General features: G+C 40.0%; 1 long non-coding RNA gene across 1 annotated transcript; it reads right to left on the reverse strand.

The window, feature by feature from the left end:
* Window positions 1-8,012: 8,012 nt before the first annotated feature.
* LOC134171585 (uncharacterized) lies at window positions 8,013-110,545 on the reverse strand. The gene is made up of 3 exons (XR_009967668.1): window positions 110,447-110,545; window positions 46,715-46,808; window positions 8,013-8,118 (listed from the first exon to the last, which is right to left on the reverse strand). It is a non-coding gene; the product is annotated as an uncharacterized LOC134171585 (long non-coding RNA).
* Between the last annotated feature and the right edge of the window lie 33,634 nt (window positions 110,546-144,179).

The raw sequence follows: 144,179 nt of genomic DNA on the forward strand, positions 1-144,179 counted from the left end.
AGAAGTATGGAATAACTGAAGGTATTTTCATGCAGTTATCTCTGCATTTCCCCCTAACTTCTAAGGACTGCTGGTTATTTTAAGTGGGTTGACGCCAAGAACTTTTTTTTTTTTCACAAAAACTATTACATACTGCTACCTTATTGTATTCAGATCCCTATGAATTGAGTTGGGAACATCTCCATAAAATTACAGCAGTAAGGTTTTATACCTCATATTTAAAAAAAAAAAAGTAAAGATAGCAGGTCCTAAGATCACTTGACTGTGACAAATTCTCTCTCTCTGCTCACTTGAAATTGGCCCGTGAGACTTCTCAAATCCCCAGCTTTGTTACTGCTAGAAGAATTGATTTTAAAGTGCACAGTCATTATATACTTACATAGAGGTATCTTTTAGGATTATGCAAGTGCTTGATAGATAATTGGCTCTGTCTTTTTGCCACATCTTTAGTTTCCTGACTAGAGAAAACAGATTAAAACTGCACAAGAAGGCCTGAATGTAATTCCTAATTAAATGAATGTGACCTTAAAACTGTCAGTCAAAATCAATTTCTTATTAAACACAACAGAAATGTCTTTTTTGAAATTTCACTTGTGCCTATGTGTTTCTAGGGATCACAGCACAGCAGTGTGGACCTCTGCTAGTAAATAAATAAATCCCAAGTTTGTGACATGATAAAAACCAGTCACTTGCTTTTAGAGAACAGCTACAAAACCACAACAGGACAACAGCATCAGGCTTCCACAAGGTATTACTGCAGTCATGCCCAACATGAGGGCAACTAAGCCTTTGCAGTGGAGGCTGCACTTGCAACAGTGAGGCTCCTGAACTTCCAGAAGACTCTTGGGTACCTTTCAGTCCCACAGGAGGGATACTTTCCTCAGATACAGCACTGGCTATGTGGCTTAAAGGAAGACATTGTCTCAAACCCCTTCATGTGTCACAGATACAAAACACAAGATGAACTTCTACCAGCTCAGTAGAAACAGGACTCTCAAAGCTTCAAAGTCAAGCACAAAAACTTTGCCTGGAGCACAGGACTGCTTTAGAAAAGTTACTTCCTTCATTGTTTGCACACCCTTGCTAAAGTGTCTGCTTGAAGCACCTGCCTCACAGCAAGCTTTTAAGCAAGCAATGCATCACTTCTTCCTACACAGCTTGTCATTTTTCCATGCAGGTGGCTCCTGTGTCAGTGTCTACATAGAAAGCTGTTGTACAGGGGTAGAGAGGTGTGCATTAAAACCATCCCCGTGTAACAGCTGGCATGCCCCTGCTGGTTTTATTTGAGTGTGCTATTTATGTGCAGTGTCTTTCAGAGAGATGGGAGAAATTCTCAGTTTGAGCCACAGATTCCAGCTCCACAGACACACTCTGATCTCCTGCTCAAACACCCCCCGCCCCCCCAGTATTCATATTACAGCTTTGACCGGTCTTAAAAATATTGATTGTGCAAGAAGACATATTGACACTCTGTTTAAAGAAAAGAAGTTTAAAACCTTGGGAAACAAGAACTGGAGAACCTGTACAGCATGCCTGTCTGAAAACTATTCTTGTCTAGAAAAAAATATTCATAAAAGAAATTCTTTATCAAAAGCTGTAGGGATCGGATAAAGTAATAATGGAGTAATAAAAATGGAGGAGTTACAAAAGACAAAAAACGGTTCTGAACACAGATCTTGAAAACATTCTTATTTCAAGAAATGTTGCCAGGGTTATGACGAAGTTTGATTTTACTCCACAGAAACAAGTACTTGACTGTAAGCTATCAAACACTTTCAAATATAAAGTAGGATGCAGAATATCCTCACAACCTACACATGGATTCTGTAATGATTTGTCAAGAATGTAATAGATCTAAATTGTGAAATACAGTAACCAAGATATTTTAAAAAGAAATTCTGGCATATTTAATACTCTTTACATTACAGCTTACAATTACATTACAGCTATGCTCCAAAGGGAATGTCAAGAAGTCTTATGCACAGGAAGAAGGCAGTGAAAAACAGTTTGCTTGGTGGTCTTAATACTTCTCATTGAAGCCTCCCAAGAGCTTCCTAGTGCTGGAACAGTCATCTAAATTTGACAGACTTCAGGTCTTCAGAATACTTCAGAAATATTGACAGGGTAAGTCAATACTTTTGACTTACTCTGGGAATTTAACTGTCCTTTGAGGGCAAGCTTCCTGCCTTGCTCACTCTCCTTTCCCCACGAGTTGCACACACCACCCTGGGGACTGCAAGATATAGCAGAAAGTTATCATCAAAGGCAGCACAGAGATGGTGCTTTCCAGAAGAGAGTCTATCATCTCCTAAACCTGATTCACAGGCTGACAGAAAAGGTCTGGAGACCTGAGCAGCACAGAGCTTTCAAAGACAAGCACTGAAACCTACAATTAATAACTGTGATTAATTATAATATTGGTTGCCAGAAATGTTTAACTAACTATGGTAATTAAAGCCTTATTAAATACCTGGTTCTTGACTTTAACTGCCATCAACTCATGCAGTAAAATCACATCCCTACTTCTATCTCTTCAGAGATCACAGGGAAACAGTACAGAAGAAAGCTGAATAACATAGTATCATTGGTCTGTATTTTCTTTTTCCTACCTGCTATTTGACAGACAACAGTGTAAACAGTCATTTTCCACAGTACTTCAGCTGCAACAACAATCTATGCAAAGAACACTAGTGTAATGGAGTCCTCTTTATGCCACAACAGAGTGAAAAAACAAGCTAATCAGTTCATTGTGATTTGACAGTACCTGGCACATTTGCTCAGTATTGTAAGAAAAAGTATTTACTAGTCCTGTGTGTGCTGCTACACAGAAACCTCTCTGCATGGGAAGCGTAATGAAAACACAATGCAGAGGAGCTTTTGTGAGACGGATGCCTGGAACAAAGAGCAAGTGACACCTGCTAGAGCTCAGATGTTTCTGTGTACTTCCCACTTCCCTTCCTGAGAAATGAGCTTCCTGAGAAGCTCAGCTTTGCTGAGCTTCTAAGATGATATCTGACAAGTAGTATATAATAAGTTAGCACATGATTAAAACAATACCTGTCAAGGTTAAATATAACACAGACATACTTGATTTTCTAGACAAACTCCCTGACAGAATCTCAAAGCTATTCACATTCAGCAATGCATTGGTAGATCACACATATGTGCTCCTTTGGATGCAATGGAACTGCGAGTCTCCTGTATTTACTTCATTTATGTTTTACACTTCTGTATCACCACCACCACCCCTTTTCCATGCTCTTGAATACATTTTAATATGCCACTCAGTCTCATTATTACTTTGAGGGGCCTAAAAACAATTTCTGAGCAATGAATGCTGAACGAATGATACACCCTGGCTACAGTAATTGTCAGTGGTGCAAGTCAGATCAGAAATTCAGCACCACCTATCGATAACTAGGAAATTTTCTGCTAGTTTACGTACACATCTTTTCCCAATAGGAACACCTGGAATCTCACCAGTTGCCAAGTAATGCTGCTCAGTTCCCACTGTGAAAGCAAAATTGCTCTACAGCTGTTAATCTTTTTACCATGCCTCTCTCAAACACAGATCTTGGCTAGTTAGTTGGGATAACTTTTCTTTTGCTATTATCCTTGTATGCTATTCGGAACACATGCTTTATGTTACACATTAATTAAAATTTATTAGAAGTGTGAATTATCCATGTAATACTTCCAGTGCAAAAAAAAAAATCCATTTTAGAAGTCTCAGTTTCTGAAGGGTGTCAGTCACCTCCAACATGAAGAAATCTCAGCAATCGCCTCAACTCGCCACCCAACTTTAAGATTTTTTTCCCACACTCAGTAAATTTCCTAGCAAGTGAGTAATAAGTCATAAGCAATTTATTAACCTTCATTATCAAAGTAACACTGGAAATTCTAATATTGTTACACTTGATTTGACAAAAATGTCCTACATTTCTGACCCATATAATATAATGGATCATAGTCTCCATCAGGTTTTTAGACAGTTTTCCTAGTTAACACAACTGCTTATTTCAGACTATTCTCTTTTAGTTTACATCTTGTTTTTAAAGACCTTTAATTCCCTTTTCATTTCTATCACCTCTCCAATTAAAAGGCAAGCTAGACCTGACATCACCTTCCAGGATTAACCTCTGTCAAGCAGTTCTAAACATAATACACTTCTACAAAAAACTGTAAGCCATTCAAAGACAAAATACAATAAAAAAACAAACCAAAACAAACAAAAAAAAATTGCTGAAGAGAACGTATTAAGGAAATTCTCACGCAGTTTGAGTCAAGTAAATAGACAGATACATCTCAGAGTTACTGTTTGTATTACACTGCAGCAAGATTTCCAAGAACTAGCATCTGCCAAGTGGACATACTCTGTTTCCAAATCCAAGTGCCAAGTGCCTTAAGTTAGTATCAGTTACAATTGCTAAGCAACAAACAGCAAGCAGGACAAGAACAGAGGAGTGCTCACACAGGAGTATCTCCCCCTTGAACTTCCATTTCCTATCGTATCTCTGAACTCCAAACTAATTAAATGGGTAAATCAATATGGAGACAAGAAGGGTGCCTGCAGTGACGAAAGAGAAGTAGGGCTGACACTATCCGTAGTGTGGATTGGGAGCAAGCTAAAACCACTATTTGCCCTATGAAACACCATGAGGCAAGGGACTGTCACTACAGCAACTGAACAGATTGGGTGAGAATACAGTTGTAAAATGTTTAGAGAAAATTAGAAGTAACTTGAGAGAGATGGAGTAGAGTCTTACCCTCACAATCACTGAATTACATTCCATTTCAGCAAAAAAAAATATTAAAAATCAAACTCAGAAGCAGCAAATACTTCTTCCAGCAAAACTGTTGCATCCTATTACTTTGTTTGTTTTCATTTAAACGAGAAGATGGACATTTCAAAATCTATAAATCAGGTATTAATCAGCTCATTCCAAAGTATGCCCTTTCCCAAATCAACAGCTCTGCCCTTTCCTCCAAAGCCAGGCCTCTAACCCAGAACAAACTGTTCACTTATTTTGATTAGTCGCATCCTAACCTCAGGTGGCAGGCTTGACACATTTGCTTTAAATGTAGAAAATAAAATCCTGTGATGCATCTCCTATCATGCAACAACAAGTGTTGAATTTCATGCTTGCAGTTCTGGCAAACCAGAGAAGAAGGGAACAGCAATCAGCAGCAAAACCTCTTTGAATATTTCCATGTTGGGTGTTATCACACCACTTGTAGCTGCATTTGTTATTGTGCAATTAGAAAGGTATGCAGAGAATTCTGGATGCCAATGCTTCCACCTCTGTGGAAGGGGAATGGGGACAACACTTTCCCCTCAAAGTGCATGCTGTGCAGATATGGCTCAGGCTGTATCTTTGGTCTTATCAAGTAGCCCACAAAATGAAAGATCCTGTCAGACTGATGTTATATCTAAACCTACATAGAATCATAGAATAGTTAGGGTTGGAAAGGACCTTAAGATCATCTAGTTCCAACCCCCTGCCATAGGCAGGGACACCTCACACTAAACCATGTCATCCAAGATTCCATCCAACCTGGCCTTGAACACTGCCAGGGATGCAGCATTTATCACTCCTTTGGGCAACCTGTTGCAGTGCCTCACCATGCTCACAGTAAAGAACTTCTTCCTTATATCCAACCTGAACTTCCCCTGTTTAAGTTTGAAGTCATTACCCCTTGTCCTATTACTACAGTCCCTACCGAAAAGATATATACAGAACATGATTTTTAAGTTAAGTAATACGATATTTGCAAGAGATTTTGGTGAATCATTTCAAAGGTATGATAATAAAATGGGGCTGGGGAAGTGGTGTCTATTCATTCTATGGATTTGGTATCTTGAAAGAAAGTTAAATATATTAACAACACATTAGTGCCTGAGAGAAAGATAATGAGCTTATCAGTAGCATAAAAATAAGATACTGCAGCAGAAATGTTCTCTACACAAGAGGAAAAAAGGAGGGTAAAACCTCACTGCAGTATAATGAATGCATGTATCAATCAATACAGAAGAGATTAGTGGGGGGGAAGAAGGAGGAGGGAAGGAAATTTGGGACTCCAGCAGGAATTAAAATGTCCAAAGCGATGAATATTTCTGATACTTATTGTCCCTATTATTCCTGTATTTATGGTTTTGGCAGAATGCCACGGAAGAAAAGCACATTAAGCACCAATATACACATGGGGGGGGGGGGGGGGGGGGGAAGACGACGACAGCAAACAGGACACAGTAAGGACGCTGTGAGAGATAAAAGAACTGCTGAAGACAAGAAATCTTTCAAAGTTGTCTTTGAGAAAAACAAAAATAAGCCCTCCCCACAGAAAACAAGCCATGCTGTTTCTGTTGAAACTGCAACTGCAACATTTCAATTATTCTCAGATGGAAGCAGAATATCAGGATAAGGCCAAATCGTAGTCATCCTTAGAAGTACAACAACATTCTTGTGGGGTGAGATTAAAGTGATGTTACCATACATATGATATATTCTCATTCTTCATTTGAAAAAATACTTAGGGAAGCTACCAGAAGGGAGCACTGCTGATGATTAAATGAACCTATTTGGAGTTTCCAGACAAAATTCTCAGTGCATCAGTTGGAAACTCCTGAGCTGCTTTAACTACCTAGCAGAGGGATGTTGACTCCATGATCTCGCCTTTAACCCAGTTTCAGTGATGAGTACCATTGTGGCAGTCAGTTTTCTGAGAATGTTCATTGTAGAAATAACAACAAATACATTGTTAACAAGATTTACTCATCTGACTTTTCAGTTGTGTTTTGCCTTAGTCACTGAAAAGTTTCAAAACCAACCAAAGTATCAAAGAAACAGTTGCAGAATTAAAATCAGGTAAAGCTTTACAAGCCCATGCTAATTTTTCGGTGGATCACCCCACACAAATATAGTTAACACAAAACAAAGCTCTTCTCCAACCTGTACCACAACTTGACCATGAATGACTGAAAAAAAGGAGCAGCAAACATGAACATGTGCAGATTAAGTAATTCTTTTTCAGCATCTTACAAATACCCTTAGGCATCATTTACCTATTTATTGCTCAACAACATGAAAAGACAGCTTGGAAAGTCCTCAAATTAGATACAGACACTGGTTAGGTGATGTCCAGATGCAACTTAAATCCCACTTCTCATGAGGCAAATCAATTATTTTTAAGGGTCACTGTATGAATAAATTAGACTTGACAAATTCTTCCATCACATTCTTATTTCCTACAGTTAATGACAATTCTGATAAAAAGTGTTGTGACTTTGTCGCAAAAAACAATTTCAATTTAAGTCCAAACAAGGTGCATTACTAACCTTGCAAAACTAATTAATTTTGCTTGAAGCGTTCTTTGCAGATATGTTTGTTTTGAACAATTTTTGGTTTAATGAATCAACTCCAAGCAGAGGAAATGCAGCATTAAAGAAAGGAAATCTACTTGCTATTTAGCAAGTTTTTGTTTGGCCTTAAGATGAGTTGTTTCAAGTTAATTCTGTTCTGGTGGTTGCATGCCACTTGAGCTGTGGAATGGTGCTACAAGGAGCACTTACGTAGTTGCATTTCTTTCCCCTAAAGAAAAGGGAAACCAACCAATTCAGTTACCTTACAGCCAGTAAGACTACTTAATAAATAATTCTAAGTATTAGCCCTAGAGTCTAACAATCAGGGAGAACATAACAGAGCATCTGAGAAAAGAAGCAAACAGAAAGGATGGCAACCATTCCTCTTCAAGTATACCTACACCAGTTAAATAGCATCTCTCTCACAGCTCTCTCCAGTGAAGCAAATGTGCCAGAAATTCTCTCAAGATGTTACCAAGATCTAACTTTACACTAAAACCGCACAGCTAGTTTTACCCTTGCCCTCTCAGAGGGAGGCAATATTGGTTTGGACCGAGTCAAACCAGCTGAAGCCCTTCTATAAGTATAGACTGAGTTTTACCCAAGTCCTATTAAGAAACATATGAAACATTAATAGACTTACATCAAACTACTCATGGTCTGGGCTGCAGTCTTCCATATGAGTATGGGGGTACTGATGCACCCTAGGCATTGCTGCGTACTGAATGATATCTCATGATACTCCTGATAATGAAGGTCTGAAAAATGAAGGATTATGGGATATACCAAAGAGGTGTTACCGCAGCTGTACCACAAGAATTTAGAGTATAATGTGCCATATAAATTTGACCTTTTGTGTAGAAATCCAGAGGTTTCTATCTAGTAATGTAAATGGATATAACTTTTATTGGGAATGCCTCAGACATCAGGTGACTCACATGATCAAAGCCTTAAAATTAATCTGTACGCTCAAGAGAGACCTTCATCTCAAAAAGAAATCTTCAATTTATTCAAGTTGAAGTAATTGTAACAAGGAAAAAGAGCTCTATAATACAGTAAAGTGAAAATTCAAGAAGACTAACTTTCTCCCTCTTGAGAGCACTTTTCTAGTTATTACTGACACTTGAGAAGTACTTGTAATCTGATGGAAACAAAAGTATTCAAACCCTTCACACCTTTCAACATCTTTGAGGTGACACAGTCAATGCCCACAGATTCAGTGTTTAGCGGTACTGCCGGCTGAAATTATGTAGCTGGATTTTATAACAGAGAGTTAGAGCCACAGCTCAGATAAATTACGTTTCCTCTAACTTTCTCTCCCACTATAGAGACAGAAACAAAATTGCCTTTTTGGCTTTGCCAACTCAGCAAGCATGCTGCATCAATACACGGACAGAATCAAGGAGGGATATTATGAAACAGTGATGTCCTGTTACATGCAGAGACAATAGCTCAGTTTCATTCCCAGACACCAGAGCAGCTCCTTAGTGATTCTCCACTTTCCACCAGAAGTACAAGAAAATGAAAGAGGGGAAAATAAACAGGATGGGAAAAAAAACTAAACCACCCTTCTGTACATATTGGTACTAGCCTGGTCTTTGCCTTCTCTCAACTTAATTCTGCTTAGTACAACTTCACTGATTGACAGCAGCACCAGGCTAGTAATTTACTTTGATTTCTGGTGGAGAATAACCCATTTTAGAGCCAAACCTAGCAACCAGCAATTCCTAACCTTAATGACAATTTTCAAATATCTTTCTTAAGGAAATTAAAGTATGCAATCACTCCACCATATCTCTGCCCCTTCCCCACTACAATTTCAATCAATTTCAATCAAATTTGAGATATAGGCGGAAGTTTGCATGGGTTAACCCCCAGCACCACTTGGGTTTTGTTGGATTTGGGTTTTTCTGGTTTGGTTTGGGTTTTTTCCCCTCCAGGAAATCACTCAATAGTTTCCTCATGTTCCTTTATGCTGCTGCTGCTGCTGGTAGAAGGAGTATCTGGGTGATTATATCCAAATCCATCTACAGTGGAAACACAGTAATCTCTGTCCAGTTTCACTGAAGAAGACAAGTCAAGCAAGGGAGAAACCCCCTTATAATGATTTCACAAAAGCATTCTTCCAGATGCCCAAGAGCTACCACTGTATCTCTGGATACTGCGGCCTCCACTTCACTCTGCAGGGAAGAAAAAGCCAAACATAACTAAAATCAGCCTGTTTCCCCGGCCTCCTTGCCCCTTTTTTTGAGTCTATATTTTCTTTATTAAATTTTGTCTGCCCAAGGAGCAAGTTCAGCCCACCATAAAATATGTCACAGAAGCTTTAAACGTTAGGAATCTTTTGTGACCCAGCTGTTCCCCCTGTTCTGCATCACACAGAACACCACATGTGCACACACCCAGAGAAAACATCACCAAAACACACAGGAAAATGAAAATTATTGTTTAGTAGACTCTATACCCCAAGCTATTGAAAGAGCTACTTCCTAAATTACGTATCTTTAGCAGCAGTGAGACAGCGGGCATGCAAAAATTGAAAGAATTGATGCAGACGTATTCTGTATTTGTTTTCTGATTGTTGGCCCAAAGCAACATCAATTTTAAAAAGCCCTAGTTTCTACCCTTTGTGGACAAGGTAGTAGGATGCAGCCCCAAACCATAGCTGGTATAGACAGACAGACAGAGTGAGGGAAAAAGGCAGGTAAATTATTTCAATTTTTCAGGACTGAGCTGCACTGTAGATACTCTCCACAGTTTGCCTTGAGTCATGGCTACTAATCTCTCTCACAAGAGGAAGAAATAAGTACTCAGCTCTGAACCCATCCAAATACCTAATCTGTCCTCACTTGAACATTCTGAAGGGAACAATCTGGAATGGACTCAGTGGCCTTTTTCCAAGTCCTGCCTCATTCGCCTGCATGTTGGAAATGAACCACTTTCATCCGAACTTGTCCTCTAGATCCTTTGGCTCTTGCATCATGACTGAATACACAGTTTAACATACTGATCATCAGCCCTCACTAAGATTTGTGAAACCGCATTTACTCTGATTCTTCTTGTTCCTTCTGGAAGACCTTTTTGTTTTTTTAACCTCTTCATTAAAGTCTCATACTTCCCTCTTGCTTCATCACTGAACAACACCTGCTTTCTATAATAAGGAAGTGTCATGGCTAACTGTGGCAGTTCAGGCAAGCGGTGCTGTATGAGTTTTAAAATAATTGTTACCACAAAGAGAAATGCACTGAGGGGGTTGGAATCTGAATCTAACTGGTGGTTTAGGTGAGCATGTCACATTCGTCTGCCTCAGGCCCCCAGTCCTATTCCCCATGTATATTGTTTTAACTTGCGTCAGTTACTCTAGTTTGGTGCTTTTGAAATTATGGATTCTGTTCAGAGGTTACCAAAATCCTGCCAGGAATATACACACCACCTCTAGTTTTTTTGTAAAAATTCTCCTCTGGTTAAGAGTGTTTATTCAGGGTAGTTGGGGGAGTTCCCTTCAGAATACAACAAATGCATGTTTCTGCAGGAATAAATTATTATCTAATGACTCAATCATCCAGATTGTTACACCTAAATAAATGGTTATATGGATTCTGAATGGAGACAGATTTCTATTTATAGATCATCTATTTATGTCTGAGATGCATTTCAATATAAATTGCAGTACCTAATGCTAAGCTCTACAACATGTCATTCACAATCCATTAGGGATGTTATTACATGTATTGTAGAAGAGAGAAATTTATAGTCCCCATTTACAGTATTAATAAGAAATGATGAAACCACACAAAGACGTATTGGGTTTTGGTTTATGTGGAGTTTTACTGCTTAAGCATAGTTACAAGTCATGTTTTAATGTTTTATAGTAATAAAAGGCATGATCTGAGTGCTGAGTAATGTATCTAAGAATTAAAAGATGCACTACTAAAATAATATAAGCTCTCATATTTAGGCACAAACAAATGCACACTTAGCATACTCTCAGTTGCTTGTTAAGTTGTAGCAGCATGTGGTATTGACTCATTCTTTTAAAAGCATTTACCAGGCACTTCATCACAGAAAGTTTCAAACACTTCAGTTTGCTTGAAAATTTGAAAAAAAAAACACACACCAAAAAACCAAAAAAAAACAACCACAAGCAAAAAAACCTCACACACACAATTTATTCCTTGCATTCTGTGCATCCTTTCTGAGTTTCCTAAGGTCATCCCTCACTCTCAATTATTTGACTATTAAACTGGAAATGCTTATTTCCCCACTATTTCTGTCAAAGATGAGTCAGCGGGGAAATAAAGGCTTTCCTTGTTACTTTTTTCTTAACTTACCTCTCAAAATTTCATTTTCTGTTACTGTCTAGGAAAAGATCAGATGTTTGAGAAAAACATTTTCCTTATTTCTGCTGTGACACTGTCCTCAAGAGAAGCTATCTCCATGCTTGTTCAGCTCTCCCACTTGTCAAACATGCAAAGAAGAGAGGAGGACAATCTTCTTTGCACATATATGGTGTCCTAGGTTCAACAGTAGCAGTCATTTTTCTCCTTAGTAGCTGGTGCAGTGCTGTGGTTTTAACTTTCAGCCTGAGAACAGTGCTGATAACACTGATGTTTCTAGTTGTTGCTAAGAAATGTTTACTCTGACCAAGGACTTTCTGAGCCTCATGCTCTGCCAGGGAGGAGGGGAAGCTGGGAGGAAGCGGGGACAGGACACCTGACCCAAACTAGCCAAAGGAGTATTCCATACCACAGCATGTCATGCCCACTATATAAACTGGAAGCAGTTACCCAGAAGGGCTAGATCACTGCTCAGATCAGGCTGAGTATCAGTTGGTGGGGTGGTGAGTGATTGTACACTCTTCCCTTGTTATTTCCCTTATCATTATTATTATTGGTGATAGCAGCAGTGATTTGTGTTATACCTTAGTTACTGGACTGTTCTTATCTCAACCTGTGGGAGTTACATTCTTTCCATTCTCCTCCCCATACCTCTGGGAGCAGGGAGAGGAAGAGGGGGGGGAGTGAGGCAGCGGCTGAGTGGTTCTGAATTACCAGCTGGGCTTAAACCATGACATATGGGGAAAGGTCATTGCTTAAAAAAGCATCCAAAGCAAATTAACACTTTCAAAAAAATATTGCCACAGCTTTTGATGATCCCTCCCTTTAACCAAAATCCTGGGGAAGAGGGACAAAGTAAGAGAATGGAAAAGGTTATTTTGTGATTATTTCAAGTTTTGAGATGAATAGTTATTGCTCTCCTCAGATGTAGCTCTGAATCCTATGGTCTAAGTCTTGCTAGCCCTTTCCAGAGGCTTTCACATTCATGAGTCCTCAGTCAATCCCCATTCAGCTGCTGTTACTTCAAACAACATGTACCTGAACAAAATTTCAAGCAAAGCATATCTGAACAGGTCTTTAAAGAAGTCTCCGATATCATCTTACTTTCTCATGCATTATTATTGGCTGGTTGTCTAATGGAAATGGGAACCAAAACATTAACACATGGAATTACCTAGCAGTCTTTCTATATTCTATTCTTGTAATACTTGAACATCTCTCACTAGGATATAAGGTTTGACAAGAGCACTACCCTGAAGAAAAATACTTCAACCCATATTGCAGAGGGAAGACAGAGGCAGGAGTAACTCGCTGGAAGTAAAAACAATCTCATTGACAAACATTTACATTGAGTAAGAGAACGCTGAACTCTGGAGCACTATTTTATAAATAATGCATAGAAGTATACCACTGCTTACTTAGAGATTTAAGATGAAAGTAGGCAACCCTGAAACATCATGAGACATAAATCCTATGATTTCAAGTGCTATGGTTTTAAGAATCTTTATAGGTGATAAATCCATTTTCTTAATGAAAATATATCTTAATGAGATATATCTTCAATCAAAACATTAGAAGTTAAAATACACACCCATTAATTTCACAGTACTTGTTTGTTTTTTTGAAAGCATGAATCTTCCTTTCATCAAGTAAAGGTGGGCTAACAAAGTCACAGGGAGGCTAAACAAGTTACTAGTCTTACAGCAAAGTAAATAAAACAACAGAAAAAGCACCAAAGTCCCAGTTCTTAGCCACACACACTAATCAAAAATCCAAGTCCTAGCCTTCTTCCAGCTTACCTACCAGATTTATTTTGACTGGTGTATACAAGTGATATTAAGGCTTTTTCAAATTCAGAAGATGGAGAATTTGATCAAAACGATTTTCCAACTTGTCATGTGCATCTTGTATTTACATAGTAACTGACAACATTTATTTCAAGTAAAGACAAAAATTACTGCTTACAAAGAGATTGCTGTATGCAAATACATCAGTGCCTTCATATTGTTATCATTATAACAGCTAGATCAGTTTACCCAATTAATCTACTTTTCTTATCAAACCCTTATCAAATTCCATTTGTTACCCACAGTTTTTAATACTCGCACTGGGTTCCTATTTTATATTCCTTTGTCTAGTCTGCTTCCCCTCTGTCATACAATGTCACTGATCTCTTCTGATTTATTTTCTCCAATCTTAATCTCTTGAAATCCATTAGAAGTCTGGGCTATCCAACGACATTCGCACACTGATCTGTCTAGAGAGAGGGCTAAACCCAATTTAATCCTTTTCTGGGATACACCTAACAAGTAGGCTGTTTCCTAAATAACTTTGCACACAAGAAGCAGCAGCAATTACAAAAGCAGAAGAACATATAAAATAACATCCCAATAGCAAAAAGTAAATAGCTTGCTTCACTGACTACATCTGAATTTCCTATGTGCAACCTTCCAAATTTGGATGTTACAAAGCACTAAAATGAAAGGTATACAAGTGAACTGCTTTCCTCTCTAGGTCCACGCAAGGTGCATCATGCTCTGGCAGTGATTTGTTTTCTCCCTTTCATTCCCCTCTGGCAGTGAGCATGGTCTATGCAGTAGAGATTACACAACCTGCATCATACCAAACAGCTGCAGCTTTGTTTGTGCTGGAGGCCAATGCCTATAATCACAGAGGATTAATTAAACATCACCCCTGTGTACTTCAGTAAATTCATAAAATACAGTGTACTACCTACATTCTTCCGATTAAGCAGTGGTTGGAAATGGTAATAACAGAAAACCTACATTAATCTTTTTGCCCTTGCCGATCTAGCAGTACTGTACTTTTAACCTTGGTCAAGCCTATTGTCTTTCGCCAGGGAAAAAGGGTGAAAAGCCTGAACTTCTTCCAGAAGACACCCATAGGAGTCATTGGTGGAGACTTCTCAGGGCAATGTTTTTATCATTCTTTTGCACTCAGAAAGTGCCAGAAGATAAGCTATTGAAATTCACAGTGCAATTCCTTCTTCGTGAAGTCAGTTTCTTTCCGGAACACATCATGTCAGGAAAGAAAATGGATCCAAAGAATCAAGTCCTACAGTCGCAGTCCTACTGGAGTTGCAAATCAGGAAAGGACTGTGCAAGGTGGGCATTAAACCTGCACAGCAGTAACAGCACTGAGAGATCATTCATATATCAGAGCACAAGGTGTGTAGTTAAAAGTGTCTCCTGCAGCTACTACCATGGTCATGTTCAAGGCTTTCTTTAGTTTAAATGAGAGAATGAAACAGTGTTATCAGGACTTGTATCAGTGAAATGGAGGGGAAAAAAACAGATTCAGAGAGCAAGGCAGGAAAACTCAGTAGAGTGAAATGACAAGTTGTTCTCTCTTGCCACACTTTCATAGAATGTAGCAAGAGAGAATTATTATCATTCCAGTAAAATTATTATCAATGTACAGAATAAAATAAGATTCAGGACAAAAAGTTTTTCCTCTTTTCACTACAGATGTCAGGACAAGAGGCAAATCTTGCACAAACATTAAGCATATCTGTTGCATAAGAGTTTTCATATTTTTCAGCCATAAAGGGGGAAAGTATTTGTCTGCTCACTTGAGTCTATCAGAACACATGAAACTCATCCTTCTTTTCAAGAAACCTAAGATCTTCTTTTATTCTAAGAATTCTGCTTCAATAACGTAACCTTCTGGAAAGCTCCAGAAGGACAAACTAACTGTAGTGTGTATCACAGTGAGCTTCCTAGAAATATCCTCTATACCACAAAAGGCTCTCAATCAATCCTACTGATACAGAAAGAGATCTAACACAAGGGACAGTAAGGAGAAAGGGAAAAGCTGAACTAACAGCTGCTCTACGGCTAGGTGAGCCTTGGAAAACCAAGCATAAGTAACTGCAGAAGGCAGTCTCGCCAGCATTTCAGATGCAACATATTCAGAGCTTCAATAGCAACCCTGCAGGTTTTTGCATGTGACTAGTCTCATTATTGTGATTAGAAATGCATACCTATGTCCTGGTCCTACTGTACAGGAATAGAAATTTGCAGGATTAGTGTTAAGACAGCTGGACACACAAGACAGTGCCTGTATTTACAATTTTAATTTCATATCTATTATTTTAAAAGCTCCTGACATCCACTAAGAGAAATGGGAATAATGGTTTCATCTGGCTTTTCAGAGCATATCCAACATGAGTAGTGAAAGGATGGGAGTCCCATGTCTCCCTTTGGGATCTGGCAGGGAGGACTCACAAGCCAAAAGCTGTCTAGCTGTTCTGCACACTAAGAGAGACTCTCCCATTCTAACCCTTCTCTGCATCATTTTAGTTCTACTTCTTCCAATTAAACTATTTAATTTTGGGACCGTGTTAATGAGATCCTTTCCTGAACACCTGCGGCTCTCTCAGGGGTTTGTCCTGTCCTTTAGGATTCCCCTTGCAGGTCATTAACCTCAGAGTTGCACACAAATGAGATTTCTTATGCTTGCAGAAGCCTACTTGTCTCTTGAGTGCAACTGGCCTAATTCCTGACTTCAAAAAATACAACTTAACACCTAAGGCCAACCAGCATATCCTGGCAGGCAGTCATTTAGTCACACACTGGGCATTTTCCAGGTATCTTTCATTTTCCTCGTGTGTTGCATAATATGGGGGTACAAGTTAGGTGGGTAATGCCGAAGTTAAGAACCACTTGTTGGTTACAGCACCATTTATAATACTCATCATTTTTTGGTCCTTTGTAGACTCTTTCATTTATTTTAAAATATATAAGCACTTAAATCCCAGCCTCTTGATCCCTCAGTCTTGTCAACAGAACTCCTTCAGTTCCTTTAAGTAGCTGTACAAAGGTGGAAGGTACTTACCACTACCTAAACGCTCTTGATTGTTCACCTTCTACAAGAAGATTGTGTAATGACCAGAGGCACAAAGAAAACTTAATTCTGCCTGAGTAAATCTTGACTCCCTCGTCATAGCTTTCAGTTCCCACCATCACTGCTTTCCTTGGTTTACTGGGGCCACGGATCACACTTCAGACCACAAAGAAACCTGGTTGGCCAGAAGCTTGGTCCCCAAGTAAACCATGATAAATAAATATTTAAAGAAAGCTGGAGGGGAAAATAAAGAAATAAAATAAAAAAAGAGAAAGAGAGAGAGAGAAAAAAAAAAAAAGAAAAAAGAACATTAACTTTCTCTTGCTGGAATGTTTGAAGTGTTTGCTTCTAATTGTAGCTACTTAAAAATACTAAAAATTCCAAACACTAAATGTCAAGTTCCTGAAAAATGATTTCATCTTTTACCCCTGCAGCAAATAATTTTTATTCAGGTTATTCTGCCTTTATTGATAACAAATGTACAGTCAAGTATCAAAAAATTACTACCCAAAGTATACTACTTGTGTCACCAGAGACAAGTCACAGCTCTCTCTCTTATCTCCTCCTGGTCTCATTGCTTTCTGGATGCACATTTAAGCCTGTCCCTGAGTTAGCCTACTGACGCTGGTGTTATCTGTACTTTCGGAAGACCTGTTGTGATATCATCTGTCCAGGCTGCATTGATTAAGGGATGTCTGGACTTGAGCATGACTACATTAAAGCAGATAACGGTCTTAATGAGGAACAGATTTTACTGCTTTGGACATTTCTTTCCCTTCCCTGCCTCCTTAGTTACAAGTCAGGATGCGCACTTCATTTATTTTTCACTGAAAAATAACAAACGTATTTTTTAATGGGAATACAATTTTTTAAGTTACAGAAAATTATTAAAGAGTTAAAAAGACATCTGCAAGAACAAGATTACTGAGTCTACATTTTAAGTAATGGATAATCAGTATGGATATACATAGCAGATTTGTTTTCTGCCTCTTCAAAAAGCAAATAAAATCACAGAAAGCACATAGAGAAAATAAGTAAATATAAACACTATCAAAATACAGATCTTTTAGTTAAAACAGTTTAGGAGCCTGTTGTACTGATACCTAAGGAGTAGACAAAATCACTAATTTTAGTATGTTATCTGAAAAATTACCACTTGACAATCTATAAGGTATTTTGTTCTTTAATCTAGAATTATGCATATTACCTTTTTCAAAACACCATCTGCATATGCAAATGAAATGTTTAAGCTTAGAGTCAGGAAAAGCTACATCACTAATTTACAAATGTAGGGAATTATTCACTGGCCAATGCAGAGTAGGCATGGAAGGAAAGAACCACGTAATTGCTTCCCAAGTCACAGCTTCTAAACAAAAAAAAAAGAAATCCCAAACCAATAGTGAATCAATGAGATTCAGGCAGTGGAAGTACTGATGTAATTTTTGGAACAGTGTAAGCCCACAGCTTGTAAATTCCCACTTGTTCCATATTTAAGAACATCTGTGCATGTGCATACAGAGTATGTTCTCCAAAAATACGTGCTGATCAATTTCATAATTATATGAAATGAACAAATACTCTTCCAGAGTTTTTCTTTGCAAAAATTAGAAAACATGCTATTTCAACATTATGCTCCATAAAGAGAAATCTCATTCTTTTGCTTTCAGACAAACAGAATTCATTCTTTACTGACAACAGACTGAAATTACTGTTGTATGCAAATTAGTGTAACAATGGCCATAGCCAAAAGAAGCCAAGAGGAGGGAAAAAGTTTGTGTTTCGTAGCAAACTGAAAAGGCATTGTACATCCATTTCATCTACATTTAATCTTTACCATAGCTAAATATTCCAAATAAACAGCCTTAACAGCACTCTAGTTGCCTAAGAAAATACTTAGCTGCTGTTCACATGCCTCTATTTCCATACAAGTTTGGTCCATGTTGACTACTTCTGTGGTCAACTCTGAGCATATGAACTCAAAGCACTCTGACATCATATGAAAGAAAATTTTGTTTAAAAATAGTTTTGAAAAGACTTTTGAGAATTTTTCTGTTTCTTGTTTAGAGACTAAGATGATAAACGACCACAATTTTCTAAAGCTCTAGTTGCAGACATCCTCACTCACTTTCTGCTGTATATAATTATTGCAAACTTTGAAAATATGCTAGTGAGGTCATATGGGGTTAATCTGATATAATACACGCACAGATATCCTGATTTGGAAGCACAGAGCCAGTGTCTGATACCTGCAACCACAGATGAGCAGCACACAGTGTTCTGACACAGCCTGGGAACAGCTCCACCAGTGCCAGCCCCTCAGCCACCACAGTGATGCTGAGGGCTTTGCCAGCACGAGATACATCAACCTGTGCAGGACCTGAGCAAGCTTAAGGGAGAACATAGAGAATACAGAAAAAGGAAACAGCAAAGACAGAATTAACTTTTCTGACAAAGCACTGAAAATTGCTTCTGGCAAAAAAGTTGTACTATAAACATTTAATTTTTTTTTTTTTTCTACTCAGTATTCATAAAATCCTAGTTCAAAAACTTTAAAGTCTATCCACAACTTTGCACATAAGAATTTGCTGTATAGCACTAAAAAGCTTTGCTTGGGTTTGGTTGTTTTTTTTTCAAGTCCTATGAATTGTGAGACTCCTCAAATACACCCAGGACTGGCAAACAGACTACTAAACATCCCTTTTCTTTCCTTCCCAAGCTGAAGAGCCACAGGTTTAATCCCTTGAGCTCAAGCAAGGAGACTGTTGCATGAAAAGCAAGTTGTCCATCATATGTGAAAAATCATGGCAGTCAGGTGAAATTCCTGACGACTGGAAAAAGGGAAATATAACCCCCATTTTCAAGAAGGGAAATATGGATGGCCCAGGGAACTACAGACCAGTCTGTCTCACCTCTGTGCCTGGCAAAATCTTGGAGCAGATTCTCCTGGAAAGCATGCTAAGACACATGAAAAACATGAGGTGGTCGGTGACAGCCAGCATGGCTTCAGTAAGGGGAAATCCTGCTTGACCAATTTGCTGACCTTCTATGATGGGGCTACAGAACTGATGAACAGGGGTAGAGGTGTTGACATCAGCTTCCTGGACATGTACAAAGCGTTCGACAGTGTCCCGCATGACATCCTTGTCTCTGAACTGGAGAGACATGAATTTGATAGGTGGACCACTCAGTGGATAAAAAGAATTGGCTGGATGGCCACACACAGAGAGTTGTGGTCAATGGTTCAATGTCCAGCTGGAGACCAGTAACAAGTGGTGTCCCTCAGGGATCGGTGTTGGGACCAGTCTTGTTTAACATCTTTGTCGCTGACATGGACAGTGGGATTGAGTGTGCCCTCAGCAAGTTTGCCAATGACACCAAGCTGTGTGGTTCGGTTGATAATGCTGGAGGGAAGGAATGCCATCCAGAGGGACCTTGACACACTTGTGAGGTGGGCTGATGCCAACCTTATGAAGTTTAACCATGCCAAGTGCAAGGTCCTACACCTGGGTCGGAGCAATCCCAGGCACAGCTACAGGTTGGGCAGAGAACAGATTCAGAGAATCCCTGTGGAGAAGGACTTGCGGGTGTTGGTCGATGAGAAACTTAACAAGAGGCGGCAGTGTGTGCTCGCAGCCCAGAAAGCCAACCGTATCCCAGGCTGCATCAAAATAAATGTGACTAGCAGGTAGAAGATGGTGATCCTGCCCCTCTACTCTGCTCTTGTGAGACCTCACCTGGAGTATTGTGTGCAGTTCTGGTGTCCTCAACATAAAAAGGGCATGGAACTGTTGGAACAAGTCCAGAAGAGGGCCACGAGGATGATCAGGGGACTGGAGCACCTCCCGTATGAAGATAGGCTGAGAAAGTTGGGGCTGTTCAGCCTGGAGAAGAGAAGGCTGTGTGGAGACCTCATAGCAGCCTTACAGTATCTGGAGGGGGCCTATAGGGATGTTGGGGAGGGACTCTTCATTAGGGACTGTAGTGATAGGACAAGGGGTAATGGGTTAAAAGGATATTAGATATAAGCAAATTAGATATGGAGATGATCAGATTCCTGACCCAGTCTCCACCAGGGGGGTTCTGCTATCAGCTTTAGGGATGGTTTAAAAGGGAGGAGTATCAGCTGCAGTTCCAGGAGACAGCTGCATTGACAACCCAGACAGAGCAAAGTTTGGTGCCTATCATAACATCAGAGAAACAATGGAGTAGCCTTTCTCAATCAACACTCTGGGTCACCTTCAGCACAGCTGCACTGAAGAGATCACAGCATTAGAGATGGAATGAGATCACAGTATGCTGGAGATTGGAAGGGACCTCAAAAGATCATCTAGTCCAATCCCCCTGCCAGAGCAGGAACACCTAGATAATGTTACACAGGAATGTGTCCAGGCGGTTTTGAATGTCTCCAGGGAAGGAGACTCCACAACCTCCCTGGGCAGCCTGTTCCAGTGTTCCGTCACCCTCACTGAGAAGAAGTTCCTTCTCAAGTTTAAGTGGAACCTCTTGGGTTCCAGTTTGTACCCATTACCCCTTGTCCTGTCATTGTTTGCCACTGAGTAGAGCCTGGCTCCATCCTCGTGACACTCCCCCTTTATATATTTATAGACACTTATAAGGTCACCCCTCAGCCTCCTCTAAACTATAGAGACCCAGCTCCCTCAGTCTTTCCTCATAAGGGAGATGCTCTACTCCCTTAATCATCTTAGTTGCCCTGCGCTGGACTCTCTCCAGCAGCTCCCTGTCCTTCTTGAACTGAGGGGCCCAGAACTGGACACAATATTCCAGATGCAGTCTCACCAGGGCAGAGTAGAGGGGAAGGAGGACCTCTCTCGACCTACTAACCACCGCCCTTCTAATACACCCCAGGATGCCATTGGCCTTCTTAGCCACAAGGGCACAGTGTTGGCTCATGGTCATCCTGTCGTCCACTAGGACCCCCAGCTCCCTCTCCCCTACACTGCTCTCTAACAGGTCGTTTCCCAACCTATACTGGAACCTGGGGTTGTTCCTGCCCAGATGCAGGACTCTACACTTTCCCTTGTTATATTTCATCAAGTTATTCCCTGCCCAACTCTCCAGCCTGTCCAGGTCTCGCTGGATGGCAGCACAGTCCTCTGGCGTGTCAGCCACTCCTCCCAGCTTAGTGTCATCAGCAAACTTGCTGATAGTACACTCAATTCCCTCGTCTAAATCGTTGATGAATATATTAAATAATACTGGTCCCAGTACTGACCCCTGAGGCACTCCACTAGTTACAGGCCTCCAACTATACTCCGCCCCATAGACTACAACTCTCTGGCTTCTCTCCTTCAGCCAGTTCACAGTCCACCTCACTACCTGGTCATCCAGTCCACACTTCCTCAATTTAGCCGTGAGGATGCTGTGGGAGACTGTGTCAAATGCTTTGCTGAAGTCAAGGTAGACCATATCCACCGCTCTGCCATCATCCATCCACCGTGTTATTTCCTCATAAAAGGCTAAGAGATTGGTCAAGCATGATTTCCCCTTGGTGAAGCCATGTTGACTGCCCCTCATAACCCTCTTATCCTTGATATGCCTTAAGATGGCACCAAGGATAAGGTGTTCCATCACTTTCCCAGGGATGGAGGTGAGGCTGACCGGTCTATAGTTACCCGGGTCCTCCTTCTTGCCCTTTTTGAAGACTGGAGTGACATTTGCTTTCCTCCAGTCCTCAGGCACCTCTCCCGTTTCCCAAGACTTGGTAAAGATGATGGCGAGTGGTCTAGCAATGACTTCCGCCAGTTCCCTCAGCACCCGCGGGTGCATCCCATCTGGACCCATGGATTTATGGATGTCCAGATTGCTCAACTGATCTCTAACCCATTCCTCATCGACTAAGGCAAACCGCTCCGTCGACCTGACTTCATCTAAGGTCTCAGGGGTACAGGGCTCTTCAGGACTGCCTGCAGCAGAGTAGACAGAGACAAAGAAGGCATTCAGTAACTCTGCCATCTCTGTATCTTCTGTCACCAGGGCACCCATCCCGTTCATCAGTGGGCCTACATTGCCTCTGGTGTTAAGAGAGAGCACAGCCAGCCCCAGCGGAGTCAACAGATAACGAAACAGAGCAGGCTATAAATGATGGTGTTTTCCAAGAAAACCTACAATTTCCTGAACATCCTCTTGTCCAAAGCAGTTAAAGAAACAGTTTTTGATTGTAAATGAGCACAAGCTTCATCTCCATTCCTAAAGTCATATAAAACTTTGGCTGCCACCAGTCTTACTAAGTACTATATAGCACATGGACCGGAGTTTGCGAACAGAGTATTGCTGTGATTCTAGAAAGCAATTCTTGCACCTGGGTCTTTTGACACCCATTGTATCCTATGGCAATCAGCACAACATTCACTGAATAACACACAGATCCCAAGTGATGATTTTCCTCCTGCAGAAGCATTTTGAACAAAGAAATTTAAAAACAGCCTTCTAAAAGATGCACTGCAAAACATCCAAAATTCAAGACAATGCTTCTACTAACCCTCTATTCATATTATTTAATCCCTTTCAGCAAGAAAGATAAATTCCAACCAAAGTCACACTTCAGTTATCTTGAGAGCTAGTTCTTCAAGACTATTGGAACAGTAAGGCTATAAATATACATCCTAGGAAGGTAAGTATCAGCAAGAAAAATGGACAAGGGTTTTTTCTCTGAGGCTTACTGCTTGTTTAATCACACAAATCAGTATTTCCTTTTGAAATTCCAAAGCAAATGCATTTTTGGACACAGCCATTTTACTGACAAAGAGAAAGCTTTGACAAAAAGACTGTACACTGAAGAGTACATAATTTCCCACCACTCTTTTGCTAATCACCAGCTACTTGATGCTTCAGTATTCAATTCTCCATTAAAAGTGGCAGATTTTGAGTCCTTCTGGCTGAAAGGAAGGACAGAAAGCAAACAGATCCCAAGTCACATTCACTGTATATTAGCGTTTGCTTCAGCAGCAAACCAAAGGCACTTGCCATGAAACACCAGTAAGGTGCACTGAGCCATTGCAGATCAAGGCTCTATACTGCAGACAGCTGCTCACCACCTGCATCCTCACAGAGCCACCATAATTAAAATCTCTCGCCTACATGATTTAGACTGTTGAGCTTACACAGACTGTTTCCTTCTTTTACTAACTGAAGACTTTCTCAGGGGTTGTCATCACCCTAAGGAAAAACTCCTTGCAAATTTACATGTTTTTTTCATGAGAAGCTGCTCACAGCGAGATCACTTAAAGTGACTCAAGTCAATGTATTAAAACAACATGTACAAGAGCACATAGTTTGAGGCTCCTAGTAACACAAAACCAGGTTACCACATTAACATTAAAGGGAAAGCCTGAAGGCCTGAATTTTTCCTGTTCCTCCTCCAGGAGAAGGAAGCATTTGGAACTGGGGGATAAGGGGAAGAGGGAAATAGAAGAACTTGCTTTGGCAGCTACTAAAAAAGAAAATAAATACAAGGAAAATATGTATGTATGCATTTTTTAGGAAGGCAAGTAGGGCTTTACCCTACCCACTAATTGCTGTCTGTTCCCCAGCAGCAGCCTGTGATCTAATGGAGAGGATGAAGCCAATGCCTCCCAAGCCTGGTCCCAAGGCACTGGGCTTCATCAGAGATGGTACTTTGGAATGAGACATGACTTTTTCACTGGCCAAAGTGGAGGGGGTGTAGCAGCCTTGCATCCATCCTAAAAGCACATACCTACTGGCTTTCTAAAACTCAAGACTGTGTGAATCATCCTGCATCACTCTCAGTTTTCTTGTGCAGCTTCTTTCATGTCTAAGGTAGCCCCTTTCCCTTAACTCATTTGTACTGTGCAGTGAATACTCACCTGCCTTTGAAGCTCAAAAGGCTTTATGATTGGAGTGAGGCCTCACCATTTCAGACGGCGTTGCTGACAAACAGCATAACTGAGGAGCACTTGCACATTTCCCAGCTAAGGCATTTTAGTATGTCCTAGCACTCAGCCTCCAAACTCCAAATCACTTTCAGTTTAGAGATCCCTACCAGCTGTAGGAAAATAAATATGATTATTGATATGTTAACTTGGACAATGAGTGTGTATTTTAACTAGACTAATAATTTGAAATATTAGACTTTTAAAAAATTATTTGAAATAAAAATATTTACTTCAAATATAGTTACTCTTTTATGACCATAAATGTGACAGATGCATTCATTGCTAAAGAGACAGCAATAATTACACAAAGCTTCTTCATAGACTATTCAGATCTTTCCCACACTTAAATGGAAATATCTAATTCATCTTTACCATGCAGCAATCAGATAGCTTGAATGAGTGTCAGACTGCCAAAACATAGAGGATAAAAAGCCCACCATGGGTCAAAGGCTGACAGAAGGCTGATCCCTTTTCATAGCTGTCTTTCCTGTTATTCTCTTAACAGGGAAAATAAGCAATAGGACAGTGTTCTCATTCATTCTCTGAACTTCATCCATTTAGTCTAGCAGGCCAAAGTCACTCAGATACCACAGCAGTACCTGACAGTAATCCATAGGCTACACATACAGGTCTGTTTTCTTCAAACACCCTAGCTGAAACAGTAATACTTTTTAAAAGCTGTTGGCACCAACAAAGTAGATCAAAGTACAGTGGTGTTGCCCTGATGGTATCTCTGCTTTTGTCAAAAACTACAGCAAAATGGAAATGTATAAATAAGTTGACCATATACTGGTTTATTTCTTGCATCTCCAGGGACATTTTTTGACAACACAGGAATTTTAATAAAGATAGTTGTCATATTTTCTTGCAACTGAAAAAAAAAGGTTAACACTTGTCATATCACCTTTCCTTCCATTACAAACCACTGTGACACTCTGGAAGTTAAAACCTACTGTAGAACAGTAGCACAAGCAACTTCTCTGTGAGTAAAAGAGGAGTTCTGCACCACCCCAAAATTCAGAAACTGTCTTTTAGGTAATATTGCTCAGCCTCAAAACTGAGGTCAGCATCTTCACTCTTCAACTGTCTCCAACTGGGGTGCTTCAGACCCATGTTCCATGTTTCTATCCTTTCCACTAGTCTGCTCTTCCTCTTAGCCAGAGTCTTTCTCAAGCACTTATGGCCTGTGATTACCAGGAGCTAACTACATGCTTTAGAGTGCAGTTCGGATCATAATTTTAGTGGAACCACAAGTACACTTGTAGAACAAAAAGGCAACAGCAGAACCACAACCTAAGTCCCTGCAGCCATTAAATTTTACAAGTAGCTGTAATATAGCAGGACATTTTCTCTAATATGTTATGGACAAATTAAGACATCTATCACTGAAATAATTACAAGAAACACCTAAAAAATAATTACATCTGTATATGCATATTTACACCAACACTGTAACCATGTGGTGTCTAAGCTTCTTACAGAATTTATGACCAGAAGAGAGTATTAGTATCAACTTGTCTGGCTTGCTGAATAATACAGGTCAGAAAACCATACAATAATTTCTACATCAAGCTTGGTGCAGCTAGAGCCTTTTCTGCCTATGAACAGTATTATACAGAGCAAAGAACAACTCAACACATCCTTAAAAATTGCTTTTTGCCTTAACTGGGAAAATTCATACGCCAGTACATGCAAATTTCAGCTGTTTCAGCACTCAACCAATGGATTATCATCATCAAAACATTTCAGAAAGTACTATCTTTATATACAGTCTTAAAGCGAAGGTTGATGAGCAAACGGGTCAAAATAACTGTACTGCTTAGCAAACAACTATGGAAGCTCAATGTAAATGCTTTTTCTCAGAGGAAACAAGGTACTTTCCCAAGTTTTAGCATCAAAGGCAAACAATAAAAAAAAAAATCACCCTTTCCATGGTGGCTGAGAAGGAAAAAGCAACAACTAAAGGGCTGAAGAGCACAATGCCACAGTGAAAATAGAAGATGAACAACAAATAAGGACCCATCAGCTGTTACGGCTTTTAGTGCTGTGCTGAAGTGCCCATAGAGCAGAAGTGCTTCTAGATCGAGCCTCATACACAAGGCATCCGGCTTCCTACCGGAAAATATATCTCAAAAGAGACATACCAAATTATGTAAGAGAACAAAACTTCAACTTCTGGGTAGGACTCCAAAATTAGAACTGGGTTTCAGTTTTGTTACTGTGAAGTGATACATGCCAAGGTGTTACAAAACCAAAACACAACTGTTATTTTGTCTGGACCACTTTTTATACTTTTTATACTTTATACAAGAAAAGCTCCACTCATGCTATAATTAGAGAGCAGACATCCCAGAGCTCATTGGGCTTGTAAGTACAGGCATAAATTGTGAAACTTTCCACTAAAGATCATGCTGCAAATGATTTACTGAATTTATTAAAATAAAGAGGGAAGAAACTGCTGTAGTTACTGGTCTGAAAAGCAAAATTATTAGCACTTCAGGTGATGAAAGCAGAAAACATCTGTCTTCCTGCTCATGCAGAAGGCCTGAGCAGGAATCTCCCTCCCACCAAATCTTCATCTCTCATGTATGGGGAGAGCTGACTGAAACCAAAAGAATTTCCCTCTGGATGGTGAAGACACTTGATTAGTGAGTTGCTTTTTTCAGCTGAACAGAAAAATAGACAATATTTGAGGCTTTTCCATGCAATTAGACTTTTGTGAGCTACAGAGCTATGATTCATAAATTCATGGATGATATGCAAGTTGCTCAGTGACTTCACTGCCTTCAGTTCAAAGTCACTATACTAAGATCATAAATTTCAATTTCGCATGCTGAAATGGCTGATTTCAATGATGCCTATTGAATACATCTACGTCTGTCTGTATCTGTAGACTTTACAATAAATTCTGCTTCATGATAGTTGCAGTACCAATAATTATGTTCTTAAGAATGATTTCTTTCTACTTACTGATTAATATTATAAAGAATTATTTGGTCCCATCTAGAATATTCTGAACACAGGGAACTAAAGAATTACTGTTTAAATAAACAATATCTTCTGAGAATAGTTAGTTAGTTGTGTTGTAGGATAATGGTAAAGCACTAAAACATAATGACATTTAAAATGTAGAGTTCCCCTCCCTCAGGATTTCCTTGCAACGATCCTGAAAACCAGCCTACTTTAACTGGAGAATCTTTTGACTGGTATAAGACAGATACATATACATATCTGTGCACTTGTAGCCATCATTAAAGCACACAGAATCTCTGATTTAGCAAAAATCACCAGTTGCATTTTACAAGCTCCAAGGTATACTTTGTGGGGACAGTCTCCCAGCTCATGTGTGATTATCCGCACACGGCACATGCTGAATATATATTGGATGAAGGAAACAGGCTGAGTCAATGCTACAAATTCCAGCAGAGAAGCTGATGACATTTGACACCTTCAGCTGTAGTACAGTCAGGGGTGTAAAGACAGCCCTTGGCTTTTCACAATCTGAAAAGACACTAAATTTTAGAAATTGTATGGGGTTCCTAAGCTTGTAGAAACTTTTATTTTGTTGATATAACAGCCCTTGTACAGGTGTCAGCTCCCATTTAGCAGACTAGACAAAACCCAAAATTATTAAGCTCAAGTCAAAGTACAAGAGCACCCATACCTTTAGCAACAGTTGCTAGCAGTTTACGCTACTATTTGATGCATGCCGTAGATCCAGAAAAACACATCTGCTTCTCTGCAAGATAATTTGATATACAGTACTTCTCTATAGCAGTCCACAAAAATGCATCAGAAATTGTATAGAAATTTAATCATGCAGCTTACTAACTTGCTTTCTCTGTTTCTCTCTCTACCTGGGCTAAGAACTGATGAGGCCTGATTTGTTGCCAGATATGATCCCCTATACCTGTCGGAAGTGGTGGTTCACAGGTGTATTTTTTAAACTAATGCTTCTGTTGGATATACCCATTGCATCTCAGTGCGTTTTAATGAGATCTGGCAAATTCAATTGCACCATCAATTCTACAGATTTCTGAATTTTCATTTAGTGCTGAAGACCACATTCACTTCATGAACTCTTCAAATGTTTTGCTGACATGGATTTCTGCAGAAGATTCATTTAATTTACACCACAGATAGGTTTTGGGATGGTTTCAGTGGTGCTAAGTCTGTGCCCATACTTGCTCTACCTGCTTACATTTTATTATTGCCAGAGGACAATATGTGACCTATGAAGCCACCTAAACAAGCCGAGAAACATAAATAGTTCAAGCTTCAGAAGATTAAGGCACAAATCTAGTCTCGCTTTCAGACACAAAATCAATGGGTTACAACATTAAGAGTTGTCCAGTTGAGCAGCCCTATTGCACTTTCACATGCTGCCAAAAAGTTGAATACAGTACCACCAATTCAATTTCATTGAAAATGATGCACTGACCACACAAAAACAAAACAAAACAGAAAAAACAAACCGCCATGAACAAAAAATCCCAACACACTTGGAAGGTATTATACTTAAAAAGGTACAACAGCAGTAACTGAGAAGGGAGAGAATTTAAGCCAATAAAACAGGCTTACCCTACCAAAAAAAATAAATTAGGTATTGTAAACTGCACAACAATCCCCTCCTCACGTCATTAAAAACAGTGATAGCAGAAAAACAAGCAAACTGAAATAATGGCACTGGATGTATATTTCAGTGACCATCTTGGGAAAAATCCATCCTGTGGAAAGACTGTTATATATTAAAAGTCTTTACTACACTATACTGACAGAATAGTCTGACTCAAGTTTTGCTGCCTTGAGTAACAGTAGATAACTTACCAGCTCATTGACTACTCCAAACAGCAGTTGCTGGAGACAAACCTTGGAAAAGAAGCTCTCCCTACTTCAATGGCTTTGCTCACACTGCATCATTCTCATCATTATTGTTAGGTTTGGATGATCAGGAACAGAGAAGAGAATTTAAAGTTACATCACAATTGTTCCTTACATAAACATCTATAATAAAACAATACTTTGTAACCCTATCACTGTCAAGTGCTTGTTTGATTCAAATGTCAGGTGCTTTCTCAGTACTGATTTATTAAAACTAGCTAGCCAGCTATTTGAAAAAAAAATGCTAGCAACTATAGTGCAGTTTCCAAACTTATTTTGCCATGCTGGAGCACTAATGTGGGAAGCCTGCTGCTTTTCCTAGTAAACATTAATAGGGAGGGCTGCGAGGCTGAGTACATTGAGGCTTTGGCAAAACACAGCGCAGTTGCTGGTAACACCATGTAAAATACCTGTTTTCTTTGACTGAAATGTAATGTTCATCTTTCTAAAACCACCTGTCCACATAGAAAAGTAGTAATTTATAAATCTCTCTCGAGTACAATAAACAAAACTTCAGCTAGTATTAAAAGCAGCTTCCCCTTACAAAAAGCTTTATGCTTGCTTTTTTGTATGTCTAGACACCACTGTCGTACAGAAAGAATATTTTTCCCATTAAAAAAACAAACAAAACAAACAAAAACCCCAACAGAAATAAAACCAAATCAAACAAACCAACCAAACCACCAAAAATGATGGTAACTTGTGTAACAAGGTAGAAGCCACAGGGACACAGAATAACTCCCATGTAGGAAAAAGGGGACTTTTTCTCCTTTGTTCTATTGTTTAAAATGAATTAAACATGTACCCTGGCTTCAGCTGTAGCAGTTATTTTTCTCCTTCTTAGTAGCAGGCGCAGTGCTGTGTTTGCAGCTTTAGTCTGAGAACAGCACTGATAACATAACCAATGCTTTTAGTTTTTGCTAAGTAATGCTTACTCCGATCAAGGACTTTTCAGTTTCTCTTGCTCTGACAGCGAGGAGGGGCACAGGAAGCTGGGAGGAAGCACAGACAGGACACCTGACTCAAACTAGCCAAAGAGGTATGCCATACCACAGCACGTCACACCCAGTATATAAACTGGGGGAGTTACCCAAGGCCCAGATCACTGCTCAGGTCAGGCTGGGTATCAGTCAGTGGGTGGTGAGCAATTGTATTGTGCATCACTTGTGTTTATTGTTTTCTTTTTGTTTTCTCCTTTTAGTTTTATATTCTCTGCCTTTGTTTTTTGTCTTATTATTATTGGTGGTGGGAGTAGTGATTTTGTGTTATACCTGAGTTACTGGACTGTTACCTCAATTTGTGGGATTTATATTCTTTCGCTTCTTCTCCCCAGGAAGAGGGGGGGAGGGAAGAAAGGTGGGGAGTGAGTGAGCAGCTGTGTGGTTCCTGCTGGGCTTAAACCACAACACCATCTTATCTTCCCTGGCTTTTCAAACTGTATTTGGCTTTTTTCTTTTCTTTTTTTTTTTTTCTTAAGGCCTTAAATGAGTAACTAAATTTTTAAAAGTATGAAATGTTAAAAGAAGAGAGTGGGAAGGGGAAAGAGGCAGCAGCTGAAAGAGGGAAGAAAAAAACAACGCAAGCCACATAAGAGAGCTGGAAAGTAGATGAGTCAATGTGATTTCAAACAAGATTTCTCATCATCCCTATAGTCTTCTCTGCAACAGTTTTGAGTACATGAAGCATAGACTGAAATGATCCCACACTTTGTGCAGTGTACAGCACTCCTGTACCTGACACCACAGTGATCATTTGACTTCATACTGCAAAACAAGTTCTCCTTTTCACATTTAATTTTGTTCCAGCTGAAATCTTAAGTCTGGAGTATATGCATCACATATTCTCATATGCTCATAATTTCCATGCATTTCTGGCCTCTCAGCCAGTAAAGTTAAGGAAAAAAAAAACAAAACCAACCAACAACAACAAAAAAAAAACAAAACCAAACAAACAAAAACAAAAAACACACAAAAAAAAAAAACCAGACACACCCCCCCCCCCCCAAATAAAATATCTACAATAGTCAATATTTTCCAGTACAATCATTAAGCCATTACCCAAGATGATGGGAGCTGAAGCACTGTGAATATAGGAAAAGGCAGATGGTATATATCCCAGGATTAGTAGAGCAGATGAATCACCAACCTGGATTTGGCAGGCCACAACTCATCAAACCTGCCAGAGACAGGCACTCGTACAGGGCTGTTGCCTATCCCCGTGTCCAGCTACCCAGCTTACCACACATGTGAAGGGCATAGAGCTGGACCTGGGCTGCTTGCACATATTTGTGCCAATGACAATAAGCCCTCACAGAGAGAAAGTGCTTTGGACCACAGGGACATGGGTTTATACAACCTCCAACAAGTTCCCAAACTCTCACCATTCCAACACTCCCCCCCTTCAGGATGAATGCAAGAACCAGCATACTTCTCCCTGCCTGCTGAAACAAAGCTCTTTTTTCCCTCTGGGAGGCTGTGCTCAGGTCTCAGGTCTACCTTCTTATTAGGGGAGACTTTAGTTCTATGGAAAGCAGTCCTGGACCAATCAGGTTGGTTCAGGTTTTCTTCTTTGCAAAGATGGTGATAGAGATAAAGGATCTCATATTGCATGAGAGAAGGGGGAAGGGAAGAAGAAGAGTGCAAAATATGAGGACTTGCCACAATTAACTGTTTATAAACTGCAAAGGTGTTCAGTAACTACAGCTCGAAGTGAACTACATTGCTCCTTTTCAAATTTCTGGGAACTCTTCTTGTACTACAACATCTTTGATAAAAAATAATATAGGGTGCTCTATGAGATCATGTAAAACAATTGTCGTTTTACAGAGGAAGTCCTCAATATCTTGAGCTAAATAAATAAGTAACTGCTCTATACTACCACAACAATTAGTTTCACCCACCCACTCTTTATGAATGGATTTGAATATTATAAAGGAACATCTCTATTACCTGAAACCAAAGTAAGAAATTTAGAGGGATTTCATAGATCTATAAATTATAAATTACTTGTCATGATTGTTTACTAAACTCTACCCTGCTGTCACTTTGTATTGGTGTACAATCTGATTTGGCTGACAGTTGATATGTATCTCATTTGCCATGGCTCAGAATGACAGTTCCAACCTCTTAATCATGCCACAAGCATTGAACAGAAGAACACTTTCCAAAACGGCTTCTGAGGTACAGTTCTGCCACTTTAACAGCAGTGTACTGAAACACCATAGCAAACCATTTTTGCAGTAAGATAAAAGGCATTTGAAAGGTATTGGAATAGTCACTTAAAAAATTAAAATAAGCAGACTTTAAGTACCTCACTATTTCTGACAGCAACCTCAGTTCCACCCCCTCACAGCCACGTACTTAAGGAAATCAAAGGTAAGGTTCCTATTTCATGATTTTCTCACACTGTAATTCTCATCTACCCCCTCAACCCTCTTTAACAGGAGCTACAGCACTGCAGATTTCTGAGGCTCTAGGTTTCTTGTCCAAGAGTCTTTATTTTATGACCCATTCCAATGATAAAAGCTAGCCTCTTAATCTAAGTTCACAGGGTAGCTATTGAGCAAGGGATGGGTGTTTCCTTATCAGGACAGAATTTTTCAAGTCCTATATGTAAAAAGATCAGTTAATCTCAGAACTGTAGCAACCTCCAGTCTGTACATAAAAAAAAAAAAAAAAAAATACCAACATGAGTTTAGGTTTAGGGTTTGCTTTGGGGGAGTCTTCAGGAAAATTCATTGCCTACACAGGTGTACACTTGAAAAAAAGTAAGCAGGTGGGACATAATGAAGAAGTTGGGTTAAAGACTGCACAGTTTAAATATCAGAATTTCTTTTTTTTTTAATTTTCTCTCTTTAGAAAATTCCAGTGCTCCCACTTTCATTTCTGATAGAGAACATTCAAACCTTCCACATTTCTGAAATTTGGACATGCAGGAAATTCAGATGTCTTCCCAATTCTATGTGGAAGTTTTGCTACAGCTGTTCCCACTGTTAGGCATCTGGGTAAACAGCTATGCATGTGGGGCTATGCAGTTTTGAAACTCAGGAAAAACAATAGGTCCCAATAGCTAAAAAATGCAGTGTATGGTATCTAACAAAGCCAGAAACAGCAGTCAAACACATGTTTAAGATCTGACATCAAAAACTTCTGCTAAACTGCTTTATTCTGCCAATGGAGTTTTTCACCCATGATGGGCCTAAATAGACACCAAAATTAAGATTAAATACTGCCTTTCTCTTAGAATATTAAGTGTAAATAGTGTGTCTTATGTGAGCCATTAATTCTTCTCTAACAATAGAAAACTTCAGACACAACAGTAAACAAATCTTCAGTTCCCAGACCAAAAAACTGAGTAATGTGTGGAACATGAAATGATTGTACACACTGTTCCAAAGCAAGAGCAGAGAGCCATGTAAAATTAGCATGAGCAAAGTTACTTCCAGAATACATAGTTCTACTGTGGAAGTGTTTGTGGATGTATAGTGTGGTTCAAAAAGGAGCTGGAAAAATGCGCAGTGGAAAAAATTCAAAGGTGGCACCTTTTTCTCAGAAAGGTCCTAAGCCCACAGCCCTGGGCTCTCAGAGCATGTGCCTAAGAAAGGTAACACCTGTCTTTCCACTTCTACCTAGTCACAACTGCCCAAGTCTGACTTGGAGAAAAAATTTTCATTTCATCCTTCGAAATGCATTGAATGGATCACAGCCAAACTGTTACTTAATATCATTTTGATTAAAGGTCATACATTAACTAGGTAAAAACTAATGAAGGGCTCACGGCTGAATCCAGCATAATGTACTTGTTGTAGCCTGGATTCAGGCCAGGCTCTGAGTAGCCACAGTCTTAACAGATGGTCTCCTAATGCCAACAGATGATAAGCAAGCACAGCTTTCACCCGTCCAGACCTCTCTAAACCTTCTGACACCGTTAATCAAGCAATGCAGTTGCGCAATCTGAAAGGTTCACAAGAGCCAGGGGTGATTTGCTAGAATGGCTGTAAGTCCATCAGTGAGAAATGCCCTATATGATCATACATTGACAAGACACCTAACAGTCTGGGCAAGATTACCTAGCAAGCTGAATACAAGTGAAAAAAGGATGTTGTGTTAGAGAACGGGGGGGGGGGGGGGGGGGGAAATCACTTCAATAACACATTTTGTTTAAACTACACAAATTCACTAGAAAGGGAGCTCTTGGACTTCCTGTTGAAATTAAGCTCTTGCAAAACAGTAACACTTTTTAAAATAATATTGACAGCACTGCGTGCGCTAACGGGCAACATCCTCTTGGTGAACAACAGTCTGGCCTCAGTTATGACCTTTTGTTTTATTTTATTCAGGAATCAGACACTTCTGGCATGCATCCTTCAGGCCTCTGAAAAGTCCAGAAGTAACAACATTCCCGCTCCCTACTTTGGCTTCCTATAGAATGCTGGGTAGGCTCAATTTTTGTCTTTAATTGGTGGCCTGGTTTCTGGCTTCAAACCATCTTGGAAATTAGCTCCTTTGGCATGAAAGACTTCAAAGTATGGAAAGTAGAAAGAACAGCTAGCTATACAACGCAGAGTTTCCTTAGAGGTCAGTCCCAAACTAGAAGACCAGCCCTACCCTTTTCAAAAAGGCTGAAAATATATTAACTTAAAAAGACAAAAAATACGAAGCACTAACAAGCAAAACCTAACAAGACAGGAATTAGTTACAATGCGGGTGAAACAACTTAGTCATACTATTTGCCATAAAACTCATAGGAGTAAGTGTATTGTGACAAAAGCAGAGAAAGAACCCATATAAAGCATCCTATAAAAGAAAATAAATCTCTCACAGTTTCAACATTCCTTTATCTGCAGCAAATTCCTGACTCTCATTGAAGGCATCAAGTGTAAGATATTATAAGGATCACGGTAGAAAGCAAGGTCATAAAACAAGAACCCAAACTTACACCATTAGAGTTACGTTCTTCAAATGGTATGTTTCATGAGGAACTATAAATCTGTCTCAATTTTTTTTTTAATCACTTATTGCTATCTCAAAACATATGCACAAAGTTTTCAAGGTTCAATCCTATATATACTGAGAGAAAGAATAATTACTAATTCACACTGAAAACTATTGTTGTCTTCCTTATTTTCACCTATAAATGCTATGAATTAATTTAGGAGATTTTATTTTAGTCCTTTTTTATGTCAGCTATTTTCATGTCACTCTTTAGTGGCTGCTCTTGGCATTCATCAGCTATTGAGCACAAAATAACTTCTCTTTACCTGTAAATTTTCAGTTTCTTTTCACCCTGGTTACTGACTCCAGCCTCACTTCTGTTAACAGATAATTTGCCATTAATCATGCACCTTGAGTATTTTGTGAATCCAGCTGTCTCATACAGATCAAATTAAGAATTTAATGACATGAACATACTGAAAAGGACAGCAGAACAGAATAAAAAAGCCAGCAATATAATTTCCAGTGTCATTTTCTGAGGTGAAGGAAAATACCTGGGATTAGCAAAAGGACGGACATGAAGCAAACATGGAGGGGAAAGGGAGGGAAGATGTCTAGAACTGATTCCATTCTTAGTGTTCAAGTGATCTGTGCCTATGGTAATAGTGGAAAACACTGATTTTAAAAAAAATTCTACTTTTTAGGTAAGTGCTATGAAATGCCTTTTCAGGGTCCTGAAAAGAAACATAAAGCAGGGGATTCCTCATGGATGAGAGTGCAGGCAGAAGGCAGCATATGGGCTCTGTGCTACAGCACTCCAGCTTCAGAGCATCTGCCCCTTAGGGCAGGACTTAAGACTTATTTTGGTTCATGCAGCACTGTTGCCCAATCCCACCAGCACATGACCAAATAAGCTTACTTCTGAGTACTACCTCCCAAAATCTGCTCTTTTATTGTAAGATTTTCTTTTTGCAGTATGTATCTAACCCATGCACCTCTAAACTGACTGGTGTGTGTGGGAACACAACTGCGAAGGACCTGGTCATGCCTCAGCAGAGATTACAGGTAGGAAGAATATGACAACAGAAAACACAGGAGACGAGGGAAGATTTTTTGGAGAAACTAGGGGTGGGGAGGGGTGGGTTTATACAACAGAGGAAGACTCAAGATAGAATGATTCATGTTTTATGCAATACCCTTCTCCTATCTCTGCTTTTTGCCAGTACTGTAACAAGAAGGGAGATGAATTTCACCTTGAGATGTCTGACAGCACACTAAAAGAAAAAGATCCAGGCCATGCCGGATTCAGATTTAGGCAATAAAATTGTAGTCAAAAGAAATGATTGTTCTTGCTTCAGGCTGTGAATTAATTCCCCTTATCACTTAAGTTTTTGTTATTTTTTTCTTAATTTTGCATATACATGGATATTATTTAAATCTAAATAAATAAGGACTAGCTCCAAAGGCCATTCCTGCAAGATGTCTGTCAATTTCATGTCAAACAATTCTAGTTGCCAGTGATGCAAACAAAAAATATGCACTTTGAGGACATGAGAAAAGAACAAATTACCTTAGAATTGAAAACATAATCAGGCACCTTACCTGACCTCTGTGGAAGCCTGGCAAGACTGACCTGCCTTTCTAAGGCCCAGTCTTTAAAGCAAAATAGTCACTGACCATTCCTACTGGTAAGCGAAAAACCCATTCCTGCAACTAGTTTTAAAACTAAGGCACACCAACATACGTATATACATACGCACTTCCCATTGTATCTTGGTAGCTTTTAAAATCTTGCTACTCCATTAGGCTGCAATTGCTTTGTCAAATGAGCCAAATCTTGTGCCTCTTGGTAACAAACTTTTCTAAAGTTGGAAAATATTATAATGAGCTAAAGCATATCACATCAAAAGCCTACACAGTGCTAAATTAACATAATGTGATAAGATACAATGTGACATAACATCTTCATAAACTTAAGCATGTCAGAAAATGAAATAACTTTCTATCAGCTTATTCACAATCTAATCCATATTTAATGAGCAAAATCACTAGCCAACAACTTTGACAGTTTATTTAATAACACCATCACCTATTGTCTGTGGTGGCCCATTCAGAACTTTAGAAACAAGGCTCAAAAAACACTGGGACAGAGAATGTTTAAGTCTTCAGCAGCTCTCTCTGAGTGAACTAAATCCCATTTTCAGAGCTTGACATTATTTTACCATGAGCAGAATGAATACTTCTGTGATTATTGTGTGCACAAAAAGGTAAGCGTATTTCTTTTCAAAAAATATGCCATTTTTCCATTGTGCAGAAAATAATGCAATGTACAGAAGCAGCACAATAATAGAATTCCCTAAAGTCAGAAATACAGTAGGCAACGATTCTGTGGAACAAAAGATTTGAAGCATGGCTGAACTCTCTGAACATCCAGAGCAAGACCAGGATTTTATCATCCAAGTCTGGAAAATACTTCGGCAACTGTGACTGGAGTACACATTTTGTCCAGTTAAAAATATTCTTACTGTAAGATTCTTCATGGTATTTTAGCAATTCTAATTTTAATCTAAACAAATACTGGGTAGCAGAAAGGCATGAGCATAACACTCAAAATTTTTAAAGAAAACAAGAAGTATTTTGCCACTTGTTACCATCAATGCTTTTGAAGAAATTTTAGCAATGAAGGACCTTTCTGGACTTTAGATATAAGTCTTTCAAACTTCCCTTCTTCCCCCCTTTTTTTTAAGCACTTACCCTTGGAATCAAGGTAAAAGAAAAGTTTTCTGTTCATAGACATGTGGCAATGAAAATTCTTTTGGGTAAAAAAACAACAACAAAACAAACAAACAAACAAAAACAAAAAAAAAAAAACCACAAAACCAAAATAAACTACTTGCTGAGCATTCATATGTACTTCTTCTGAAGCACCACCACAGTAAGTCCTCGGCTACAGTGAACAGTGCCGCCCTAGCCTACACAGTGAATGGTGTAGCCCTAGCCTACACAGTGAATTCATCAGCTCAAATCCTGTCAAAATTAACAGAACACACCAATTTCAGTGTCAATGAAATCATCATATAAAACTTCATAAATCATGAGCAGCCCAAAAGGGGGTTGTTTACCATTTGAGAGAACATAGCACATGAAACAGTTTCCAACACTAAAGAACCTTCAAATATAAAATTTTATTAAGATTTAATTGAGTGGCAGAGGTGATTTCTTGTATCTTCATGATTATGCTTATCAGAAGTCTTAGTAATAAGAGTGTTTGTCTAACTAAACTGGCTTATTTTAAAGGGCAAAGTATAGTTCAAATAATAGCAAATCCTACTACAACAACAGTTCTCCAGGCATAGCCTTTTCCATGCTACTTAACCATCATGTTGTCACTTCAATCTGCCTCTAATTCAAAGAGTAAATCAAATTAAAGGAAACCAAACTGATCCCAGCAATATGAGGTCTAATTTATACAGAAGCTAGTGAAAAATCTGCTTGTAAATTCGGTAGTATTATCGGGAGGGGGAAGCTCTGTTTGGAGCAAAGCAGTTAACAGCTTCTCCATCGTTACATTCTGGTTTTTCCTCTAGATGAGCAGAAAGAGCTTGGTATCTAGTGATACCTAAAGCAGAAAACAAATCTTGTTTAAATTCAGAAATAATGAGATTCACTTAGTGTTAGCAGATGCATCTAGGGAAACTTCAGGGAAGTGAGCAGGGGCAGAACTAGGTAAAATTTTAAATGAAACAAAAATTTTTTTTTTTCAAAATTCAAAATTAAATACTGTATCAACTTGTCCTAGGGGAAAAAAATAAAAAAACAAAAAAGTGAGTACTGGACAATAATGTTTGATCATATTATTTCAAATGACTTCTCAAAATGAAGAATTATTGAATAAAAGTGCTCTAAGCATTACTTAAATGTTTCACACAGAAATATTTAAGACCAAATAGTTTCCTCTGAGGGTGAAGGAAGAGTAATCTATGACAAATCATTCTGGCTCTGACAAAAGGAGTTCTACTGTCAAAGCAGCTTTGCTAATTGCCTCCAGTACTGGGGATTAAAAAATTAAATAAAGTATTTTTTTATTTCCATTGGCCCTCCCATTCATTGATATGTGGCAATTAACTACTTGGATTATTACACATCACTGCAATATATTTTTGTCTCTGCTGAATCTCAGCGATACTGGCTTTGAAAACAGCACATGTAAATAGCCCTGTGAAACCCTGTTAACTTCTTGGCATTGTGGGACTGACAGGTTAGATACCTGGGTGCTTGCTAAATCATCAGTTACTGGGCTTTAAAGTCTGCCAGACGCAGCAGTGCAAAATTCACTGCTGCATGTTAGATCCCCCGCAGACAGCATTACTACACAGTAGGGGTCAACACAGATCTGCCATATTCCTTTTGGAACTGTGTTTATTACAACTACTTAAAAGCTGAGCAGTCGGATTACATTAAGGAAACCTCCTGTGCTTCTGTTATTCAAGATGATGGCCATTCTTGCCACCATCTGCCCATTCATGCTGTCATCCCCTTCCCAAAAGCAAAAGAGACAAAAAGCAAAGGATATGACCCTTTTTAATACCTTCTCAAGTGGGACTGCCCTTGTTTAGGAAGGCTTCACTCCCTTGTTTCCTGTGACTGGAAGCAATAAAGCCTTCGGTTTTCCTTCTCCTCACCTTCCTTGACTAACATTGCTGCTGTATACCTTACTTAACACATTCCTGACCTCAGACTACTTTCTTCTGTTACAACATTCTGAAGAACTTGAACAAATATCACATTCTAGAAATATTAAATCCCCCCAGTCTCCTTAATGCTGCTGCTTCTTCCCTGGGCACAGGAAAGGCTGATGACTGTATTAGCTGTAATCTTTCCTTTTAGTAGCAAATGAAGCATAACAAGACATTTACTAACCCCACTCATTAACTCAGGTCTACCATTTAAGAACATACTGAACACAGAATAGTTCTTGACAGGTTTTGATAGAGCTCAGAAAGAAATCCCACAGCAGTTATTTCTATGCTTCACACCAGCTACATTCTCCCCCGTATCTGTAGGTACTGTTTAAAAAGCATCCCCTGACCTCCTATAGGTTAGCAGACCTACAATGATGTGGTGGGTTGGACCTGGCTGGACACCAGGTGCCCACCAATGCCACTCTATGACTGCCCTTCTCAGATGTACAGGAAGAGAAAATGTAAAGGGCTCATGGGTCAAGATAAGGACAAGGAGAGATCACTCACCAATTACCATGACAGGCAAAACAGACGTGAATTGGGGAAATTAGTTTAATTTTTTACCAGTCAAATTAGAGTTGAATAATGAGAAATAAATCCAAATCTTAAAAAACACCTCCTTCCCGCTCCTCCCTTCTCCCCAGGCTCAACTTTCCTTCCAAATTCTCTATTTTCTCCCTTGAAGCAGTGCAGAGGGACATGGAGTGGGGCTTGCAGTCAGTTCATCATGCATTGTTTCTGATGCTTCTTCCTCCTCTGGGGAGGACTCCTCAAACTCTTCCCCTGCTCCTGTGTGGGGTCCCACCCATGGTAGACAGTCTTCCATGAAATTCTCCAACCCAAGTCCTTCCCACGGGCTACAGTTCTTCACAAACTGCTCCAGTGAGGGTCCCTTCCACAGGGTGCAATCCTTTGGGAACAGACTGCTCCAGTGTGGATCTCTTCCCACAGGGTCACAAGTCCTGCCAGCAAACCTGCTACACCACGGGCTCATCCTTCCACCACAGGCTGCAGGTGGTTATCCCTTTAATCACCATGGACTGCAGGGGCACAGCCTGCCTCACCATGACCTTCACCATGAGCTGCTGGGGAAACTGCTGCAGTGCCTGTAAAACCTCCTGCTCTCCTTCTGCACTGACCCTGGTGTCTGCACAGATGTTTCTCTCACATATTCTCCCTCCTCTCTCTGGCTGCAATTGCGCCTGCACAGTAATTTTTTCCCTTAAACATATTATGCCAGAGGTGCTGCCACCATCACTGATGGGCCTGAGCTTGGGCAGCAGCAGGTTTGCTCTGGAGCCAGCTGGCATTGGCTCTAATAGACACGAGGGAAGCTTCTAGCAGCTTCTCACAGAAGCCATCCCTGTAGCCCCTCCCAGTAACAAAACCTTGCTATGCAAACCCAATAGAGACAACCATACATGTCTTCTGAGATTCTGGGTAATAGATACTTCCAAGATACTGATGGGCAGACGTTATCTTCGGAAGAAACTCTTTTCATATTGCACAGTGCTGATTTGGCTAGTCAGAAAGGTCTTCCATAAGCATACCACTGACAGCTAGGATGGGACCTGTCAAGGTGATCTTTCCTGTCACAGTCACAGACAGACTGTCTGTAGAGTACAGTGACCAGGACCTAAGCAAGGTCAAGTCAGGAGCAATACAACTGCTGTCTCTGGTAAGTTCCTTGAGAAGAATTCTTAGCCTCTCTGCGTCATGGTCCTCTCTCTAGTCACTAAGAAAGAAATCACATTTGAAATTAGAAGAAAAAACTCATTCTGAAGGTTTTGTGAAATTTATGTTTGTCTTAGAACATACACTCCAGATACAATTAATGAGGTTAAAAATATCTGGCTAACTTCTTAGAACTATTAAAAACAAATTTTTCAATTGACTTGAGCTTGTATACTTTTTGTTTTCTCAAATATAAAGGGAGTGGAAAAGAAAGTGAGCTTTTTTCCCCACACACTTCGCCAATGCACATTGTGATCAATTGAGTTAATCTGCACCATTTAATAGGAGAATATATTTGTATTAATCACAGACATTCATTTTTTATAGAGAGATTCAGAGCAGCCCTGCAGAGAAGGACTTGGGGGTGTTGGTTGTTGAGAAAATGAACATGAGCAGGCAGTGTATGCTTGCAGCCCAGAATGCCAACCATATCCTGAGCTGCATCAAAAGGTGTGACCAGTAGGTCAAAGGAGGTGATCCTGCCCCTCTACTCTACTCACCTGGAGTATTGTGTACAGTTCTGGTGTCCTCAACATAAAAAGGACATGGAACTGTTGGAACAAGTCCAGAGAAGGGCCACGAGGATGATCAGGGGACTGGAGCACCTCCCGTATGACGACAGGCTGGGAAAGTTGGAGCTCTTCAGCCTGGAGAAGAGAAGACTGTGTGGAGACCTCATAGCAGCCTTCCAGTATCCAAAGGGGGCCTATAGGGATGCTGGGGAGGGACTCTTCATTAGAGACTGTAGTGACAGGACAAGGGGTAATGGGTTAAAATTTAAAGAGGGGAAGTTTAGATTGGATATAACAAGGAAATTCTTTCCTGTTAGGGTGGTGAGGCACTGGAATAGGTTGCCCAGGGAGGTTGTGAATGCTCCATCCCTGGCAGTGTTCAAGACCAGGTTGGACGAGGCCTTGGGTAATATGGTTTAGTGTGAGGTGTCCCTGCCCATGGCAGGGGGGTGGAACTTGATGATCTTAAGGTCCTTTCCAACCCTAACTATTCTATGATTCTATGATATACTGGGAATTCTTACTGTTGTCCTTGTATTCCTGGACTGTTTGGAAAAGAGATGATAGAGCCTGACCAACACTATACAGAAATGTAGGCAGAGGTGACGGGAGAGTAGCTTTTGGGAGCAAGGAAGAAGGCTGAAAGGAAGAAAAGAAACCTGCACCGCTTCATCAGGTTTGCAAGAGCAAACCCATAAATTTGATGAGAAAGCAAATCTATGAGAAACTAATTGTGATTTTGGTGCAGGTGGCAACACTACCTCCTTCCATTTCTTCCATAGCTTCTTCCCCTCTCATCTGAGGCATGAGATTTTTACCGTTTGCTCCAGATGCAGAGGTTCTGGACTATGTCCCATTTTTCTGCAGGCAGCCACCTGTGCCTACCACTCAAAACCAGACCCTAATTCACATCTGTCTACCTCTTGGGCAGGTTGGGATCTTCCTGTTTACCTTTCCTCTAGCAAGAGAGAACGCACATTTTACGCAGGTTGTTTCTGCAAATCTAGTACAGGGACACATGCAGAGTATGTACATGCACACAAATACCTATAGACATGCAGATGTCCTGACTTCCCTCCAAAGAGGATTGGCTGAGCAGGAGGCATGAACAGCCTCCTCGGCTGAAAGCAGGCAGTCAGCCCTCCAGCACAAACCAAGCTCCCTTCAGTTTGCCAGCTCAGGCAGCTGTTGGCAGCTAGATCCGTTCAATGAAGTTACTAAGTAATATGAAGGTAATATATACCATTCCTTTGACATTCAGAACCTGCCTGAGGTGGGGTTTTAATGAACAAAATAGAGTAGATAAGCCTTCCAATACTGGAAAAATACTAACATTGTAAGAATTAAGCTGTAAATAAACCATGTCTCTGATGCATCAAGTAATGTTAGCATAGTAGATGGCAAAGGGTATGCCTGGACTGCCATTTCCTCCGTCTATTCAAATAGATGAGAGCGGTATGTGATAGCATCCTTTTGTCCTGGACAATCTGTAGCCATACAGCCTGACAACCCTCTCTCACATCCTTCCCTCTCCCCCAGCTCAGGACCTTGCTATTTTTCCCAAGCATGGCAGATCTGCGCACAATTTGCCAGGTACAAAGCCTGATACACTGATACAATAAGCGATTTTCGAATAGCAACAAGTTTAAATTTTACTGGCACAAACACTGCTGGCCTGAGCCCAGCTTAAACTAGTGTTGTCTGCAAACAGCAGCATGAAAAGGTTCTTGCAACTACTCTGTGATAGCAGCTTCCCCAGCCTCTTCAAGAATCTGATTTTCAGGATTTACAGTTAATAAATCCATATAAAGCATGTTGCTTTCCCTTGCCTTGTTATGCACAACAGCTTTCTATTGCATTCTTACAGATGACTGGCACCTTGCCAACATCTGAGGCATTATTTGAGCAGACAGTCTAGGAAGTTTATAAGAACAGTGAGCTTTATGTTTGCTCAGTGACACCAAGTATATTTGTATACTTATTACAGACAAACAAGTTGCTGTTCATCACCAGACTTTCACCTCTGTGAGTAGCTTTCATATGAATGTGAAATGAGAGACATTTCTGTTCAGTCCTGGTCACACTCTGTGCTGCATGGAAATGAAAAACAGCACCAGGATTCTTGTCTTACTAGCCTAAGCTCCTAAAGGAGAATTCAGCCTCAACTGTTCAGTTTCTAGGTGACTTATATATTGATGTAAGCAGGTACAGGACACATGAAACTGTATTTTGACAGCCAAGTGCAGATTAAGTTAAATTTCAGAGACACAGACAAAGCCAACCAGTTGAAAGAGAAAACAGTTTGTCAACTTAAGTAGCAGCGACTGAGGACAAACTGTATGAAATGCCTCAGTAACTTAAGTTAAGGCCCTCATCTACAATTAGTCCCAGTGTGAAAGGGGAGGATATAAGTTAGAGTTGCAAGCAGTCAAGAATTTTTCATATACCACTGACACTTTAATCAGCCTATTCTACAGGCAGACCTAGAAAATGTTGTAATCAAAGCTGTGCAAAGATTGTCCAGTGAAGGCTCTGGCCTTCAAAACTTTTAAAAGAAAAGCAAGAAAAAGTATTTTAAAAAAACCCAAGAGATTAGATTTGCAATCACAGTGCAGAAAAGAAAAAAAAATATAAAATCACCAGCAGAACTTATCCCCTTATGAAATTCTTAGTTCCTCAATTTCAAAGTCTTCAAGTAGCAAGAGCTAAGGAACCCCTTGCTAGCTAAGCCATCATCTCAGTCTACTTCATTTTTGTTCAATAATTTCTGATCTTAAGTATCCAACTATGAATTCTCTTTCAACTGGTTTTCTTTTATCTTAAATCTCTCAAGCAGAGAAACATCAAAATCATTCAGTTTCTATTTCCTTTGTTTTAAATAACATCACCTTGTTCTTCCTTGATACAGATATTTCATTTTTCAAACAAACCAATAAAAAAAAAAAAAAAAAACTTCAAGGCCAGCAAAAATTAGGGTAGAAGCAAGGGGGGAAACAAACCCAGAAAATTTCAACTATTATTTCAAAACTTCTCCATTTCCTGAGGTAAAAGTTAATTTTGAAGGGGTTGTGTTTTTTTTCATACTGAAAATGATCATTTACTTTAGGGATAAATACAGAAATGAATTATCTATAGTTAGTAATTTCTGAAATAAATATTACAATACTAAATGGTCTTTCTTTGCATCACAAAGATTTAAACTGTGAAGTACACAAGAGATTGCTTTCTAAAAGAATACTCAGGTTATTTTTTCCATTGTAATTGACTTTATAAGCAGTTATTCAACACACAAAAATACTTGCAGGGTCAAGCCCTGAACTAAAAACCAACCACCCACCCAACCAAAAAAAAAACCAACAACAAAAAATTATATACACAAAGCATCCTTTAGAAATTCACTGCAGATGTCAGAAAATGAAATTACTTCATTTGGTGTTTTTTCAAGCATGTTGATGTTTTTGTATCGTCTAAAACAAATAAATCATGACAACCTCCACCTACATTATCTCATTTTTGTTTTTGATGACAAAAATCCAACATCCCTGCTCATGACACATTATACCCTTGTGATGCAGTGTGAGTTTTAAGCAGATAAAGACAACTTGGAGAGCACCTAAAGCACAATGGTGTTGACAGTAATGCAGATATGGATTCTGAATGTGGAAGCTGCTCTGCTTCTGGGACTGGGTTTTTGTTAGCGCTCCCTGATCTACCACTGTACAAGGAATCACATCACCACAAGGCATGGACAAAAACCTAGTATCAGAAGTACAGCTTCCACATTCACCAGTCGATCCTGTAAGGATAAAGCTAATTCCCAGTGAAAGGTTTGTCAGAGTCTTGCTTATATATTGTCAGATCATTGCTTATATTTCCTACATGGGATTTACCCAAGTGAAGTTAAGAGCTCATGCTTCACCTCCACTGGGATTCTATACACAGGCTACATATTTCACAGGGTTTGTTTTGTTGTTGGTTTGTTGTTTTTTTCTTAAAGGAAGAAGAAGAAAAAGAAAATTTACTCATCTTTGCTGTGAAAGCTCATACACAGATTGAATTTGAGAAATGTAAACTATTATTCTTCACAAGAGATAAATGGTTCCTGACCTCTACAGAATTGTATGTGCCAGATTTGTTAATGTGTGAGATTTTAGCACCATACAATACATATAGACTTCCCTCACTGTTTTGTATCAGTGGCTTACTTCACTGATTTTCCTCAAGCTCTGGTAATCTACAGCCTGTACCTAGCCGGACAGCACATTGTGATCTGACTCCTACTGTTCTTTGCCAAAAAGGAAAATTATCTGGTATTTGCTGACCATTTATGGACAAAATGGCTCTCTTGTGTTACATGTCAACATCCATAGGCAGATTTCCTAGTCTGTTAGCACTTGTCATTAAGTAGGTTACTTATACAGCTAATTGCTAAGTACTTTTAGAAGCTGGTAGCGACTCTCATCACACCTCTGCAGATCACAGGACAGGGCTCACCATGGAAGCGCAGGGAGAATAGAGCTCCCTCCTCACCTGAAAAGTAAGTAAAACTGTGAGCAGAATATAGTCACGTAACCAGCATTTCCTGAGCAAGGGGACTAAGTACAGTCATGTGTACATGAGATAAAAAATAGCACCTGAAGGACAGTGAAAGTTAATCATGCTGTTACCCTAGTGGGAAGAAAAGCAATGGAGGCCTCTAAGGCCACAGTGACACTGCAAGGACAATGACCACGATCTAAGAATTTACATTTCTTACTGTTGCTTTTACCCTGTACTCACTCATTTGCAAACAAGGAAGATTTCACAAAGTAAACACTTGGTTTGTATCACATTGCCAGACCCTGAATTTTGGGTCATCACTCACAACAGATGTTTTTAACTGTTGCATCTTAATTCACATAGAATTTTAAAAAGCTGCTCTGTTCACAATGACATCTACACAAATGTAAGGACATTCTGAAGTTCCCTTGAGTCAGCACTTAAAAGCACTACTGGCTTTAAGCTAGTTCTGAGCCATTCCAGATAGAGCTCAATTTAACCAAATGCCAAAGCAATTTGATGAAGTGGGTCTTATGACTATCTAATTGGGCCTTACAGAGTGCCTAAACCAGCACATTTAGTTGCCAGCTCTCTAGACAAGCCCTGGACTTATATTTTATATGCATCCCAGGGTTTTAGTGGAAGAATCTAGGACAGGACCTGGAAAGTCACGATCGTGGGGATGCCAACATAATCCAAATCTCAGTACCTTACATGACTTATGCACAGCACTCACTTATTCTCACCTATAATCAAGAAGAAACACTAGCCTTTCAACATCATTTTATAAAGAGCATAAAAGGTTAATAGATTAAGCAGAGAACAATTATACCACTGAATGAGAGATTTTTTTCACTGCAGATATGAGTGACAGTATTTCATAAAATGTACAAATTATGACTAAAACCCCTGAACACCAACTTAATTTGTCTAGGCGAAAAATTCAACTGGCAAGTGCCATTCATCCCAACCAAATAACTTCCACACTGGTAAGCAAATGACAAGATAGTAAAGGAAAATATAATTTAAAGTGTTTTTCCTTCCCATTCCAATGAAGCACAAAATCTGAATCCCACTTCTGCTCTCTCAACAACTTCTGCTATTATTGCCACTGATCAGGCACTCCAAAGAAGTGAATTAGTTGCAAGTAATACATTCATTCACATTTTTTCTTCTTGGCTGCTGTTCATTTGGTCTTCAATATACTATACAATATTAAATTGTCAGGATATTACTTAACATTATGCCATAGAGAAGGGTGTGTTAGAAGAAGAGAGCTTTTCACAACTTAGTAGATTTTCATGTGAAAAAGCTGTTTGCAAGCAATTTGAATGGGGAATGCAAAATATTCCTGAAGGATTTCAAAAGGTTAAGTCTGTGTTTAACCTTTCACCATACCAGGCCAAGTCCTTACTGAATACAAATCACTGGAGCTCTATTTCAATCAACAAAGCCAGTTCAGAAATCAGCCTTTTTCTCTCTTTCCAAATCCTGCCAAAAAACTTGGTATATAACGTTTGTTTTTTTCAGATCCCCTTCTTCAAATTTGGCCTTCAGAAAAAGCTCAGAGAATCCATTTGAATACAGCTCAGACTTGGGGTATTTTAGTGGATTTGCATTTCCTTGCAACCTTTAAGGCTACTGGGGGGGGGGGGGGGGGGGGCAGAAAAGGCAAAAAAAACAGCTCCTTTTATTAAAACATCGAAGTCAAAGGAATAAGCATAAAATCTTGGCATGTAATAACAGTTTTACAAACAACACACTTTCAAGTATACCAAATACCCTCTTTTAAACAGAAACCAGATGTACAACCCAGGTATTTTCTTCAACACCGACTAGCCCTGCACAGGTTCTGCAGGCACTAAAGCCAAGCACAGCTGCACATATCTTTCGCTCACTATTGCCTGTGCACTTGGCAGCCATTTATTCGTTATTTTAAAGATGCAGGGTCTAGAAGATGAAGCCTCAGGAAAACCCTTTGGCAGCCCAGGGCCACCCCCACCCCTCCTTCCCTCGCACCGCTCACCCTGGGGAGAGGGCCAGCACTGAGGCACGGAGTTGTTCCCCCTCTTCAAATAATAATCAGCACCACATTCAGCCTTTCCAAACTCTCTTATTTCTTGCTACACAAAACCAAAAACAAAACTTTAAAAACACGCCCCAAAAACCCACACAAAAAAAACAAACCACAACCACCCAAAAAAAACCCCAAACCAACAACACAACCTCCCTCCATTTCTTTGTCTGACTTCGGGGCATCACCACAGGGCCAGCTGCATGAGGAACCCGGCAGCTAAGCAAACCAAAGTAAAGCCCAGCTCCACCCACTGACAGCCACCATCTTCTCACATGAAGAAACCCATAAGGCCACCCCTGACACCGAAAGCTGAGCTTCTTCCTCTCTGACATTCACCTGAAGCAGAGCTCCGCAGGTGCAGAGGCCCCAGGCAGGCGGGCTGCCAGGGTACGCTCACAGCCCACAGCAGGAGGTCGGTCCCTACTCACAGGCAGTTTGAGCGCTGTTAAGCAAGGTGCAAAGTGGGGTGAATTTGTTCTTAAAAAACAAACCCAACAACTATAGCAACAGCTGAAACTACAACTGCCAGGAGCACATTTTCCTGGGCATGAGAAGAAAAGGACAACACAGTGAGGGGAGTCTAGATGCCTTTTGAGCTTGAAGAAGTTAGTCCCATGAAGCTACTCCTTAGTGTTTTACAGGGCTCCTTCTCTCCAGTTCACAAAGGAGCAGCCAACACTGGCAAGTTAAGTGAGGGGAGCGCTTCTCCAGGCCCATCACAACACAGTGCAGCACAACTGATTTTGAAAGTATCACTGACAGTGAAAGTTGCAAGTGCCACTGAAATGGAAAGCAAAACCATCTTGTTTGTAACACTGAAGCAGCCATGAAAGCATCGGCTGGCTTGTTCTTCACTCCAGCCTTCGTTGCTCGCTGCTCTGGGATATTTCAACCTGATACTCCCACATGAGGGCTAGTGTTTTCAGCATCAGGCATCTTTCTGAAGCAGAGGGAGCTGTGCTCTTTGGTTAGTGGAAAGAACTCCACCCAAGGACAATGAGATTCCAAGTCATTAGCTCCTGTACCTCAGACAGGCACTGGCCATATTATGACCAGGGAATGGACGTGGCTGAGTGGCTTTAGTGACAGCTGAAGAGCTGAGGAAGATGTGTGGGGTATGCTTGGGGTGGTAAACCTCATTTAAAAATATGAGAAGCAGGAGTGTCTGTCATCTCTTTGAATACATCTTACTGAGAAAGAGAAAGGCTGGGACTGCTGCATGCTCCTACAGCCCTGTCAATCACACTGCTGTGTGTGGTCAGGACGTGACTGATGTACCCTGACAGAACATATCAAAATGCCAACAAAATTGAAACATTGGAGGTTTTTTTTTCTCACTGAAGATGTGACAAGATATGTTATTTTGAAATGCCATGATCTTTTGGAAAAAACAAAATTTAAGATTCAAAAGAGCATTATTTTTTTTTAACTTATGAGCCAATAATTACAAAGTTGAAGAGCAGCATGGAAGCCATGTCCTGGCTTCAGCAAGAGCAGTCATTTTCCTCCTTCTTAGTAGCTGGTGCAGTGCTGTGTTTTGACTTTCAGCCTGGGAACAGAGCTGATAACAATGATGTTTTAGTCTGGCCAAGGACTTTGTGAGCCTCATGCTCTGCCAGGGAGGAGGAAAAGCCAGGAGGAAGCAGAGACAGGACACCTGACCCAAACTGACCAAAGAGGTATTCCATACCACAGCACGTCATACCCAGGATGTAACTGGAGAGTTACCCGGAAGGGCTAGTGCACTGCGGGGTTGGACTAGGTATCGGTGGGTGCTTGGTCGGGCTGGGGGGGGGCCAGTTATCAGTCGGCTGGTGGTGAGGTGTTGTATTCTCTTCCCTTGTTATTTCCTTTATCATTATTATTATTGGTGGTAGCAGTAGTGATTTGTGTTATACCTTAGTTACTAAACTGTTCTTATCTCAACCCATGGGAGTTGCATTCTTTTCGATTCTCCTCTCAGTCCCTCTGGGAGTAGGGGAAGGGCAAGAAGGGTGGGAGTAAGTGAATGAGCTGTCTGGCTGGGTTTAAACCACAACAGCCACCATCTTCTAATCTGATGACTCCAAACCTCCAACACAGACCATGAAAAACTAGCAGAATAAGAAAATAAATCCTCACATAACCCACACCTTCAAGAAAATAGCAAGAAAATAAACTAGCTAATTGTACTAAGGACTGGGATAGTGGGATACCTGGGGGAGAAAAGGCTCTCATGTAGTCAGGAAAAACACATGAAAACATCTAGGTTATCACTTTAAAGCCATGACAATACGTCAGGTTTCATAAAGAATTAATTTACCAGCATGCAACCTGAGACTCCAGATTTAACAGGGTACTCTTAAACATTAACAATTTCAGTCTATAGAACACTCGGAAAATGAAACAGCTTATAAACCATTCATGTGTTCAACTCTATTTCAAAGACAAATCATGGTGAATGATCTTCTGGTTGCTTTGTTTCTATAGTGGTTGCTTTGTTTCTATAGGCTCAGCCTCTGACATTTATGATTGTAGTTTTTACATGATTATCATTTGAAAACTAACAAACAAGCACCCTTGGAGAGAAGACCAATACAAACACATCAGAAACATGAGAAAATACCATTACAAAAGCCAACAAATAATGATGTCAGCACATTCTTCTGAGGGCTTGGTCCTCAAGTGCCTCAAGCACAGACAGCTCCAGAGAACAGGCATTCACAGCTTTTTTTTTTAGTAATGGGACCCCCTTGACTGCAGGCAGCTGCTGCCACCTTTGGGAATGACAGCACCCCCAAACACTTGTGGCAACCTCAGCATGCCTTCCATACACTTATCCCATGTCCTATCCCTTCTGCTCCACTCACTGCCACCCTGTAACTCACTGCAGCCCTCAGTGGGGTGCACTCCCTGTCTTCCTTAGCTACCAGCAGTATTTTTCCCTCTGACAGCACATCAGGATGAGTCAAGAGGGGCTGCTACCCACCTGCTTTCAGCTATCCTTGCTCAAGGGCACAGACCACCTGACACCCAGCAGATGCTTTGCTTCAGCTGCTCTACCTAGCCAAGGCTTTACCAGAGGGAGCCAGCAACACACTGGTTTGCATTAGCTTGCAAGAATGATTAGGTATAGTCAGAATATCTCAAGAGTATGTACTGACCTTTGTTACACCAGGGAGGGCAATTAAACAGGTGGGCTCAGCACAGTCAGAGCCCTCTGCCTGCATGCTCCCCATTGAGAGTTACAGCCACCCTATGCCTGATTTGACCTGGCTGTTTTGTGCTTCTGTGTGTGGGGAAAGCAGTGAAACATCATTTTTCTGCCTTAAAAATTGACAAATATCACCTGCATTTATGTGTCATAAAAACTGATGATGCTGACAAGTTTCTTGGTAGGAATTTCTAATGGGCCCAAGGTAACTAAATATCCATTTACCACTAAATTTCAGTCAGACTTAGACATTTAACTCCTTTAGGTCCAGTCTCAGTCCAAGACTAACAGATTGCAACAATGAACAGCAGCATAAACTGCACAAGTAAATTGAAATCAGTTCAGCCTTAACTACCATATATCTGAAGTCTGCATTAATAAAAATATAGTTTAATCAAAGTGAGAGCATGCCTTTAGTACTGGTATTATTCCCAGTTTCCAAAATAAAGCACCTATAGCTGTTGTTTAAAGCAAGTGTGTAAAGATAACAAATTACACTCAGACAATTTTTCCAGTCACTTGAAATGCCAGACGTGCTCATATTAAGTGAAAAAATATTCTATCAACTGTTTTTTTATGACTTGTGAAATGTTCTGCTTTGTAATTGGTCTTCTTTTATAGGCATTATTTTAAAGCATAGAGTCAAAGTATTATGATGTTCTGAGGATCTGCGGTAGAGCACAGTGATTATATCTGCTTTCTTCCACTGCGATAGTTATAGAACAAAGTTTACAGTCCCTACCCTGCATCACCCTCTTTGACACCATTTGGCTTAAATCATGCACAGGGTCAGAATATAAGATTGTTGAGGGAGAAACACGGGCATAGTTCTATGATCATTTAAATTAATCTCGTTTTAAGTTGTTGCTGCCTTGGCAAATACCTCAGAAAAAAAAATGACCCAATTATTTTTTTAATGGACTAGATATCAACAATAATCTGCATACCGGTCAAAACACAATTTTTCTAACCTTTGGACTTGCATTTACCACATAATGGCTAAAATTCTCTCTGTGCTTCTTTTATTATTATTATTGTTAGCACCCACAATGTGGATTCTAATAGAAGAAGTGAACAGGCAATTTTGCTAATGATGCATGAAGTAGAATAAATATTCTGTAATTTTCTATAACTGCAATATATTTGATTTTGGAATGCTGACTACTCTGAAAAAAAAATATTGTTTTAACAGTGAATTCCAAAATCTTTTTATATAGTCAAACTTTCTAACAAACCCCCACGTAACAGGAAAGAAAACATTTTCCACTGTTTTTCTACTTTAAATAGCTATGTTACATATTGTAAATTCCACAGCAGTCATGTTTGCCATCACATAATCAAGACTAAACAAGAATGCATTTTTCACACAATACAGTCCATAAAATTACAGTGGCCATCCACACTTGATTGACTGCACTTTGTCAAGTGGTTTAAATAGCCTTGAAAAGTAGAATGTGCTTGATACAAAAGTAAAGGAGGCGGTTGGATAATGATATTTATTCCTTATCTTTATCTAATAAGGTGAAATGTTTTAGTGTTGAATGTATTATTCTAAAAATCTGTTTGATGTTAAAAATCAGAATGGGGTGCTTGACAGCAGAGTGATAAAGCCTTTTGAATTCCACATAAGAAGAACAAGTGTGCTGTAATGAAAACATAGTTTGTGTAGCCACAAAGAGAGGACTTGACTTCATGGACTACATTATCACTTTGCCTGAATATACTCTGTTCCCCTGAAGTCAATGTGGCTATGCCAATATAAACAGAGGACAATTAGAACCTATAACAAAAATATGTTAGAAACTGTATTTAGTCTGGATGTTGTCTGTGTGTGCCTACTTTCAGATATAAGGAACACATGATTATATGAGCTTTGATATTAGAAGAAATATAGCAATTAAAATTATGTTAAATGGAAGAAAATCTTTCTAGAAAATAGTGGGAGCTAGTGGGAGTCACTCATCTTTCTCATTCTCTGATAACTTTTTCTCTAAAGGGAAATCCAAAAGTTTCATAACTAACAAAACCTCATTTCCTACTTACTTGGGTTTCATAGTTAATAGGCTGGTGTATAAGCTCTTCCTGAAGCTTTTCCAGAGTTTAGGTACTCATGACCTTTCTTTTCATTGTGGATTCTCCAGGTTACATAGTATGTGTTTGTACTACATCTTCCCTCCATTCCCAAAGAGGAAGAGATTTTCCTCTTCTCCTGCACTGGCATTCATGCTAATGAAACTTACAGGGGCCAAGTAGCTCAACAATTTGTATGGGAATAGAGGATGCATACACAAAGTGTGATAAAGTATGCTGCTTCTCCATGAGAAAAGCAGACTAGCAGTAAACCTGTAAAAATATCTTGAAGAAAAACTTCACCAATCCCTTTTCCTCAGGCTTTTTATAACTTTCACTCTTGGGGTGACCATTTGACTTTTTTTTTCTGTATCTGCTATATTTTTCCTTTCTGTCTGTTCTTCCCTCTTTTCATTTCCACTCTTTGTCTCTTTTCACTGGATTGAAGTGGAAGGAAGAATGTTTGAACATCATTAGTTGGTGGACCTCCAGGCATGTATCACATTGTGAGACACATCACAAAAACCCAGACACTTCAGCTAATCCCCAGAACTGACTGCTGGCACTGGCACCTAGCAGATAAGTGCTGGAATTTCCAAAACATTTTCCTGCTGAAGATGCTGACAACCTGTCAAGCAGAGTGCTCACCAGCATACATGTGACAATGAGGCAATACAGATTTTGCCAGTCCAGAGTGCCATTCTGAAAAAGTCAAGAAAGGACTTTCTATCCTGTCTTTTCTTAGGCTTATTTTATCTTTATTGGGAAATTGAACAAAACTACAATCAAATCGGTTTTGTTTTGATCAGAGGGATACTATACTTGCTCAAAATGCCATTTAAAATTTTGTCTTGCAAGTCATTTCAAAACTATTGTCAGTCCAAAACAGTTCTGAAATTCTAAACATCCCAATCCAAGCTTAACATTAATTTAGTAAAGTCAGCCTCCTGCATTTGGAACATACATCCCCAGCATTATCACTTTGTTTTCAGTGGGCCAGAGCTAGTAACTTTTTATGTTTCAATTTTTCAAATCTAGATGTCTTTTTATGTTCTATTCCTATAACATTCAGAAATCTACAATGCTCAGGATAAATCCACCTAATGAAGTCAATGGAGTTCTGCCAGGTACAAAACAGTGCAGAAGTTGTCTCCTTGTTCTCATGATGGAGTGCTCAATCAGCAAGAGAAATTGCTGCCTAGCTTTGGCAAGAACACTCAGATGCTACTGTGTATATAATATTCTCTTTAAGATGACTACAGTTCAAGAACCTTCATGAAAGACTGTTTGCTTTAATTAAGAAAAACACTGCATGGGTAGCTATAGCATATCGTCAAAGACAAGCTTAAAATTCAGTTAAAGTCATTTGCTGAAAAGGGGTTAAGTAGAGGCTTTCCTGTTGTCCTGGGTTCAGCAGTAGCAGTCATGTTTCTCCTTTGTGGTAGCTGGTGCAGTGCTGTGTTTTCACTTCCAGCCTGGGAACAGTGCTGGTGATACCGATGTTTTCGGTTGCTGCTAAGTGATGTTTACCCTGACCAAGGACTTTGTGAGGCTCATGCTCTGCCATGGAGGAGGGGAAGCTGTGAGGAAGCAGAGACAAGGGCACCTGACCCAGGCTAGCCAAGGAGGTATTCCATACCACAGCACGTCATGCCCGGGGTGGGGGGTAACTGGGAGTTACCCGGAAGGACATGGGCTTCTGGGGGGGACTCGTTTCTTGGCCGGTGGTATCATATTCTCTTCCCTTGTTATTTTCTCTTATCATTGTGGTTGATAGTAGAGGTGGTGATTTGTGTTGTACATTGGTTGCTGGACTGTTCTTGTCTCAACCCGTAGGAGTTGCACCCTTTTGATCCTCCTCCCCGTTCCTCCGGGAGCGGGGAAGGGGAGAGCCCCGGCGGGGGGGGCCCTCAATTGTTGTCAGCCCGGCACCACTCACTGGGAGTGAGTGAACAAGTTGCCTGACTGGGTTTAAACCACAACACCTGTAAATCAAATTTATATAATAACTTGTCACAAGAGCTTCCTTATAAGGGGAGAATAGCACCAGAAGGGAGAGTTTCGAGAATTTTCCAAATCAAAGAATAGTTGACATCAGAAAGCACCTCAGGAGATTGCTCAAAACAGGGTCAACCCTGAGCAGGTTACTCAGGGCCATAACCAGTCAGGTTTTTAAATATCTTAATTTACGAAGCAGGATGAGGCTTCAGGATAAGCTCAGTGACTCATACTCTCACATATTGCTTTAAAACTTTGAAATGTTGATGTGTCCCATAGAAGACTAATTTCTGAAGTTTACTATGGACAATTTATGCTTACATCATAATTGAACCTCTATAGCATCAGTTACTGATGATCTTTAGTGTAGGTCTGAGCAAATAACATATTTTATCTTCATACAGAAGACCAATTACATATTTTTTGGAAGGAGCTATTTATAGCTAAGTGGTTTGAGTCTGTACAGACAACATTCTGATTAGAAGCTCTCTTAAGCTGTATTTGGATAAATAAATCCAGACTTTCTGAAGAACAAGCATAAATATATACATAAATTATTCCAGTTAAAACAGAAGAACTTAACTTTTAGCATTTCAGAAAATAACTTTTTCTGGTCATAATCAAAAAAGATTGAAAAAGAGCCCTAGTTTGCCCTTGTTCCATATACCCATACATTACTTCACTCTGAACAATGGGAAAGGCTCAGTTGCTTCAAGCAAAACCCTTACTGGGGTGAAGCAGCCCTGTAGGACAGCATGTTTCCAGTTCCAGTTGGTTCTGATGAGCAGAGTCTGATATACTGAGTACCACTGGGCAAGCCTCTGCAGATCTGTGCAATGACCAGAGTGGAGGTACAAAATGTAAAGTTAATGTAAAAAGCTGGATGCATATCTTTAACTTGAAACATAATTTTATTTGCAGAGATTCAACTTGAAAATACTTTTATTAGTACAGCCACAGGTAAAATCAAGACTGCTTAGTTTTGTCTTCCACTACAATACAGTGCATTCTGTATGCTTCAGGTATATGTGTGGAGCAAATAAATTGTGCAACTACAGCGTGCAAACCAGACCTGATGCATGCCACACTGATATGATTTAACATTGTGTAAACGCCTGACAAGTATAATAAATAAACCAGACCACATTAATTGCTTTTCTAAGTCTCCTAAAATTCATGGAACTTATTCCTAAGTGAGTATGGGTCCTCTAGCCAGAAAGAAACACCAGCCAAGACTTCCCACTAGCCACTTGCAGCCTCTCAAATTGCAAACATGTTGCAGAATGACTCTAAGAGCAGGACCACAGAGCTCTGGAGGACTGTGCAAGCAAGGCAGGGGGGGGCCCCCACAGGTGGCCGGAGACCGGACCTGGGAGGAGAATGTGGAGGAAGCTGTGGGGGGCTAACCAATACTGTTATGCCAAGAAGGAGTGGCTGAATACCACTCCTATATATGTGTGAACTGCGTCACAAATAAAGTGGAAGTTGCTTATCACCCATATTGGGTTGGCCTGTCTGCTTCTCCTCGCCGCTTACAAATGGCGCCCAAACAGGGACGCGGACTACAGGGCCCTGGTCGCTGGGGACCCGGATTACAGGACCCCGACTAGCGGGGACCTGGGATACAGGGCCCCGACTAGCGGGGACCCGGATACAGGGCCCCGGTCAACGGGGACCCGGATACAGGGCCCCGGCTACCGGGGACCCGGAACGGCGAGTGAGCAGCGCCGGCGGCAGCGTCCGGGAAGCGCGGGCAATGCTGCTGCGGTGGCGTGACGGACCCGGGTGCTTGGACTAACCGAAAGGAGTCCGCCGCTGGGGCGAACCAGACACTGCTGCGTCGGGAGGCCGATACGGAGACTGAGGTTAGAGGACGATCCAGAAGAAGACGATCCGGAAAAGGCTGGCCATGAAAATGGACTGAGAGGTAGCCCTGGACTTATTACAGTGCTTTTTATAAAAGCGGGGAACTGAGCCCTGAACTTTTTACAGTGCTTTTTATAAAAGCGGGGACTTAAGCCTGAAACTCTAAAGCAGCTAGCAGGTCTACTGGCTGTAGGGAAGGCTAAGGGATTTTTTTGCAGATCCTAATACAATATTTGAGAAGAGTGAGTGGCGAAAGTTTGGTGATGAACTATTTGACTCAATGCTTAATGATTATAAAAAGGCAAAGAAACTCGGTAAACCACGGAGGGAAGTAATGAACTGTATAAAAAGACACAAGGCAGAAAAGAAAACTGCCGCGGTAGCAACGGAGAAACTAGGAACAGACGTCCCCGGTCGGTTGAAACCGGGGGAAGATTACAACTCATTTCCCCCAACTCGCGGGAGCACAGCGTTTCCCACCCCCCACTTCCTTTTCTCCCCCTCCATCAGAAGGTGCCGCGGAGGAGGTGTAACCCCCTGCTCCCCCACCACCCCAGTTCCGAAAGTAGGGACTTTGAAAAGGACAGAGAAAGTATATTAGAAGGTATACGCATGATAAAAGTCGAGAAATCCGAAAGAAAGAGGGCAGTGCCTCGGCGCCGGATCCATTGCAGCGCCATTTTGAAGCACGCAGTAGAAAATAGAGATCATGCGCTAGCGGGAGATTTAAAGGAACCGCGAGCCTCTCCAACCCACTACGCCCTAGAGTGAAAAAAAAAAAAAAATTTTAACTCAGTCACGGAGGAGCCAGGTCTGCAGATGGCCACATACCGAACGAGATACATCTGATAAGAAAGACACAGCTGCGAGCAACGGAGACCCCGAGTTCGGGGCAGGATCAGCCCCCGAATCCCCTGAATCCGAGCCAGATTTATATCCTCTGCTTCCAGACCCTGACTCTTCGTCTCCCGGGTCGGTCTGCTCAGACTCACTGGCCCTGGAGACGCTCAGTTGTAACAATGGGTAACCAAAGAGGTGAACATTACTGGGGAATTTTCTGCAATGGGCATCTTTGCATATCCTGTGTTTACTACACAGCAGGGGGCTAAAGAGTGGGAAGCTCTTGATCTCAAAATAGTTAAGGAGGCCTGACAAACAGTGACCACGTATGCGTTAAAATCCTCTTATACTCAAGCTGTATATGATTTTTTCTTGCAATTGACAGGGGGAGCCCATACAGTTTCTCTGTGATACTCATGTACTAGAAGTTGGTAAATATAAGTATGTCCAGGTTTCTATCAACCCTTGGAGACCTCTGTAGATACTGCTGGCCACTTCTTCCAGCACAGGCTGGCCACCTGTGTCGGAATGAGTGTGCATTTTGGTCAGTATAAAAGCCCAAGCCTCATACGATGTGGGGGAAGCAGAGCCTCTGCGGGGACGCCCGCTAAGGTTGAGCCTGCCACCTCGCACTGCAATGATGCTTCTCGGAGCTGGTTTGCTGTTAGTCTCCGCAGGGTCCTTGTGCCACGTTCTGTACGTGGGACTCTAGTGGGAGTAATAATGGCTTTTGCAGGGACTAAAAAAAAAAAAAAAAAAAGGGAAAAAAAAATGGAAATTTGCAGTAGCTGCTAGAAAATGCTAAGGCAAAAGCTAGAAAAATTTTAATACAATGGTAGTGTTATAAAGCAGGTGATGGAACAAATTGAAGAGGGGGGGAGAATTCCACTGGTAAGAAATTTCTTTGGCTAGTCCTTCACTGCCATCAGCATCTTCAACATGCTGCTGCACCCTGTAATAGTTACTCTGCTAATGTAAATTTGTGTGTGCCTTGCTGTAGTAGTGACTTGTTACTGGATGAAGTAGGTGAAACTGTGCATTGACAACAAGGTGCAAGGACTGAGGCTGACCAAATGCCTGCTACCACAATCAAGGGCAAGACTGGGTTGGCTTCTGTGTTTGCCACCAAGAAGAACCTTCAGCTCCGCTGTTGGCTGCAACCCAGCAGGCGTGGAGCGGTGGGGACACATGCCATGCCAGACCTTGATGTGAAGGATCAGAGAGCTATACAGCCTGTTATCAGAGAGCCATACAGCAGAAAAAGGGGCAGGCCCAGGCAGCCTCTAGTTGGCATATGTTAGGGATATAATCTAGCCCAGATCCCCTGCTCAAGTAGGGTCACCCAAACCATATATAAAACATAAAGGGGGAAGATGTGGAGACAGTGTTCTCACGGGAGAACGCATAATTGGTACATAAACTTTGAATAGTCCTGAAAGATACAGCAACGCCATGAGAGGCCTGAAGAAGCTTAAGCAAGCAAGATAAGAGGCTGGAATTCACCAAGTTAATGAGAACTGTGGACTGTTGGCAAGCTTTCAAGTTTGAGTTCTCACACCTGTGTTTAACCAATTATATGTTAGTCACTAAGCGTCTTCAAAACATGTATCCAATCATAATATGCCAAATCACTGTAAGTGCTTCAGCCGGGGCCTTGGCTCAACTAAGCAAACTGGGTTGCTGAGTTGCTAAGCAGACAATTCTACATCAAAGGCAATTTCTGATTTAATGTTGACTCTGTGAGACATGCAACACTGCAGAACCTTTTGTTGTTGGAACAGGGACATGGATGTGAAGAGTTTGTTGGAATGTGTTGTATGAGTCTCTGATTATGCTAATTCGATGTATGCACAGCTGAGAACCCTGGCTCAGCTTACCCAGCAATAGTAAATGAGCAATATCCTAAGAATAACTAGATGGTTGTCTTCACGGGGCATTACAGGTTGAGTCAAACACTGTTTAAAAGTATTGCACTTATGTATCATTGATTAGGTTAAGCATCATAGCCATTAGACTTGTTTATAGTTGTGTGATAAAACAGGTGAACAGAATAACCCATAATGCCTTGCTTGCACAAAGGAAAAGGGGGGAATTGTTGCAGGATGACTCTAAGAGCAGAACCATAGAGTTCTGGAGGACTGTGCAAGCAAGGCAGGGGGTGGCCCCCACAGGTAGCCAGAGACCAGACCTGGGAGGAGAATGTGGAGGAAGCTGTGGGGGGCTAACCAATACTGTTGTGCCAAGAAGGAGTGGCTGAATACCACTCCTGTATATGTGTGAACTGCGTCACAAATAAAGTAGAAGTTGCTTATCACCCATATTGGGTTGGCCTGTCTGCTTCTCCTCGCCGCTTACACAAACATATGTAGGAGATCTAATTAAGGAGCCTATGAAACCTGGATTTCATTTCATAAATAATCTTCAGAAAACTTTATAAAAAAATATGCAGCCACCATGCACACTTCCCAAAAATTCTTCTGGTGGAATACCAACATGAATTAACACTTGGAACATGTTAAAAATACCTGAAAAGATTGAACATTCCACCTTGAGAACATAAGTACTGCCAAAATCAGGAGCATTTAAAATTCTCTGGTCAGAAACACCAGGATATTAGTGAACTGTGCACATGTACCCGCACGTAAAATTATACTTGACACTATCATTTGTTAACGTACACTTCACTACCTCAGCTTCACTCTCTTACACAGAGTTCACTGGCACATGGACTTTCTCTCACTATGCTCAAGGAAAAGCCCTCCACAAAAAATGGCCATGACTGCAGAAAGGACATCTCTCTGATTTTGCGACAAACACTAATCCAATACTAGTACTACAGGACTTAACATTGCTGAATTGAATTCATCTTTTCATAAAGTTATCCTTAAATAACATAATTTCTTGTATTAGTACAGTGAAATAAGATACAGAAATCTAATACCATCCTAAAATTTGTTAGTGCACTGATATCGTTTTGTGATTAAAATTAAACATCACTCTATGCCTTAGCATTATTCGTATTATTTTCCAGTCTAACAATCGCAGGAAGATTTTACAGTCCACCCAGACAGAGGATTTATAGCAGATAGTGGAGAACACTGGTTAAAGATGTCTTTTAAAACATTTCAGATGTGGTTGTCCATTACAACAGGCTTTATTTTCTTCTTTGCCTGTTGGTGAATTCTTTTGAGATTAAGAAACTTGATCTTAGCTTTTAGACACAAGTGCACATTCCTAGTGCTCTCCTAAAATGGTTTCCTTCCAAATCACTAATACTCCTTCAGAGTGATAAATCAGAATTAATAGGGCACTGGGGAGGGGGGGGGGAAGAAAAAGATTCTGAACCTTTTTTCCCCCTCTCTCCATAAGAACAGGTATCTGCTCTGATGTAAATTTTCAGCTCAGTGTAGTGGTAATTGTTGGCAGGTATTTTTTTTTTCCATGAAATATGCTCTTCATCTTCTTGAGGTGCTTAATCATTTTGTCCAAAGTGAATTTATTTCACCTCTTTGGACTTCAAAATTCCAGCTTCTTCTTCTGCCCTAATAAATTTTATTTTTAACATATTTTTCTATCACTGAGTGACAGGTAGGTTGAACGCTGTTTCCTAAAGAAGACATTTCAGCCTCAGGAGCTCTCATATTTTGGGAGTCCAGGAGCCAGACGGACTCTTTATCTCATTGATGTGTTTCTTTCTGATCTGAGAAAAAAAATATTCCTTTTCTTTTCCTTAGTCCTGAAAGTGACTTCTTAATCTATTGCCTCTTTTTGGAGAAAGGTCTTTGGTAATAGTCTACTCTCAGACAGGATCTCTTTAAGCTTTTTTCACATATAGGAACTTTTGCCTGCTTCTTCTGCCTAGAAGGGGGTTTAGGTCTTTATGCTCCACCAGTATGAGTCACATTTATCCCACAGAAGTCAGTAGAAACACGCTACTTCACAAAACTTGAGGAAGTGGCCCAAGGTCTTAAATCTGTGGTTACTTTAAATTGAAGATGCTTTTAAAATGATTCATTCAAAGCTTTCGGCACAGAAGAAACATCTTTTTGGGGGGGGGGGGGGAGGGGTATGTGGAGTGGGTGGTAAATGTCATCCTTCCTGAGAACAGGAATTATAGTGAAATTTATGTCTTCTGGCCCCTTAACTGCATTAGTCAGCAGTATGCAGTGCAAAGTATTCTTTGTCTTAGTCAATCAGGATCCCCCTAATCCTATCCTTTCCTCAGATTCATCATGCTTCATAACTCTTCCCATGAAGAAGGTTCATGTGCAGGGCTGTGAAGAGTGGTGTAAACGGAATAAGGGGAAAGTAGAGTGATTTTACAGTTACAGAGCCAGCACTGTTTCCTTCTGCATCTCTGAATGGCTTTCCTAGGTCATTATCTGATTACATCATTTTACATCATTGTATGATTCTATGATCTCTGTCTTGTGCCTCACCAAATTTGGCAATGATTTTAAAAAAAAGGGAGGGGGGGGGTTAAACACCACAAACAAACAAACAAAAATCACCACAAAAATAAGTGTTCCAGAAAGTCTGGTTGCTTCTCAGAAAAGTTATTGTCAAAATTTTACTTAAAAATTTTATGTGCTTCACTGTTATCCTCTGCATTAATTCCCTGAATAAACTCCTGAAAGTGAGAACTATGGAAACACTCTGAAAACCGAGTGATTTTTAGAGTGATCATGAAATCACAGAACCACAAAATAAATGAGTTTGGAAGGGACCTCAGAAGGGATTTAGTCCAACCTCCAGCTCAAAGAGGGTCAGCTGTGGGGTCAGACCAGGTTGCTCAGAGCTTTATCGAGTTGCATCACAGAAACTTTCAAGGATGGATGGAGACTACACAATGTCGCTGGGCAACCTTTATGATTAGACTGGTTTTTCTTTTAGCCAGGCTGAAACTCTCTTGTTCCAATTTATGCCCATTGCCTCTTGTCCTCCCACTATGCACCATTGTGTAAGAGGCTCTGTCTTCATAACATCTTCCTGAGTTCCAGCAGGCTGCTGTTAGGTGCCTTGAAAACTTTCACAACTCTAGGCAACAAGCCCCATTTCCTTAGCCTCACCTTACTGGACAAATGCTCCAGCCCCCCAAGCGTGTCTGTGGCCCTCTGCTGAATTGCTTTGATTTACCAGTGTCTTTTCTGTATTGACAGCCCAAAAACTGACAGAGCATTCAGATTTGCTCTCACTCTCCTTTCAATCTGCTGACTCTGCCATGGTTTGTGCAGCTCAGGATGCTGTCGGCTGCCTTTGCTGCCAGGCCACACTGCAGGTTCATGCCCAGCTTGCTCCTGCCAGGGCGCCCAGGTTCTTCCTTCCCAGCCACCGGACTTTGCATTTCTTATTCTCAGGTGCCTCTGTGCTTGTCGTTTGGAAACTTGATCAGCCTATATTCTATCGCCTCCTCCAGGCCATTGACAAAGATACTGAAAAGGATAGGTTCAGTAGGTACCCGTGTGGTGCACTTGTCATGGGTCTCTGAGTAGAGGACTTCCCCTGAACCTTCTGTCCATCCAATCAGGTCTCCACCCACTCTGACTGCAACATTCTGACCTGAATAGAGTAATACCATGGAAGAGTGTTGCAAGCCTTGCTATTGTCTTTAGGAAATTATTGTATTGAGCAATTATTACATTTGGAAAAATACACCACGGAGAGAACTTTTCATGTTTCACAGTTAACTTTACAAAATGTTCTTTTAACTCCAGTATCCTACCCTGCCTTTAGTGGTTTTGATAAACTGTAGACCTAATTTTGGTATCAGACCAGGTCTTCACTGGAGTAACGCTGTCACAAAATCCCTTGATTGACATCAACATAAGTGTTATCAATGTCAAACTCTAACTCTCTCCAAGATAGGTGACTCAGGGTAGCAATAGTTTATCACTGCTTTTTTCCAGGCATGATGTCAGGATTGTGCGATGTTTTATTTGTGGTGAAATTAAGATATTCTGATGAGATTTGGGTTTCAGTGTATGTGCATTTCTTTGAGTAAGAAGTTTGGAGCAAAGCATTAGAGTATTTTTGATATGACGTGCAAATCAGAACAGATGATGGCTCTGACTCCTGAGCCGTCCTGCGGCACTTGCCATTGTTTTAGTTGCTGTTTCCATATTGCTAGCGTAGTCAAAACCTATTGTTTCAATTAGCCCTTCAGAGTAAAGCCATGTCAATGTCTTGCATAAATACAATGATCCCTACAGCAATATGTAAAATGTCTCTTTTCACATCTCACAGCTTCTGTGTTGACTTCTGCAGAACTGTAATTAAGTCTAATTAAGTAGACTTACAGAGTTACACTAATGGTTATGTATAAGTACATGTCCCTCACAGCTATTTGTTCAAGACATTCTTCATATCATTTAACTTGCTTCAATTATGCATATTGTATTTTGCCTGCTGATGTTTTTGCATGGTAATTTTATGAAAGTAAAAGTGGCCTACAGGATTTTCAGTATTATTAACTTGAGATCTAAGAGATTTGACATACAACTTAGTTTCTTTCCACTACTTTTTAAACTCAACTGCTATTAAAATCACTCCCTACACTTAAAACTTATTTCACTTGTATTTTAATTATACCAGAGTAGACAGAAGATAACGAGAAAAGAGATGAAGTTTAAATAAAAGTTTTTCTGTATTTTGATATAAATAACTACAAAGTTTTGAAAATGAAAGTCTGAGAATGGACTTTATATAGAAATAAATTCATTATTATATTAAAGAATATTGCTTGCCTTAGTCACACAAGTTGTATTTTCCAGACAATAGATTTACTAACTTGCCTGTCTTTGCTCTTCAGGAAGTGCATATACACTGTAAAGTTGTTAGATTCAAGAAACATTAAACTGTTCAGCTAAAACTTGATGAGCTAGCTTGAAGGTATGTTTCTTCTCTTTTTTTGCTTACTTGAAACAGTCGTTTTTCCCACCAGAAGATTAATCCAGCATTCATCTTGTAGATGTAAACAATTCCTGAAAATAAAACAAACAATACCCAAACCAACATCCAAACTTAAATATGTAAATCCTCGATCTTCAGCCACACTGTAGTGTTATCAGCATTTAATCTCCTTTCCAAACCTAAACCAGTGACAGCAACTATAGTAAATATTAGCAACCTGTTGCTTGGTGTAATCCTGGATTTCGGACTTCCTATTGGTGCAAAACACATCTATATGTATGTTGTCTGAGGGGAAGCATCTGTAACACCTCATTACGCTCTCATCTACCCATAGTGTTTGCAGTGTGGAAGGAGATCTGATATATATTTTTACATGTATATGTGGATAACATGGGGTTTTTAACAAACCCATGGTATATATATATGGACATGGATATGGTATATCTAGAAGCAATGAGAATGTATATCAGTTATGAAGGCTTGATCAAGACATAAAGAGATTAGGGACTACAGAGACCCACACCAAAACCCAACAGTTCATCTGCTATAGAGACAGACAGGAAGAGACAGAAGATGGCTTACAGAGTGCTAGCATAGCATAGCGGGGAAATTCACACAGAAAATAAAATTACAAAGGACTTTGGGGAAATCCACACAGGCAATAAAATTACAAAGGACTTTATCTGTGGGGAAAACCACAGAGGCCTGTGTGACACACCTGAACAAACATCTACTTGTATATCATAATTAGCATGAGAGTTGACAGAAAGAAAGAGTAAAAGCTGGCCAGTGTTCTGAGGTAGATATATCTAGACCGCCTCCAGAGGATACTCTACCAAAAAGACTGAAAGACTTTTACATGCAAAAAAGCCTCATTTAGTCTTAATAAAGCCTGAAATGTTTCCTTTAAAACAGAGAGAGCTCAAAGCACTGTGTGTCTTTGCTTTTAATCAACTCAGAACCTTTCTAAGTAGCAGCACACTCTGTTACCAGACACCTTCAGCCACAAGGACCTCACCACCACTCCTGGTAGTCCTGGAGTCTTTATGTAGGAGATACAGGCTCTTGGCTTCCTGCTATAACTCAACTGTTTGCCAAACCTTGCTGTTCCACAAGCCTGCTCCCCCAGCCACACTCAGTGGCTCTCCACTATCTCCAGGGGTCCCAGGATTGCCCCAGGGGTCCCATGTCACCCTATCTCCTTAGAAAATTGTAGCATACTTTGTGAAGAAGAATACATATGTAAAGCAAGTGCAATGTGTCAAATCTGTTGTTATTTCAATTAAAGGGTTATTGCTGAACTGAAAAGAGAAAAAAATGTCTTGAGATACCAGAGGGAGCAGGTGAAGGGGTGATGGATTTCTGAAACTCTAGACTTGTCTGGAAGTGGTTTTGGAGTCTTAGGGCCTACACTTTCTGTGTCACTGAGGTAGAGACTAAGACATGAGTTACATGGACACAGAAGTCCTGTGTCCAAACACTCATTAAAAGAATTCAGTCTTAAATGCCTATTATCTACATAGATGAGTAATCTATAGGTTCGGGGAGGCTAGGGGAGGAAGTTCAAATGAACTGAAATTAAGAAAGAGATGCATGAAGAAATTGAATCAATCTGGTATTAAAAATGAAATAAAAGGCAGTAGAGGAAAAAAAAAGACAGGACTGTTTAAAAATGAAAGCACAAATGAACTATAAGAAAATTAATTGTGACTGTTGTTCTTCGGGTAGTTAGGTTGCTGTTTTTAAAGGTAAACTCTATGTTCCCAAACTATGCAGAGGAATAACAGGCTTGTTATCTTCTTGGAGAATTATGAAGTCCTTCTTAAAGAAGCATTAAGAAATACAACTTTGCTCAACTTGTTTGACAAATAATTGAATGCACAACTCTGAATGACAGTTATATAACTTCCCCCAGGCTTTTGTATGGCCAACAGTTGTCAAAGATTCAAATAAGTAAATTTTTCAGATTAAGTCAAATCTTATGTGTCAATCATCTAAGAAATTATTTATACCTTAAGGGTAACAAACACAAAAGAACTACCACCCTTGGTGCATTCTACTTCACTTTGTTTTGTTTACTGCCTTTGCTGTTGGTATCATATAGGTGTTATTGTTCATTTTGGTATTTTTAGAGCACTCTTTTTAATATCTGGCATGTGACTGCCCTGCAGTGAATAGCAGTAAGAAGCTGTCAGTTTAATAGGCTTGCTTACAGATTGCTCTTTCTCTGTGCTGTCATTGTATGTAAGATGTACAGAGCCACAAGATAAACACTCCTCAGTGATGGAGCAACCCCCTCCATGTCATTATTACTGTTGTTTCTTGTTGTGTTACTGTGAAGCTCCATTGTACTAGATGCTTTGCAAACTCAGAACAAAAGTTTGTTCTGCTACAGAGCCTATACAGTGCCAACCATAAAATTATCTTCACACCACAGATCCTGGAAGAGCACAGGAAATAAATTAGCAGATGTGGGAGAAAGCTGTAAAGCCTGTCTTGCTACTCAGGATTGGCTCCATGTCAGGTGAAGTCCATGTTTTTTAATGTAAAACTCAGGTCAGAGGCTAACTACAGAAATCCTGATACAGCTTTCCGTGGGTGACCAAGAGATCTCTCTGAGCAGCAATCAAGTTGAATAAATCCACCCTTGTACAGCTCTAGTGACTTATAAAACCCAAATCCATCTTTTCCACTAAGGATCAACTACTCCTGAAGCAACTTCTGATGATCTGTCCTACTGGCTCGAAGACAACCAGCAGCAACTCCGTAACATCCCACAAATCCCTTGATCTGTTCCAGCATTTAATCACTCAAGTCATTAGCAGGTTTTCCTGTCTTCTAATCCCACATCTCACCTGCTAAACCCGTTAAGTTTTATCCCCAAAGTAAGCAGAGATGGAGAAGATTCACTTTCTTTTTGCAGCTATCCCATAGAGAGCTGAAAAATTAAATAATGTCTCTCTCCATTTCCCCCTTCTTCAGCTAAAGCCCTAGTCCTCAGCTTTGTCCTCATAGTCCATGTTTTTGATACCCTTAATAGTTCTTGCTGCTGTCTCTTAGGATCTCTGGAAACTATCCCACATCTTTCTTAACATGCATGCCCACAGCTGGACACTGTAGTATGGCTGAGGCCTTGGCAGTGTGAAGTAAAGCAGAAGTAAAGTTTTATCTTGTTTTGCAGATTCTTGTCTTGCTTATGATATCCCCACTGGGATGCTTGCCTTTTTCTTCACAACATGACATTGCTGACTCACATTCAGTTTGTGAGCCATTAGCATCTTCAGATTGTTGCAGTAATGGTAGTTGTGCAATTAATTATTCCTGTTTAAATACTGACACTTGTGTGCGTGTACCCTATTATAGCACACCCCATCCTTCACACCTATTTTGTGAGTTCTCAGTTTTAATTCACAAGCTTCCTCAATTACTTCATGTCACATCCCTATGTAGAGAGTGATGACATTCATCCCCTTAGTGTTAGTGCTTAAGTCCATTATTATAGGCCTTGAATTCACACTTATCAGAGAGAGTCTAATGTCTACGAAGGGCATCACAGCACAGCCAGTAATGCTCCATCCCTGCTTTCCATGCAGGCTTTGCTGATGGAGCAGCAGCAGCATTAGTGAAGTTGTCCTATCAAACATAATACGAATGCTACAGACAGCGACTTATAATGACTTTAACACCATAAGAAGGAATTTACAGTACAAATTGGGTTAGAGACTTCAGTAACTTCTCTAAAGCAGCAGTTTGTAATCCTAAAGAGATCTGAAGTGTGAGGTCTTAATAGAAACGCATTAAAAACTCAGCACCTTGTCTTGGCAGGGAAGTCAGTGATAGACGTGCCTGGCTACAGAACATAGAAATAAATAGGCACAAAAGGGTCCTGCAGTTTGGCCAGACTGTCCCTTGATATTGAAGTACTACATGAGCTTCAGTGCCTTTCTAAGACAATCTTTTTAACATGAGAAACCAGTTTAACTACCAGAAATACCAACACATTTTCTGCTGCTCTTTATGGTGCAATAGTCACTTTGTGACTTATGAAAATGAGCCTTACAGAAGTTCTGCAAGAGCTGGGAAGCTGAAAAGACCAAGCTACATTGCTCTGAACTTGCACCTTTAATGCTCTGCTGTTGAAATAGTGTTTCTTTTGATAAAGACCTAGTCCTGCATAAACCCCACAAAGCTAGGAACACTTGATCATTCCTTTAGGATTAATTAATTTCCCAGAAACCAACTAATGCATTTTAGAAATAGCTGCAGGAAAATGCTAATAAGAGATTAATCTTTCATGCCTTTGAGAACCTTTTAGACAAAATGAAGGTATATTCAACTTTTCCTTGAGTTCCAAATGTGAATGAGATTAACTAGTTTACATACTAACTTTTGTGATGAGACATCATTCCAAATGGAGAAAACTTTTGCTGAGAGCGAAAAGATAAATACCTTATTGTTAAGCCATGTAACACCAGTAGCAAGAGAATGTTACAGTAACAAAGCCTGTAATAATTTTCAGGTGGAACTTTCAGAGAACACTCAGACCTTCTTCTCAGTCTGAAACCTCCTTTGGTCTTAGAGGAAAATTCTTTGCAAGCAAAACAGGCCACTTTTGATTCATTCATGGCAAGAAGAGAGTCCTGCTTTCATTAAATTGGGTAATGAAACAATTTCCATGGATGGAGAGAAAGGCCACTTTTTAGAAGGTTGACAGCTTGTGCATAGGGTGAAAACCAGGAGTGATAACTGGTAACCTCAGCTCTGACAAGCTCCAATAACCCATCTCACCAGCGCAGATGCCACTGACCTGTCAGCCCCTCTGGGGCATGGCCCTGCTGATGGTGCATAGCCCAGCCCAGGTGAGGGCTTTGCCTCTATTGCCCATAGTCCTTTAGCCCCAGAGACACCAGCTGGCCACCTCCTGTGAGATCTCAGGCCAGTCTCTCTCCACTTAATTCAAGACCAGCTTCCTGTAACAAAATGCTGTCCTTTCCCATCAAAGACTATTCCTCCCTAACTTGCGAAGTATAGATATGTTAGTCTTACAAGGTTTGTAAGATTAAATACTGTGAAACCTGTTTCATGCGCAAAGAGTTCTTTTCACAACACTGGGGCACTGAAACCCCCACTACCATTTCCTGCACCATAACTAAACCAGTACGGCCTTAGCATTTTATGGAATACCTGAAACTTCAGTGCATGTCACCCAGTGACTGAGTTTAGTAGATAGTGATAAACTTGTCAAGCAAAACGGATGCCTTTGCATCATCGCTATTTTATACATGTGTGTACACGAGACCATATAGTACGAACAGCACTGCACCCTAATGTTTACCAATCATATTTCTCATTGGTCTTGTCTTTTTACAAGGTTCATTCCACTGCAGAAAAATAAGGATTTGTATTCATTCTCCCTCCAGAAACAGGATCTCAGAAACATCACAGTGATGCAGGTGTTTAAGATGCTGGTGCATCATGTCACAAAAGGTTGAAAAAATTTATCCATTAGAAGCAATAAATAAACTTCCTTGATTAGTGCAAGGCTGTGAATACCAGTTTCATGCTACTGCCATTTTTCAGTAGTTTCTATTCTGTGATTAATTGTTTACATGGTGTTCAGTGCTAAGCACTAGATAACATATTATTCTTAGTGTTATGACAATATTCCCTGTTGACATCTTTTAGCTGTCTACACTTCTTGCGGCAGACTTGGCAAACATTTCTTGAATATATAATGTTTGCTCACTCCTCTGAGTACAATGTTAAAAATTTAGTTGGGTGAGATTTTCAGATCCCATTTTTGTAGCACACTTGCTAGTCCTCTTGCAGTGCTCTACATTATTAATTTCAGATTAATTTTACCCTCTGGCTGTACACATTTAATGGAACTCCCTGTACAAATACTTCAAGCAAAATGCTGTATTTACTGTGTTTTCCAGGCACATTTATCTAAACTAACAAAAATCAAAAGAACGCTATAGAAATCTATGCATTTGTGAGTGAAATATTGAAACCTCTTAGAAAAGAAAAAAAAGAAAAAAATCAAATTTCCATATTATATTTCAGTAATACAGCTCCACTTTCAGTGAATGCAGCCAATTAGGTTTGCTGCTTATCTAAAGCAGGATTTACTCATCTGTCTGAAAAATCATAACTAATCAAGTTCTTTCTACTTATCTTCTGAGCATTTTGCCAGTGTGCAATGTCCAAATTCAATAGAATACCACATTCAAAGCAAAATCTGTTTTGACTTTTCTTATGCTTCTCGGTTCTTTTCCCCTATCATACTCAGACTGCTTTACATCAGAGTGAGGGAAAAGCAGTCTATCTGGGCAGCTGTTTACACATTCAGTGGACACATCACTGGCTCCCAGACATTCTTTAGATAAATGGTGATTATCCTTTTCTTCAAAGAAAAATAAGAAAGCCCAAGAAACTGTCATCTTGTCACTTTACTTTGAAATAACATAGTGAATGTGCAGAGCACAGCTGTTAAAGATTGGGATCCATGTGAGTACCTGGTGTAAACAGAACTGAGATACACTTTGATAAATTATAGCCAAGGAATGGGACTTCCAGCCCTTTTTCATAGAAGCTGACAATTTTTTCAGGTTATCTATTTGACAGGAAAAGAATATCTGCCATCTGTTAACATGCTACTTACACCAATCAGATGCTCAGATGTAATGGCAAAGGGGGGGAGCCAAACAGGCATGCCTGAGGGCTCTTACTAAAGGTGTGTGCTAAAGTGTAGACACAAAGTAAAAAGTAGCCTAACAGAAGTTATTTAGGACTGACTCTCTCTTCATACCAAGAAGCAGGCCTACATCTTCACTGTTGACAGCCGGATACTGTAGAAGTATAGATACCAACCAGTGACAGGTGACAGAAAAACAGGCAGAGCACTGGCAGTGTCAATAGAAGCTCATTTTTTGGCTTCAGAGACATGTAATACAGCAATACTATCACCCTAGGGTCTACATAATCCTTGTGAAATGAAGAGCAAAAGAAGGCTGGCACCACCATCCCTTCTATCACTGGTACTAATCAGGTCTGGGTTCTTACAAAGGAAAGAAATGGTATGTATTTGGAAAAAGAACAGAGATTCATCTGAAATGGAACAAAACAGAGTTAGTAGAGAAGACAGACACCACACACATGCTCTCTAAGAACGTTCAGTTTCCTCAAAGGTATCAGCAGTTAAGGTAATACTCTGAGAACAGCTGCCCTATGACAGGTTAATACAAATCAGGCAATTGTCTAGTTAAATATAGGGAAAACAAGAGAGGAAAATATATACTTAATAGTAGTTGTCCGACAGTGGATTATAAGGTTTCCATATCTTGCTTAACTGGACAATGAATATTTTTACCTTTATACAAGGTGAAGTCTGTACACCTTTCAGCTCAAGGAGCTACACTGTGCTGCTGGACTCCATCTGCATTCAATTCAATTTTCGCATTGCACGAACTACTTAGGCTGAAGGGGTTTTCCTCGAGATCCCTCACGCTTGGGTGAAGGAGAAGAACTTGGAACCTGCTGGTTTTCAGAGGTAGCTAAAAGGGTACTCTGGTTATACTGAATTCTGGAAAAGGACACAGAAGGAATTTGTGTGCCACTATGGTGAAAGGGAAATAGCAAATGTCTGATAGAGTCTTGTCTTTCCCCTGTCCTCCACATATTCACTGGATCCAGTGAGCCTCAGTATATACTGGTACACCTCCCAGGGAACCATTTTTGTATGAGGAAGTATGAAAGCGAAACTTCTCAGTTAGAATCTTACCATAAAGAATGTGGATGGCAAACTAAAACCGAGATAAAAAAGGAACAAGGATGTGACTGTATGCAAGTAGCCTTGCTAGGTAAAGAGAAATAAAAACAGTGTTTGGTGCAATTTTAATTTTGGGAAGGCACTGAAAAATTCCATTGGTTACAAAACATACAGGGTATGTTTTGAATGAGGAAATTGGCTGCAATATTTCTTCTTGACTTTATAACTCTGCTAATAAATAATACACTAGCATACCCGATTTCATAACACTAAATAAGATGAGAAAGATTCAATATTCAGTAAGCTCACTTATAGAAATCACAGATATTCCAGTCAGTTTTATGTTCAGGAACAGTTGTTCCCCACCTCATCTGAAGTTCACATTCCCAAAACCAACAGACAACTGAGAAGACCTGTAGGTCCTTTTCATACAAATCAACAAGTTCTGAGCTCTATCCTGCTGTTCCCAGATAGGTGAATTAAATAATAATTGTATTACCCACAAGATGTATAGATTCCCTTCACAAGTCTGATGCCACATGATTTCCGAATTTCAGCCACTCTTTGTGTATTGTGTGAAAATTATAGAACAGCTCAAAAGAAGTACAAAGTATGTGCTAAGCATTTACATTTATGCAGTATTTCAAGAAGTATTTCAAGTTTAGTTTTCCACCTTAAACCAGGATTAGCATTCAGGGCAAAGAAAGTGAGGTGGGCTTGGAAATCCAACCAGCTTTTCTCCAGCCTTCTAACTGGCTAGAAGACTCTGTAAGGGAGTCTGAGACCACAGCCATATGGACAGTAATGACAGTCTGTTCAGTGTCATCCTCCTATATTATTCTGAGACACATGCAGATTTTTATAATTATTATCTGAACATTGTCAGTTAAATCACATACATGCTGCATGAGAGAAAAATCAGCATCCTTTATAGATTTTTTGACTCCTCTTTTGAATATTGCAAGGCTCAATACCTAAGTATAACTCCATGGCTACTATTCTTTCCTGACAGTGAAACATGAAAGGGTATATTTTCCTCCGTACAGATGAGAATTTCAAGGGCAGTGAATTTCATGCTTTTATTTGCCAGAAAATTGTTGCGATCTGAATACATGTTAAGAAAAATTACCATGCTAGCAAGTGATTAAGAAAGAAAACATCGTGTATCAGTGCAAACAAATGAACAGCAAATAATAAAGATGGGTAACAAAGCAGCTCATAGTATTCTAATCCCCTTCTAAATTAAATAATTTTTAAATATAAATGCCTAAAAAAAAAGAAGTGAAATGTAGTCTGTTCTGGCTTCATGTCCCCTCCCAGAACATAATTGAATTTACTGCCTGAAAGTTACTCCTGACTTACCAGGGTGCAAACAAGATAAGAATGAATTTCGGAGCATCTGCCTCAGGGTGAACTCTCAGCTGCTGAAAGATTAAGAACAGGAGTCACCACAATGCTCTATGCCCTCTGCAGCACATCATTGACTAAAACAGTCGTGAACCTATCATAACCTATCATAACTTATGAGTTAGGATGGCTTATGGTAGCTTTGCATTGCCAAAGCTATAGTCAGGAACCACTATGTATATTGGTCAATGTGCCCCTATGTGCGCAGTGAGAAGACCAAAGTGGTACAACACAACAGTCCCCCACCATTTCTGCAAAGGTTAAAAAAAAAAATGAGTAAAGGAAAGAAGCAAAGAAAGAAAAGGGAGAGAAACCATGTCAGTAGGACATGGGGCATAAGTTAGAGCAAGAAGGTAGCTTGTAGATCCTAATGATGGCACAGAATCATAGAACAGTTAAAGTTGGAAGAGACCTTAAAGCTCATCTACTTCCAGCCCCTCTGCCATGTGGAAGGACAACTTCCACTAGACCAGATTGCTCAAAGCCCCATCCAGCCTGGCCTTGAGCACTGATACGGATGGGGCATCCACATCTTCTCTGGGCAACTTAGGAGACCTGCCATTCCATGGAAGCTCTCATCATGAGCAGAACCTGAGTTACAACAAACCTCTTTTTCCAGAGGCTGTGTCACCGCTCCAGGTCCTCCTGGGTCTTTGAAAACACTGGGAGCTGCAGGAACCAGGTTAAAATCCTGGGCTGTATTATTTGGAGCATATTTAGCAGATCAAGGGAAGTGGCTATTCCCCCTGTTTGATACCTGTGAGATGATAGCTGCCGTACCCCATCCAGTTTGGGCACCCAAGTACAAGACAGATGGACCTTGCTTTGAAGTTGGCCCTGCTTTGATCAGATGGTCGGACCAGATGATGCCACTTCCAACGTAAATTATTCTATAACTTTAACAGATATATTTTCCTGGGTGGCTTATTTTCTCCTTACACTGATTGTACATGCTTGAATGCTGCTAATGTCTTTTATAACCTCATCATCACAATCCCATTCTTCATTTTCCTATAAAAATAACAGTAGCTATAGCTACATCTCCCTGGCTCCTCTTCTTTCTCTTCCTGCTTTTCTCATCTCCCTTACAGCCACTGTTATACTTCTGTCTGGCAGAACCATTTCTAGTAGGTCACACTTATGTTTATGTCAAACTGGGAAGGTTTTTGACCAAAGAGCTGAGATCATGCTGATGAACAAAATGTTCTCTGAGTCACAAACACTTCCTTGCTCCCATTCTTCTTCCTGGTAGAATGGAAAATAGTCAGTCTAAGTCGTAGTTCTTCTAAATCCCTTTTACAAAGAACAGTTTAAAAGGGACAAAGCACTTAATTTTCAACCTAGCTTTTGTATAAATTAGTGTGAATTAGAGGCAGGAGATTCAGATTAGAGTCTCTGATACATCAAACTACACTGCAGATTAGAGGTCAGCCTCAAAAGCCAAGGCACCAGTCTGGCTTTCTTGTCAGCCTCTTTAGGCACTGGATGGCTGCTATAAGGTGTCCCCAGAGTCCTCTCTAGGCTGAAGAAGCCCAGCTCCCCCAGGCTGTCTCCATAGGAGAGGCTCTCTTGCCTCTCTTGTCCTTCTTATGTTGGGGACCCCACAGCTGAGCACAGTACTGTAACAACAAAACTTGTGCTATCTTGTGTTATCATCTTCCAAAACCAATTATTCTAGAACGTGCTGTCAAAATATCAGTCAATCGTCAACTCTACTCCCCACAATTTCTAGAACTAATGTATTTTCTTGTATTTGTTTCAGCAATGAAGAAACAGCAATAGCTCCAATGGTTCATTAAGAAGGAAAACATTTTTAAACTTGTTGGTCACCAAATCACACAGATTCCAGGGCATGAATTGCTAGGTGAACTACTTGTCTTCTCTTGAGACATACCAGTCTGTGTATAACGCAAACCAATAGGCAAGGTATGCATGACACAGGTTCATTGGATGAGGATTGAGATATGCAGGAAGAGAAGCAGCATTTCATGCTATGTGTGTAGCATTTTTATCACCTATATTTGCATGAAGAGAAAAGGCATGAGTCTGCTTGTCTGGGTAGACATATCTGAGCCTTGTTTGGAAAGGACTGTCCTGGAGTTCACCACTGCTGTGTCCTGGATCCTGAACAACTCCAATCATATATACACAGGAGCAACATGATGCCTTTGGGTAGTCTACTTAAAGGCTGAGAATTAAGCATGATCACAAGTAAGCTGAAGACACTAGGTGCAGAATTTCTATAAGAGCTGAAACTTCATTTATTAAAGCATTTGATTGAGGGTGGCTAGCAGCAGCTCTCATAGCATGACCACTGATTCTCTCCTGCGGGAGAGCTGTGGCAGTTTAGAACTGGTGAGCTAGTTCAGCATTTGGATGTAACATTCATGCAAGTGCAGAGTGGAGGCAAGCCACACTTCCTACAGAGCAGCTGGGGGGACAGGGCATGAGGAGATCCCAGTGGAGTGTGTTTCACCATGATCTGGGTTTTTTCCTCCTTCATTTAGATTTTTGTCCTTCACAAGCACATAACAACAAACACAAACAATAAGAAGTATTTCTTCCTCCTTAATGCTCCCAGTGCAAAACACCACTGGGTATTCCTGGTTGAAGGACTCAGATGTTGAAGGGAAAAACCTCCTGAGGTTTACAGGATTACATTTTTACAGCTCTTTCATAGCCCCCTGCATTACAGACCCCTCCCCCCCCCCCCGGTATATATAAAATTCAAGTCACACACTGCAAAATACATCCAGCTCAGGAAGAACATTTCCATCTTCCTTTTTTCACAAGTTACCCCCAGAAATAATCTAGAGAGAAAATATCCTTTTATTTGAGTGTTTATTTGGTCTTGGCAGTCCATTATTTGTTCCCAATTGATTGAATGCTTTCCTAGAGATATTTACTTAAGCACTTAAGAACTTTCCTAATTCAGTAAATATGGGAGGGTATAAACATATTGCACAGCACCAAAAAGGCCACAAGGTCCCTGGATCAATTCTCCTGTCTTTTACGATTAGGAACTGGAATTTCCATTCTACAGGGGAATTCTCATTATGAAAATAATTTTTAATACTAAAGAGGTAAACATAAAATTTTGTGCAGAATGGAAATCATCTTCACTGTATAGGGAGACAAGGGGAACTGAAAGAGGCCAGGCAAGAAAGGAACCAGAAAATAAATCAGCCAGACTGGGATTTGCTTATTTACCTACAGACTGCAGCTAGCTTAAAACACCCCCAAGGACACTGGAAAGGCACAGAGCTTCTAACAGAGGTTCCAGACAGCCTGCTTACCTTCCAGGCTGCTGTTTGGCAAAAACGCTGTTAGGCAAACCTGAATTTCATCTGTGCTGGATCAAAAGTGTCAATAGAATTCACACAGTTCAATTTAGTCAAATGACCATTTTCCAATCTGAATGGAAAATTTCCATCCAGGGCTTAATAACTGCTTGGGACTGTTAGTCTACAGCTCATGGAATATGAATGCCATACCTACATCAGTTGTAAAAATCTTTTGGAAACAAATGGCTTTGCCTTTTCTTACTAGCATGTAATTTCTGAGATTCCAGTTTCATTATGTCAGGACAGATACATATAAGGGGAAGTGTGAGCTGCTCTGAACTTGACTTTTTAAATGACTTTTTACTCAATTTTCTTTCCAATATTCAAGCAATGAGCTTATTTAAATTGAGTAGCTTATTACACTGCCTAGGACAGAAATAACATTAAGATGATATAAAGGTGAAATGTAAGATGATAATCCACCCTAAGTAAGCTACTGTGAGTCATTTAAACTAGGTGATGTTTTACTTTTTTAATTAATTCAAAAAAATATTACTTTTACAGCACTAAGTTTTCACTGCAAGTAAAAAACATGGTACAGTAAAACAGGATTGTCTTTAATAATCAGAGCTAGGGCTAAATCTGCAGTCCTCACAGAGGCAAAACACTCAGCTTTTACACCCAAGAAGCAATGTCTCCCTGTGAAAACAAGCATACCAATTTGGGCTGGAACTGTTCTTTTTAAACCAGATATTGTAAATAGCATGTGAAGAAGGCTTAAATGATCAGGAGGAGCCCAGGATTAACAAAAATTATTTCAAGACGCTTTTCAAAATAATGTTTTGGGTAATAAATGGCAATTGAGGAAAAAGAATATTTTATCAGGCCTATAAACAGATTTCTATTTCCTCCTGAAATGCAAGTGATGAATTCATAGCTTTTCAACTTTTCGAAACAAAAAGCCAGAGTATAGCTTTCACTTTCCTAGCAACAAATATTTATGTTGGCACACAGTCTTGTGCAGACAGTCAGAAAGGGCTGTCAATTTAGAAGATATCATTTTTAAAACACTCATTTTCAGCTTCCAGAGTCGCAACTGAAAATTAAATTCCCAGTTTCATTCTCCATAGACAAGTATGTTCCTGGAAAATGAATGGAGACTTGTCATAGTATATATTTTTAAATGGTAAAGTGAGAAAGAGCTAGATTGTTCCTCTAAGGATTTGGACATCACACAAGTCAGGCATGAACTCAGACCTCTTTGTTTCAAATCATGTGGAGTCCAACAGACAAGTAACTGAGATCCAAATGAGGAAGTTGCTTTTCTCCAGTGGCTTCACAGGCCTCAAAGTTGTTCTTATGTTGCCTTAAAAAAAATGCATGAAAAAGCAGGTTGTGAAAACAGTAGCTGAAAGGTGCTGTGGATATTTTGTGATTTCTAACCGTGTTTCAGTGCCTGATGTAGGGAGCAATGGGCACCTAAATGCATTTGTCACTGTAAATTCCCATACTGAAAGACACCAGTTACCCATGTGGATCAATAGCCTAGACCTCTTAGCTGCTTTGACAGAAAAGTAAAAAAAAAAAGGTGGGTGAGACCTCTTTCTCTAAAAAGAAATAGCTCTTTCTATGTAATACAAGTGTCTAAGTGCTGTTCAAACCACTGAGCAGGAGCTGAAACAATGGCTAGGAGGGATAACTTCAGTACTAAGTTTTACTATTGCAACTTTTGTCTTACTATCTATAAATAAACTTTTGGCATATTTATTCTTCCCCAATTCTGTACACTCAATATGTAATGGAACATTTATTTCCACTCATAACAGCTAAATCAGCTACACATTGTTATCTCTAGATTGCAGGTCTGAGCTGCATCCTCTATTTGGTTGCAATGCTTGGACTGAAGGAATGATAGTAATGAAATGAATTAGTGCTATTTTAATGTGAACATCACTACCTGATTAGCTAGTAGGTAGCATTTGTTGTCCATTAATTTGTCAATGGACATTTTAGCATTCCTAGTTCAGCACTATGATCTGGCAAATGTATGATTGATACCATCTCACAAAGACCTGTTTTGATCTTTGGTGCAGGCAAGACATTGCTCAACTAGTTGTCTGCTGATTCTAGACACTAGTTCTAAAACTGGAAAGAGGAAAACAAGCATGTGTTAGCACAAAGGCCATTTCACCATTGTTTCCTGCTTTCCTCTCCCTCTCAATCTTTTTATCCTTATGAGTTTCTTCTTTAGGCCTAGGCATTCTGGCCTCAGTATAGTACACTTAACTCTGTATGTAATCCACTACACATTAAACATTATTATTTTCTTATGCAGAGCTGTATCTTCCTCATGTTCACTTTTATTTTCATAGTTATTTCTTTAATAGTTGATTAATAGTCTAATGCAAAAACAGGTTCAGATTTTGTTTCATTTGATAGGAGTGGCTAATGACTTTGGGCTCATCTAGTTTGGAGAAAAGGAGGCTGAGGGGTGATCTCTTTGTTCTCTACAGCTTCCTGAGGACGGGATGTGGAGAGGGAGGTGTTGATCTCTTCTCCCTGATATCCAGTGATAGGACATGTGGGAATGGTTCAAAACTGGGCCAGGGGAGGTTTAGACTGGATCTTAGGAAACATTTCTTTATCAAGAGAGTGGTCAAACACTGGAATGGGCTTCCTAGAGAGGCAGTCAATGCCCCAAGCCTTTCAGTGTTTAAGAAACGATTGGGCAATGCCATTAACAACACACTTTATCTTGGTCAGCCCTGAATTGGTCAGGCAGTTGGATTAAATAGTCATTGCAGGTCCAACCCAACTGAAAGGGTCTATTCTATTCTAATTTATCTGCAGTCAGAGGTTGACAGTAATTAGGAGCTCTGCTTTGAAAGCTGGTGGGATTTAATTTAACCCTTAACGGCTGTTTCCCTTTTGTATATTTCATGTATCAAAAAGCCCTACCCTTACATGGAACTGTAAAATCTCATATACACAGCTAAAAATGAATCCTGTAGAGCTTTCTAAAATACAGCCCTTTGAAGTATAAAAATTACTAGAACAGCTTTCTGTCATGTAAAATAATCTGATAGCTAGAAAGCAAGATATTGAAAAAAAAACCTATTTGGTAGAATTCAAAAGCAAATTTTAATTCTACCATATATTTTAATACAAGTAATGTATATTCATGCTCATCATTGTTTCCAGATTCATAGATGAGGTAGACATAGCAAATACAAGACAGAAAAAAATCTTCTAATAGATTTTTAAAAATTCACAACTTAGATCACAAATTTCAGATTCATAAGAACAGTAGTTCTCTTGCTCTGGACAAAAGCTTCAGAACAGGGATAAATAAGGTCAGTTAAATGTCTTGAACCACAGTATTTTATCAGAGATGCCAAAAATAACCTGAAAAGCAGCACCTCTTGCAAACAACTATTTTTTTATCTACCATCATTTGATCTCATATTAAATAAAAATGCATGGGATGTCCATTTTTATTCTGAAATTTAAACATTATGTTAATTAGATAATATATAAATTATGTTAATGTGGTAATCTATAAACAGGAAAAGGCTTACAAGAATTATTTCATCAAGGTGCCAGATCCCTTCAACTCACATTCATTGTGAAGATTGCTGGCAAAATGATCAAGAATTGACTTTCTGAAGCATTTTTTTACAAGATTGGAAAATAACTTATTAAAATAAAACACACCTTTCCCTGGAGATGAGGTGGTAGTAGGGGAAACCTATTAATAATCAAGCTCTGCATGGAAATAAAGACCAGATCCAACAAGGACCTTGTTCATGCTGAACAGGTTGCTCATCATTCCCCATAATACTTGTTCAGTCTGGCAAGCAAGAATTGTGCTCTAAGATGTATGAGTACCAAGTATAAGAAACAACAAAACCCAAACCAAGATGGTTACCATTAGCTTTAGACTAGAAACAATATCACTACTTACTCTTCACTAGATTTCCCAGGGCAAATACTGAGAGAAAACTGAGACTTCTCGCATCAGTCCTCTCAATTGACCTAGGGAAGACAGACTGAACAGATTTTAAAGCAAACACTGCAAATTGATTGATTTGTATACACAAGTGTCTCCAATTCAACACCTGAAACTGTTCCATGAAGAAATTATACCTTTCTGCATATTAATTTTCAACAGACAACATATGTTTCACTATAACAGATCACTCTATATGCAGAATATTCAAGATGAAAAACAGTAACAGGGAAAGTCAGTGGTTTATTTGGATGAAAATGGACTAATTCATGTTGCAGCAACTTTCTTTCACACTTGCACATGCCAGAAAGCACCTTTCCGTAATGAATATTTCATTCAAAAAGGTAAGCACAAATAACCATGAATGCAGAAATGACTGGGGGTCATCACTACTGTAATAATAAACATCAGATGATGTTTTCCAGGATTATGCCATGATTTGGACTTTTTGGCTAAATTGTTTCTTCACCATCTGTTTTATAATGATCCTGACAGGTGGCTGGCTTACTGACAGACATCTCTTGCATTTTGTAATAGGTGTTATATTTTAGAAGGTGTTATCTTACTTTTTTTTTTAAAGTATGTGATGCTAGTTATCCACAGAAAAGGAGGCTAATAATTTTCATCAGCCATCCCATCAACAGTTTTATAACAAAAATTAAAAATAGGTTGTAGGTAATGTTTATCATCAATATTAATTTAGATGTGAGAGAAATTTTCAACACCCTTGTAACTTGTGATGCACTGAGACCTAGGTACACAAACTGGTAGGGCTCATATAACTTCTTTTTTTGTACATAAAAACCTGCCAAAGAAGTCCACAAAATGATGGGGAGATGCAATCCAACAAGCAAACCTATTTTGTGACTCCTTGTGAGAGGAGTTGGAGTTTTGAGCACTCATTAACAATGGCAGGGAGTATCTTAGACTCAGCATGCGCATGGGACACTCGCACCTGCATCATTCTAAAGTTGGGAGATTACAGGAAAGGAAACTTGTAAAACTGTAAGGATAGCATATCTACTTTGGCTACAGCACCTTGCTAAATATGCAAGTATCTTGCTAGCCAAATCTGCTTTGTGTCACTGAAGAGGGGTACAATTTCTTACGATATAAACCCTGCTAGGTTCCCTGCTCTGGGAGTAAGATGCAGGGTCACTGGCACTGTAATGACTGCAGGTGACTAATGCACTTGTGGCTGACTGTTGTCTAAAGCAATGAGAAGCAACACAGCAGTCCAACCTTTCAGCTCAGGCAGTTATCAAAATATTCATAATCAAACCCATTTTTGGTATTTTTCTTGTGGAAGACTAGATCTATGATACTAACAATTGACACTAAATACAATGATACTAAGTACTACCCTTTTTACTTTATATTAGGAAACAAAATTTGAGTAAAGAATCCATTTTCTGTCTTCTGCCTTCCAGCAGGGCTAGACGAGCATAGTCCAGTATTTTTCTAGGTGGGCACAGAATACCAGGATGCCTCCCCCAGTCATACAAAGGCAAGTTAGCAGCTCCTAGGTCTGGCCACATCTGGGTACAGTATCCACCCACCAGACCCTCCCCCTTCACACATGGATTCAGTACAATGAAAGAGGCCCCAGGGAAAAGCCGTAGATCAGACGCGTTCCAGCCAACTGGGCATTCCCCAAATCACACCTAGGTTACAAGGACCATGCTTCCTACTTTGGAAGAAAAAAAGAACATACAGAAATCAACAAAACCACCTTCAAACTCCCATTTTCCTTCTGTTTAAAAGTTCCAGGAGAACCTTTGCTAAAAGATTAGGGAAACAGTGGTCAATTTATGTGCAAAATACAAGCAAAAGAAGACATCCACATAGATCCCATGGAACAATTCAGTCAAAATGTTCAGCAGCAGCTACTAAAAGTTCTCCTTACCACAACTATTTTAGGTTTGAGGCAAGCTCTGAGAAGCACTCATTCTGGTTGCACTGATTCTGTGTGGCTTTCATAGCCTACAGTATACTAAATATGGAAAATAACAGAGTATGTCTCATAAGTTTAGAGATGAAAGAAATACATTTGGTTATCTGTGTCACCTTGACAGGACAACATTTCTCTCTTCCATATATTCTGCAATATTTTATCTAGTCTTTTTAAAATTCCAGAAAATTGGTAGTTCCATGCCCTTCAAACAGTTTCCTCAGCATATTTCATTGGCAGAGATTGCTTGGTGATGTTCAGCTCAAACAAGTGTGCAGTTTTGCAGCCATTTTGAGCTACAGCCCATGGCAGAAAAACATCTGTTTCAGCTGTATGGGGATGTTTGCATTGGTGCAGGACATGGATTACAGCATCTTGAAGACGTTTGCAGTCATGTGGCAAGTATCCACCTTTATAGGGGAACTGCTCTTCCACAGAGGATGCAGCATTCTGAAGGAACCTCTGACTCCTCCGGTGACTTCCTGTTACTGAGACCAGTATGCTAAGGAAACTTAGGGAGATAACTCTGGCAAAGCTTCCTGCTCTGCATGCTACATGGCTTCTTTTTTTCTTTTTTTTTTTCTTTTTTTAACAGTATCAGAGGATTTAGCCTTATGTAGTTACTTCTTCTCTCTATAAATTACTCCAGAGCTGTGCTGGAGAGCCCTGATGGACATAGTTCCATGAAGATTACAAGACAGCAGTTCCTACATTGTTGTCTTCTTATACCTAATGGAATATCTTTTTTCTTTTTTAACTCAATAAATCATATATTAATTTTGATTTTTTTTAACATTTTTTCTTTGAAAATTAAGCATTAATAAAATGAATACAAAATTGCTAGTTTAGGCGTAACGCAATGAAGAGCTTTGAAAGATATTAAGTTCTACCCTGCAAGCACTGCTTTACATAATTCCTGCGACTGGTTTCATATAATTCAAGGACAAGCAACATGATTTGACTCAAGTAGCCATTCTCACCTGGCCTGAACTTTAAACACGTCCTTAGATTCACTCTAGTTCTGCAACGAAATCATGCATATTATCTTATAACATACTAGCTTAACTAACCCTGTGCTTAGCGTTTTGCTACCTGAAATCCTACAGGGTTTTAAAGCCCTATACAAGACTGCCAGAGCAAAAAAACAGGAACGTTCTCCTCTAGCTAAACCCCACATGTCACTGATAGGAATGGAGGCAGTTCTAAATCAACAACCTTTCTATGCAGGCAAAGTCTCATATAATTAGAGCTAGCACTCACTTTATCTGATGTACACTTAGTGCATTTTAGAATCATAGAATAGTTAGGGTTGGAAAGGACCTTAAGATCATCTAGTTCCAATCCCCCTGCAATAGACAGGGAAGCCTCACACTAAACCATCACACCCAAGGCTCTGTCCAGCCTGGCTTTGAACACTGCCATGGATGGAGCATTTAGCGCTTCTTTGGGCAACCTGTTCCAGGGTCTCAACCCCTCACAGTAAAGAACTTTTTCCTTATATCTAACCTGATCTTCTCCTGTTTTAGTTTAAACCCATTACCCCTTGTCTTATTGCTACAATTTTGCTGAAATAGACTTTTTTGTGGCAAACCTTCATGTTAATAGCTTCACTTTCATCCTTTTGCCTCTTATCAGACAGGTGCAGAAAAGAGCTGCCCTTGTGTAGCCTTGACTGTCAGGCTTTTTGTCAGCACTAAGTGCCATCTCGTGTAGATATATATCTATTTATACAGACTCTCTCACAAAGACTCATTGCCAAAGGTCAGTAAATAGACAAAGTCAATATGTAAGAATCCTCCTGTATTAGTATTGAATTTCTCTGATATATTTCTGTTTGGAGTACAAGAGAGGAGCACTGATCCATGCTTTTCTTACAGAGCTGCTAAATTGCTGCCATGCATTATACCACTAGACCTGCTGAACTCTCAGGTGCAGTTGTATTTGAAAACTACAGAAAATTCACACACTAATAAGAATCCTTGTCATGACCTGCTGTTCTCTGCAGATGTGAGGAATCTGACTGACATTCTTGACTGACTTTAAAAGCCCATCACTATTTATTTTTTACTTTTCTGCACAAGCATTTTTTTTTACTTCTCCCCACGTACACAGGCAATTACTTTGCACATTCAAGTGACAGTTAAAAACTAGATATTACCACTTACTCATTTCATATATCGCTTGCATATTTTACTTAGCCAGATGTAACAGCCTTTCTAGCTCCCAAGTGAAAGTAATATTCCTGATGCAAAGAAGGACATACCAAGAAAGTGGCAGGTAGTAATGAAATATGGTGCAGAAAACACCAAGTTAGTGTGACATGAGCCAGGTTGCTCACACAGCCAATTGCAGCGGCATGGGCTCAGCATGAGAATGTACGAATGGAACAGTATAACCCTGAACCCATTCTGGCTTCCCATTTCTCCACTTGAGTAAGCAAATGTAGGAGTCAGAGAGGTCAGGAGGTGAAGTCTTGGTCACAGTGAAGCCATGTAGGTCAGCAGCATCAATGTGCACTGTGTGGTGGTTAAAGAGGTGATACCTAACCCTGGTTTCCCTTCAGCATAGCCCTTCTCTACTCAGGAACTTGCAGACTTTATCACTCACAGCCAGGGCAGCTTCTTGGAGTTTTAGGTTAGCAAAGCAGAGATGAGATAGCTTCTACTATGCCCCATGAATGAAATCATTCCATGAATGATTAAGATGATGTGCATTTGCCTAGAGTTCGAAGTAGGAGTAAAGCATGCCTCTATCATTTGCTAAACAGAAAGCTGTGACTCTCTATTATCTTAATATGCCTGACACATTTTACTTCTCTGACTCCCAAGGTACACAGAAACTGCATACAATAACAGGAAAAAAAAAGCGAAGTAAATGCTGTCACGATGACTTGACGTTGCCTTTTGCCTAAAGCAATTTGATATAATTAGCCATCTCACAAGTAAAACCCTTATATTTTATTCTTTCATCCATTTAAAATAAAAACTGTACATTGGCATGGGTAGCTTGTCATTTTAATACACTTTGATGTTTGCAAGCTTTGAAATATCATGTTCAAATTTGTATGCAAATTTGTGTTTCCAATTACATACTCATTAGTTCTTCTGGAACTTCATCTTAATATTCACAAAACATTTGTAGCTTCTTCTGTTGTTTTCCTGAATTGCTTTAGAATGAAACCCACTATATAAAAAACAAATGAAGAAATCCATTAACACTCAGTAACTTTCTTAAGCATCACATTTTATTTCTAAGGATGTTATAATTTGTCACTTCAAAAAATTCAAATATATATGCATACCCCATCTGATAGCATATTAAAAATTATAAGCATATGGTTTTGTGTGTATAGCATTATCAGACTCCAGAAATGCCCACCTCCATTACCTACTCACTTGAAAGCCCTGTCTTTAATGAATGTTTTTGTGCACATGAAATGCTGGTTCACATCCTTACATGGTGTGAAATTGGCATTACTGCTTAGAATTCAGTGGAACAAAGCAAATTTACAGCAATTATGAATCTGGTTAATTTTTTGTTTAGTTGTCCACCTCCATTGAAAACATGAATAACATTTTAATCTCAAGTGAAGTAACAGCCACATTGTTAAGAAAACAAACCACAAATCTCCACTGCCAGAAAGATGAAATTCTGGATGAAATGTATTGCTTATTAGGATCTAAAATGAGAATGAAAGGGAAGAAAGGCTGGGAGGGAGCATTAGGTCACCCAGTACCTGAAATCACCCTGCTCAGGAGTGATGGCATCGAAATGTACCCAATTCAGATGCTTGTCTAACCAGTTCCCACAGATTTTTCCAAATATCTATTTTATAAACTTTTTTCTCTATATATGATGTATCAGAGCCAGAAAGTACTACACATAACAAAGAAATCCACAGCTCATAATGTGTCAGTGTCCTGTTTAAGAGGTAAAAAAGTGGAAGGCAGCCACTAGAAATAATACAAACTGAAATTAAGACTGAAGCTGTGTTGTACCTGTAAATAGATGAGAAAGTAGGCAATATGAGAGGTATGGCTTTCCCTCCTTTAGCATTCAAAGTGAATAAGATCCCACTGTACTCTAAAAATGCTGACTTTCTCAGACTTTCATCCTCTCTCCATTTTGGCTAAAACTTGCACTCAATATAACAGCAGAGAAATGACAAAGATAGAGGCCAACTCCATCAAAATAAAAATTGGTCAGGTTTCATGCCTATTGCACATTTTTTATATCAGCAAAGAATACTATAAGCAAAGATAACATAGGTTCATACATCGCTATATATGTTAGCAGGCCTGAACACGTAACAAGCTTTTTAGCACTAATAAATTTACAACAATATGTTAACGGGTTTTTAATGACTTTAAATTAACACTGATCTTCTTAATTAAACTTTTCTCACTAAGAAGTAAATCTGTGCATGAACCAGATCAATTTATTCTAGCATGCCATCAGCATACAAGATGGGTATTACAGAACACTAGCAATACAGATCTTGCACCAACAGAGCTAGTTCTCTTCCTAGAGGCAGACAACAGTAATTGCAGTGCAGAAAGTAGGAGTAACTCAGATCAAATTTGCAGCATTTTCTCACAGTTCTATATTTGAAATGTGTGAGGCTCAGCAGAAATCTAAGGGTTAATTTTGCAGATCTTTAAAAATAAGATATTAGAAATATCTCCCTCCTTCTGAAAGCAATATCTTAAGGCAAGTAATTATCTAGAAGAGTGGTGACACAGTGACAGTCCATAGGACTACTCTCTGAAATCATAAACAGAAATACTTATGAGTGGTAACTTAAAAACAAAAGACATAAACCAATTTGAAAGGCTTCCTGGATTCTTCTTCAACTTTTTTAAGCATTTTGGGTATGGTGAAAGCAACTACACACATGAATTATCAGCAATTTCAACATAAAGCAGAGAGAATAGAAATGCCTTTGACAAATTATTATAAACTACTATCAAAAGGCATTACTTCAGTAGCAGATATTTTGTGTAATAAAGTACGGGTAATTGCTTCAGGGTCATTTGCAGTTTGCATATGTCAAAGAGGAACCAAACAGCAACAGTGAATTCCCGCCAAGCCCCAGCCATACTGGGGGACCAGCACTTCGCACCACGTGGCACCGCTACATGACTTGACTGCAGTGAGAACGCTGCCCAATGGCATATCTGCAGCACACCTGCAGCATCGGCGGAAGGCCCCAAGAATACAGGAGCCAGGAAGGCCACCTAGCCCAGCACAGAAGGCCTGAAAGCTATAGGGTTGTTTTTTCCCTCATCTGTATTGCTTTAGGGATGGAAGATGAAACCAGCTTGCAGGGTTGCGTCCAGTACTTCTGCCTAGTGTCAGCTCTCAGAAGAGCCATTTGTTTGGACTGGCAGTGGAAGCATGCTCTGAATTCACTGTAAATACAGACAAATGCCTGCAGAGCAAAAACATTATTGGAGCTGGTTAAAAGATGGCCACCTTTCCTGGTCCAGACCAGAGGCTAGGAGATGAGAAGATGCAGGTCATCACCCAGTCTGTACCACTGGATTCTTTCATTTGTTTCGGACAGAATTTCTCACCAACTAAAGCTTGTTCTTAATAGGAGAGATCTCTGTAACTTGTCCTATCAAACATGTTTTTGTATTTGAAGGCACAATCTGAATAATTTTTATATATTAATAATATCCATGCCAGACTTCCACCATAGTTACAAAGTCAATTATTTTTTTTAGAGACATATGCTTGCTACTAATTATAGTCTGCTCGCTTCACTGGAAATAGAAGCCAAAAGACTGCAAATTAGTTTGTGCCAGCAAATTAGTTTGTGCCAACAGTATTTTATATTGCAACTTCCTCAAAAATTGGCCTTGGAAATGGAGGAGTAGTTAAACAGGCAGAGAATCCTAGAGCTTGGAATGCTCCCACATGTCCTGGGCAACTATGAGCAAGCAATTTTGGACAACGTCCTTTAAAGCTTTCTGCTCCTCAGGATTCACAGTCGTGCTTTTGAAAATCCAGCCAAGTTCCCATCTGCAACTTTATATAAATCACATTCAAGGTAAACAAAAGGAGACCTTGGTATCAAAACAAATTTGTAAGCTATTCACAAGTGAATTCACTGGATCACCTAATGGACAGGTATCCTAGAGAAAAGAAGGAACACTTGTGTGCATTTGACTATATTAACACAGGATACAGAAAGACACTCAAGGAATAGAGAAGTGGCAAATACTAAGTTAAGTCAGGAAGAAGGGAAGACCCTTGAATAGACTTTCATCTATTTTCATCAGCAAATGCTGAATTTAAGTTCACTTATCATCCCCAGTGATTTGGTAAATCTCCAAATCTCACAATTGTGTGAAGGTGCATTATCTCTCCTTTCTAAAAGAAGAAAATCTACAAATAATTTATTTTTAGGAAAGAGAGAGAATGTTAGCTATCTACCATCTCAAGGGGCAAATCTGACAGGTATTCAAGATATTCCATGAATTATGAATAACCTGTCCATGGTTATCAAGCAGTGGAAGTAATATGCTTCAAGAAACTAAGTTAGAGCTATCTTGGCTAATAGCATAATTATGAGAGCAGGAGGACTACTCACAGATAAAACAGCTGTTTCTGTAACTGTATGCTCCACAGATTTCATTGGCAATTCTTTTTGAGAGGAAGCAACTGACTAGTGGGATATTCCAGAAAAGCAGGACTCTGCCATGGCATTATTCTTATTATAAAAGCACAAGTTTTATGGGGTGTTGCATACATTGAGGATTTTTCTGATTATATCCAGGTCACAGAATCACTGAAGCTAGAAGAGACTTCTAGGAGTCGTCAAGTTTGACACCCACCACAGCCCCTTTCCCCCCAAAAGACAGGTAACTTAGACAGCAAGTTGTTCAGGGCTATGAACTTGGATTTCTACTATCTCCAAGACTGGAGACCCCACAGCTTCTTTAGGCAACCTGTTAACAACATTTGGGCACCCTCGCAATATGAAAATTTTTCTTATGTTTAAATGGATTTTCCAGCTTTGGTTTGTGCACTGCTCTTGCCCCGTCACTGGGCATCACTGAAAAAAATCTGGCTCCATCTTCTTTTCACACTCCTTTCAGGTATTTGTACACATTAATAAGATCCACCTGAGCCTTCTCCTCTCCAGGCTGAACAATCCCAGATCTATCAGCCTCTCCACATGTGTTCAGTGCTCCAATTTCTTAGTCATCTTTGTGACCTTTTGTTGGACTCCTTCCAGTATGCCTCTTGTATAGGGGAGCCTAGCACAGAATGCAGCACTCCAGATTTGATCTCACAAAGGCTGAGGGGAAGGATCACCTCCCTCAAGCTGCTAGTTACTCTCTTCCTAATGTAGACCAGGAGGCAAGGACCCAATCATGGACCAAGGTCAGCCTGGTGTCCACCGCCACCCAGAGGTCCTTTTCTGCAAAGGCATTTCCCTGACATTTGAACCACAGGTTGCACTAAGGTTTGGAATTATTCCTTCCGAGGTGCAGGGCTTGACTTTTGCTTCTGCTAAACGTCAGGAGCTTCATGTCAGCCCATTTCTCCAATCTACCCACATCCCTCTGAACATCAGCACAACCAGTTGGTGCATTAGGCACTCCCCCCACTTACTGTCTGCAAACTTACTGAGTGTGCACTCCATTCTGCCATCTATGTTATTAATAAAGACTTTAAACAATATTGGCACCAACATCAACCCTTGGGATACACCACTCATGGCCAGCCTCCACGTGGACTTTGTGCCACTGATTATGAATGATTCCATTTACACATTACTTCTTCACAGATTACCAATGTGTAATGAGGTGTGTCAGGTAAAACTGAACTCCATTCTACACAGATAGGTAACTGAGGAACAAAACACCAACATAGCACTTGTGATTGTGATGGCTCATCAGAACTCACAGGCATCTCTCAAGCCAGAAAGAAACACAGGAAATAAATTGCCACTTCAAAGCAGCAGCCGTGTGAGATTAGAACTGTGACTGCTAACAGGGCATAGAAACTTCTTCGCAGTAGATTTGGGCTCACATAATCCAGTACTGTCTAATTTTCTTATCTTTAAGTTACTTGCTAGCTTTATGTTTATTTCGCTAAATAGAGCCAAGAAAACTTCATCTATCCATTACTGATTAATGCAGGGAAAATCCAAAGCATTATTCCTATGGTATTATCTAACATGTACATGGCTTAGATGAAAATATGTGTTGACAGTGCAGCATATATTTCCTACTGAAATGAAATTGGTCAGTAGAGTTAAAATAGCATCCAGTCGCATAACCTGTCCCAGAGGACCGAGTATTATTCAGAATGCTCCTTACCTTTTAACTCTGAACACAGCCAGGGCATGCAAAAAAGTGGGCCAGGTCTAGGAGAAGGGGATACTCAGAATTATGAGTGGCATCCCACACACAAGAACTCAACACACCCACGCTGCTCTCTAATGTTCCTGTTTTCACTTATGCATAGGTCTTATATCATCATAACCTTCTGGAAGATTGATTTATCTGTCCTACTGGAAACTGCTTACTTGTCAGGATCTTGGCAGATAATCTGCCACTAACCTTGTCTGAAAAGTTATAGCCATTATCACACTCAGTTACACCTTTTGCATTAAACTAAAAAAGATTAGGGAGCTACATCCTTCCTGCTGCAGGTGTGAGTTGACTCATACACTTACTCATAAAACTGGGCAAAACAATTCCAATAAAGAAACAATACTGCCAAACCTTCATCAAAACCTTGACCCCAAGGTCAAAAATACTCTGATAATTCTCTAACAAAATGTATCATGTCCTTCCTCCTACATGCCTTTAAGTGGTTCACAGTGATTTGAGATTTCTCCCCAAAGTCAGTGAATTCTCCCAGTTGAATCTCAAACTCCTCCTCTGAGCATGCTTTGAGTTTTCTTTTGATTTTGCTGTTGGAGGAGTGGTATGATGAAGGAGTGAGTGAGTGAATCCTGCAGCAATGAGAGGTTACTAAAGCATAGCCCTACACTTGATTGGTCTTTTCTCTTTTTCCATTAATGGCATTTCTCCTTCTTTGTAAATTATCTCCCAGACTACAGCCACTCCTGGATCTCAGCAGACATTCAGAGCCACTCTTGCTTTTGGTAGCACTGATTTATGAAGCCCTTATAGGGATAGGCTTAATCTATCACAGGAATTGTTTTTTTCTCCTCCCAGAACCCGATATAGCAGATGTGATGAAGCAGCTGTATAATAGGCTTTCTATGCTGTCACTGCTTGAGGATGTGGTTTACCACACTATATGTGAATTATGGTTTGCATTCTGAGCTTAAGTAAGCCTGGGCAGGCTGAAAGAATTACAAAAGTGGACTGTGGAGACGACAAACACATGGAATACAGTGGCTGAAGTTCTTGCTGAAATAAATGAATTGGTATTTGGCAGCAGGAAGCAGAAGACACTGCTTATGTTAAACTATCCAGAGCAAATATTCCAGTACAGTAAATGAGGCGGAGACCAGGGCCTTTTTGAAAAGACTAGCTTGCAATTATTGTTTCTGTTCCTACCTGTCAGGTAAGTCTGGGAATAGCTGCTTCTGCGTTTGTCCAGCTGCATTTCTATATTTAGTCGCCAACCTACTTTGTCTATGTCAAAATTTCCTAATGTGAAAATACAAGGACAGAATTTGACCCTGCATTGAATATTGGATTGTTTGGACAAATAGTAAGCATGCTTCACGTAAATATTTTAATACTCCAAGATTCAACAGTGCATTCTTTTTCTTTTTTTTTCTTTTTCTTTTTCTTTTTTTCTTTTTCTTTATTTTTTCTTTCATTTGAATACATAAATTTAATATCAGCAAATGCTTAATGCTTTTTTTCCATCAATCTACCTTCAAGCCATACTCTTGGTAGGCAGAGTTTTTATTTCAGGAAGATATGTGTCTGTCTCATGTAAAAAGACAGGACACAAGAGAAGTTAATTTGTTAATAGTTCATCAGATTAAGTAACTTGAAATAATCATCAAGGAATACTCAAGAAATTTAGTGTGCTGCTTCTAGTACAGAACGCTGCAATCTTTCAACAATAATATATCAAATACTATAACTGGCTTATGTTTTCAGTTATTCAATTTATAAATAAATGGCATTTATGGCAGATTAATTTGAAAATCTGCCTCCAAAGATTTTTTCAAATTATGCAAAAACATATTTTAGAATCGCACTTCTCCCTATCAAGAAATGATTGTGGAGCTGTCTGTTCTCCTGGAGTTAAGGCAGCATTACTATGCATGTGAGAGCTTTCAATCACCCACAAAAAAATGAGAATCAAGATCTAACAGTCTGTAATGTTCTGTAATGTAAATGTCTACAATTCCTCTCTGAATGAGGAATGGGAAACACACTTGCTGCCAATTCAGCTGAAACATCACATCACACTGAACCAATTCCAGGCTTTGTGAGGGAGAAGGAAGTTCTGTGGTTACTGCCTTCCTCATATACCTTTGATCCTTGTGTCAATTCAGGCAGTAGTAACAACTTGATTCATTGAAAATCAGCATAGATGTCAATTTCTTCTTATACAGTGTGTAAAATCCTTCATCTATTCAACTTAGCACTCATGGAAAGAGACGCAGTAGTTTTGAAAACAGATACAGCCTGAAAAAGGCACCTTTTGCAATTTTATGCTATTTATTGAGTATATCTCTATCTGCAATGATTACACTAAAACCTCAAAAGACTCCACAGAATATTTCCTATTTATTACAACCAACTAATTAAGATTATATAAATTGGCATAGAACTATGTAATCTTTTCTGTGTGGCACAAGGCACATGAAAATGTGGTAACAGTAACAAGGAAACACTATATATTTGATGTGTTGTAGAGAAACAGGCAAAGGGATGTGGATTTGGTAGCTAAAGCCTAGGGCAAAGTCAGATCCATTTCACTTGTTTGGAAAGAACTGCTTGGCTTGAGCAAGATTCAAATATATCTGATCTTTTACCCATTAAAGAAAGAACGAAAGAAACAACAATTGAGCTTAATTGGTGACTTACGCATGATTTCATGGCTTATCTGAATCAAGGGATAATGGGTTTTTTAAAAGCTTAAAACCTCAGCTTAACTCAGCTAATTGGTTTTACAAATACACACATTATTTTTAAGAAGCTGCTGCTAAGACAACTAGTTTTAGAACAAGCTTTCACAAGTACCCAAAGTGAGTGTCTAAACATAATAACATTGTTGGTGGATCCTTTTCTGGTTTTATTTTAGAATACCCTGAATGTTACATGATGTGTTTTTAAGGCCCACTCAGTGTTTTGGCATGATTGAGCACAGGAGCACAGGATGCACAATGATGTATGTTTTAGGTGGTTCTTTTTTGAGATAGGAGTCTGTTTCCTTCCTTCCAGATCTTTAAATCAATACAGGACTTTTCCATCAAGATGGAAAAGAAAGCACATTAAAATCTGCTAGCCTCTGTGCTAGGCTGTACAGCTTTATCAAATGATGTACACTGCCAGCAGGGAAAGGGAAGAAAGTAGCATAAAAAAAAAACCAGAATTCTTTGTATTTTTAACCTGTTTGTGGCAGGGACCATAGAAAATGCCCATTATACTTCACAAGTAGAATCTATTTCTTTTTATTTGATTATGATGGGGTTTTGCTTAGAGGGTTCAAAGGAACTTATGCATCTTCACTAGCTCACTGAAAATCCACAGAAAGGCAGGCAATGCCTTTCAAACTAAACACCCCATCCAACTACCAAAACCTCTGAAGTTGTTCCTCTGCCCAAGGTATTCAAAGCCCTTGGCAGTGAAGAAAATTTCCTGGTAGGAAGCTCTCATGTATCTTTCTTTGGCTGTGTGGGGAGCCAAGGTAAATCCTGGCTTAGCAAGATGTGAGAGTATTTGTAATCAGTTAGGGCTGACAGAGCCCAAGGCTTAGATGGAGGTACACCCTTGGTTCCTTTTAGCTCTCTTCCCTGCAAGCTACCATTGTACAAATAAATAGATAATACACTGTTATGAGAATACCATTTGAAAACAATTATGACACTTGCCTGGACACAACTTCTAGAGCAAAATCTCTCACAGGAGTCCACAACACAAAGGTTTTTCTTGACAAAAATACATCAGTAAACTTCCTATCTGAGAATCACTGAACTGCAAATGATATTTTGAAATCTGTGGGAGCAGAGGCCCTCCTTCCAAAGATATTCCCGAGAAAGGCTGAAAAGAGCTGGTGTAGCTAAACTTGCTGCTTTGACATTGTCAAAGATGGAATCAATAGATGGAAGTTTTCCTTTCAATGTTATTTAAATCTGGTCTAGATAGGAAAGTCAGGCTATATAAAACAATATAAGTCTATTTGATTATGTTTCTTAGTTGTTCAGAAGCAATAGAAACATAGTAATATTGTAAATGGATATGTTGTTCTGTGTATACTTATCTCTGCATGGAAAGGCTACATAACCTATGGACAAAGTACCATAAAGCACCTTTGTACTCTACCCATCACATTACTGCTTGGCATTTCAATACACACAAAACTAAACAAGCCACTAGTCTAAACCCATGTGCTCACTGACCAACTCAACAGAAAAGTCAGTCATCCTCCTCAAGTCATCTTCTTCATTTACACATCCAGATAACTGTGATATTTATCAGGAGTTGACAATCTCCAAGCAGTTATCATCTATGAATAATAATAGCACTCCTCAAGTTTGTGACTTCGCTTCTTAACTCCCCTAAAGTTTCCATGGGATCTTTATTTTTTCCTACTTGTTCTGTCATATTTTGGAAGGTCTGTTGGATTTTTAAACATCTAATAAAAAATGCTTCAGGGAAACAAATAGACTTATTTTCTGTAAGGGACTTCAAAAACATCTTAAATTCTTAAATAATTATGCATTATGTTTATAGATTCTCCACATTCATTGCTCTGTTTCGCTTTAGTCTTTTTGTGCTACATTATACTAGTGATCCTCCTTGCAGAGGTTTGCAAAAGCACACAATGATCCTACATTTGACTGTTTCATTTAGGTATTTCATGTTTAAAGGCTCCTTTGTGTCTGCTAATATTATTTTTCATACAGTTGTAGATTTAAAGTATATAACTTGTTTTCATATTTCTTTTACCCGATCACAAAGACTTTTAAAGTTCTCAAAAAAATATTGCAAATTGAAAGCTTATGCTATCAGCATGAGTTTCAACACATTTTGCCTCGCCTTTCTTGTTATCTGAAATAGCCATTTTATCTGCCAGAAACATCCTGACATCACTATAAAATAAATCATATTTCTAGACTATATTTTTTTCTTCTCTTATAAGCAGCTAGAATTTAGCTAGATATCAGTGTATGCATTCACTTTTCTAAAACCTTCCAAATAACCCAATTTCTCTTTAAGGTGTTTAAACGTGCAGGCTGGAATATGTCTAAGAGCATACATGTTGTCATTCTGAAATGGAAAATGCATTTTTTCCATCCCACAAGAAAATAATGTTCTTTAACTGGAGAAAAATAACTTAATAATAGCCCCAGCAGCCCTTTGCATTAAGCAGTGCCTACTTTCCAGTTGCACTCCCTAAATAATTATGTGGAAATGGCTGTTATTATTAGCCTAGGTTGATCTGCCTTTGCATTTATAGCTGAATTTGTATCATACAAAACCAACATTTCCATTTGCATCTTTAATATTCTCCCTACTTTCAAATGTTTTCCACAGTTTTTGTTTTCTTGTGGATTAGGTATTTTTCTTCTACTTGAGCAGTTTAAATAGTTTTCACAGATTATGTATTTATTTATCTGAAGGTGAATTTCAAAGTCTGCTTTGTTTTTTTAATAGAAATTTTTTTCTGTTATGCTATAAACTAGAATAATATTAACCCAGACAAGAGAATCAATTGTTTTACTACTGTAGAAGTGTTGCTATTATATAAGAAACAATTAAGTTTGGTATGGCTTCTAAGTACATTTTCCACTTCCTCAAATAAACATGAGTTTATTTGATTTAAGAGAGTGCTACCATGGTCTGAACTGTTACTGAAAACCAGCCTCAAAGTCTTCAGCAGATCAAACTCAAGACCGATTCAGATTTCATTGACTGCCCTTATTGAGGCTACCTTGCCCATTTTAAAGTATATCATATGAAGATATCTATTCGGTAATTTACTCTCAATACACACCACAATAATTTCTCAGGTCAAAGTGTTTAAAAAGGATCATTAAAAATGCTTCAGTTTATCTTCTAGCTAGCCTAACAGAACTTAAATGCCTAATCATACAGTAGAAGGCTCAGCAAGGATCTGGAATCTAGGCATTACACAAAAAATCCAAACACACACCCTCACACAAAATGTTCAAGCACCCTCAAACAATCTGGCTCTTTCACAAAAAAAAACTTGGAAGACATGTAACTGGGATAAAAATAACTAGGTATTGATGTTATAACTATCTCACTTCCTTCTAAAATTCTCAGGAATAATATTCCTACCCACACAATCCTAAAGCCAGCAAGATCAATGTATTCTGTCCACATAAAAATTATCATCTGGCTGCAAAACTTGCTTTTTGCCTCAGAAGCAAGCTAGAGTCACCTCAGGAAAACCTGAGTTCAGTCTCACAAGTGGTGCTTAGTTAGCCCAAGGGATAAACTGACAACACAGGGGAAGTGGAGTTCAACTAGCCAACATGATTAAGAAGGGAAAGCCCTACTGGTTCACACGGTTTCAAGAGAAGGCTTAGGCCTACTAGAAAGGCAGGATTTTGCTGTTCACCGACATTGTTCCACTGCTGCTGGAGCTGAGAGCCTGACAAAGCAAAATCCATCTGCTGGGAGGCCATAGGTTGTCTGTCACCAGGAGCTACACAGGGGAACTAGAGCTGCTGGTGCTCAGGGAGAGATGAGCTGGGGACCAGGTGGAGGCTGGAGGAGCCATGCTGCCACAACACAAACGGTTGATAAGCTGTGGAGTAAGAGATACTCTTCAGCTTGTGTTGCACTAATTACCCTAATTTCCTTCCATCAGATTTCAGCGTTGCTCATCACCAAGGAGAGGATCTGCTTTTATATAAAAGCAGAGAGTCCCTTTTGTGTCCTAGCTATTTACAGAACCATCTGAACCAATCCCTTAGTCACCGTAAGCTTTGTAAGACAACACATATGTGAGCAAATCTTGTGTTGAATGTCTTAGAGTAAGAAATTGCTCCAGGCCCTGGAGTTCAGAGCCTAAGAAAGGACTGGAATTGACTGCTAGTGTACACCACGGACAATGCTGGTATTTATAGCATCAAAAATCACTTTAGCCACATTACTGTAGTAAAAAATTAACTATTTTGTGGTGCTTTGTGTTTTTTTCCTGTTTGTTGTTGTTGATTTGAGCAATTTGGTGATTCATAATCAGTCTTCCAGTCTCAGAGAGATTTTACCCTTGCAAGGGATGACAGTAATGTAAAATGGCACAAAATAAATACTACTTATGGCAGAAGGACATAAAAGCAATGCTTGTGCTATATGACTGCTGGAAGGGGTTATTTTACTAGATTGGGTTTTTCTTAGTTGATAGTTTTCATGAGTTACTTAAGAGTCTGCCTTCAAAATTTATTTACTCTAGTCAATCTCTTATTATAAAGGTGAAAATCGCCGCTTCCTTGCTGTGTCCCTGCTAGAACAAGCCTTAAACTTTCAATAGTTTAGGTTTACAATAATGTACAAAAAAGAAATTCCAGTGTAGGTAGATGTAACTGCAGACCATTAATGTTTTACAGATCTGTCAGCACTGAATACGTTCAACAATGATGTCTGTCAGACACTACAGTTTTGTGAAAACAATTAGCATTTGTACAATGTTATCATATCCAAAAATGAAAGTATTTCTCAGAAATTTCTGTGAATGCTTATGAATTAGTAAACATAATAATCCTCAAATGAAGAAAGCAAGTTCAGTTGCAAATCATTCCTGCAGCATAACTTTAAAAGGTAGAGGTAAAAATATAGAAAAGAAATAAAATCTTAAAAAGAACTAGACATCTAAAAGCCTATAATTCAACCTCCTTGAAAAGGAAATCTGAAAACAGAGCTGTCCCATTTTCTTAAGTCAATTAAGGAAACTGGGGTTTACATGTAGACAGGTCTGATTTCCAAACGTGATGACACATATTACTTGTGATGGCAGCATTAGAGTAACACAGAACACACTGTACTGCTGGCACCAGTCCAGGTCTCTTTGAGAGCTCCTGCTGAAGGATACGCTGCCAGGAAGGGCCTAGATATTGCTAACAGAGGAAGCCAGGATAGAGCTTCCCTTACCAAAAAGATAATATTATTCTTTTCAAACGAAGTACTCGTATCACATTTCATTTGCATTGACTCAAGCATTCACAGTGTGCAGACTTGCTCTTGCATGTTCATTGTCAAAATGAAAAAGCATTTTTTAAATTATTTTTTAAAAATGCTTAAGTCAAACTAATCCAGAGAGTCCTTTACATCAGTCCATTGAGAATAGAACACTCATGACAGAAACCATTAGTCTTGCGGATTTGTCTTTTATTTTTATTTTTTTTTTTTAATAGAGACTATACTCAGGTTTTTTACTTGGCTTCGAGAACACTTCCACATATGACAGTCTCACAAAATCTGTGAATCGAGACTGGACATCATCTCCCCATTTCACTATCCCCAGTAATAATTGCTATGCTCTGTAACAAATGCTATGTATCTAACAAATGCCATTCAGACTATCTGCAAATGCACAGGTGACGTTTGCATAGAATTGAAGTTCAGAACATGCAATTCTTTGCAAAATGATAGCTCATGTTTACATTACAAGTCTTACAAGTCCTTGTCTTGACTGGCACATCTAAAGATAATATTACTAAAGTTGTAAAATCCACAGGCGTAGGCTCAATAGTCTGTGCTTTAACAGAATTTGAGCTCACATACTGGGGCTGTTTTTCAGTCTGAAGACTCCACATACTTTGTTTCTCTTCTCCCTTCCTCCCCCACTTCTGTGTACATTTCCGGAAAAACAGCAAGAGCCACATCAGTTCAATCATATTTCCTTACAAGTCTAATTTAGCCATTCAATGTGGCAATGTACTCTGAGTTGAATTTGTTCTGCTGCTTACCTTACTTGAATGTATCAATAAATCTGTTTCTCATCTATATTTAGGGAACAACAGAAAATAATAAGTGCAGCTCTTCAACTGAGTAAACTAAATAATAGCAAGAACATAGATAGCAGGTGAATTAAAAGACCAGGTGAACTACCTCATTATAACTGAGTATTATTCACTTAATGAATCACTTCCAAGGAAGATCCCATGTTAGGAGAACAACACACAAGAAGATTGTACAAACACAGAGATCACTCTTGGCAGAAATTTCTCCCCACTATCCTCTCTGGGGTGGGATAGGAATTAAACAGTTGTGGATTTTACGTGCTTTAGAAATCTGAAGTTCAAAAATTCTCCTAACAGCATCTTTGCTTTAACCTAAGGATATAATTTGTTCCTACCCTTACCTCAGAAAAAGACAACACATAATTCCTTTTTCTGTAGCCGTTTGCAGTTGTTTTGTGCCCTTCTTGTTCATTCTTTCTCTATTCTCCTTCTCTTTCCCTATTAACCCCCACCCCTTTTTTTTTTTCCTTTGGCCTAAGTAAATATGGACTCATGGCAAATTCAATCATATTTTCTTCACAGATAACTATGTCTTATGAAAATAGTCCTTTAAATAATTTGCAGATTTTACAAAAAGGCAATAGACGATCTGAAGATTAAGATCATAAGGTTCGTACTGAGCACAACCGTACAATTTTGTTGAAGCTGCAGGACTTGGCAGATTTAACCACAGGCTTCAACAGAAGCAATATTTACTTGAATATTTATGAAACCCTTTGGTTCAGACCTATCAGATGCTCTATTTAAACCACTTATCTCCAGGTCTGTACTCTGTTAGCATCTGCATTAAAACAGAAAATGACAAACAGCTCTCCACACATGGGAATACGCTGGGACATCTTCTCTTCTGAATTATTCCCACTTAAACTAGGTGCGTGTCATGACAAACCCCTATATTCTAAAATAAATTTTGGCAGGAATGTTGTTTGAGATCATCCTGAATACCAGAGCTAAACTACAGGAGAAGAAAAAAAAAAAATGAACATTTATTACGAGAGTATCTTGCTGATTTAAAAGTGCAGTTTTATCACATCCTACACAGAAGGAAGCCTACCAGTGAATCTTGGTAGCTTCTATCAATACCTCTGATTATGCAGGTTTCTTATTTTGCCTTTCATTCTATCCCTCAACTTAGCCTTGAGAAAAGTTGTCACCATGCTGTAGCTATGCTGCCTGTTGCTGTGAGAAACAGCTATGGTAAATAGGACATTAATCCCTTCTGTCTTTCATTTATTCTAGGCATGGGGAGCAAAGTATCCTTGTAAAAAGGATACCTATAGATTTAAATCCCAAGTGAAGTAATTGTTTCATAAAGGCACTTTTCTACCATGTAACATTATCAGAACTTCAGGAAAGCTTCAGTTCAGCCTGAAGTCCCTGAGCTGGGTAGCCTGAGTTGCCCCCCATCACCACTCTTCACCCCAGCAGGGCTGGTGAGGAAGACCACCCCTAGGCTGTCGTTTGAGGGCCTGAACAGGAAGCCATGCTGGTCCAATGTCTGAATTGCAGTAACTTTAGAAGACATCTATGGCCGTTTGGTTTCACCAGGTGCCAAAGACACAGGAGGCAAAGAAATGGCTTGTAGCTGCCATAAAGCAATACCATCTCCACTCTTCCTCTCAGACTACAAGTCTGGGACTTTTATGCACACCAAATAATTGCTGAAGTTTAGATATACAAATAAAATGATGTTAGATTTAAATGGGTGTAATGCATCCCTTTCCCAGCCCCAAGGAATATGGAGTTTTACACTCATAAATACATTTTCATTGCTAGAGGGATATGGGATTTGATACACCCTCTCAAAGCAAGAACTGCTTGCAGGATCTTATCTCCACTCTGCCTGAGGGACAAATTAGGCAGGGACTGAACATGGATGTTTTGTAATGGCTAACACCTTCACTATGGGAAATTTCTTCCTTATGACTTACAACAAATTCCCTATTTTTATCTTTAAAAATAATGATTAAAAAAGAAAACCAAAGAAAACTACTTAAAAAAAAAGCTATTTGCATCAGAGCCAGCTCGTTCTTGTATAATGAGCTCAGAATTGTATTCTTTTTCCAAAATGTAAATTACCACAATTCGAGAATGTAAATCAAATCATCAGGCTTAACTGAAAGGTACAACTGCATTTAAAGTGCACACACACAGATATAAAGCCTAAGTTCATTCATGTTCCTTCACCCACTTTATATGCACAGTGCAAGTTACAAAATGGCAGGGCTTCTTTAAGGAACTAATCAATGCTGATGAATAAACTTTCTTTCAGTTGAGATAACTGACCCCTCCATTTCCTCTCCTTATATTGCAGATACCTACTCACAGTTTACTTTGTTTTATTTTGTTTTATCAAACCTTTTGAAGAAAAGCCTCAGCTCAGCTGAACCATTCTGAGCAGTTCTGCCTATTACTGAAAATCCAGAATTTAAAATTGCTTCTCCAAGTGTTAACCAAATTCCCCAATCGATCTTCTCTTTCCTCTCAGAATCATTCCTTATTTCTTATTTTTTCTATCACAGAAATCCATTATTGTATCAAAGGGATGTGAAAGTAGAGCTCTCACAATCTCTCTGTTATATAGTAGAACTGCAGATGGCTCCAATTCAGCCCCTGCTAAAATAATAGAAGGTAAATTGCAACACCCACATAATTCCACATGAGCAGAAAACAGAAACTTTGCTTCATCTGCAAACTTGATGGCATAATTTCATATGGATACAGACAATTAGGTAATCCTTTTGTTTTAAATCTTTCATAGCCCTTCATTGTTTCATTTTCATTGAAAACAGCTGGTAACCTTCATCAATGAAAACAGGGTTTGTTTTATTATTACTTTCTGTTCAACAGGTTTAATATATACGTGAATCATTTAAAAGGCCTGTATAAGTCAAATATATTGACTTTAAAACAAAAGCAAGGCCTTTTGCTTACAGATAGTAAGGTAAAGTACTTGATTTACTGGAAGGCTTAATGTATATGACAGTGAAAATCAGCTAAGAAAATGAAAATAAATTGTATTATGCTTCTTGTGAAGAGAGCTGTCAGAGGTAAAAGTCTTTTTACATGATGGCTCTTTTAAAAAATAGATTAAAAAAAAAACATATCTTCAATTAATCTCTATAGCATTTTGGGCCTTGTTTCAGCGGTGACACACATGTAAGGGGGAATAGAGAAAGCCAGAATAAGGGAATGCATTTAGAAGATAAGACACTCCATTGGCTAGGGAAAAAAGTAAGCCTTTATTGTTATTAAAGACTCTCACACTGCTGTCCCTGTTGCCATCAGTGGACCAACTGTGAAAATCCATATTAAAAATATGCCATTCTCTTTACTAAATGACATGCAGTTCTACATGTAACTCATAAGGCAAATTCTAGACATGTATGGAGAAGACATGTATTTATATTCAGCATGCTACACTTTATTTTGTCATATCCATGTCCTAAACTACCTGCATGTAAGCCATGTAAGACAAATTTAATATATATGTAGCTATGCATGTGGTCCAAACAGAAAATTCCACCTTCAAATTAATAACAATACTTGAAAAGTTTTCATCCCAGTAAGATGTCAGATGTCTGGTGTGAGTTGTCGTTCAGAGAGGGTTGTCTATGCACACAGCAAAGAGGCAACATGTAGCAATGAGGTTATGTTAAACCACGTCAAGGGAGGGGATGCTAAGGGACAGGTGTGTTTCTGCCTTCACTACCTAATGGAGATTGGAAATAGTTTTTCAAAATTCTACAAAGATTTTCTTCTTCTGAAGGGTCTGACTGAACTCCCCAGGGACCTGAATGATACATCTACGTCACCCTGCTTTTCTGGGAATGACAACAGGTGCAGCTGCACTGAAACAGCTAACGAAGCATGGCAGAGCACAGCCTTTAACAAACAGGTTTATACCAATAAGAGCTGAGGACCCTGCCACTCCATGTAGACTTCAACCCCACTGTGGCTATAACACTGAAACTCTGAATTAGGATATTTGCATTAAGTCATAAACCCTTCTCCTCGTTGTCCATTGCTTTATAAGCTTTACCCACATTTTAATTAAGACAAACTCTCTTCATGGGAGTAAAATGTCACGGCAAGGGAGCTACTCATTTGAACCTGCTCCAAGCTGGTACAAGTAGGAACACCTGATGCAGGTAGCAGAATCAGACCCATATGCTTTTTATACCAATTTCTGGCTTTTAATCCTATTAAGAACACTAATGTAATGTTCCAACCCCCATGGCAGAGGGGTTGGAGCTAGATGATCTTAAGGTCATTTTCAACTCTAAACCATTCTATGAGTCTTTTCAGAAAAGAGTGAATAACAGGTTTTTTTGAGGTTTTTTTCATCTTAGCAATTACATCCTCACTCTACGCCAGTATCTTCTATTATGATTGCTTAAAGACCATTTGAATTAGAGTTCCAAAGGATAATATAACCCTGTGTGTGAAACTGAATCATAGAATACCAGGTTGTGAGGGGACCCCAAGGATCATCCAGTTCAACCTTTCTTGGCACAGTCTAGGCAAGATGGCCAGCATCCTGCCCAGCTGAATCTTACAAGTGTCCAATGCTGAGGAATCCACCACTTCCCTGGGGAGATTATTCCAATGGCTCATTGTTCTCAAACATTTTCCACTTGTGTCCAACCAGACTCTCCCCAGGAGTAACTTGTACCCATTACCCCTCATCTTTTCCATGTAACTCCTTGTAAAAAGGGAATCTCTATCTTCTCTGTTGGCCCCCTTTAAATATTGGAACATGGTGATAAGTTCTCCCCTGAGCCTTCTTTTCTCAAGGCTGAATAAACCCAGTTCTCTCAGCCTTTTCTCATAGGTCAGGCTTCCCAGTCCTTTGATGATCTTTGTGGCCCTTCTCAGGACCCTCTCCAGCCTGTCCACATCTGTTTTGTAGAGTGGGGACCAAACCTCAACACAGTATTCCAGGTGTGGCCATACAAGCACAGAGAATAGTGGGATAATGGCATCTTTATCCCTGCTGGTGATGCCCTTGTTGATGTAACCCAGCATCCTGCTGGCTTTCTTTGCTGCAGCAGCACACTGCTCACCTATACTGAGCTTGTTGTCAAAATATACCTAGAGATTCTATATATTTGCTTTCTCCTTGCTATTGCATGATTAATCACTGACTCCTTCTGTTGTTTTCCCCCACAAGATTTCCATACATCATATTTGAAAATAGTATTTTGCTCTGCTCATACTTGACAAAAAAATTAATGCACCTGTCTCTATGATTTTTGTTGTGTCCTCTTTCCTAATGAGCATTTTTCATGTTAAAATGGGTCTATTGTAAAAAATACTATATTTGCTAGTGTCTCCAGAGTCTCGCTCTGTAGACATGTAAGGGAGAAAACACAATAAATATAGGTAAATTGCAAAGAATTTGGTCACAAAAATGCCATGTTCCTGGTAGATCTGTCCTCAGCATAAAACTTCTTTGGCACGAAACTAGCATAGCACACCTACATTACTTTCTATCCCTTACAGATTTCTGGGCAGGAACAGCAAGTTCCTTGGGTGGTGGTCTATTTTCCGGCTTTTTCACCCTCTAGCTCGAGATGTGATTTGTGAGCAAACCCCTGTATTTCAAGGTGCTACAGAACTGTAGGGGTGGAAAATGCCAGTTCACATTTTTTCTTGATAGTCTGCCACCATGGAAACCTGTAACACCCTAGAGTTACCAAGTAAGTTACCAGCTAACTGTTGGGTAAACTTCCAGCAAAACCAGGTAGTTTGTTGGGGTTTTTTCTCAGTTCAGCTTCCTTCACTGTTCAGCTAAACACTAGACTCACACTTTTTCTTAGGGACCTCAGCAACCCACTCCAACAATATGCAGTGTCTGTGTGGGCACCTGTATGGGCTGCCAGTGCTAGTGCTGGTCTCCACAGGAACCCACAGTTCCCTTCTGACAAATGGGAAGGGCTCAAACATTAGGAAGCAGCACAGAAAGAAGCAGCAAGCAGGGGAGATGGCCCACAAGCAATGGTGTTTGACACAATTAACATGAAATTTCCCTGGCTAATCTTTTAGACTTCAGACTACATCCCCTGTATACCATGTTAGAAGCGTTAAGTAATTTGTAAAAGCTGGGCTTTTGCTCCATTTTCTTTGGGATAAGGAATGGTAGGGAGAGTTATATTTTCATTGATACTGCCTATCTCACAAATATGTTTAACTACTAACTATAACCTTGCTTTGCAAAATGCATCTTCTTCTTGTCACTTAGGAATTGTTCTTTGATATGAAGGAAAGAAGAGATGGGAGGGGTGCCTAAGATTCCATCCCCAAAAAATGTTGCACTACAAAATGTATTTTCCTCTACCAAAGGAGGGGATTACAAGAATTTTGTTGTGCAAAAATCTGTCTGAAGCAGAATTTCTGTGCTACAGGAAGGTCATCACAAATGTAGACATTGAATGCAATCAAAAGAGATTTTGATGGAAGAGCGGAAGACACTGTTTGCAGAATAGCACTGTTGCTTATTTTGACAAGTGAAATCCTACCTTGCTGTATTGCCCTTTGGAAAAGGTTGGCTATGCCTCAAGTTTTTGCTCACCAGAGTATCTAACCCCTAAATCACAACAGCTCTGTCCTGCCCTGACCCTTTGCAAGCACTGTTATGCTCAGTTATCAGAAAATGTTAAGGAAAGGGAAGGGAGGGGAAAGGACATGAAGCTGAACACCAGGAAGGACAGAAGCAGGGAGGGAAGGGGTAGAATATTTCGACCCTGGTTTTCAAATGGCCATAAGCCTGTCTGGGCCTGCCTGGAAAAACACCTATTTGCATGCAGATGGAAGAATTTTAAGTGGATAATTTTGCCTCCAAAATTGAATCTGTTTTCACCATCATGATTCCACACAGTCTTTTGTCCTTCTGTTAGATGCAAAAAGAGATAAGCAACAGCAGTTATCCCTGCAGTAGGTTGGGGACATCATTTATTTCTGTCTCAAGTAAATACCCACTCATAGTAATTTTTAAATTTTGAAAAGTTCTATAACAGCAATGGTATAGTATAAATTTATATGCACACAAACACACATTGTTTGTGGGTGGAGAGACCATGTAAGTATCTGATGTTCATCTTACAGCTGAAAACCAGATTACCAAAAATAATATTAAGATGCCAGATATCTTCTTCCACTGCACCATATAACAAGAAAGGAAAAGAAGATCTGGTGGAAGGAGCCTGCTGTTAAGGGAGTCAGGAGAACAGAAAAACTGAGCTACTTCCTTTTCTGACAGCCCAATGACATGGTGCCAGGCTCTGGTGGCTCATGGCCCAGGACTGTTTGAGAACAGATGGAATATACCATGTTCCATTCTGAAATTAGGGCAAGTAAGGGAAAAGAAAAGCAAAAGGAAATGAAGCTCAGATCAGTACTTCCTGACCTGCACTTCCTCCACAGTGCTTGATCCAGAGCTTTTTGAAGTCTACAGAGAGAGCTCTGCTGATTTCAAATAAATCTGATTCAGAGCCTGAAGGAAGAGGAAAAAACGTGTGGTATGGCAGAAAGCTCACATCATGGCTTTCTGGAGGTGGACAGAACTTTGCCGAGAGCCATGTGTGTTTATCAAATGTTCCCCTTCCTTGGATTGCCCTTGAGACATGTTCCATACAGCAGGACCCAGTGAAAAGATTTAAAATATGGTTTCATTTGCATATACTTGACAGAGAACATAAATGTTCTTTCAGAAAATTTGTGAGTCAAATAATGCTTTTCCTCCCCCTATCTGGAACAAAAGAATATTTCCACTTTTTCCCAGCAAAATGTTCCTGCAAGAACATTGTATTAACTCTGTATATTACTTGAAAATTTTCAGTGTTGCCTTTTTGTTTTTACTGAACACAGTTACTACAATCAACATTTCTTTGGTCTTTTAAGACTGGTCTTGCCCCCTACAACCACTTCCAGTATCTCCACAGATGCACATTCATTTCAGTGTTATGTAACTGGAAAGCATTTCATTTTTCCCTCTAATAGCAATTTATTTTGATGTATTCAAAATGTCCATCAAACTCTGAAACTACAGTCATTATAAAAGACCCCCAAATTTATGTGCCTTCATTCTGATAGAATTCTCTCAAAAAAAAAAAGGAAAAAAAAAAAAAAGGAAAAAAGAAAAAGAAATCTGTCATTCAGACTACCTCTTAGTCCAGTTTTATGTGTATCAGATGGCTAAAATAGCTTTCTGGAGCTTCATACATCATTCTGTCTGGAAAATAATCAAACAATACTCCCATTCCTCTCTCTCCCAAAATAACCATATAACCTTCATAAAATACTCTGAAATAATAAATTATACATAGAAGATATTATGTATTCAAATATCCCATGTTCTTTGTTGAGCAAGCTAGTAAGTGTGACACAGTGTGAGCATTTAGCTTATGATGGTTCCAGAGGACTCCATGCTGCCTGCTCTGTCTCACAAAATACAGGGTCAAGGCCAATAAAAGATGAAGAAAATTTAAATTCAGGATGCATGTAAGTACTTGCAATGAAAGCTGAGACAAGGTCCTAAAATCTATAGCCTTCTGTTTGACAAAATGATTAGAGGAGGTTTCAGTGTTCAGTTGTGAGAAACTCCTTCACTGCTTAAGCTGAACACAATGCAAGAAACAAACCAAGCAGCATATATGCACGTGATAACATGTTCAGTGGAACAAGAGCTGAGCAGACAGAACAGCTCACTTGGTGTTCCTGCACAGACACACATTTGAAATGGTAGATGGACAGGCAGCAATGGCTTTAGAAGGGTCCAACAGGCTAAAGAAGAAGTTAAAATGCCATATTTTAAAATGTGACAAACAAAAAAGCTTGATCAAATCTGCTGGTATGGTCTGCTTGCAGATGAAGTTGAAGTTTGGGCAAGGGGAAATCAAATGCCTCCAAGGCTACCAGTGAAGCAAAAAATTACATTAGCTTTACAGCCTGAAGCATATTTGTTAGTATTTAACAAACTATGTGCTTCATTTAAATACTGTTGCTGGTAGCCAAATAAATTAAAATCACCTCATTAGGCTTTACATCAGTGAAGTTAAAAAATTTAGAGGCTTTTCTTACCTTCTGTCTAGGTGTCTTTCCACTTGTACAGTCAGTGCCAATAGGGACCTATGTCACAGAGGCCTTTCTCCATGTCATTTGTCTCTAGGCATCCTGAACCTAGGTAGTTATAAGGAAAGACAAGGCACACATACAATCTCAAAATATTGCCACAGTTCCACAATCAAAAATACAGTATCACTGTAATATACAAAATGGAATGACTGAAGCATTTGCAGCTCTGAGGGCCCCCTTGCTGCCCTCTGATAAAGACAATGAAACAAGCATAACCAAACATAAAGAACTGGTAACATTTCTGAAGATCTACAGGCAGGCAGTAGGAAACGTACAAAAGCTGAGGTAGAAATTAGGCTCTCTGAATTTAAGCCTTTAGCCTCTTTTCTAAAGTCTTCAATTCATGGAAAAGAAAAACACAGTATGAATCACATATAAGTACATATAACCAGAGTTAGGGTGTCAGCCTTGTATGCCCTAGGATTCTCTTTTCCATGGAACCAGAAACATTTTTGGTTCAGGTCACCCAGTAGCATCTAGAATAATTTACTCAGCCCTGCTTAGGGAATATTTGAAAACTGCAGAAAATTTCTCCAACTGTACTGCAGAGAAAAAGAAAGAAAAAGGATGATGACAACGATTGCATAACTCATCTTATGTAACTAGTACCAATATGTTTCAACATTTCTGAAAATATTTAAGATTTGCTATTCCTAAGTGCCAATTTCCTATTGAAACTAACAGGACCATTTGCATACATCTGATTAAATGTCTTCCTAAAGGCTGTGCCAAGTCAAGATACATGAAGTAAATGATAATAAGAGAAAACTGTTGAATAACTTGACAGTTATCACAAAATTCTTTGAATAAATTACATGAACACTTTTACCTATTACTGCCCTTTTGGCATGGAAGTTTCTACTTAAAACAGTTGCTCCTCTTTAACGACCTGACTTGTGATGATGACTGATATCTCCTGTCTCTGCACCTTGGCATTCCTTAAAGTGGTGATAACCACTTAAAAGGCCCTGCTCAGTCTGACACCAAGCCAATAGTGAGAAATAAGGAAAATACAGACTTCCACCATCAGCAGCAAAAGCAGTCAGGTAAAGCTACATGTAAAAGATGCTTTGAAGTAACAAAAAACAGTAGGAATAAATTAACAAACCATATGTCAGCCATCACAAGTAAGTTCAGGCACCATTGTTAACTTCTTGCTGGTTTACTGGTCCAAAAGCATGCAGTTATTTCTCATCAGAGGAAGAGCCAGATGCTTGTTAGGGTGTTTGTGTTTCTGACACTGTGCTCCACTTGTTCCACTGTGGAAGCCTTTCGTAAATGGATGGCCACCAAATGTATCAATCTTTTCATATCACTGTAATATAGAATGAAGTTCATTATGATTTGAATTAGGCACATAAAATTCATTGTGTTTAATCTGATTTGGCTCATCATATGCTGCCAAGGTCAAGAAAGGCAAATTATGAAATGTGATCTTGGAGATACCAATAACATATTGATCCCTCTCTTTTTCCTTTTACTTCAGACTTATGAAGTATAATAGAGAGATATTGAAACAGTCACATTTCTATTAAATGTAACACTTCCCACAGCATATTTCATTTTCAATTGCAATTCTCTACCTCACATGCTATTTGGTGATTCTAAACTGTTCAAAACCAAAGCACCTGTATAACCAGCACCATTTCAGCAGAATTCCATTAATATGTTACACAAATATTGATTTTGAATGATGTTAGTCAGTTCTCCAGAATATCATGTTTAGAACTAAGCATGTATGAAAAACTAAGCATGCCCTAGCAGTGTATACTCAAACTAAAGAAAAACTTGCACTTAGTCAACCGTGAAATCTGTTTTCTCTTCACTGCTTATGAGGAAAAGAGACAAAGCCATGGAAGAAGCACTATGGATGCTTAGTTTGGTAGGAAGTAACTCATCTCCATGTTCTTCAAGGAGTGCCAACCAAGCTGTGCCCCAAGGATTATAATTTCATTAAATTGCTGTAAATTGCAGTTTAGACCACATTGTTCTTTTATCCCCTATCACTCCCACCCTGACAATTTTGCTGTGGAGCTTTGCAAAAATGTGTCCAAAAGCAACAAGTCCTGGCCTTTCCTCTTTGCCAAGTCAATGATGTAAAAACATCCCAGATTCTGGTCTCTGCTTTGCCCATAGGATGCAGCATTTAGGCAGCATATATGGGAATGAATAAATCAGAGCTGTTCCCTCTACATTCACATTTGCAGCACTCCCTTCCCATTTTGTAGAGATGCCCATCACCCCAATTTCTACCCTGGTTTGAAGCAAGACTGGGTTTGCAGGAGTACTGATATCCGTAAGAGATGCTATAGGCCCGCCTTTTCTCTGTCGCCACAAATAAATGCAATTAAGGTACATCGTAGTTTTCCTACATCAGTACTAGTTCCTCCTAAACTTGTTATCTGTTTCCGACAGTCACCTTTTCTTCAGTGAGAAGAGCTTCTCACTCTGTGCGTAGCTCCAAAACAAGATTTCAAAAGAGGAAAGGTGACTCCCTAGCTAAGTATGTGACAACAGGGAAAAAAAAGTCTTCTGAACCACTCTCTGCTTATCATTACATGCATCACACAGATGAAACCAACAGTTCTGGATAATTTTAACCAGAGAAAGTATGCATGCTGCTTCAAGCCTAGGGTGGGAAAAGTTAGATCTGCATTGCTCCAATCTGCCTTCAAGATGGCAACAAGAAAATCATTATCCCTATCAACACCTGAGAGCAGAGCTCTGATCTAGGATCTGTAGGCTGACTTTAACTGGGCTGCCCACCCTAAGCCCTCTGGAGGACTCTGCTCACCAGCAGAACCCTTGCAGCTTCCCTTTCTCCATCCATTGGCCATGGGCTCTGGTTCCAGAAAAACAAACCTGGGGAGGGGGAAAATAAGTGGATAGGGGAAAAAAAGAGAAAATAAAAAAGGGAGAGAGGAAGATAGCAACAAAAAAAGACCAAAATCCCTTTAAACACAGGAAAACAGAGTTTAACTGAGGAGATCAGAAAGCAGGATCATAATAAAAAAGAAATTAAAAAAAAAAATAAAATGCAGTTTATAGAAATTAAAAAAAAAATAAAATGCAGTTTATTTCTCCCAGCATATGTAAACAAATATAATTTCTTATATGGTCCCAAAAAGACAGATAAAGCTATCCTCAGTGGTTCCCTGAGTAAAAGGGCAGCTGTACCACAGGGCAACTACAGTTGAGAAAGCCTTTCATACTGAAATGTGTATGGTCAGCAGAACATAAGCATTAACTTATTTCCTGTCTTATTTTCATCTTTCATTTCAGTGTTCTGAATTACTCATCCTGGTCACATTTAACTTTTTTTTTTAAATTCTTTTTATAATGTTAAGTCTTTATATAATCTAAGAAAGTTCAGGGCTCTGAAGCAGCAATCACCCAAAGCATATATATCAACATAGGCTCCTTGAAGCGCAAAATAAACTTTTACCAAATGCAGTTACCATTCAGCACCACCAGAACTGCAGACACATTTGTGCAGGAAGGAATACAGTGTAGGCTCTGTGGTGCCTTCAGGATGAGAGTGTGTTCTGTGGAGGCAGAGGGAAGTGTAACACATAAAGAGCAGTGGGTGGATTCAATCTCCTTGCAGACAGCTGAGATGCAGATAGAGGCAGCTGCCTGCTCAGAGGAAACTTCCTTCAAACCTATGGGTCTGAGCATCAAAGCCAGGCCAAGACTGCTGTGACAGCCACACCACCCAGAGATGTACAGCACCACAGCGTGCACAGCAGAGCTCACTTTCATAGAATAGTTTAGGTTGAAAGGGACTTTAAAGATCATTTATTTCCACCCCCCTGCCATGGGCAGGGACACCTTCCACTAAACCAGTTTGCTCAAAAGCTCCATACAAACTGGCCTTGAACACTTCCATGGATGGGACTTCCATAACCTATTTGGGCAACCTGTGCCACTGTCTCACCACCCTCACAGGAAATAATTACTTCCTTATCTCTAATCTAAATCTACCCCCTTTCAGTTTAAAGCCATTCCCCCATGTCCCCCCTTACACACCCTTGTAAAAAGCCCCTCTCCAGATTTCTTGTAAATCCCTTTAGGTATTGGAAGGCTGATCTAAGGTCTCCCTGGGCCTTCTCTTCTCCACAAGCCCAACTCTCTCAGCCTGTCTTCATAGGAGAGTTGCACCAGCACTCTGAGCTTCTCTGTAGCCCTCCACTGGACTTACTCAAGCAGGTCTGTGTTCTGCTTGTTTTGAGGCCCCCAGAGCTGAAAACAGTACCACAGGTTGGATCTCATGAGAGTAGAATCATCCCCCTTTTGCTCCTTTTGATGCAGCCCAGCATACAGTTGGCTTTCTGGGCTGCGAGTACACACTGTTGACTCGTGCTGAGCTTGTCATCAACCAACATCCCCAAGTCCTTTTCCTCATAGCTGCTCTGAATCCATTCTCCGCCCATCCTGTAGCTGTGCCTGGGATTTCCCTGACCTAGGTGCAGGACCTTGCACTGGCCTTGTTGAACTTCATGTGGTTTGCATGTGCCCACCTCTCAAGCATGTCAAGGTCTCTCTGGATGACAACACTTCCTTCCAGTGTGTCAACCACACCACACAGCTTAGTGTCATCCCCAGACTTGCTGAGGGTGCACTCAATCCCACTGTCCTTGTAGCTGAAAAAAGTGCCAGTCCCAACACTGACCCCTCAGGAACACCACTCATCTCCCGTGAGATGAGACTGACTGTCCTGTAGTTCCCTGGATCCTCCCGTTTTCCTTTTTTAAAAATGGGGGGTATGTTTCATTTTTTCCAGTTAGTGGGAACTTCACTGGACTGTCACAGCTTAGTGTCCACTTCATCTGCCAGTTCCCTTCAGGACCTGTGGTTGCATCTCATTAGGTCTCATGCATTCATGCACCTTCAGGTTTCTTGAATAGTCTCAAACCTGATCTCCTACAGCAGGTGGTTCTTCATTCTTCCAGTCCTCACCTTTGCCTTCTGTGACTTGGGCTGGATAGATTCCAACTGCATCTTCCACTGCAAGATATTAGTTTCATAAAAATCACAGGGATGCTTCTCTCTGATTTTGGAAGTAATCCCCACTGACTTTGCAAATGCGTTTCATAGAACTATTGCAAATTTGACCAAAGGTGCCGGGGAAGTCTGTGCAGGGTCTGAAACTAACAAGGCAGTTTGCAGTCCATGACCTTTATCTGTTAAAGATCGTACTAAGGTCTTTACTTTAGGTAGCAAAGACACATGGCTGGGAGGAGAGGCAGCTTAAGCTGTATGCCAGAACACTTCAACACTTGGAAAAAAAATTGTTTACCCCTACATTGTTTTAAAGGTTTGAAAGTCTTCAGTGCTGAATGGGATTATCTCTTTATCTATTTTACAGATTTGTACAAGCCAAACTAAATATATAAATTTCATTCCAGAGGAAAAAATATTATATGCCTCGGGGGAAAAAAACGAGTGTGTTTACCTTAACTTTGCAATTTGAAAAGCAATCTTGAGAGATTAAAAGCATGTGAAACAGGAAGTGTGCCCTTTAAATACCAACTTCTAATTGCAGTGATGTGAATATGTAAATCTAATTACGCACATTTAAGGATTAGGTGTTTTATTAAAACTGCCTTGATGTAAATTGCAAAATCTGTTCTTTTATTAAGACTGATCATTGATTCCCGTTCTCACATTTATTAATAATAACTGACAAAATATCAGAGACTTACCATTTCTATAAGCACTGCAGTGATGGCTTTGCAGTACAGCGAGATTGGATACCCTTGTTCTCAGCTCCAGCATAGCTGTGGTATTACATTAATGCAGTCCATGACAGGAGTAAAACAGACCTTAATTTCAGCAGCATAGCATAATATCTCTTTAAGTCTTAAATGGCAAGATATAGTTCAATTAGATGAGATTTCCAATAATTTTGCCCTTCTTTCTAAACTGGTCCACACATCTTTGTTGCAGATAATTACAGCCCATTCTTCAGTTGACCAAGATGAGGGCCTGCATCTGACAACTAACAAGAACAGCCCTGTTGGTTTTGGCTGAGCACACCTCAGCACACAGGCACACCTGCACCCCACTGCCCTCTAAACTCAGCAGACAGCACCTGTGCAGAAGTCAAGTAGCCACCCTTTGCTGAGCTCACCATTTGTGCTTCAGCTTGCAGAAAGGCACCAAAGCTTCAGTGGACAGAGCAACTACTGCTACAATTGCTGGTTTCAGTGCTTAGTCCAGCTCCACTGCTGTCTGTATCATGTTTGTCTAGTTTCTTCTCTGAATTTGACTTCAGCATCCAGTCACTGACCCTTACTACACCTTTCTCACAAGATCAAATCACTCTTAATGTTACTATTTCCTTCCCTGAAGACATCAATGCACAACATAGTTCATGCAGAGCAAAGGAGACACCTTATCATTTAGGCCAGTCAGTTACAGGACTATGCACATTATTTGCCTTCCAAAAAAAAGCCCGAAGCATGTGGATCAAAATCTGCCCATGAATTCTCTTTCCCAGCTGAGTTGTGAGATATCTGTGCCAAGAAACATTTGAAAAATTGTTTCTTTCCCAGCACTTACTACTGCATCTCTCCATTTCCTTCATGTGAAAACCAATACTTTCACTCCAAATGTCTTCTTTTCGTTTTCCAGAACAAGACAAACTGCAGCTCTCTAATGAGAACACACTTCTCGCATGTATGTAGACCCAGACAGCGGCGACATTTTGTAGACTGTTGGCAACATTGTAAATTTTTGCAACTTTAAAATGATACAAAGAATAATGAACTCCATGTAAAAGCCCCAGTACTAGAATGAAGACAGCGCATGATGATTTAAGCTTTTAATGTGTAGAACCTGTACATGCCAGAAGAAACATACTCTAAAATATCACAAGTAAAATGGCAGGGAACATAAACCTACTACTTACTGTACTTAAATTTTCAATTTGTAAGGCCTGTTACAGTTATTCAGTACTAGCTTTTGGATTCTGAACATTTTCTCTCTGGAAATACTGAATAAAGGTAAAGTAATCAAGCTGAAGAAATATCTTGCATGAGAACAAGATTAAACACACATACTATAATGGGGGGGGGGGAATATAACATTAAAGAAAAAGTTAGACTGTGTTTATTTCGTGTTTGGATGGAAAAATCAAGTCCATCTTAATTCAATCTAAACCATTTTGCTTATATCAGAAGGTTTAAGGGCAACCTTTCTAAAAGTTAAAAGAAAAAGATTTCACTGACTGTTAAGCTTCATCTTCTGAATATCTTTTCCAGAACACCACATTAGTGAAATCCTCAACTTTCTCTTTCACTTGATTAATTACTGGTCATATTTCAAGTACCCATGCATAATACTTTGACTCAAAGGTGCACAATACAGTTCTACAATCATTCAAATGAACAATTCATCTTTTGCAGACAAATTCGATTTTATACAGGGGTACTCATTCCTACACTTACATGTGGACACAATCAGAGCCCACATGAAAAAAGTAGAGGAAAACTGAAACAAGTCTTATTGTTGACTCTTTTTAACAGCTGATCTACAGATGCAGATACCATGTATATTTCTAAACAGGAAAAATCATACCAAGATGATGCACCGATGGTCTTGGTGTGGGGTTTCCTCTTCATAACACAGGAATAGAAAATGATTAAAAGAAATGGAGAAAAGACTAGAATCAAGACTGGAAACACGAAACATGCAAAGTCCTAGTTTCTGCTAAGGAACAAAGTTCCATGCAAAACGCAGGGTTTACCTCTCAAACTGCAAGTCATTAACACCCTAGTAGGCAACTGTAACTATAGCACTCATATATCAATGGACCCGCAAAAGATAAAGACCAGGTAGAACATGCAGGCACAATACTGGGACACACACACACACCACCACCACCACCACCACCACCCCTCCCCCCCAGGAGCTTACATACCCTTCCCAGAGTTTCAGAGCCTTTAGCTCAAAACTTGCTGTGGATAAAGGAGCAGTTCTAAGTCAAGAAAGTAAAAGCTGTATTTATATTTCTGCATTATCTTGAAATCTGCAGTGACTTCCAGGCAAAATGAACATGAGCATTTGCAAGTCTCCCTTCCTGCTGTGGCTTCTGCTCCATTCCTGAACCTGTGCATGGGTGTCCATGGTAGGTGGCCTGCTGCAAAAGGGAGGTGGAGATGTCTTGTCCCCCATTGACAAGAGGGAACGGGCTCACTGACAGCTACAGGGATAGTGTTTCATGGGAGAAAAACTCAATTCCCTTTAAGATCCTTAACTTCGTAGGAATTTCAAGGGTATGGCAGAACAGGACAGGGTTTTACAAGGAGATCATTATTTGGAGGTTTTAGTACTCTTTAGGAGAGGAACAGTTTGATTCTTTCTGGTCTTTCTTTTATATCAGCAGATTAGAAATAAAAATAACTGAAATTGCAGATGTCAGATCAGAAGTGGAAGATCATTCCGACTAGGCCAGAATTCCAGGCCAACAGTACCTCTGAAATAACATGCTAGAGTTCATTAATTAAAATACCTGAGACAAGAAAAAAACCAACAGCTCAGCTTATCTCACAGTTTATTTTTAAAACACTGTACTGACCAAATCCCTTCCTGCATCATACAGAGGGCAGAAAATGTCATATAAATTAGTGCAGCACCAAAGAAGTCAGCTCATATTAATAGGACATACCACCTTTACACACATCTGAGTTCACTGCTTGGCCCACTAAGCATCCTATGCCTTAAAAAAGACACGTGGCTGCTGGAGGTCAGCTTTGGCTTATGTTTGCTCCTCTAGTCTTGTGGCAAGATGGTCTATTTGAATCCAGATGACAGACGAGAACATTGCTGCTGTGTTCTCCCATTCCTATTGGTGATACTCAGGCCCCTCTGAGACAAAATGCCATTAAATATACTTAGTGGATCACTGGCAACCTTTATTGCAACAAAGATGAATCTGGTAGAGAAAAATCTAGAATACAGCTTTGCTCCATGTACAGCTGTAAAAGAGATTTCAGCAGAAGATCTTTTAGGCACCTCACAGCACATACCTTTAGGCCCTCAGTGACAATGGCACCCTGTGAAGCAAGAGGCATCTCCATAGCCTAGGGTCAAGGTTTGCTCACAGCAGCCTGTGGCTGAGAGCAGCCAGGGTCAGCAATTTCACACAGCTCCCACTCTCTGAAGTTCCCTTTGCCTTTCTCCTGACCTTCAGATGAGTGAGCAGCCGCCATGTTGACATACCTCTAATTTAAATTCCTACCCAAATTGATTATGGTATTCTCACTTCACTGCCCTTGAATGCAGCTGAATTAAGACACCAGGGTAATAAATGGGCTTCCATATTAACAGTGATGTATCTCCCCATTTCACAAAGCCAATGTAAGACTAATTTTCATGTGGAAGTCATACTGTTACTAGATTTCACTGCTATTAAGAATCAGTTAAACATTAATTAATAGGCATTTAAACTTTTACTACAACATGTTTAGTGAAAAATTCTCCATTGCCAGAATAGTAATCGGCTTTCTAATTTTCACAGATGCCTTAAAAATGATCTTTTCTATCTGCATGCCCCATTGCTCCACCATTTTAATATACAGTTCATTTGGTAATCATGTACAGATAGGCAGACAGCTAATCTATTTCTGACACTTTGTTTTAAAATCCTATTTAATACAATCACTTCCTAAGAGAACCAAGAATTTTGCAGGAGAAAAAAATGTGAATGGAAGCATTTGTCAACCTTAAAAGAAATACAAGAAAAGACTGATAATATTCAGAAGCTCACTGACATTCCAATAGAAGTAGTCATTTCCAAGCACTCTCTCCAGGATTGCAAACGTAATGGAAAATTTAAGTCTGCTGTTCCTTGCTTCATGCTGTAGTATCTCCTCATTTAAAAAAAAAGATAATCAATACAGGCTAGTAAACTGTTCACCCCATCTCCAAACACTGTGAACGCCTTAAAAGGTGAGCTGTAAAGGTCTGACAAATAAAAAAAAACCCACAGAGAAAGTAAAAAGCAAAATTGCGATATAAACACTCCATAATTAGAAGACAGACATTTCAAACTGATATTTAAATTATACACTGTCTCTCATCATCTTTTTACAGTTCTCAACCTCCTCACTCAGTTGAAACAGCCATAAACAAGGATGATTATTTCTCCACCCTTACTGACCAGCCCAGGAGCAAAGAAAAGGAAGATAAGATTTTATTCAACAATCTAGAGCTCTTTTTTCTCCTTTTTATCACAGTTTTTTTTTTCCTTTGCTTTTATATATATAGGGAATAAAAATAAACAGAATCAAACACTGTATAAAGTCAGCTTCCTTTCGCCTTCTTTCAGACTCCTTTCTCCAGGATCACTCAAGTCAAGGTACTCATTTTGGCAACTGAGTGCATGTTGGTACATCTCAGCTGGGTGCAGAGCTGACCAAAAGTAGATGAGCAGCTTCACAAGCCAGAAGGAGAAATGCCATTCTGCATCATGCCAAAGTGCTGCTAATCTGGTTTTGGTGAGTCCATCTGCAGCTTACACACAGGCTTTGACACCAGGCTTATGCCCACAGCAGGTCTGAGTAGATCCTCAGGAAAGGTATATTGTACCAACTTCACTGATCACGGTATAGTTATACCATTTCAAATCACATTGATATTTTCCTTAAAAGCATCAATAAGCAAAGATTTTTTAATCTTCCCAGCCATCTGTAAGGGCACAGCCAGACAAACACTAGACCTTGTAGGATAAGACAATGTATTTTTCACCTCAGGATTTTTCACCACCAATTAAGAAAAGATCAGGTGACAAATATCACTGCTCAGGGATGATCAAAGACCTCCCCAGTAAATTTTTTACAAGTGTTTTTATGAAAGAGCAACATGTGCTCTTAAAATGTATTCTCTGAAACTGCAATCTTCTTAATTTAAGAAACCTTAAAATAACTGGCTGAAGGCCTTTCCTGATTTTCAACACAAAAGCTACATAATACCAGAGAAAAATAAAAGCTCACACCACTGAAAAGGTGACTTGCATACTTACAGAGACATCATGACCTCATCACAGTATCATCTTTAATTTAATGCTGCCTTTACTTCTCATGTAATGCCAGCAAATTAAAACTTCCACATTTTGAACAATTATTGATTTGTCTGATTTATGAATAAAAAGAAAGCTAAGTAGTTGAAATGTTATTTGATCTGACTGAATTTGGGCTTAAACTGGAAATGCTTTTTTGCAATACAGGCAAAGCCTGCCCTCTAGAGCATTACTGTCCCTTGATGGGAGAAACCTGTCTGTGTTAACTGACTTAGCAAAGAAAAGTGAACTTGTGGGATTGCTTTAGTACTTTCTCAGATTAATTAAAGTGACAAATTTTTTAAGTTAGAAATATTTGAGCCTTTCAGCTAGGAAAAAAGTTTTCAGGTTAAAGGTTAAATCATAATGAATTCCTAGCTGGATGAGAAGGGACACTGGCAAAATCTAGCACAGGAATCTGAACAGGATGCTTTAGTAGCACTGGAGCTGCCTTTGCAAAAGATCAAAGGAACTGCCTTTCTGACACACACCAAAGCCAATGATGAGCTGCCATCCATTCTCCAGCAGCGAGATGTATGAAAAGAAGGCACAAAATTCCCCACAGATACAAAAATTTTACACATTCCCAGTTGAATACCACTGGCACAAAGTCTCAGTGACAGCACTTGCTGCAACACACACCAGTATTATGACTCTGGTTATTATATTGACTGTGTATAACAATGGCACTCAGTACCACCTGGAGCTGCTGGCTGCACTGGAGAAGCATTTGCCTGGCTTTTTGATGGAGCAACCCTGGGTTTCCCACCCTGCACCCAAGCAAATCTGATAGAGCATGAGAGAAGGAGGGAGAGACAGACAGAGGAACAAAAGGATCCTTGCTATGTCCTTCCACCACAGCACCCTTTTTTGTCAGAGTAGCAAATTCAGTTATGTCCACATATTAGCAGCAACATGCAGCGCACAGCAGCACAAAGATAATCTTTAAACCCTTTCATCACATACGTAGTGATGCATATTGTACCTGCTTGGATAAGGCACAGTCTGACCTAAGAACAGATCATAGGAAACAGGAGCACACAGATGAAAGTCATCGTCTCAGCTCATGGTGTCTTTGGGGTGGTTTCAGATACCCTTTGAGGACGCAAGGCAGAGTACTTTACAGGGTACTTTTTAATCCTGAAGTACTTTACAAAAGATGACAGGCCAGATTCTCAGGGCACTTGAGAAAAAGGCTGTGGTTCAAGCCACCCAGATACTCACACTTCCTGCATGGGTCCACTTCTATGCTTTTCTAGACCTTTCAGGCAGTAGCACTGTAAGATATGGCAGGAATGTGCAAAAGAAAAGGAGGGTTTTTTCCAAGGGATTCATATTAGCCTGTCATAGAATTTCAACATCCCACCATAAACGATATGGAAAAATCTTGGTGTGTATTTATACAACTGCTTGAAATTTTAAGCTTTGATCTGAGACAGCCCAGGCAGTGGGGAGAAGCAGAAACTAGAGTTTTGCCCAAGGTGACTTACTTTCTCTGTTTGGATTCAGTTCTTCGCCCTCACCCAGCCATCTTGCAGAGCAGGGAACATACAGGCTGCCATGGAAGGGAGCAATGGTTTGGGATTTCCTTAGAGAAAGAAGACTGCAGTTTGTAGTGATCTGTCAGAATGTGGCTAGAGCAACTATTTGGCATAAGGTGGAGGAAAGGTATTAGTGGTAAACGACAGTGAAGGTTCAGGGTTGGGCAGACAGATGGAGGCTCACATCAGTGAGAATAGGCAGAAAATGAGAGCATCTTAGTGGCATATTTAATTTCCATATGCTTGTTCTTCTAGGCAACAACCTGAGCAGCTGCATTCATTTCATGCAGAGACATCTCTAAGGATCCTCTCCTATACGGAAATCACTGAAATCACAAATCAAATACATCTGTCTCCCTGATGCATTGCAAGAGCCTTTTCACTAGGCACATCCACACACTGCAGCAGACTCAGAGAAAAAATAAGCAACAGCGCACAGAAAAAATGCTTGATTGTGTTCCTCTAAGCCTCCCAGGAAACCTTAAAGAATTACTGCTATTTAGAGAGGAAATGTAATTAAACTACTTGGGGTGGACAGAGGCCTGATCTGATGGGGAAGGGTTGTGTGGCTGCAGCAGCCAAGTGTGGTATGGGAAAGCACATATTTGCTCACAAGCTGTTAGATAGAGCTGAATTTACCCTGCCCACTCGTCTATACCAGGTGAGTATATTCCTGAAACTTGCCTCAAATGCCATCATCATTCTGTTAATCCTCACAAAGATGCAAGAGGATCCTTCTAATGACCAAAGGAATTAAAAATCTCACTTCTACTTTGTGTTCAGTGGACAGCACAATTGACACAATACCCCCTTCTTCCCACTAGGAACCAGATCAGCTGAAAGAGCACATCAGTAAGAGCCAGCACCTTCTGCTTGGATGTGTCTTGCACAGTTCAGCTGATAAAAAACAGACAGAACGCAGTGCCAGGAAATATAGATGCAGAATACTTGCCTTTTTACTGTACTTGTACAGATAGTAATATTAGCTATTCTAGTTTTATTCCTTGTAACAATTTTTCTGTCTATTTTGGTAGCTGGAAAATTTCAACTGCATTAATATGCTTCAGTCCCCAGTCTCGTCGGAAAATATTTTTTTTTCCTCTGACAGAATATGTATCACTGTAATGGACTAACTTAGCTTCCACTTTCACATAATAATGTGAGATGCATAAAGAACCAACAATCTGAAATGCACAATTTATGTTTGAGCAAAAAGGGAATGGCACATGCAAAGTGTTTGCCTTCATTAAAATGCTTTTTAAACTTCCATGAGCTTTGTGGACGTCATCTGATAACATTTCCTTTGCTCCTGAAAAGGCTGCCTTGCAAGCAACAATGATGCTGGATTTTTAAGATCTGAACCAGAAGATGCAATGACATGAAAACAAAAGACATGTTGTGTTTATCTAATCCTTGCACTTCCCATTCTACTTGGGTTTGAAAATGGGACATGTAATAGCAGATGAGGGCAGTTCTGCATAAGAAAATGTGCATGTGATTTTATGGTTTACTGAGCCAATGCTTAGAATTTTTTTTTTTGCCTTCTTGACTAACTTGAATGTCCATGAACAGTTCCATGTCAGGCTAATAATTCTATGGCATTTCCAGAAATGCTCACAATCTGAACTGGTAAACTAGCAGGGTAATTAAACTTGAGGACATTCTTATAGGATAATTTCAGATGAACTATCACTACTACTTTAGTTGTTGAATATTTATATGCTGTTGTGCTACTTAAATGGTTAAATAATTACTAGATCTAGATTAAACTGATACACAAAATGCAATGGCTGATTTTTTCCTGAACATTTTAAATAACTTGGCATTTGCATTAGAAAGAAATTTCAGGAATCAGTTTCTGAAACTCCATTTCTAACACAACATTTCAACATTTTTTCTATTAGAAATTTTCCATGAAAGTACAGTATGAGTTGCTTTTGTTATTCTGGTTTGCACACAGAAAATGGCTTTTTAGAGCAGCTGTTGATGTCATCTACCTGAACTTGTGCAAAGTATTCAAAATTGTCCCGCATGACATCCTTGTCTCTAAACTGGAGAGACATCAATTTGATGGATGGACCACTCAGTGGATAAAGAACTGGCTGGATGGCCACATGCAAAGAGTTGTGGTCAACAGCTCGATGTCCACTTGGAGATCAGTAATGAGTGGTGTCCCTCAGGGGTCGGTGTTGGGACCGGTCTCGTTCAACATCTTTGTTGCTGACATGGACAGTGGGATTGAGTGCACCCTCAGCAAGTTTGCTGATGACACCAAGCTGTGTAGTTCGGTTGATACCCTGGAGGGAAGGAATGCCATCCAGAGGGACCTTGACACACTTGTGAGGTGGGCTGATGCCAGCCTTATGAAGTTTAACCATGACAAGTGCAAGGCCCTACACCTGGATCATGGCAATCCCAGGCACAGCTACAGGTTGGGCAGAGAAGAGATTCAGAGCAGCCCTGCAGAGAAGGACTTGGGGGTGTTGGTTGATGAGAAAATGAACATGAGCTGCCTTCAGTGTGCGCTCGCAGCCCAGAAAGGCAACCGTATCCTGAGCTGCATCAAAAGGAGTGTGACCAGCAGGTCGAAGGAGGTGATCCTGCCCCTCTACTCTGCTCTTGCGAGACCTCACCTGGAGTATTGTGTGCAGTTCTGGTGTCCTCAACATAAAAAGGACATGGAAGTGTTGGAACAAGTCCAGAGAAGGGCCACGAGGATGATCAGGGGACTGGAGCACCTCCCATATGAAGACAGGCTGAGAAAGTTGGGGCTGTTAAGCCTGGAGAAGAGAAGGCTGTGTGGAGACCTCATAGCAACTTTCCAGTATCTGAAGGGGCCCTACAAGGATGCTGGGGAAGGACTTTTCATTAGGGACAGTAGTGATAAGACAAGGGGTAATGGGTTAAAACTTAAACAGGGGAAGTTTAGATTGGATATAAGGAGGAAATTCTTTACTGTAAAGGTGGTTAGGCACTAGAATGGGTTCCCCAAGGAAGTTGTGAAAGCTCCATCCCTGGTGGTGCTCAAGGCCAGGTTGGACAGAGCCTTGGGTGACATGGTTTAGTGTGAGGTGTCCCTGCCCATGGCATGGGGGTTGGAACTAGATGATCTTAAGGTCCTTTCCAACCCTAACTGTTCTATGATTCTACAATTCTAATATCTCTTTTACATACAAAATAATTAAGAGACTGTGTCTAGCAGTTACAGTGGCAGACCTGGATGTCCAGAAAACTCCCTCTTTTATTTAACACTACTTCTCTGTTCCCATTTTTCCTCTACTGTGAAAAATAGAACCCAGAGGGATGAAGCAGGAACAATCACTTTCCATGCACCCTACTTGCAGCTGCTGCCACCAAATCATTAACAGTACTAATAAACTAGCAATAAGCAAACACAAAGCCACACCTTCAAGGAAAATAAATTACAATGGTTCTTCTTTAGTCAGCTTTCTTCTTTAGTCAGCTGAGACCATATCAGTGGGCCAAACACTCAGGAGAACATTCCAAGTGGGATATATATACCAACCAGAAAGTTAACTAAGTTTAACTGCTTATCAAACTAATGAATATGCTAACTTAAAATTCTGGGGGAAAAACAAAAAAAAAAAACCAACAAAAAAAAAAAATCAATGAAATATCATTCCCAGAATTTAAAGTGAGAAACTTAAAAATTCCAGTATGAATATTTCTCAAGTTTGATCCCCTGGTTGAAATAATAATAGGAAAAATATGTCATGAAGCCCAGTTTAATCAAATTAGGACTTCCAAGTATGTTCTTCATATAATGACTCTTATATGCAAGTCTACAGAAAAGAACCTCAGTACATTCCAGCTAACATAGCGCTCAAAATGAGTGGCTTTATTAAACTGATTTTTCACCTTACTTATACATGGATAAGTTGATTTACAGTGGAAGAATTATGAGCTCTGTTTCTCCACTTTGGAAGCATGGATCTGCAGAAAACCAGTAACAGTGGAGATTGACTGGAAGAGTATCTTTGAAAGCGAATCTCATTCTACATTTATGGTCAGTCATAACATTCATCCCACTGTTAATGAAGCTGTAGATGCCTTTCCATGAAAAATCTATCATTTTTGTAATATTTGTACTTCAATCATAAACATTTTCTGTGAGACACAAGTATACAGACTTGCCAACCATGTTCTACCTCTATTTCACACCTTTGCAGTAGAAACACAGGTTTGACCCCTAAGAAGAAATTGGCTTGGTTAGTAGTTGGAAAACATTAGCAGCATTAAGAAAATATGTCTGGCCTTTTTTTTTTTTTTGAGTAATATAAGCCTGAGAATACTGAAAATTAAGACAGTAGTGAATCTTTTGCTCAAAAGCCAAATCTAAGAATACAAGAGTGAAATTCTACCACATGTTCACTGGCATCTTAAGTCTCAAATTTTGAATGCACAAACATTCACCAGCCTTTTCTGTCACCACATCAGGGAACCCAGAAGGGAAGCTGGCAAATGGGTCAACAACCCCTCCAACTCAGAACTCTTTCCCAAAAGACTCTCTTTAACCATCATTTCTCTGAAACTGCTAAGAGAAGAGCACAAAGGAAGTGGTGTAAAAATCCTCTTGGCTTTTCATCTCATTGCAGCTGGAGTAAATAGAAGAAAATGCTGATTAATATTAGCACATTCAGCAACATTGACACTACCTGCACATTCCCTGTGCTTCCCTATCTTTTCATGTTTTCCAGCTCCAGTGGAAAAAGACCAAATGTGGGATGGAGCCCGTGGATAGGATAAACAGTGGAGGTACCTGCTGCTCCTGCGGTGTTTGCTATTTATCAGTCTCATGAGATATAACAAGAGGAGCACATAATTAGTCATCAATTTAATAGTAGCGGAAGTGAGCTGTTCCAGTAAAGCCAAGTGAAAGGAAGAAAAGCCAGGTTCTGTTTAACCACCTTTTGTCTCATATTCCACGTAATATCTGAAAGCTCAGTGAGTACATAACAGTCCAATTATCAACTCTGTAACTCACGTTGAAAGAACTGGATCACAGAACTATAGAATCATACAATAGGGTTGGAAAGGACCTTAAGATCATCCAGTTCCAATCCCCCTGCCATGGGCAGGGACACCTCGCACTAAACCATGTCACCCAAGGCTCTGTCCAACCTAGCCTTGAACACTGCCAGAGATGGAGCTTTCACAGCTTCCTTGGGCAACCCATTCCAGTACCTCACCACCCTCACAGTAAAGAATTTCTTCCTTATATCCAATCTAATCGTGCAGAACACTGTCAAATGCTTTTCAAAAGTCCAGGTAGATGACGTCAACTACTCTACCCCTGTCCGTCAGTTCCATAGCCCCATCATACAAGGCCATCAAACTGGTCAGGCAGGATTTCCCCTTACTGAAGCCATGCTGGCTGTCACCAAGCACCTTGTTGTTTTTCATGTGCCTTAGCATGCCTTCCAGGAGAATCTGCTCCAAGATTTTGCCAGGCACAGAGGTGAGACTGACTGGTCTGTAATTCCCTGGGTCATCCATTTTCCCCTGCTTGAAAATGGGGGTTATATTACCCTTTTTTCCAGTCATTGGAACTTGACTTACCTGCCATGATTTTTCAAATGTCATGGACAGTGGCTTAGCAACCTCATTCAACAGCTCCTTCAGGACCCACGAATGGATTTCATCAGTTTCCATGGACTTGTGCGTATTTAGGTTCTTAAGATGGTCTCAAACTAGATCCTCTCCTACAGTGGGCGCAAGGTCTTCATTCTCACAGTCCCTGCGTCTGCCTTCCAAGACTTAGATGGTGTGGTCAGAGCATTTGCCAGTGAAGACTGAGGCAAAGAAGTCATTAAGAACCTCAGCCTTCTCCAAATCCAGGGTAGCCAGTTCTACTGATAGCTTCCAGAGAGGGCCTAGGCTGTCCCTGGTCTGTCTTTTATTCGCAATGTACCCATAGAATCCCCTCCTGTTATCTTTAACATCCCTAGCCAAGTTTATTTCTACTGGGCCTTAGCTTTCCTAACCTGGTCCCTAGCTTCCCGGACAACATCCCTGTACTCCTCCCAGGCCACCTGTCCTTGCTTCCACCTTTTATAAGTCTCTTTTTTCTCTGAATTTTCCTCAGCATCTCCTTATTCATCCATGGAGGTCTCCTGGCCCTCCTGATGCACTTCCTTCTAGTTGGGACACAACACTCCTGAGCTCGTTATGTGGCAGGTACCATTACAAACATGGAAAAAGCTGTGCCTTTTTGCAAGAAAGGAATTAAGGGCAGCACTGGCCCAAAATAAAAAAAGAAAAGGAGATTTCTGCCAAAAAGCCCCTCTGCCTTTGAATAAACTCTTATTTCCACAGAACCTCACGTGGGGAGCATGAGAAAGATGATAGAGCTACATATGCCTATTCTAGTCACATCATCTTGAGAAGAGTTGCAAGACCTCAACCAATCAAGCAGTTTTTCCAAGCCAAAGTCAGCCGTTCCATCCTTGTAAGGGAAGGTCTTGACTTGAAAGCCACTGCACAAGAGGTCTAAGAGAGGACAACGAGATGAAGGACTATGCTCCTTCCCACTATCCTGAAACTTCCTGTACTCTGGGAGGGGAGAAGTAAGTGGGAAGCAAAAAACAATTAGAGCTCTTGCAGCCTAGTGGTGAATAAATCTAATCTGCTGGTCCTATAGTCAAAGAATCCACAGTCCCAGGTCTCATAGCTGGTAGGCAGTCAGATGCATGATCTGAGCTTGGCCACCTGATCAGTCCCTACCCAGATCAGTGGTACTTACCCAAACAAGATACCACTGACAGAACCTTGTTATAACAGATTGGTACCTTTTCAGACATCAAAACTGATTCAGGTTTTGACACTACAATGTAGCTTGTCTATTCTGTGGCTGTAACAGATAATACAGGTGGCATTTCACCTTGACTGTGGTGATAACGGTAACATGATAGAAATTCATTGTTAAGAGAATACTTTCTGCCAGAATATAAAGATATGTTAATAACACAGTGGTAGTGAATTTAGATTCTATCTATCCTAAATTATATTTTTAGGTCTAATTCACATCCTGTTCACATAAAATGAGGAGACAGTCTTTTGAAGGCACTGTAATTACATCAGGTCAAACTGATACAAGAAGAAAATTAAACCATTATGAGTGTGGGTTGGAGCCTGGGTAGATGCTCAGCAGAACAAACCAGAGCAGATTCACTGCCTGATGTATTTACAAAACAACAGCACAGATTATATTTTTAAATTCAACTGAAGCTGATTCAGAGTAATACAGTTAGGAGGTCATACGCTATGCTGGTGTCATTGTCCAATGGATAAAACTGTAATTGTAAATTTAAATTTTTCTCATTTCAAATCTTTAAAGTACAGAATGAACATTAATTTATCCTTATGCACCATGTATGACATTTCAAACCTACTCCTATGCTAACAAATCTTTTATGCTAAAAAAAAATGAAAATAATCCAAGAAAAAAATCCATTTACTGCAGCATAATGAAAAATAAGAGGGTCAGGGATGTTACTGAAAAGTATTAGAGCTTCCTTCCAAGTACAAGTCTTTGAACCCAGAGAATTTTCATGTTTTATAGACTCTAGGTCTTATTCATCTCTTGCTAAAAATAACTTTACGTGACAGGAATTTGGTAACATCTACTCCTGTCTCACATGAAAGGGAAGTCAGGAATTTGGACACTTGAGTGAATACTACCAGATCCTCTGATCCTCTCGTAAGAGTTCTCCTGAAGTGGCGGGGGAGCAAATTGCCTCCATTTCCATACTACCTGCAAGTGAAAGTGTTCATTCTTACTGCTTGAGCCTGCTTCTCTGTATCTCGGCCCCAAAATCACACTTCACAGCCTCCTGGAAGTCTCCCATCCTAGTGAACTGCTTTTAAAGCACTCTTGAAACAAAGCTTTCACTGATTTTAATGGTTAAAGTTTGAGGGTTTTTAAACACACAAAAAAAGACATTAAAAAGGAGTGCTTTTTTTCTGTATGTTTATGTAAAGAAAGAGAAGACCATTTTGTTCTTTTCCCTTCAACTATCTCTCAGAACAAGCTTGATCAGGCCACACAGATGAAAAACATGCAATATCTAGAGAGGAGCTTTTTAGGCAAAGACAAAAAAGAACAAGCAAAAACTAAACTGTCACATTCAAGGCTGAGGTTTGTTTAAAACCACAGACTTCTCTTCTGACAGTCCAGCTTCTAAAGCCAAAAGGCACAAACTTCATCACTTTGTAGTAGTATTTAATAAGGGAAAGGGAGAAGTACGGTTGCCTGAGCCCCTAAAGATCACTCCTGCTCAAATTCCTATTTGTTTGGAGCCTACTGGTACAGTGGCTGCTCCAGTACAGTATGAAGCCTTCCCACTACAGAGAAGGTGGCACAAGACCAACTTAAAAGGGAAAGGTTTCCATAGGACAAACTTTCTGCATAGAGCACAGCCCTCCATGGATATTCTGACAAAGGAAGTCTTCAGATCTAAAAAATATTTACAAGAAGACACAAACAAAATCAAAAGAGAACAAAACTTACTAGCAGTTTTTGCTTTCAATTTTAAAATATGCATTGTTTAAACTGGAAATGACTTTTTGTCAGGAAGCCAACTTTGCAATTCCTTTTATTTCATTTTTGTGACAAAACCCAGCAGCACGTCTTTTGCAGTTCTTCCTTATTTATTAATTCCATGAATAAAAGATTTTTCTGGTGACTAATTCATACTGACTTTTTGGCCACAAATCCTGCCTTTTTATTCCTGTAGGGAATGGATTTCCTTCCAAATTTAAATGATAGGGCTGAAGAACACTTCAATGATGGCATGGTATACAAGTGGTACCCTTTTTCCTACAGGAGCTGCTCTACCTGCCTCCAGAAAAAAATCCAGTGCCTCAATTAAGGAATTTAAATTGTTCATAAAGAGAAAAAAAATCTACATAACTTTGTCAAATGTTGTCAGCTATTTCCTTAGATGATGCAAATAGGCACAGTAAAATAATACCAATTTTTACACCAGTTAGCACTGAAGATAAGAAGAATCACTAGTCACAGCAAACTGACAGCAAGCCCCATGAGAGTACTTATGGGACTTAGTTAAAAAAGCACTTTCTTAGCTTGAAACAATGGAAATCCACCTTGTATCACCCTATAACAGGAGGAGCTATCTCTATAGATGTCGGCACTCTAAGCTCCCTTAATTACAAACTTTGTTTTTCATTTTAACTATGCGACTATGCCAAATAACCCTGAGTAAAATGAAGAAATGAAGTCCCCAGAGACATTAATAGCAAGCCACACATTCATTTCAAGAAATCCAAGATCTCAGCCCCATTTTATTATTCTAAAATGGATAACCAACATTTCAGCTACTATTACTCCAGAACAATGCAGAATTTAATTCAAACACCTGTAGCCAAGAGCACCCAGGGTCCTTCAGATCAATGCACAGCTCTACAATAAACAACCATGGAACAACCTGACAATGGGAAATTTCTTTAAAACCCAGCATTTTCATCAGCATTAAATAAGCTCTGGAATGAATTATTACCTTTTCTCAAAAGCCACAGGAACTGGTGCCAGAAAACTAAAGCATAAAATGTTTTTCTGTGCAATAAAATTGAAATAAGTAAGGAAGGCATTTATCCCCTTCATTCTCAACTGAAAGTCAATGGAGTCCCTGAACCTTGTTTGAAAACATATTCAGTCAGTGTTGGGTGACAGAAAGGCCACAGAACTCCTGCCTGAGCAAAAGAGAACTGTCACTTAAATTCCAGGGAGGGATTTTGAAAGTGAACCTGCATGCTGCTGACTCCACAACTGCTCTAAACAGCATCTCAGTGCAGCTTTTTCCTTCTCTCCTTTTCAAAGAATGGGGTTAGCATTCTAGCCTAGGTGCATATTGGTGGAGAAGAGAGAGAGACTAGAGGACAAAGAGTGTGCGTTCTAAGACTAAGTTTTCTTCAAGTTATTATGTGTAATTTGTATATCAATGTTCTACATCTGTGCACTGCATAAAATCAAACAGCAAAAACAAACTAAAAATGCAGTCTGTAAAGTAACCCTTTCCTGAGATAAATGGTGCAGCCATTAAACAGAGAAATCAAAGTCTAGTAAGAGGGAAATGCACTGTAATGGAAAACACACAATGGCCATTGGGCTATATTTCAGGGTTGGTAAGACTGAAATGGAAACAAGTAGCTTTATGTCACCTCCTTTGGTGACATTCTGAAATCTTTGCCCTCTGGCCAGTCCATGATGACTTCTAGAATGCCTGGACGACTGAGATTTCCTATTCGAGTTCGTTGTGTAATTAGTGCAGCCCATTTACTCCATGTAGCATCAGTTGCATGATGTGTAGAGGAGACCCTGCCTTTGAACATCCAGCCCAGCACAGGCAACCGGCGTGCCAGGAGGAGCTGTGCTTCAGTGCCAATCACTTCTGAAGCAGCTCGAACCCCTTCATAGGCTGCCAGTATCTCTTTCTCAGTTGGGGTATAGCTGGCCTCAGATCCTTTATATCCCCAACTCCAAAAGCCGAGGGGTCGACCTCGAGTCTCCCCTGGAGCTTTCTGCCAGAGGCTCCAGGTAGGACCGTTCTCCCCAGCTGCAGTGTACAGCACATTTTTTACATCTGGCCCGGTCCGGACTGGTCCAAGGGCTACTGCATGAGCTATCTCGCGTTTAATTTGCTCAAAGGCTTGTTGCTGCTCAGGGCCCCATTTAAAATCATTCTTCTTCCGGGTCACATGATAGAGAGGGCTTACAATCGAACTGTAATTTGGGATGTGCATTCTCCAGAACCCCACAGCACCCAAGAAAGCTTGCGTTTCTTTCTTATTAGTTGGTGGAGACATTGCTGTTATCTTGTTGATCACATCTGTGGGGATCTGTCTACGTACATCTTGCCATTTTATTCCCAAAAATTGAATCTCCTGTGCAGGTCCCTTGACCTTACTCCGTTTTATGGCAAAAACAGCTTTCAGCAGGGTTTGGATTTTCCTCCCTTTCTCAAAGACTTCTTCCGCTGTATCGCCCCACACAATAATGTCACCAATGTATTGCAGGTGTTCTGGAGCTTGCCCCTGTTCCGGTGCAGTCTGGATCAGTCCATGGCAAATGGTAGGGCTGTTTCCACTCCTGGGGCAGTCGATTCCAAGTGAACTGGACACCCCTGCAAGTAAAAGCAAACTCTGGCCTGCACTCTGCTGCCAAAGGAATTGAGAAAAATGCATTGGCAATATCAATCGTGGCATACCACTTGGCTGCCTTTGACTCCAGTTCATACTGAAGTTCTAGCATGTCCGGTACGGCAGCACTCAATGGTGGTGTGACTTCATTCAGGCCACGATAGTCTACTGTTAGTCTCCATTCTCCATTAGACTTTTGCACTGGCCATATGGGGCTATTAAAGGGCGAGCGGGTCCTGCTGATCACTCCCTGAGTCTCCAGTCTACAGATCAGCTGATGGATGGGAATCAGGGAGTCTTGGTTGGTGCAATATTGCCGCCGGTGCACTGTTGTGGTCGCAATTGGCACTTGTTGTTCTTCAACTTTCAGCAACCCCACAGCAGAGGGATCTTCTGAGAGACCAGGCAAGGTGGACAGCTGCTCAATTTCCTCAGTCTCCAAAGCAGCAATACCAAAAGCCCACTGGTACCCTTTTGGGTCTTTGAAGTACCCTCTCTTGAGGTAGTCTATGCCGAGGATGCATGGAGCCTCTGGACCAGTCACAATAGGGTGCTTTTGCCATTTCCTCCCAGTCAGGCTGATTTCAGCCTCCAGCACAGTCAACTCTTGGGATCCTCCTGTCACTCCAGAAATATAGATGGGTTCCACCCCTTGACAGCTTGATGGCATCAGGGTACACTGTGCGCCGGTATCTACTAGAGCCTTATACTTCTGTGGGACTGATGTGCCAGGCCATCTGAACCACACAGTCCAGTAAATCCGATTGTCCCTTACCACCACCTGGCTGGAGGCAGGGCCCCTCTAATGGTCATCACAGCATTGGACATTTAAGTCGTGGTAAAAGGGATTATTCTTCGCTATCACAGGAGCTGGAGTAAAATCGGCTCTTCCATTCCATCTGGGAAACTGCTCACCAGAGACTGAAGCCATAGCTCTCATGGGACGATCAGTCTTGGCCCTTGCTCCCCTCTTCAGTTCACTCACCCGTTCCTCCAAAGCTGAAGCAGGTTTTCCATCCCACTTTGTCATGTCTTCTCCGTGATCCCGCAGGTAAAACCATAGGGTACCCCGTGGTGTATACCTCCTGTATCTCCTCTCTCGAATAATAGGACGCCTTTTGTTAATAGCTGAGACGTGTGTTGGTACACGTGAGGAGCTGGATAAATCAGATAGATCGTCCCTCAATTGTTTGAGGTCCTGGGACAGTTTTTCCACAGCTGAGATGATGGAAGGGGTGAGATTATCTTCGAACTCTCGGAGTTTATGAACCATTTCATCCACTGTTAGTGGTACTATGTCATTGCAGGTTACTGTTGCCAATGAATGGGCATATGATGACGGTGCATTCCGTGTAAGTTTTCGCCACATGGGTCGTGTACATTCAACTTCATCTGGATCTATGGGTGTATCCCCGTTATTCGGCTTGATGTGATAGAGCATCTCCACGATGGCTGATTCCCTCAGAGACTGGATGCCTTTGTCTATAGTAGTCCACTTGGCCGAACGACTCATAACATCGTCCTTGCATGGAAACCTTTCATTCACAGCTGCCAAGAGCCGCCTCCAAAGGCTGAGGGACTTTTTCTCTCTTGCAATTGCTTTGTCAATTCCCCCTTCTCTAGCAAGTGATCCCATCTGCTTGGCTTCTGTACCTTCTAGTTCGTGACCATCAGCCCCATTGTCCCAGCATCGGAGTAACCAGGTGATGATGTGCTCCCCTGGTTGACGGGTAAAATCTTTTCGCATATTCTGCAGCTCGGTTGAGGTCCGAGGTCGAGAAGTTATCTCTTCTTCTTCTTCTTCATCATGTGATGATGACTCCTGATCAGATTCTGGACCGGGTGGTGAATTCATTCTTTCTTCATCTCGCTTCACCCTTCTTGCCTCCTTTTGGCTTGTTCTCTTGCGTACAGGGGCAACCGTTATTGGTACGAATTGGTCCTCTGGTTTGGCTGCAGTGATTATCACTGTGGTTTGAGTAGCAACTGTACTCGTTGCTGAGGGTGGTGCAGCTGCTGTGCTTGGAGCTGGGGTAACCGCGCTGTCTGTTGCAGTCAAAGTTTGAGCAGCTGCTGTACTTGCCACTGGGGTAGCTGCGCTGTTCATTGCAGCCGAAGTTTGAGTAGCGACTGTTGCTTTGCCCTCAGATCCGCCGACATTCTTTTCCTTTTGAAGGTGCTGGATAGTGTTGAACAAGGCCCTGTAAGCATAGGCCAAGCCCCAGCACATTGCCATGATTTGTCCATCTCTGGTATGGCCAGAACGACCACACACCTCATTTAAGTGTTTTACTAATTCTTCTGGATTTTGCAGTTGTTCGGTAGTGAAATTCCAAAGTACTGCAGGGGCCCACTGACCTAGATACTTGCCCATACTATCCCACACACCCTGCCACTCATGGCTGTCCAGCCTCAGGGAAAATCTCTTGGTCCTCCTACATCATCGTTTGACCCCAGACAAGACCCAAACCTGACTCTGCTTAACTCTTGAAATCAGTCGTGGGCAAAACACACTCTGTATGCGTGCTAGCATGGTGATTCCCATCACGATCAGCAAACAAGTCTCAACAGCATTAAAAGGCCATTCAAAAACTTCAAAACTCTCAAATGTAAATGGTCTGGGGGGATGACTGGGAGGGTAAAAGGATGTCTCCTTCACAGGTTGAGCACCTGAGAAGGAGAAAAGACATGTGTAATTGCTAAGCACTTCTATTATATACCTCCCAAAGTATAAAGGTGGTGGCCACACTGGGAACATAAGCCAGATCAGTTTCATGATCAACGATTCTATTGTATTACAAGTCATTACCATAAAGTACAATGAGACGAAAACCTTAGCCCAAGCCCCACACTTGAAAAACACTAACACAGCAAATACCGGATGGACGTAAGATATCATATACTGAAACTGTGAGATCAAGAGGAACAACCTTGAGAGCCAATAAATCAGCATTGTGACGAGTGACTATCAATCCAGTCAGATCTGTCGTTATCTCAACCCCTCGAGCCCCACGTTGGGCACCAAAAGAACTGTTGTGGTTTAAACCCAGTCAGGCAACTTGTTCACTCACTCCCAGTGAGTGGTGCCGGGCTGACAACAATCGAGGCCTCCCCCCCCTCCCCCCCCCGGGGCTCTCCTCTTCCCCGCTCCCGGAGGAACGGGGAGGAGGATCAAAAGGGTGCAACTCCCACGGGTTGAGATAAGAACAGTCCAGCAACCAATGTACAACACAAATCACCACCGCTACTACCAACTACAACAATGATAAGAGAAAATAACAAGGGAAGACAATACAATACCACCGGCCAAGAAACGAGTCCCACCTGGAAGCCCGTGTCCTTCCAGGTAACTCCCAGTTACCCCCCACCCCAGGCATGACGTGCTGTGGTATGGAATACCTCCCTGGCTAGCCCGGGTCAGGTGCCCCATCTCTGCTTCCTCACAGCTTCCCCTCCTCCCTGGCAGAGCATGAGCCTCACAAAGTCCTTGGTCAGGGTAAACATCACTTAGCAACAACCGAAAACATCAGTTTCACCAGCACTGTTCCCAGGCTGGAAGTGAAAAGCACTGCACCAGCTCCCACAAAGGAGAAACATGACTGCTACTGCTGAACCCAGGACACACACCCATCACTATGAGACAATGCAAGTGAGCTCACAGCTTGTGATTGTCTCTGTATGGTCAGAAAATGACAGTTTCGTACTTTATTTCTTTCATATTACTGATTCAGAGAGCACAGGTGCATTTTTAAGCATGATTATGTGCAATAACAGTATTAGAGAAATGCTGTGTGTGCATAATGCAGAAGTAATCTCTGAAGACCTTTTAGACTTCATGTCTCATGTTTTGTAATGTAAATGTTTTCCTTTTCCACTTTGCACCGCAAAATAATGAATGTGTTAACAACAATAGAAGCAAAAGACATCATTCCCCATAATCTTTGCTGGTGTATGGTGAAGACTTAGGAGACTGGAGTTTCCTGGGGAAACAAGCACTTGTTTTGACAACAGTAATTCCAGCTTCTATTCGAAAGCACCCACAGACCCTCAGAATGCCACGCAGCTTCAGAATACTTTCTCCATTAATGTACCTCTGTCACACCCAGTGTCTCCCAAAATGCACGCATGGGAAGAGTACAGATAACACTAAGAACATGGTACACCAAGAAACATGACCAAGAAAAAACTACATGTTACATTATTTTAGGCTTCTTTTCATAGATTCATAGAATTATTTAGGTTGGAAAAGACCCTTAAAATCATTGAGTCTAGCCATTAATCTAGCACTGCCAAGTCCATCACCAAACCATGTCCCCAAGCACCACACCTACACACCTTTTAAATGCCTCCAGGGATGGAGACTTCTCCATTTCCCTGGCAGAATAATACAGAACTGAAATTTATAAACAAAGCTCTGGATACCACCAGCTTTATGGGAAACAAAATAAAATAACTGTAAAGACTGCACAGTCATTTCAGCTAATTATAGCAAAAGAACAACTTCACCTCAATGCTTCAATTTTAATTTACCTATTGTACAATCTGTAGGTGGAAAAAAATATCATGATTAAATTACACCCTCTAAACACTCCCAGAAGATGATGTGTCAGCATAATTTAAAGGATCAGAATTGAAAATTAAAGTTTAGTTTTCTATTACCAGAATTATGAAGTTTTTGGATGAGTAAATGTCAGAGACTGCAACAGCATACACTAGTTACAAGGGTGTTCTTATTGGTCTCAATCATAACGTTTTCCCTGTAGCAAGGATTAAATTCTGGCTCCATTAAGGTCAGCGGCACAAGGGTTTTCCCCTGCACGCTTCTAAAGGTGCAGTTCAGAAGCAGATGAAAGTATGAAGCACCATAGCAATTCATATTACATCAGAGGTAATTTTTCTTCCAGAGATTCTTAACTAATGGAGTAACAAAATATGAAAAATGAAGTCCTCCCATATAATGTGATTTCAAAAAGCCTCTGATAATCTATATATCACCTGTAATTAAAAATTATTGAATATTTGCAGTCCTTATTCATCTGTTCTCATCTTACAGTGTTAACCCTGCAGATATATAGCCAGGTAATTTCCAAGTATAAATAACAGCGCCTAGGGGACATTTTAAACAGTAAGTGTGAAAGAGTTAATGTCTAATGTGCTAATGGGATTTTCAGAATTGTTTTCAAACAGGAGTTACAGCCAATATGACTTTGAAAATCTCACTTGGCACCTACCTGGAGTGTTAGGTTCTTGAATTTCTAAAAAGACCCACATGACCAGATTTTATATGATACCTGTGATGGACTTGTCATATGTTTAAATTCCAGTGGAACATACAAGAATCAGTTTATATATATTACTAATCAAAGTATCAGTGAACTTAGAGCCCAGGGCCAAACTGGAAAGGTATCATAAGAAAATACTTGTGTATTTCTTTTCTCAGCCATGGAATTTTAGGCAAAACAAAGAGAAGATGGAGTCACCAGTGATGAAATTACGACCACCATGCTATGGCAAATTGACTTTAGCTGCTTAATTTCCACCTTCAGGGTATTAAAAAAAAAAAAAAAGGTTTTGCAGGTTTACCCATGATACCATCATAGAGCTCCAAGTGGCTGTCTGATGACTGCAGATTGTGACCTGAAGCAATGACAAAGCCATCAGCTGTGTGATTTCTGGCATTCAGCACCTTCTCACTCTGAAAGGTCCCATACATGGTCCATGCCTCTTCCTAAGCACTTATTTTGCGGCTATTGGAAAAGTGTCCTGGGTTCAGCAGTAGCAGTCATTTCTCTCCTTCTTGGTAGCTGGTTCAGTGCTGTGTTTTGACTTTCGGCCTGGGAACAGAGCTGATAACAATGATGTTTTGGCTTGGCCAAGGACTTTGTGAGCCTCATGCTCTGCCAGGGAGGAGGGGAATCCAGGAGGAAGCAGAGACAGGACACCTTACCCAAACTGACCAAAGAGGTATTCCATACCACAGCACGTCATGCCCAGGATGTAACTGAGAGTTACCTGGAAGGGCTGGGACTGGAGGGTTGGAGGAGGTATTGGTTGGGTGCTTGGTTGGGCTGGGGGGGGGGGGGGGGGGGGGGCGAGTTTTCAGTTGGCTGGTGGTGAGGTGATGTATTCTCTTCCCTTGTTATTTCCTTTATCATTATTATTATTGGTGGTAGCAGTAGTGATCTGTATTATAGTTACTTAGTTACTAAACTGCTCTTATCTCAACCCATGGGAGTTGCATTCTTTTCGATTCTCCTCTCTGTCCCTCTCTGGGAGTAGGGGGAGGGCAAGAAGGGGGAGAAGTGAGTGAACAAGCTGGCTGGCTGGCTTTAAACCACCACAAAAAAGAAGTATACAACACTGTTACAAGGGAAGATTATCAGTTTATAGTTTTAGCTGCTTTATCTTGCCTTTAAAACAAACATTAAAGACCAGAAAACCTGTTGGACTAGCAGCAACTTCTAACTTTAACATAAAAAAAAATTAAAAAAAAAAATAGCCTTTAACTTAGCCCAAGGGAGCATCAGCTTCAGGTGAGAACTCAAACTCAAAATTATGTGTTCAACATAAACTCTTCCTGTCTCTCAGTCTCCCTGTCACATGTTTTTTATTAGTAACATGATAAGAGCAATACTTTCAGGCTTTCAGCCTGGATTCCTACAGTCTCTGTGATTCTCACCTTATTTAGCAACTGAAGCTTGCACTTCAGAAGCACTGAACTTGTCTGGATATGGACTAAAATGATGTAAGGAAGAAGGTGGGATAATATAAGAAAAGTATACAGTAAACTAATTCTTAAGTCTTTCCACATCTCTTTTTGCTGCTCTGGCAGCCTCAAATAGATTCCACTCTCTTTAAAGTTACTCTATGCTATTAGGCCATTATAAAGGCTCTAGGAAGAAAAGGAATCAGTACCAGACATCATTAATTGAGATCTACCGCTTTCCTAGTTCCTCAAAATAAGCATGATAACAACTCTACTCATTACAGTACTTCAGCAGGAAATAAAGGAATAACTGTAGCACACCTAAGGGTAATACACTTGTAACCCACTTCCAAAAAAAAAAAAGGCAAACATATTGATTTATCTATATAGGAAAAGGAGCTTCAGTTCTGCAAACTTTCTCAAAAAACACCTTTCTTGTGGCATAGAATGGCCAGTGGCTGCAGAAGACAGCCTTGGGAACTGAGCAATGACAGAAAGTCAAAGCACTTACAAACCAATTGGGTTTATAGACCTAAGTGGTAGAACCATTTCTAAGATCCACATAGGGAATGAAAGAAAATAAAAATGCAAAACATAGCAGAGAAGTTCTGGGGCCAGGAAGACTCAAGGAAAGCTCTCAGACATACAACAGGCAGTAAGAGTGCACTCCTCAACACTTGGTCTGTGCACTACAGTCCAGCATTTAAACAGCACCAGTTTCAGTATGGGATCTCTGCACTCATTTCAGCTGTCTTCTCCATGACATGGGTTGATAGTGTTCCTGAAAGATGGACTGTACCACCATGTTACCAGGGCTGGGGTGACCCGTGCAACACTCCTTTCAAAGGTAACATTAAGACACTCCTACAAGTTTTGTTCAGATGAGCATCAGCAATATGCTTTGGCAGCATTCCAGAGCAACAGAAACTACCAGATCTCTTAGTTTTTGCTCCTGAGAAAGCAGTGATAAGCACCAAAGAAAGGTCTCACCAGTTTTCTTGGGCACTTATAAGGAATAAGGAAATGTTACATTGCCTCTTGTTTTGCACAAACATCAGTCAGTTGTCGACAGTGTCAGTGCAGCTTCCAGCTCTCTAAGCAAGAAGAGGCTTTATCATCTGCAGCATGAGAGAAGGATGTCAGGATTCTGCTCATGACTAATGACTTCACGCTGTAATGCTTCAGGACTACACCTTGAGTTTAATAACTTCAGAAAATTAATGGAAGAGCTACCCAAGTGAGAAGAAGGTGAAAAGCTTCAGGACTGCATCTTGCACGTCTAGATGCACATCAATATTTGCTTCAATATCTCCCTTCAGCTTGTAGCCTCCAGTGTTGTGAGACGTGGACATGGTGGGGGAGAGGACAAAAAAAAAAAAAAGAAAAAAATAAGAAAAAAGAATCACCTGAAAAGAAAGCTAAGTAACTGGGGAAATTACAAAGTTGGCTTGTGCAGTGAAAAGCCCAGTGTACAGACTTGATTGAAGCTTTCAATATAAGGGAACAAGAGCCTCATTTCAGCTGCTGATCAGTTTAGATTCCTGGCCACAAAGAAGAAGCTGGGTAAGGTGGTTGTACCTCCTGATTATCATGAAAGGTTTCTACTTAAGAGTCTTTGTTTCCTTAAGATAGATTTCTCACCTGATGAACACTACTCAAAGTTCACAATCAGAGATCACAACAAATTTCACACATTAATAGACTTTTATGCCAACAATGCCTGAAGCTCCCAAAATTTAATTCATTGATGAAAACTTTCTGAAAGCATATGGCCTTGAAAACAAAGCAAACAGAAGGAAACTGAACTTAATAAAAGGAAAGTAGAAGTTCAAACAAAGATCAGCAGTTACAGGCACTCACACTTCACAGCACAAAAAGGAATATGTTCAAGTAGAAAGAACACCAGGTACTGATATTATCTGTAGAACTGTAGCTTATCCATAACTATTTCAATCAATGAAAAGCCAAGAGTTACCCATCTCTGACTTCAGGATACTATCAACAGCTGACACTGAAACATGGCATTACCAAAGACTGCTTACATCAGGATAACTATCTCCCATTCATTTTCTCTGCCATCAAGAACTCGTTTGTGCAGATCCCAAAGCAAAATTTGGCAGAAAAATTAAATCAGAATTAAAACAGCCTCGCTTTCCTATAGAGCGTCTCTTTCCTATAGAGCATGTTTCTTTCACACAAAAGCAGATACTGAGTAACTACTGAAAACACACTTAGCAAACTCTACTGCATGTACAATCAGGCAGCCAGGAAAGAAGTTTAATTCAGCTAATAAAGCAGTTACATGTGCAGCCTCCTCCTGCATTCAAAAGCCCAAGGTTCATTTATTTCCATTGCTCTTAAGCAAGAACACAAGATCTGCAAATGCAGAATTTGCGTAGTAAGAATCCATGCAAAGTGTCTGAATGGGCAGTATTTTCCTCAGACTCCATCTGCCCAGCCTACCGTACCAGATTCTCAGCTGATCTAAACTGCTGCACTGGTAACATGGCCGTTAAGCGTAGCATCAATATGGATGTTCCCATATGCCTCTCCCCAATCAGTTTGTTGGTTCACATGGAGAATCAGAACAAACACTGCAGTCTCGTGGCTTTGCCAAAAGTTTGTTATTGAGAGGAGGACTTCTGCTCTCTGGAATGTAGAAATCACAGTTGTTCTTGATGCTGGGACCAAGACAGACATTCTCCCCTACAGTCATGCAGGAAGCAAAGGTTAAGTCCTCCTGGATATGACTTCCTCACTGCAGTAAATGAACATCAATATGCTGTCACCAGTCAGTGAAACTTAAAAGCTGGCCATCACCCCTGACAAAATCTTTAATAGTTCTGTGGAATACTGCATGTTTACCTCAGTTTCTTCCTTTTGCCTTATGCAAAGGAAGGGATGGATAATGGACTAAACACTTAGGTTGAGGTAAAAGTTTAATCCAAGTGTGGTGTATGGCAGACCGTTAGGACATATGATGGCCTTTCAACTTAGGAAAGATGTCATGGTCTCCACACGATCAATCAACACATACTCTTTCCCCTTCTCTCCTGGTAAAAGGAAAAAAACCACACATGTGAAGTATATCCTGCTTTTTAAGATGAAAACAAGAGGATGGATTTCAGCAGAAAAAGTACTGCGCGGTGGCCTGTTCTCTCAGAGCATTTGCAAAGAGTCCTGAATACTCTG

This window comes from Pezoporus occidentalis, unplaced genomic scaffold, assembly GCF_034315485.1.
Source record: "Pezoporus occidentalis ecotype Australia unplaced genomic scaffold, CSIRO_AGI_Poc_V1 ctg41, whole genome shotgun sequence".
NCBI classification, from domain to species: Eukaryota; Metazoa; Chordata; class Aves; order Psittaciformes; family Psittacidae; genus Pezoporus; species Pezoporus occidentalis.